Consider the following 143323-nt stretch of genomic DNA (forward strand, 5'->3'; position numbering starts at 1 on the left):
CCGTGTGGAGCTGGTCCATGCGCAGTGCTGATGCGCGCAAGGAGTGCCGTGCCACACAGGGGTGTCCCCCGCGTAGGGGAGCCCCACGTGCAAGGAGTGCACCTATAAGGAGAGCCCCCCAGTGCGAAGGAGGGAGCAGCCTGCCGAGGAATGGCGCCGCCCACACTTCCTGTGCCGCTGACAACAACAGAAGCAGACAAAGAGACAAGACGCAGCAAAAAGACACAGAAAACAGACAACCGGGGGAGGGGAGGGGAATTAAATAAATTTAAAAATTTAATAAAAAAAAAAAATTAAAGTTATTCCATTCGTGTGGGTAGAGACCTGGTGTGCGTAGGGTCTTTGGGTGAGCAGGATCTTAAATTAAGATGTGACACACCTTATTCAGTGTGAGTCTTAATCCTCTTACTGATGTCCTTTATAAGAGAATGAAATTCAGACAAAGAGAGAAAAAGCCACGGAAGCAAGAAACTGGACACAATGAAACATGGAAGAGAAGGTCGAGACCAGCAGGCCCTACCATGTGCCTTGTCATGTGACAGAGGAGTCCGCCAGCAGCCAGTCTCAGGAAGAAGGTATCATCTGACGATGCCTTGACCTGGACATTTTCACAGCCTCTGAACTATAAACTTATAAGCGAATAAATTCCCATTGTAAAAGCAAGAAAGAAAAACACTACATGCTTCCTGGTGCCCACAAAAACTTACGGAGTCTAAGCAACAGAGCTAAGATTTGTACCTTATCTGCCTGACTCCAAAGACTAGAATCTTCTGCCATTCCAGGCAGCCTGTTACAGTGAGAGTTCACATTTTAAACCAGAAAGCAGTCTGTGGGCAAAAGTGCCCTGTCATAAATTGGGGTGTCCCAAAAGAAGACCCAGCAACAAATATTTGGTTGCAAGTAGGCTCTTTGGGAGGTGATCCCAAGAAGCCTCAGTAGGTGAGTGGGCGCGAGAGGCAGGGAAGGGAAGGAAGCTTTACAGAGCCAGTTACGCTGTGGGCAACTGGGCAACCCAGGACAGAGAAGGCCAAGAGAAGAGGGCTTCCGGCTTCTCCCACCCACAGGGAAGGAGCTGGGGTGTTTATTCCTCAACCCGCTTCAGTCACCGAGAAGCACTGCTCTGATTTGCTGGGTCTCACACTGGAATCACCCCGGGGTTTAGGTTTTATTTTGTTTTAAACAACCACCACGCCTCTGTCCCACTGTGGAGACCCTGACTTAGAGGGCCTGGGGTGCAGCCTGGCACTGGAGGGAGTCTGGGAAGGGCCAGCCCAGCGGATTTCTCAGGTGCTTTGAGCCTCCCAGCTGGCGGCCTCCTGGACAAGGTCAGCTGAGGATGGAAACCCTGGTGGCGCGGCCAGGGCCTCCCCGCTGGGCCTGCGGCGGCTGACAAATGAGCTGTGGGGCCTCCACTCCTCTGTGCTCCCGTGAGCACAAGGGGCTCCACCCACAGACTTTCCTTTTAGAAGGAAAAAAATGACAAGCATATTTTCCGAGGTTTAATTTCCTTCCAATGCCCCGAAGAAACCTCCCTAAAAGCTTACGCAGCCTCGACCCAAGTCTTGTAATAATATCAAAGAGTTTGAAATGGAGACCCAGGGCGACTGCTAAAGTAAATAATGCCAAGGGAGGAGGGAAATGCAAACGAGGGTAGGTTAGGAGAAGCCAAATCTCCACGAAGAAGCAAGCCGGGAAGGGGAAGCTGGGGGTGGGGGTGGGGGCGCAGAATCCCGAGAATTCAAAATTCAAGACAAAAAGGAAAATACACATGGGGTGCCAGATTTCACAAAAATAAAAATACGAGGACGCCCAGCTCAATTTAAATTTCAGATAAGCAACTAGTAATTTTTTAGTGTTTATGCCCCTTAAAATATGTGGAACTTATTTATACCAAGTATGCATGGGACATACTTATACCAAAATATATATATATATATATGTATGTATGTATGTATGCACGTATATATACACACACATACCTATACACACGATCATTGCATATTTAAAATTCAGATTTAACAGGGTGTCCTGTATTTTATCTGACAGCCCTAAAATTCACAAGGAGAGTGGTCTCAGCCGGTTAAGTGATTTACAGCGGGATCTCTGGGTTTAACCGGGTGTCTCTGCCCTTCTCATATTTGTAGCTTGAGTGGATAGGCTCAGAGAAGTGGAGGGAGTGGACAGAGGAAATGGGAGGAGAGGACGGAGGGGGGCACCCGTGCAGGGTGGGGGAGGGCCCGGACCCCCTCCCTTCCCTCCCCTGCCCCGTGGCTGCCCAGGCCAGAAGGGTGCTGAAGGCGAGTCCCGGGGAGGCCTGCAGTGCCAGTCCAGGCGAGGATTGCTTTTCCCTCTGGGAGCTAAGGATTCGCAGGAAAGGTCTGCAGAAATCAGGAGAGCCTCTGAGCCGCAGGCCCTGGGGCAATGTTAAGGGGGTCCACGGGCTGGATTTTCCCGAGCCCCCCCCCACCCACGCAGGGCCACCCCCTCCCCATCTCTGTGCCTCCCTCTGCCCTACTTTTGTCCCCTCTGCTGCCTCCATCCACCCCCTCTCTCCCCACCTCCTCTCCCTCCAAATAAGGAAGCCAGAGGCAGTGAAGTGGTCAGAGAGGATGCCTGTGGCTTTCAGCGGGGTCCAGCTGCCAACGAGGCAGGAGGCGGGAGCGCTGGAGGCCACGTAGGCCCTGGCCCGGAGCGGGGGGGGGGGGGGGGCCGTGGGCTGGGGGACCGGGAGGCCGGGGGGCCCGGGGGCCAGGGGGCCGAGGGCCGGGGGCCGGGGGCCAGGGGGTCGGGAGTGGGGGCCCGGGGACCAGGGGACCGGGGACCAGGGGACCGGGGGTCCGGGGTCTGGGGGCCGAGGGCCGGGGGCTGGGGGCCGGGGGGTCGGGAGTGGGGGCCCGGGGACCAGGGGACCGGGGGTCCGGGGTCTGGGGGCCGGAGGGCCGGGGGCCGGGCGGCACGTAGGGCTGCGCCGCGGCCTCCGCCGCGCTTATAGGCCAGGCTGCCGAGCCCCGGGCGCGGCTGCGCCCGACGTGGCGGGGGAGCTGGAGCGCTGCGCCCGCGGCCGGCAGGGCCCAGGCCAGGAGCCCAAGGGAAACAGGCCTCCTGGAGAAAGAGCAGGCGCCTGAGGACATGGCTCGCCTTGGCACGGGAGCCCGATGGAATGTTCTTTGATTTTCCCTGGCGTTTAGGAGGAGCCTACATGGTGACAGGCGCCTGAGGCCGCGACTCCCACTGGGGCCTCAGTCCATCTCCTTCCCCGGGGAGTGGGGGGGAGTTCCCAGGCAAAATGATGGCGGGGAAGAGCCCAGGCCCAGGACCCGGAGCGGCGAGTCTGAACTCTGACTCGCCGTGACCAGACCTCTGCCTGCGTCCTCTTCTGTACAACGGCAACACTGCAGAGGGGAGAGGTGAGGATTCCACAGAATGATGCTTTTTTGGTGCATAGACACAGCACCTAGCAGCTAGCAGGAGCGCTGCTGCCGTCCTTACCGTAGGAATGACATAGGTGCCGTAACAGGAGGACATACAAATGGTCAGGCAAGAGCAGAGGAGGATGTGCTAACTGCCCTAATAAAAGGGTATCTAAGAGGATGTGCTAAGTGCCACAACAGAAGAATGTACAAGCCATGAGAGCACAGAGAATGGTGCATGTGGTTCTGCCTAGGGGTGTCACCAAAGCCTCCTGGAGGGGATATCTCAGCTGGGTCTTGAAGGATGTGTAGAAGTTTGCCAGATGGACAAGAAGGGAAAAGGCATTCCAGGTAGAAGCAAACATACTGGCCGGTTGGGAGGAGAGAAGGGGCAGGAACTGCTTCTAAATGTCACGTGGAGAAGAGACAGCATCCTCCAGGGTTGCTGCCCTTCACTTCCAAGCCTCTGGCCTGGGCCTCGCCGTGTGCAGAACTGGGCCCTCCCACCGTGAACACTAGGCCCTGGCTGTGCTGGCTCAAGGCCCCATCCAGGCTCAGCCTTCCGTCACGCAGGGCTCCTCCCCCTCAGTCACCCCCTCCGTCCACTCAGGATGCTCAGAGACCATTGCCCACTGCAAGGGGAGTTCCTATATCTCTATCCTTTGCTTCCCACAAGGATGCTCTGCGCCTGTGCAGATGCCCCCGCTCCCTTCCCAGAACCTTTGAGCTCGGCAGGTCGAGAGGTATTGGGAGGATGGGGAGCGAGCCAGTGTGAGGCCCACAGATACGAACGCACGTGGAAAGATCCCAAGTTCTTGAAGGGGGCGCCGTGGTGATAATATTCACCGTATTAGCTGACAAGCAGGAGCGCGTCCTCCCCCGTCGAGCGCGTGGCATCCTCCGCCTCCGGGTGCTGGCCAGCCGCACCCCTGGTTTTAGCTAATGCTGCCACGTTGAAGGGACCTGTTCCCTAGCCATGGCGAAACTGAGATGGAAACCCAGGCTTGCCTTATTCCAGGGCCCATCCTCTTACTCCTGAGCCATGCTATACTTAAAAAAACAAAACAAAACCAACAACAAACTAAAAATGCCTAGCTCGGGCTTTGATCAAGGGTAGGAAGGCGCAGAGAGCACTTCCGTCCGCAACCGCGGGCTAGGAGCTTCCCCCTCCCCAGCAGCTGCGGGCTCCCTCGGGGAGCGCTCGGGGGTTTGCCTCGAGGCTCCCTCTGAGCCCACAGCGTTATAAGGGAGCCCCATTGTCCAAGGGGCCGCTGCCGTTTGCAGAGTTCCCGCTTTCCAGGGGGAGCCTGGCGAGTAGGAGCAGCCCAGGGCCACAGAAAGCCCCCGGGGTCCGAATGCTTCCTTCATGTCCCTCAGAAAGTCCCTTTCCTCTCTGGGCCGTGGTTGTCTCATCTGTAAAGGAAAAGCCTTTCGGCTCTAAAGACCCCACAGGTGCAGCACCCAGCTGAGCTTGGGGACCTGGCAGGCAGCTGGGGACGATGCCCACCCTCCGTGCTTGGCCACGTTCTCCATTGCCAGGGCTCCCACGGTCCCTGGCCCTATAAATACATACCCAGCTCCCGCCACCACATACCCCAGGGCGAGGCTGGGGGAGGGGACCCCCGCCCCCCCAAGCATGTGCATTCACCCCCACCCCACGGGTTAGCCACAGCCCGGTGGTTTGCCCCACGTGTTTCCGGGATGTCATGTTGAGCGGTGAAGGGCCGGGGTCAGGAAGGGCCAGCTGGGAGCTGAGGCCCCCCCCCCCCCGGTGTGGTCTAAAACAGGAGAGGGGTGGCGGGCACTGTACCTGCAGGTGTCAGACAGGGCGCCACGGATCGGGCGGGCAAGCCGCTCCCTTGTGGGTTTTGAGCACCAAGGTGGGGGCGGGCTAAGAGCGCTCCTCTGTGAGGAGGAACTTTCCAGAGGGGATGTCCCAGCAGAGATTGAATTCAGGCTTTTGCTTCTTTAGAGAAAGACCTGGTGGGTTACATCACCAGGCACCCGGTTTGGAATGCCCTGAACTTGGCATCCCCTGGAAGAGGGAAAAGAGCCTCTAAGGAAAGGGCCCACCGGGAAGGGAGGTGGAGTTGGGAATTCCTAGAGGGTTGTGCTGCCTTTTCACCCTGAGAGAGGCCCCACCCCCTTGAAGCTCCCTTGGGGCCACATTCCTTTAGAGTAAGGGACATAGTGGGTGAACGTCCCTAAGCCTGAGGGGCAGCCATGGTGGGAGAGCAGGGCTGCGCCCACATGTGTGGCCCAGGCTCCCGGAGGGTGAGATGGAACTGAGGTGGGGAGAGAAGGGGAGGCCACAAGGGGTGCCTCCCACCTGACCACCATGCCCCTTCATCAAGGGAAGCTGGAGGGTGGACTGACAGCTGGACCTATGCCACACCTAATCCAGGGTCTCTGAAACCGGGAAGACAGGGAAAGAGGATCTGGGAAGACAACGAGCAGTCTTTCTCCACCCCACTTTTCTACCAAGTGTAGAAGAGAGGAGCAGGCACCCCAACCCCAGAGAGCCCCTACACAGGATATACCACCCTAGCACCCACGATTACTACGGGAGCTTCAGGGCTGTGTCCAGCACCCACACCTTGAACATGACCAGCCAGGCCAATTTATTCAGCCATCAGCTCATAATTTCTTCCCCTTTAGCAACAGAGATGACTGGACACCAAATGAATTATGAGCCAGAAGCTCAGAGAAGCAATTCTAGAATTGTGTACTTTCTACTGTCACCTGCATTGGGGGTGTATCAATTAGTTCTTGCTGTGTAACAAAGCATCCCAAAACTTAATGGTTTAAAAACAGCACTTATTGTCACTCACAAGTCTATGGATTATCTCATGGTTCTATGGATCTGGGCTGGGACTTGCGTGACTTCAGTTGGGCCTCACTCCTGCCTCTGCAGTTAGCTGCTGGGTCAGCTGGGGGCTAGCTAGTCTAGGGTGTCCTCAGCTTGGATGCCTCTTTCCTGTTTCACATGTGCTCTCATCCTCCAGTAGGCTAGCCCAAGCTTGTTCACATTGCAGCTGGGCAGACTTCCAAGAGAGCAAATGGTAGCCTGCCAGGTCTCTTGAGGGTCAGTTCCACCACATTCTATTGGCCAAATTACAAGACCAGGCCAGATTCAAGACATAAAGAAATATACTCCATCTCTTGGTGGGAGAAGCTGCCAAGTCACATTATAAAGGGGGTATGGATAAGGGAGGGGAATCATTATGGTTTTTTTTGCGAATAGCCTACCGCAGGACGCTTGGGCATTTGCCCTCTAGGACAGACTCAGCCTGAAAGGGGCCCCCCCAAATTTCCCATGAAGATTCTTTTGCAAGGCCATAGCTAACTAGAATTTATGTGATGAGGACGCTCCCATACATTGAGATGTCTGACCATGGCAGCTGCAGCATCAAGAATCCCATCAGAACAGAGTCCAGACTAAGTAGTTCAATCATTAATTAATCCAAGAAACTAGCTACAAAGGTGATGGGAGAACTGAAAACCTAAACAGAGGAGGGTGATTCAACCCAGAGATTAGCAGCCACAAGAAACCACTACCTCCCCTAAGGCTGGAGAGACAAAGGAGAAAAGGGTATCATCAGGAGCCTGAACTATGGTGGAGACAGCACCGGAAGCAGAGAGGGGCTGGGGGTTGGGGAATGACTCTTCTCCCTCCCTCCCAAGCGCCTATCTCCTGCCAGTGCCTCCCATTGGCTGGACCTACCAGGAAGCAGAGTGCAAGGGAGCCTGGGAAATGTAGTCCTCAGAGGTCCAGCCCCTGCAACCCAGACCGGAGCAGCGAAGGGTGAGGAGGGGTGGCTCTGATGTCAGATGGGAAAATGACAGTCTCGCTGTACTCCAGGGGCGATAAGTCCTCCTCTGCCTACCAGGAGCCAGGAGATTGCCTCAGATGGCACATTTGAGTCTCTTCTGTCCCATGCAGCCATCAAGGAAGTAAGGAGAAAAGGAGAAGGCCCTGTCGCCCTGTCCCCAAAGGGAAGGAGAGTGGGAGAGTGACCTTAGATGGAGACCAGGGGTACTCTGAACTGTGGTCTGGGGAAAGGGACAGCTGGATCCTCAACCCTTGAACTGCCCTAGCATGGCAGTGAGTGTCCAGTGTTGTGGAGAAATAACAGTAGCAGCTGCTGCTGTTTATTAAGCATGTACTATGTCCAGGCACTAAGTTACATGCTTTAGTGGATTATTTCATTTGACAACGCTCTGAGAAAAACACACCAAAGGTGTCCCCAGAAAACTCAGAAAAAGTATTATGGGGGGAAAAAAGTGTGTTCCAGGTGTCCATAGATGACTGAACAAAATCCTGAAACTGAAAAATGAGACTGTCTCACATCTGGGTATGTAGTGTGGCTGCCTGGGGCCAAATTAGACTTATGGATCTAACAAGTGGATATAAAAATAAGTTTCTGTTTATGTTCTATGTAATAAATGCCATCACTATATATGTTTTCATTCACTATTTATTGTGATTCAATATTGTAGACGTTTCCCAGGACATTCTATTTTAGAAGAAGAAACAGAAGGTCAGAGAGCTGGGTAGCCTGCCCAGGGTCACACAGTGTATCAGTGAGAGAGAAGCTGTGTCACTCAGGGATGGAATGATTGCTAATTAACCCCTGTAAATTATGGCATGACCTTTATCCAGTCAAGTTCAAGGCTCCTGACCCCTGGACGGAGGTGGGAGGAAAGAGAGCAATATTGGATGTGTCAGTTCTGACAGCATCCCAAGACCAAAGACAAACCGATGGAGGCACAAATGTGGAGGTCACCACTGTGTCACCCTGTCATTACAGTGAACACTTTTAGCACTGATGGAATGGGGTCAGTCCAGACCCAGTGGTAGAGTGGGCAGTCCCCAAAAGGCAGAAGCTGCTCTGACTTGCTCTGGCTTTACCCTTTAAAGCAATAAAAAGATTATATCATGAAGGGACTGTGGAGCTCTCCAGTCCACGCCCTTGTTCTAAGCAGGCCCAGAAGGGTCAGGTGACTTGCCCAAGGTCATACAGCTGGTTGGCGGCAGGACCAGACACCACTACCGCTGCAGCTGCAACTCAGTTTCGTGGCCTGCTTCCTCTCTTCCTCCAGAATCCTTCTCTGATACTACAACTTTGACAGTTCAGACCTACAGGGTGTGGAATGGGTACGGTTTGGTTTTTCACATGCTTGTTCATAGGCAAGATTTTACTCTTGATCTGAAAATAGAAATTTGCTAAGTTTGGTTTAAGACATGGCCCTCTCCTTCCTCCCCCTTCCAAATAAGTTAGGACCTTCCTGTACCATCACAATACACACACACACACAAAACAAAACCACTAATTATTCTATGGTACAGAAAAAGGAGGAATTTGTGAGTTTTCCTATTCCTGGCTAGATACCCCCACCCCTCAAGAAAAAGAAATTAAGTCTTCTTTGTTCAACAGGAAAGGGCAGCTCCCAGCCTTGTGGCTGCATGGCTAGTCAAAGGTGGGGAGAGCCCATCTTAGATCTGTTCTATGGCCTGACTCCATGCCTTTTGGCCAACTCTTCCATCAAGGAGCCAGTGAGTCCACATCTTCCAGATTCCTCAAGGCTGAATTTAGGGGAGGATGTGACAGTCCCCAGGTTGGTGGTGGTGACTCCTGGCATTCTTGCTCTTGGCTGATGAGCTGCAGGCAGAAGGAGTTTTTTCCTGCCTCACTCAGTGATGGACATTGCAGTTAAAAGCTAAGCTACTGCTTTAAATGCAAGGATGGTGTATCAGTTAGCTTTTGCTGCAAAACAAACCACCCCAAAACTTAGCAATTCAAAACCAAACTATTTATTTATCTCATGATTCTGCAGGTTGGCAGTTTGAGCTGAGCTCAGCTGGGTGATGGTTTTGGTCCCCTGGGCTCACTCAGGCATCTCTCCCCAGCTCCTGGGTTTGCTGGGGTCTCATCTAGGAGGGCTCAGCTAAGATGGTGTACCTCTGCTCCCGGGGGTCTCTTATTCTCAGCAGGGTAGCCTGGGCTTTATACATGGCAGGGTCCCAAGGCAGATGTACTCAAGAACTGTTGAGGTCCAAGCTTGGAGTTCTCACAGAGCCGCTTCCACCATATTCCATTGGCTAAGTCACATCGAGAGGCCAGCCCAGACCCACTGATTGGGGACTCCACCCCATCTCTTGACGGAGGAAGTACAACAAAGTCACATTGCAAAAGGGCAGGGATACAGACGGGATGAAAGGATTGCCGTGTTTGCAAAGGATCGTCTCCTGCTGACTGTTCTGAATTCTTCTAGGAACAAAGCAGGGGCTCCAGGAAAAATAGTTCCATCCAGTGGGGCACTCGCCTGCTGTGCACCTGCTAAGTACAAGACTTAAAGCTGAACAGAAAGCAGCCCCTTACCCCGTAGTGTGCTCGAGCCCCCTAGTTCTGGTTCATGAGAGCCAAGTGTTAAATATTCAGGGATTTTGTTAGCCAATTGTTAAAATATCGTGGCTTGAAATTGGCCAGGGTGGGAGTATTTATGCCATGGAAATTGGCAAATGCTACAAATCAAGGTACTTTTCCCCCAGAGAACTGGTGTACCATCACACCACTGCCATTCAGCCAAAACACTGTCTCTTACAACCCAGGGAGTAAGGCAGACACAATGAAAGACTCTTCAACACACCAGTCAGAACATGAACGCAATACAAGAAGTAAGCCGAACAGCTGGAGACTTACAAGGCAATCAGAGTTCTCAGCAGAGTGGAAACCAGGTAGGGCATCATGGAGGAGGTGGTCTTTTAGCAAGGCCTTGAAGGATAATTAAGGATTTCTACTACCAGAGATAGGGCTGCAGCCCGACAGCACGGGCAAAAGCAGAAGCACATTCAGGAAGTGGGGAGCCAGCCTGGCAGGAGCGGCTAGCTCACAGTGTATTATTTAGTTATTAATTTGGCCTCAAGTGACAAAAGACCCCAAAGGACAGTCAGAAGTTTCCTTCTCTCCCTGATCTTGGAAAGCAAAAGCGGTGCAGAGCAGGCATGGCGGTTCGGCCCTCTACCATCCCTCGTTCCAGAATCTCAGAGGACAGGTGCCTGATCTCAGGGGCTCCCTCTCAGTCCCTCTTCTTCTTGGGAGCAGCAGGTCAGCCAACAGTGCGAGATTTCTGGATTTGACACCCAGCGTCTCCGCTCGCCAGCTGTGTGAGCTTGGACAAGGTGCTTCATTTTCCCGAATCCTGGTTTCCAAGTCTGTAAAAGAGCAAAAGTAGGTTGCAGAAATGTTCAGAAAATAAACTAAGTAGATAGACACAGATAGGGATAGATAGAGAGATGCTTATGATTCGATAGGTAGAGGTAGGCAGATAGAGATGTATGTAGATAGATACATAGAGGATAGTTAATAGGTGGTTAACTATCACCTATGTAGATAGATAGATGATGAACGAGAGGAGACAGAATGATACAGAAAATGTGGCAAAATGTTAAAATTGGCGGATCTGAGTATCTGGATGAGGGTATGTTGTTGCTCACGATTAATATATGGGGTTTGTGTTATTTTTACAACTGTCTTGTAAGTTTGAAATTATTTAAAAATAAAAAGTTGAAAAAGAAAATAGGTCGCAGGGGAGCAAGGATTCGGGGGGTGCCTGCACAGAACATAGCCCCGTGGCTGACCCAGCCTGCGTGCTGGAGGGAATGGTGTGCACGTATGGGGGGGAGGAAGAGAGGGAGGGAGGGAGAGAAGGAGGAAGGGAGGGGGAGAAGGAGGGAGGGGAGGAGGGAGGGAGGGAGGGAGAGAAGGAGGAAGGGAGGGGGAGAAGGAGGGAGGGAAGAAGGGATGGTGGGAGAGGAGGGAGGGAAGGAGGAGGGAGGGAGGGAGAGGAGGGAGAGAGGGAGGGAGGGAGGAGGGAGGGAGGAGGGGGTTCTTTCCAGGCCCAAAGCCCTGCTCAGCTTCGTCTGTCCGCTCTGAGGAGCGGGCTGCGTGGACGGGCCAGCGGAGGCGGAGGGAGGCCCTGGCCCTCCTCGTGGAGTTTAGCTCTGCGTGGGCAGCCGTGCCCAGCCTTGGCCGCGCCAGGCCAGCTCTGCTGAGGCAGCCTCTCCCAGCCAAGGCTCCGTGGGGGTCGCTGGCCCCAGCCCCCAGCCCCTGCCCCACAGAAGGGGGCGTGCTGGCCACACCTGCCCGGAGAGGGCCCCTGTGGGAAATGGTGCCAACCCCTGGAGGACGGAGAAGTCGGGCCGTCCAGCTGGGGCCGGGCCGAGTGCAAGCGTGGAAGGGGGAGGCCAGAAGTCCCCGAGGTCGGTGATCCCAGCAAATATTTGGCAGATCAATGCCCGGGGCTGACCTTGAGAGTTCATCGCCCCGGTCATCAGGAAGTGGCCTCAGCCCTCTCCCCCACTGTCCCCTTGCCCAGGCCTTCAGGGATGGGGTTTTTCTGGCTGGTGCCAGGCCACCCCCCGTTCCCTAGACCCCCTGATCTAAGGCTCGCTGCCTTGCCCATCTACCCCCAGGTGACCCAGAAAGTTCCTTCCTTCCCCAGAGTGAGCAGCCAGAAGAAGCCAATGTCCAGGGAGCGGAGACGCTTGCACTGTGCGTGTCATCTCCTGATGAAAGGCCGGCTCCCTGGCTCTCCCCCCGCACCTCCCCAAAGCACCCCTGGCCCCCTCCAGCTGATGAGAACGTCCCTCTCCCCGGGTTCCTTGTGGGAGGTGGATGGGAGCCTTGCACTTTCTCAGAACGCTGCTGCGTGTCGCCCAGAGCCCAGAGCCAAGCGCTGCCTCTCTGAGCTCTTTGTTCCACTTACAGGAGGGCTAAAAATACGCTGGCGCTGCCAAAGGCAGTCCTCCAGAGCCCAGGGGAGCGCTGCCGCAGGAGCAGTCATCCCGGCACCTGCACTGGTGAAAGGAGAACCGCAGGGCCTCCTGCCACGCGGAATCAGCACCCTCTCCCCCGGACCCCGCTGCGCCCTTGGTCTCCAGGTCCCTCCGTCCAGGCTGTGCTTGCGGAAGCCTCTCCCTCCTCTCCCCACTCCACCCCTGCCTCCGTCCCCTCCCTGGGCTGGGCTCACTCTTCACCCCCTGTTGGAGCCTGGGGCTGCCTACGTGCCTGTGTTTTTGCAGATGTCAAAACAGCCGCCCTCCCGCCCGGGAAGCGTCAGATTCCTCTAGCAAAGCTCCACTGAGCAGTAAGACTGAGATGAAACCCCCCTTAGTGGGTGTAACCCAGGGGCTTAAATTCGAGAAACATGCATTGAGACCTGGCCTCAATCCCTCGTAATCTTTTCAGGACCTTAAACCTCTCTGAAAATTTGGTGAAAGCTATGGACCCCCCCCCCCCCAAAAAAAAAACCTCAGCAGCAGCATTTCCAAGCAATTTCAGGGACTTGGTGGAGACCCCGAAGCCCATCCAGGACCCCTGTCCACCCACCAAGTCAGGAACCCTTGGTTGGCCGGAAGCCAGGCACTGAGATGGAAAGCGGAATAAGAGGTGGGACTGATGGGCAAATAAACTGGACCCACCAGGATGGGTGAGAGCCGAGGTCTGCGGGATTGGGGAGTGGGGAGGGTGGGGAGTAAGGAGGAGAAAAGGGTACATTTGAATGGGGTTTTGAGGACAAACAAGAGTTCGCCAGAGAGCAATGGACGTGTAGAGCATGTGCATACCTAGTCATAGCAGGGCATGAAGGAGAAAACTTGTTTGGAAGCAGGGATGGCCTCGGCGCTTACACAGGATATGAAGAATGGGCATGTTTGATTGCTGAGTAACAAATTACCACCAACTTAGAGGCTTAAACGAGCACACAGGGGTCACCTCCCAGCCTCCAGGGTCAGCGGCCCAGGCCTGGCTTAGCCGGGCTCTCTGCGCAGGTCTCGGGGGCTGCATTCAAGGTGTCGACCAGGGCTGCCGTCTCATCTGAGGCTCGGCCAGGAAAGACTCTGTCCCAAGTCCATCGGGGCCGTTGGCGTGTGCTGGATGGAGCTGTGTACCCATGGCAGATGTGCTCGGCCCTAATCGGCATTCCTCTGGATGCGAACCCACCGTCAATAGAACCCCTTGAAGATGCTGTTTTAATTAAGGGGAGGCCCAACAGAATGAGGGCGGCCCTTAATCCAGATCACAGGAGTCCTGTATAAGCAGAAGAAATCCAGACACAGCCAGAGGGAGCCACGGGGAAGAGCTGGAGGCCGGAAGTCAGCGGGAAAAGAGGAGAAAGGAGAGGACGTGGCCGTGTGACCGGAAAGCCCAGGAACCCCGGGGTCACTGGCCAGCCAGCACGCTCCCGACCTCTGGAGGATAAGCCTTCTAGCCAATGCCTTCCAGCCAACTCTGGCCTCTGGAACCACGGGCCAACGCATTCCCATTGTTTAAGCCAACTCATGGTGCGGTATTTATCACAGCAGCCCGACAAACTAAGACATGCCAGAGTTTACTTCCTTGCAACCCGAGGACTGAGGCCCCAGCTTCCTACTTGCTGTCAGCTGGAGGCTGCCTTGTTTATTTTATTTTTCAAAGATTTATTTTATTTTTATTTCTTTCTCCCCCACCCCTTTGTTTGAGCTCATCGTCTGCTCGTCTTCTTTTTTGGAGGCACCAGGAACTGAACCCGGGGCCTCCCACGTGGGAGGGAGACATCTAATCACTTGAACCACCTCCACTCTGTTTGTTGTGTCTCCCATTGTGTTTCCTCACTGTGTCTCTTGTTTGCGCCATCTTGTTGCATCAGCTTGCTGCACCAGCCCGTCATGTCAGTTTGCCGTCTTGCTCATCTTCTTTAGGAGGCACCAGACACCCAACCCAGGACCTCCCATGTGGTAGGCAGGAGCCCCACTGCTTGAGCCACATCCGCTTCCCTAGAGGCCGTCTTGAAGTCCTGGAGGCTCCCCACAGGCCCCTACCCCAGGGCCATTTCCCCCCGGCAGCTCACAATACAGCGATTTGCTTCTGCAAGGCCAGGAGGAAAAGCTCACTGAAGTCCGCTAGGACGGAATCTGACAGAATGCAATGCAATCACAGCGAGGCCATCCTGTCACCTTAGTCACAGCCTCTTGCCTACAAGCAAGTTACAGGGGATCATACAGGGTTTAACGTCACGGGCCGTCTTAGACGTCCGCCTTCCAGCAGGACAGCTGGAAGAGAGGCTGGGAGCCAAATTTTGAAGCCCCTTTTATGCCATAATTGGGAGTTTGAACTTAACCCTGCGGGAGACAGGAAGCCACTGAGAAGGGACGGAGTGCGAGGGATGGGCACGGAGGCAAAGAGGTCAGTTGGAAAGTGGTTGCCATGGTTTAGGGGAGAGAGCATGAGGGGCTATGACCATGGGGACAGCGACGTTCACCTGGCTGAGCCCGCACTCTCTTTTGGTCTCTGTTCCAATGCCACCTGCTCAGGAAGGTGCTCCTCACCTACCTGATGTAAGATAAGCCCACTGTCTCCTCTCCCAGCCCCCACCCCTGGCCTTCTGTTCTCAGAGGCCTCGCCGCCATTCATCGTACTGGGTGCCTGCTTATTTATCTGTTCATTGCCTTTCTCTCCCTTCTAGGATGTAGGGAATTCGTTTGGTTCACTGCTGTATATCCAGCTCCTAGAACAGTAGCTCAATAGGTGTGCTAACTAATGAATTAATGGGTTCAAGAGGTATCTGGCAATCGATTTTCCAGAACATTATACAATGAAAATGTGGGCAGAGGAAAAAGGGCACATTAACAATTGTGATGGTTAATTGGCTAGTCGTTTGGTCAAGCAAGCACTGGCCCGATTGTTACTGTGAGGGTGTTGCATGATGGATTAAAATAATTACTCAGTTGATTGCACCTCTGGCTGATTGCATCTACAATCAGCAAAGGAGATTGCCTTCAGCAACAAGGAGAATCTCCTCATCCAATCAGTTGGCCTTAAACTGAGAACTGAGGATTTCAGCAGTGAGAAAGAAGAATTTCTATTTCTACTTCAGCCAGCCAGCTTCTCCTGGGAAATTCAAATTCATCTTCATTGAGTTTCCAACCTGCAGCCGAGCCTGTAGAATTCAGACTTGCCAATCTCCACGGTTGTGTGAGCCAATTCCTATAATAAGTCTCTTAATATTTACATATATAAAAATATATATCCTGTCAGTTCCATTTCTCTGGAGAACCCTGACTAATATAATGATGCCCTGAGGTTTCCACCTTGACACACTGGGTGGTGATGCTTAGGGAGATGGGAAGGACTAGATCAAACTGGGAAGCAGATGCCAAGCTGGAGTTTGCTCTAGTGGATGTAAGACAAGTGGGAATCGGCCAGGTGGGGACAGCCACTGGGGAGCTGGAAAAGTGAGATGTGGAGCTCAGAACTTGGAAGTGAGGGAGTGGATTCTGCCATCAGTACTAATGGGAGACAGATGACGTCACGGGGCTAGATGGAAGAAGAGAAACAAGCACGCACCCCGAGAAAGAAGGAGGAGGAGGCGGAGAGGCAGGAGCAGAAGTTGGCAGTGGCAGCCGGGGAGGGGAGTGCCAAAGATAGAGTTTCAAGAAGGAAGGCAGGTCATGTCCAATGCTGCAGAGAGGTCAAGCAAACAAGATGAGAATGCAAAGGAAGCCATTGGACTTGGCGATTAGGTCAGGGGCGACCTTGGGGGAGCAGTTTCAGAGGCGTGTAGGTTTTTGGGTCAACGGAATGTGAAAACGTGCTGGGAGACGGTGTACCTCACTCCTTCAAGAAGGAAGATTGAGGACAATGCTGAGGACAGATTCCGTGGCAAGGAAAGGAGAGAGAGCAGAGGAAGAAGCCAAGAGTAAGTGAAGGAGAGTCTAAGATGGAATGAGCTCCTGGCCTAAGTGCAGAGTCAGCAATCTCAGCCAGACCCCTCTTCCCTGCTTCTCCCCAGCCCCCCCATCAGTGGAACATCATGGGAAGCAGAAGGGCGGCTGAGGAAAGAAGGGGACTTGGGCAGAAAACATATCTGGGTCCCCGGAACCTGCCCCAACCTTGGGTTTATCCTAGCTGTTGAGAGACGCTAAAAAGGGGATACTCCGTCAGAACTCAGGGGAGCTGGAAGCTCCTTGTCAACCCTTCCCTTCTAATTCTCACTTTTCTTCTCCAGGACTGGAACCGCTCACAGTGCTGTGGCAGGTGGTATTTTCCAAAAATGGCCCATCCATCCCACTTGCTCTCCTCCAAGGTGACCTTGACACAGCCCGTCAGGAGGGGGAGTCTATGTCCTATGACCTTGAACCTGGACAGGCCTTTGCGGCTACCTCAACTAAGGATTCTGGGGGCCCACCAAGGCTAGGCTGGGCGAGGCCGTGGGGGTCCTCCTGGTTCCTCTCTTTTGAAACCTGTGACTTTGAAGCCCCGGGCCACTGTGTAGTAAAGCTGCTTACCCTGAAGCCACCAGACAGAGAGGCCCGTGTGTAAAGAAGCGGAGGTCCCACCCCCAGCCTCAGCTGACCTCGCAGCTCACGAGGCCCACCGCTCACCACGACCGCCCATCATAACCTTCCTGGTCCTCTGGGGGTTCACAAAGCCCTTGCCCTCTTCATCCCCTCTGGGCCCTCCCTGGGAATGCTGGCTTTATTCCCCCAACCCCCGCCCCCCCCAGGGCCCAGAGTAAGTTATAAGGCAGCAGGCCCTGGCTCTAAGTGACCCTCAAGTCTCACAGGGCGGAGTGCCCACCCTGAGCAGGCCCCAGAAGTGGCAGGCACCGGTCACCTGCCCAGCTCCCGGCCTCCCGCCCACCCACTCCAGGACCCACGGAAAATCCAGATTCCATCTCAGGCCCAGCTGCACTCCAGGAAGGTGGCGGGCAGGCTGCCCGGAATCACACAAGACAGACTTTGGGCTGATTGCCCAAGCTGGACTAACACCCCTCCTTCTTAGAAAGGGGACTCTTTCCGGAACCAAGGCCACAGGCTGTCACGAAAGCCAGATGTTGTCAGCGCAGGACAGAGGAGGTGGGAGGGGCCCCGTGGGGTCTGAGGCGTCCCTGATGCCTCTCCCACCCCATCAGGCCCGAGAGAAGGGACCCTCCCGCGGAAGGCAGCGCCGCCTTCCTCATGACCGTGAGCAGCTCGGCTGCTTCTTAGGACAGGCCCCTGAGGCACGTGGCGTTCGCCACCCCTCGCCCCATCCCTTAGTGGTGGGGCACGTGGAGAGGTGGTTCTCCCTTACAGCAAACCTGATGAGTGAAAACCAGGAAAAAAAGGGCCTCATAGCATTGCACCGCAATTTGTGTTAAGAAACGGTAACCTGTACCCCTAGAGCATTTATTTATTCTTTACATTGCTTTAGCCTCCGTATTAGTCAGCCAAAGAGACGCTGATGCAAAGTACCAGAAATCTGTGTGGCTTTTATAAAGGGTATTTATTTGGGGTAGGAGCTTACAGTCACCAAGCCATAAAGTGTTAAGTTACTTCCCTCACCAAAGTCTGTTGCCCCGCGTTGGAGCGAGATGGCTGCTGTTCTCAGCCAGGGTTCCGCCTCCCTCTTCCTGCTACGGCTCCGGGGTCCCAGCTTCCTCCCATCTCAGCTGTAGGCTGGTGTCAGGCTCATCTCTCTTCCTGGGGCTCGTCTCTTTCCCGGCTCAGCGACTCTGCTCTCTCCACAAGGCCAGCTGCCAACTATCAGGCGAACGGCTCGGCTCTCTCCGGGGATCCAGCATCGAAAATGAGCCCTCTCCTGTGCCAGGTCGTTCTCTGTGTGAGTCCCTGCCCACCAAGGGGAGGAGACGCAACATCCTACTGATGTGGCCCAATCGAAGCCCTAATCTTAATTTAATCAGTAAAAGTGAAACCTCTGAATTTAGTACAAAGGGCATCTCGCCCAGAGGAGCAGACTAGTTTACAAATGTAATCAATGTTTCTTTTTGAAATTCATCAATCATATCAAGCTGCCACAGCCTCAACTATCCATTCTTTCAATAACTATGTATTAAGCACCTACTACGTGGCAGGCGCCAGAGGAAAAAGGTGGATTTTCATAAGTGTGTGTGAACATACAAAGGATATCTCTAGAAGAGTGGTTCTCAATCAGGACCGCTCAGGGGACATTTGGCAGTGTCTGGAGGGATGTTTGGTTGAGAGGGACACCTGGACATCATCGACATCTTGGGGCAGGTAATTCTGTGCCGCGGGGTCCGTCCCGTGCACTGTGGGATCTTCAGCAGCAGCCCTGGCCTCTACCCACTAGATGCCAGGGGCACCTCCCCCCACCCCCAGCTGAGATGACCAAAAATATTTCCAGACATTTCCAAACTTTCCACAGGAGCAAAATCCCCCCTGGCTGGGCACCACTGCTATAGACCTACTCTGTGAAAATCAAAGACAAGGAAATCCCCATCCACTGACCTCGCGAACTTAGGGTCCAGCTGGAGCCCCACGTGGACACATAGCCACGCGAAAAGGCCACGTCCAGTGCCCAAGGACGTGGCGAGATAGAGCGTCGCCTCTGCAGGGAAGCGTTGCTCACCCCATGGTCTGCTCCAAACCACCACCCATTTGAGGTGCGGGGAAGTGGAGCAGAGGCCGCCATGCAAAGTCACGTGGCGAAGCTGGGCGGGTCTGTTCCCTGGGGCATCTCAGGATGCCCCTTGAAGGCGCTCCTTCTCCTGCAGGGACTCCCTGGCCCCAGGGCAGCCCTGGAACCTTCTGGTACCCAGCTCTCAAACGCCGAGCACTGAAGCTGGCACCGGGCTGGCACCGCCAGTTTTCCGCCTTCGCCCTGTACGCTTAGGTAAGTGGGGGTCACTCGGCTGTTCCCTGGCACACAGTAGGTCTGGTGGGAACAGCCTGGCTTGTAAACACAGGGAGGGAAACACCCACCATCACGAGGCTGCCGCCCCCTCCGCCCCCTCTCCAGCCTCGGCCTGTGGCTCAAACCCCGCCTTGTTGGCACTCCTTGGGGAAGGTGGGTAGTGAGTCTAGCCTTGGCAGTGAAGTCTGCCAAGCAAGTTGGTCCTCTCTTTCCTCCTGCTGTGAAAAGCCAGATTGCTCTTCCCAGGCTTTGAAGCCAGGCTGCCTGTTCCTCCAGGTTGTGTGATCTCAGGCAAGTCACTTACCCTCTCTGAGCCTGATTTGCTGCATCAGTAAAATAGAGATAATCACAGCGAGCCCTTCAGAATATCAGTAGAGTCAGCTGAGATAATGCAAGTGATGTCCTCAGCACATTCTGTATTACATGACTCCTGCTATTATTAATCATAATTATTAATCATAAATATTATTAATCATATTATTATTAATCATAGATATAATAACAAGTATCTTACCATGACTCGGGAGCTGATAAGGAGAGGCCCACACAAATTTTCACAAATAAATTCCAGTTTAGGGGCAAAAGGGACGGAAAACGAATGAGAAATTTCTGGGCATTTGCAAAACATTCCTACCCCTCTACTGGAAAATAAAACAATCTTTTAAAAGCCATTTTGTAATGGTGTTTTAGCTCATCGGAACAGCTAAGACACAGTTGCCCTGTTTTTGGTTTCGGCTGTTTTCCAGTTGCAGGGTTTTTCTCATTGATCTGGCAGAAATCCCCTAGGTCTGGCGAAGGAAGCTTTTAATTGCTCTAGATGGGCCGATTTCTTGGCTTCGCTGCTCAAGCATATAATTGAGAGAGCAAGAGTGAGAGAGAGAGCGAGCATGAATCACTTGGAGATTGCTTTGAGATAAATATAGAGTTAGACATCCCCCTTCCTGATCAGACCTAAAAGATACCCCTAACCTGGATCCCAGAAGCCTGCGGGAAAAGAGCCTAATGCAGTCACTTGGTTTTCCTGCTCTTTATCACAATAAGAAGAAGACTCAATGCTATCCCTTATCATTCGTGCTTGTCTTAGGTTGAGAGCTCCCAGAAGCAGACCTTGAGACAAGGATTCCAGCCAAGTATTTTAGGGGGAAGGAAATCCCTGGAAGCACCAGTAAGGGAGTAGGAAAGTGAGATAGAACAGGGAAGGCAGCCAACGGAGGGGTAATACTGAGCAAGTTCCTGCTGTGGGCAGCTGGAGCTCAACCCCCGGGGAATTTTGGGAGGCAATGAAAAACACAGCATCCGCTCCAAGAGATGTGGGAGCTGGGGAATTGATGCCCCAACTCCCAACGGGCAGGGGAGTTCCTGGGGGTTATTAATTCTCTGGCACTTCCAGCCACTCCTAATGCAAGCAGCCGGGGGAAGTGCCAAAGCAGAGACTCAGGTGCCAGCAGTTGGCAGTTGACGTTTGCTCAAAGGGGATGTGGACCAAGCAGTGCCAGCGTCTGCTACAGGGCCCCAAAATAAGAGAACCCAGAATATGTGGAGTGGCCATTGCCCCACTCAAAAGACTCAACGCATCTGAGGCCTAACTGAAGGCATCGTTTAAAAAGTAAATAGTCACATTTCTATTTATAGTATTTATACATACTTACAATCACATATTATAGGTAATAATACATGAATTTTTAAAAATGGCTTTCTTCCCTCTCATTCCATGACTCAGTCTTATTCCAACTCTTCCAACTCATCTTTTTTCTCAGAGTCTTTGTCACCATCAGAGCCACTTTTTGACTCATCCTGGTTTCCCAAGCACAGCTTCCTTCCCCCCTCTCGGTTCTTGGTGATACAGCGTTTTTGGAGTCTGCACGATGCTTTTGCTGGAATTTTTATCCCAAGCCTCCAGTGCCTATTTGCATAACATTAGGGCAGCTGGTTGTTTCATTCATCCTGTGGTGTCAATTCCTGAGCTCCCTAACCACCACCACGGGAGGCTTTCTTCAGCGTCCTTAAAGGACTCTCACACTCCCCTCCCAACACTGCACCGTAGCACCTTGGGAACTAGTTCCCAATGTAGCACCTTGGGAACTAGTTCCCAACTGGGTTAATTTCCTACCCTCCTTTTCTGTCATTTCTTCAGATGACCTCGGTAAGTGGCCAAAGGACCCCAGTGGAGTCCTTTCAGGTGCCTCAGGACTTGGCTCCTCAAAAGAAAGCAATTGATGGGAAGCTGACTTGGCCCAGTGGTTAGGGCGTCCGTCTACCACATGGGAGGTCCGCGGTTCAAACCCCGGGCCTCCTTGACCCGTGTGGAGCTGGCCCATGCGCAGAGCTGATGTGCCCAAGGAGTGCCACGCCACGTAGGGGTGTCCCCCGCGTAGGGGAGCCCCACGTGCAAGGAATGTGCCCTGTAAGGAGAGCCGCCCAGTGCGAAAGAAAGCGCAGCCTGCCCAAGAATGGCGCCACACGCACGGAGAGCTGACGCAGCAATACGATGCAACAAAAAGGGACACAGATTCCCGTGCTGCTGGCAACAACAGAAGCGGACAAAAAGAACATGCAGCAGATAGACACAGAGAACAGACAATGGGGGTGGGGGAAGGGGAGATAAATAAATAAAATAAATCTTTGGGAAAAAAAAAAGAAAGCCATTGAGTGGGAGGCCGCTGGACTCCGAGGAGCACCTCCTGTTCTGGGGTGACCCGGCAGGGGGACCTGCGTGGTGCACTCAGCTCCAAGGCTGGCCTGGGCAGCGGCAGGCATACACCCGCGGGATCCTCTCCGCGGCCTGGGGGTGCCTTCTGTCACCATTCCCATTTTGCAGGTGGAGAGGCCGGGGCTCTGAGAGGCAATGGGGGGTCGGGCCGGCATGACTTCAGGGCGTGTGCACCCTGACGGGGTCACTGGCAGGGCCCCCCCATCTGGGAAACCCCGGGGGGGGAAGACCTCAGCAGACCCCACCGCCTGGGGTTGCGAGGAGACACCCACCTCGGGGGTCTGGGGTCCCTCCGGGAATCAGGCCCTCGGCCGTTCAGGTGGGCGAGCAGCGGCCTGCAAGGGTTTTGAAAACAAGACAAAATGGGGCCACCGTGACCCCCGCCTCGCTGGTCTCGCCTGCTCCTCGGGCACACCAGGGGGGTCTGCAGGTTAATAGAGCAGGAACCAGAGAGGACTCGAGAGACAGGTGGGAGCCTGCCTGCTGTCGCGCGAAGGCCGTGGGCTCTGGAGACAGGGCAAGCGCACCTCGGCCTCAATTTCCCTGTCTATCAGAGAGGTGTGGTGGGAAGCGGCTGTGGTTCAATCAGTTGGGCTCCTGCCTACCATACGGGAGGCCCTGGGTTCATGTCCCGGGGCCTCCTTGTAAAAGCAGTCTCACCTGCACGCTGCGGAGAGCTGCCTGGCCTGCAAGCGCTGTGGAGAGCCGACTCAGCAAGGTGACACAACAAAAAGGGAGACAAGCAAAAACACAAAGAGCGCGCAGCCAATGGACAGAGAGGGCAGACAGCAAGCAAGTCTCAAGCAGAGGGGATGGGAATAAATTTAAAAATTTTTTAATTTTAAAAAGAGGAGTACAGAGCCTGGTCGCCGAGAGGTGGTAAAGATGCAGAGTGCAGCAGCTGACACTGCTCAGAACTCGAGTCTCCACCAGCGGCCCTTTAGCACCTACTAGTGCCACAACCTATGGGAGATTCAAGGGCAGGAAGGAGAGGGAGAGATTGATCAAGCCCGATCCAGTGCCCCCTTCACCCGCGCCGCCCTGGAGGCAGGCCTTAGCTGACGAGGAAGCCGGGCCTGGGGGCGAAGGACCTGGCCGGGGTTATGCAGGGGTGGTTCTGCCCTTTGAGCCTGGGTCTGGCCGAAGCAGGAGAAAAGCAGCAGCGGGGGCTGCCAGGGGCTGCAGTGGTGCCACCCGCCACCCTGGACTGGAAGGGGGAGCCTGGACGTCAAGAGAAGGCTGCTCAGCGGGGGATGAGGCCGGCCACCTGCCCACGGGGGGCACTGCCTACAGACCCCCGGGCCTCCCCCCCTGGAGAAGTACTGCCCACCGGCCCACACCCACTTCCCTCCCCTGGAGACCACTCCAAGGCAAGGTCTGGCACCCATGCCTCATCACCCCAACTTGGGGAGGGTCGTTGGAAGCCCAGGAACCGCGTTTGCCACACAGGGTGCTGGCTTTCTGGAAACAGGACGTGAGAGCGAGAGAAAGAGGCAGGACAGAGGCCAGCGGCGTCCGTGAAGGGAAGACTGAGGCCCGTTTCCTTCTCCCCAAGGGCCTGCCAGGGGCCGCGCTGCAGCGGCCGGGGCTAAGCCCTGGAGCGTGCCAGGGGATGTCTGCGGGGCTGGAAGGCTGCCCTGGACCTGGCAACCAAAACGCCTGGCAGCTGCCCCTTGTAGAGGCTTCCCAAGGGCAGAGCTGCAATCTTGCAAACTGATGGTCAGAAAATGGTGCCTCCCAGTTCGCTGTGGCCTGCCACATCAGCAAGACAGAATGCCAACGAGAAGTCTGCTGCCAAGGCAGCTGGGAAAGCGGCCTGGACGTCCAGTGCGACGCTGGGACGGTCTGTTTTCAATCAGGTGAAGGAGTTCCTGCCCGCCAGTGGAAAGAGCCGACGGGGGGGGGGGGGGGGGCAGGGGACCCCAGCATATGAGCATTTGACCGACAATGCTCAGAACACACCGTGAGACCGTGGTCCCCTAAGGGCCACAGAGCACCCTCCAGCTCAGCCTCTGTGACCCTGTCCAGCTTGGACAGTCTCTAGGTCCACACTTTCCCTTGACCTGCTTTACAGGGGCCCCGCTGGGTCTACAGACTGGGTTCCTCATGGGTGACATCACTATGTAAAAAGATCTTCACGGCCTAGGAGTTTAGTTTAGTCGTCCAGGAAGCACGTCGTTGATTTGCCTGAGCCCCAGCCTGAAAGTCCTTCAGCCCAGACAGCTGGCACTTACCCGGGATCCCTAGTCCATGTGGCGTATCCAGTCTGCTTTGTCTTCCCTACCACCAGATCTCATCTCTCTGTTGACGATTCTACTCCTTCTTGACTCTGCTGTTATTTATTAGGTACCTACTGTGTACATGGCCCTGCTAGGCACCGCCAAAGGAATATACAGACATGTACTCTGTAGGCCTAACACTTACAGAACTCACAATTTCATTGTCAAGCAGACTTGTCATTTTTATGAGCAGCCCTGGATCTGAACCCCTTTCCTATTTGGGGGGTGCCTCCATTGTGTGGAGTTTGGTGAGGGGTAGGTCCCTGCCTCCTATTCCAAGAGGACAGGGTAAGGGCATAGGGGTTTTTCCCAGACAATTGGCTGCTCGTGCCCAGGGCTTCAAATCTAGAACAAGAGATGAGAAAACTCAGGAAGCACTTAGAATTGATTTCATAGGGACCACAGGTGGTGGCTGAGGCCACTGCCAGAAGTAGTTCAGTAACGGCAGTGATATCCAGAGCCGGTTTCCAATGCTCTAATCCATTTTCTAGACTTTGTGTAGATTCCACAAGCAGCTTAATGATCTCCCAATAACTTTTTTTCCCTTAAAATTATCTACCGCTGATTTCTGTGGCTTGGTCCCCCAAACCTTGACTTATATACTGTGCCAAACCATTATTTTTTAATCTAAGAGTTAAAGAATAGTTTTTTTAAAAAAGTAAAATCACAGGTGTCATAAAAATCTAAACATTTTATTTAACTCATTAACTAATGAGGGAAGCAGTTAAGATGCCATTGCTGGTTCAAAGGAGAATTCCAAGAACCCCCACACACAATCAGGAATGCTGACAATCACTTACACTCTTCTCCATTTTCTACGGCACATGGCGTCACCAGGCAGCTCAAAGACAGCGAACGGCCAGCTCAACCTGGGAGCGGGCCTGGTCAGGACGCGCAGTCACCTTTTTTTCTTGCCCATTTGAAATGAAGGTCTTTCACTAATTTTGCCTAACAATAATAAATAGGAGATGGCCAGAAGGGTGGAAGAGAAGGACAAAGGCACACGCAGAGGATGCTGCCCCCACCCCAGGTTGGAATCACGTAGAAAATCCCTGGATGATTCGGAAGTTCAGCTGGATGGAAGGATCTGGAGGAGAGGGCCTTCTAGGTGAAGGGAAAAGTGAGCTGAAGTTTGGGGGCAACAAGGAACTGGGCAAGTTCCATTGGCAGAGCGGACTGGTCTGGACAGAGCAGCAGGTTTGTGACGTTAACTGGCAGGTGACAAAGTCAGGAATGTAAACTGGGGCTTACGACCGCAGTTCTCCAAGCTTATTAACGGTTTTGGGGGAAAAAAGAGGTCAGATGATAGAATAAAAACAGTGTTGGAGCAGTCACTGGAAAGGGAGGCCCTGTCCTTGTCTGTTCAGAGCAGACAATGTGGGGTGCCTTCCTGGTAGACCCTACCTCTATGGAAGGGTGCCCCCGCTTGCTGAGGATGAAGAGGCAGGAGCATGTTTGAGACAGAAGACCCCTTCCCTTTGGGGGGCGGAGTGTAGAATTTGAATCGAGAAACACCCAACCACGGTCAGGTGATGTTGACCCTGAAGTGGTGAGCACACAAAACTGGGGCCCTGGTTGTTACCATGGCAACGCAGCGTCGCTCACATGCTGAGTTTGGGGGAGCAGAAGTGTAGAGACGTGTTACCTGGCAACCTCCCCCCCTCCCGCCATGAGGCGCCGAGGCTCCCCCCACAGTGTGGTGCCACGCGAGTTCCGGTTTCCTTACAGGGAAGCCCTTTCCTCTTGCACTCACTCGAGTGGCTCGCAGCGCCTGGCCCTCAAACAGACCTCAAGGAGTACACGAGCTGGGGGCCCTTTCCTTCCGCAGTATCCCCTCTCCTTACGTTTTCGGCAAGCTTTGGGGTTGAGTTGTTGAAAGATGGAGGGAGGGAGAGAGGGGATGTCGTGAATGGTACAAAATGCCACCGCTTCACTCTTTCCAGGAAGACCCAGGACTTCCTCTCGTCTCCTCCACTTGTTCGTTAATCAGATGCCAATGGCTCCCTGTTATCGAGGGCTTGTGCTGTGTCAGGCACGGTGCTAAGTCCTGCATCTTTCAGCAGCAGCCGGTGGGAAGTGGTTAAGAGATGGACTCACACCATGCTGTCCAAGTTTGAAGCTCAGGTCTGTCTCTTACCAGCTGTGTGACCTTGGGGAAGTAACTTAACCTCTCTGGTTCTCAGTTTCCTCACCTGCAGGAGAGGAACGATAAGGGGGCCTGCCTCCGTAGGTTGTTGTAAGGAGTCAATGAGTGAAAACTGGGAAAGCACTTAACAGTGCTCAATAAATATCAGCTATAATCTTCAAAACACCCCTCCTAAGGTAAATATTCTTACTACCCCCATTCTAGAGGCAGAAAAACTGAAGCTTAGAAAGTTTAAGCCCTTTCCTGAGCTCGTAAATGATGGAGCCACAGTTCAAGCCCACAGCTGAATCTAGAGCCTGTTGGCAGAGCCCTTACGTTGTGCAGCTGAAATATTCGTTGCTCAGCTGCTGGATGCACAATGCAAGGAGCTGGGGATACGACTGTCTGTCCCCAAGATACGTACAGTGCCCGCACTCATGGGGCCCCCGACACCTTTGCTGGGAGCCAGACCCTGAGCAGCCCTTCCCAAAGCCCGGTGTGCAAAGCGCCGGCAGGGACGAAGCTTAGGGAGCAGCCACCCCAGAGGAGCGGGGCGAGGGCTGGACGCGTCACACGGTCAGGGCAGGGCGGGGCAGCCCATTTCATGGACGTCCTCTTGAGGGTGGCCAACGGCAACAGGAGCACACGCTGCCTCGTGCGCCGACGCGGGCAACGGTTAAACTCATCTGCTAATAAAATACACCCTCTCGGGCTGGCAAGAGTGAGCGGGGTTAGAGCGGGAGGGCAGCGGCCCCTCCCGCCGGGCTGCTGGGCAGGCGGCCGGTCTGGCTGGAGGACGCCACGTAGCAGAGCCACCTCCCAGGCTCCAGGCCACCCGGCTCCTCCATCTGCTTCTCGTTAGCTTCGAAAGGGCGCCCGGCCCTGCCCCCTGCCACGGCACGAGTCCGCCTCCCGCTCCTGCCGTCCGCCCCAGCCTGGCCCAGCTGACCCGCCCCGCACCGCCTCTCCACCCTCTCCACCTCCCCAGCCCCCCTCCGCTGCTCCCTGCACCCGGGCAGCAGCCTCCTCCACACACACGCGGCCCACAGACACACACGCACACACAGACACGTGTGCATACAGAGGCACATGCGTACACACACAGATACCCGTGCACACAGGCATGTATATGCATGCAGAGACACGTGCACACTGATACACATGCATGCACACCCAGACACGTGCACACATGCACAGACACATGCACACTGATAAACACACATGCACAAGTGCACGCAGAAGCGCACAGACATGTACGTGCACGCGTGCAGAGACACGTGTGCATACGGAGACATACGTGTGCACATGCACACGTGCACACAGACACGTGCACACTGATACACATGCATACCCGGCACGTGTACACCCAGGCACATGCATACGCACACATAGACATGCACACACACACGTACAGACACATGTACCTCACAGGGCTACTGTGAGGATTAAGTAAGACAACATAAAGTAAAGAGCCTGGCATAAAATCAGCACTAGTCGCACACAGGCGTACAAAGGGCTGATCTGAATTTGCACCATTGCTCTCCCCAGGGCAACTGATAACTGGCCAAAGGAGGAGCTGGCTTTCAGAGAAAGGAATTAAGCTTTTATTTTAGCAGAGGTCTGGCGGGGAGGTGGAGGTCAGTTGAGGACACCTGAGGGGCCTCTCTCTACATTCTAGAGACCTCGAAGGCAGTCAGATTCCACAGCTGTTTATTTAGCATTTATTGAGGACCGTCTGTGTGCCAGCTCTGTGTTGGCAGTGACACGCTGAAGGCAGTGACAGAAGAGTATAGAAAGAGCAGTGGAAAGTTCTATGGAAACAGAGCTCCAAGTGGATGGGGCAGTTGATCTTTCTGGGGTGGCATAGAGCTGGTTCTCGAAGGACCACCCACACGACAGACACCCCCTGTTACAGAGCCCTGGGCTGGGTGATCAGGGGCATTTGCTCTGCCAGGGAAGCAGGCCGGACTCCTCGGCCCCATTTGGCTGATGAAAACGTGGAGGCACTGAGGGTCGTGACATCTGCCTCCCCAAGAGCAGACTTCTAAGGGAGAGTCTCCCTGATTCCAAATCAGCTATTTCAGCTTCCAAACTTTGCCAGGAAGACACAGACGGGGGCAGCAAGGCTAGAGAGCCAAGCTGCTTGCCAAGGGCCTGTGTGGTGGGGGGACCTCTGCGCTCGGTCCTGCGTGGCCGCAGGTGCTGCACACAGTGCCCACACACCCACGTCGCTCTACCAGCTGTCAGGCCAGATTTTGTCCTTGTGATTCCCAGAACTGCCCCAAAATGGGATTCCTTGGTATTATGCATGATTTCAGAAGGAGCCTGCTGACGGGAGAAGGGACAATTCCCCTGGGAAGAATGGCACCTCACCTGCCCAGGCCCTTACCTGCATGACCTATTACTTGCACAGTCCCTTACCTGCACCACTGCTTACCTGCACTGCCCTTTCCAGTGCTCACCCAGGAGGCAGGCATGAGGTGAGTCAAGGAACATTCACCTCGATCAGCCACTGTGCCAGACCCTCTGCTGGGAGTCTCCCAATTAGTTCCTTCATTCCTTAAAATCAGAACCCTGAAACTAGTGCTATCGGCCCCAAGCAGAATGGAAATTCTGTGTCTGAGCAGCACACAGCTGACAAAAGAGTAGGTCAAGGGAAGCAGATTTGGCTCAACTGATAGAGCGTCAGCCTATCACATGGGAGGTCCAGGGTTCAAACCCAGGGCCTCCTGACCCGTGTGGAACCGGCCCACGTGCAGTGCTGATGCGCGCAAGGAGTGCCCTGCCACGCAGGGGTGTCCCTCGCGAGGGGAACCCCATGTGCAAGAAGTGCACCCTGTAAGGAGAGCTGCCCCACATGGAAAAAGTGCAACCTGCCCAGGAGTGGCACCGCACACATGGAGAGCTGACGCAGCAAGATGATGTAACAAAAAGAGACGCAGTTTCCCAGTGCTGCTGACAAGAATATAAGCGGACACAGAAGAACACACAGCAAATGGACCCAGAGAGCAGACAACTGGCAGGGGTGGGGGGAAGGGGAGAGAAATAAATAAAATAAATCTTAAAAAAAAAAAAAAGGAGTGGGTCAGACACCCAGCTCACGGCGGGCTGTGGCGACCTCTCAGGGGGCTGCCGAGGACTTGGCTTCCCCCTCACACGCTGCAGGAATGGAATGTGGGGACGGCGGGCTGGTGGGCAAGGGGCCTCCTGGTGTCCTCCAAGCCTCCACAGGCTGCCCGGCAGGGGCCAGGACACCCGCGGCAGTGGTCCTGAGCAGAAGGCACGGGCCAGCCACACACCCTCACAGGCCAGGGGTGCTAGATTTAGCCAATAAAAATACAGGACACCCAATTAAAGCAGAATTTCAGATAAATAACATGTAATGATTTAGTTTGAGTATGCCCCACACACTAGGGCTGTGGCCATGGGGATGAAGACAGTAGACATGTGTGGCAGTTTGATATTACTAATGAATTCCAAAAAGAGATATAGATTACATTTGTAAACTGGTCTGTTCCTCTGGGCTTGATACCCTTTGATTGGTGTAAATTCAAAGGCTTTACATTTACTTGATTAAATCAAGATTAGGGCTTTGGTTCCAGCACATCATTAGGGCACGCAGGGTTGAGTCCCTGCCCCCTTGGTGGGCCATATAAATGGATGCTCAATCAAGAACACAGAGAAGTAGGTACGCAGGGGAAGAGACCGCTCCATAGACATGGTAGAGGTCCGAGGAAGAGAGATGAGCCATTTGCCTGATAGTTTACAGTTGACCTTGTGAAGAGACCAGAGCAGCTGAGCCTGGAAAGAAACAAGCCCTGGGAAGAGAGTCAAACCCTCTGCCAGCCTAGAGCTGACACTGGAAGAAGCTGGACCCATGGAGCCTTAAGAGGAAGAGGAAGGCTGAACCCTCCCAGACATTGCCCGCCATCTTGCTTCAACACATGGCAACAGAGTTTGGTAAGGAAGAAACTTGAGTTGGACTCCTTAGGGCCTTGCAATAAATACGCTTTATAAAAGCCAACAGATTTCTGGTCTTTTGCGCCAGCACCTCTTTGGCTGACCACTACAACGTGGAAGTGGACACTACGGGGACTGGCGATGGATTTGGATGTGGAGGAGAGGAAGTGGGAGAAGCCAGGGAGGCTGCCAGCCTTCAGGGTTACACAGAGGAGCAGCCGGGGGGACGCGCACTGAAAAGGGGAAGAGGGGAAGCGGACTTGGCCCAATGGATATGGCATCTGCTTACCACATGGGAGGTCTGTGGTTCAAACCCTGGGCCTCCTTGACCCGTGTGCAGCTGGCCCATGCGCAGTGCTGATGTGCACGAGGAGTGCCGTGCTACGCAGGGGTGTCTCCCGTGTAGGGGAGCCCCACGCGCAAGGAGTACGTCCTGTAAGGAGAGCTGCCCCACGTGAAAAAAGTGCAGCCCACCCAGGAGTGGTGCCGCACACACGGAGAGCTGACGCAGCAAGATGATACAACAAAAAGAGACACAGATTCCTGTGCTGCTGACAATAACAGAAGTGGACAAAGAAGAACACACAGCGAATGGACACAGAGAGCAGACAATGGGGGGGGAGGGGCAGGGGGGAGGGGGAAAGAAATAAATAAAAAATAAATCTTTTTTTATTTTTATTTTTTTAAAGATTTATTTATTTATTTAATTTCCCCCCCTCCCCTGGTTGTCTGTTCTCTGTGTCTATTTGCTGCGTCTTGTTTCTTTGTCCGCTTCTGTTGTCGTCAGCGGCACGGGAAGTGTGGGCGGCGCCATTCCTGGGCAGGCTGCACTTTCTTTTCGCACTGGGCAGTTCTCCTCACGGGCGCACTCCTTGCGCGTGGGGCTCCCCTACGCAGGGGACACCCCTGCGTGGCAGGGCACTCCTTGCGCGCATCAGCACTGCGCATGGCCAGCTCCACACGGGTCAAGGAGGCCCGGGGCTTGAACTGCGGACCTCCCATATGGTAGACGGACGCCCTAACCACTGGGCCAAAGTCCGTTTCCCATAAATCTTTTTTTAAAAAAGGGGGAAGAGCAGGGACTGCAAGGGCTGCTTCGGGAGATGTCAAACTTGGCGTGCCTATTTGAGCCCCATGTGAACCATCAGTTATCAAGCCTGGGGCTTGAGGGAAGGTCTGGCTGGGACCCTGCAAGTAGCAGGCATTTAAAGGCACGCTCCTGATGTGGTCACCCAGCGAGTGAGGGGAGGTAACCGGTCCAGGGGGGGGCCTTGGGGAACCTCCCCCCGAGAAGGCCCCTGGGAGGAGGAGGAGCAGCCACGGTGTCCCAAGCACAGCTGGGGAGGCGGGGGCCACAGGGGAACATGCTTCTGAGAGGAGGGCGCAGCTGCCCGCTGGACGCTGCGGGAAGGGCAGAGAAGAGCAGAAGTGGGCGGCGTAGCCAGACTGCGGGGGCAGAAGGCAGAATTCGAGGAGACGCAGCAGAGGCCGCCAACACACCCACGTCCACCGAGGAAACTCTCGGTGCAGGGAGGGTGTAGGCGGAGGAAAGCACAGGCAGGTGCCGAGGCCCTGGGGCCAGGCGGGCTGCCATCAGGGCACGTGTGGCCTGTGCCCGGCCTGGAGACAGAGACGGACTTCAACCGTCCTCGAGCTGGCGGTGAGGCCTTGGGCAAGTCAAGTGAGAGGTCGTGCACAAGGGCTTTTGAAAGGGTACCAGGCGATATAAAAGGTACGGGGAGAAACAATGGAACAATCTTCCGGTTCCCACAACACGGATGGACTTCAAAATGGTTACAGTGAGTGAAGACACAAAAAGCACCTGTGCTATGAGTTCATTTATAAGATGTTCTAGAACAGGCAAAACTAATCTATGGTGGGAAAAAACTCAGACAGTGGTTGCTTGGCGAGTGAGAGCTGGGGGGAAGAGGGAGTCAGAAGGGAAGGAGCCTAAGGGAAACTTCCGGGTGATGACAACAGTCTGTGCCTTGATAGGGGATGGTTTACCCAGGTTTATGCATTTGTCAAAACTCAGTCAACAGGGGAAGCAGATGTGGCTCAAGCGATTGGGCTCCCGTCTACTGTATGGGAGGTCCCGGCTTCAGTTCCTGGGGCCACCTGGTGAAGGAGAAGCTGGCTCATGCCGCGGAGAGCTGACACAACAAGATGACACAACAAAAAAGAGGAAAGACAAAGAGAGACACAACAAACCAGGGAGCTGAGGTGGCTCAAGTGATTGGGTGCCTCTCTCCCACGTCAAGGTCCCAGGATCAGTTCCCAGTGCCTCCTAAAGAGAAGACGAGAAGACACAGAAGAACACGCAGCGAATGGACACAGAGAGCAGACAGCGAGCGCAGGTGGCAGTGGGGGGATTAAAAAAACCACCTCAGTCAATGATACACTTAAGTTTGAACATTTTACTGTATACAAATTCTACATAAAAGAAATGAATTATAATGAGCAAACCCTTTTTTTTCTTAAGGAGGAACCCAGGACCTGGTATGTGGGAAGGAGGCACTCAACCAGTTGAGCTACATCTGCTCTCCCTGAATGCTTCTTCATGACATACAGTAGGAGTGAAGTGTACTGGAGCTTGTGACTCTCCCTGAAAGGTATTTCACAAGGTAATAATAATACTAAGAGGATTGATGGGTAGATAGAGGGATAGAAATGTGCAAATGCAAATATGGTGAAATGTTATCGAGGGGGTTGTCATCTGGGGGCTCATTCAATTTTTCTGCATGTTTGAAAAATTTTTATAACTTTTATAAATAAAGTATTAGGGGGAAATAAGGAAAAAAGGATGTGATACTTCTTTTCATACGCGTCAAAGACACCTGTTGACACATCCCGGCCCTCGAGCACAGCGAGGCAGGGAAGCTGGGTGGATGGCGCTGCCCAGAGCTGGGGCCTGAGACCTCACCTGGCTGAGGGCAACTGAGCTGGCTCCTTACCGCAGACAACTGCCACTGTCCCTTCTCGCGGGACACAGGCTGGGGAGCATCTGGGGCGAAGGATAAAAGCCCCCATCAGGATTTAAAGAAACGAGTCGCTGGAGCGGGTGGGGGCGGGAAGATTCTGACTGTGTGGACTTGGCCTTCCACATCTTCCACATCTACCACAGGAAGGCTGAGATCAGCCCCGCCTGGGCCCAGCCGCGGAAACGCCCGTGGGTGAAGTACGGCCCCGTCTCATTCGCCTACTGGCTGGTGGGTTTGAAATGTGTCTCAACCGGCTGTCTACACAGCAAAGCAGTAGGAAACCCTGAACCCTCCTGCCAACAATGTTTCAGCAGGGTGTTTTCAGGAGGGAAAGCTTGGTGACAGCCAACATGAGCCTCTTTACCGGGCCTGGTGAAGTCGTTTACGGTGGTTTACCAATGCAGTGGATCACGACTACCCGGCTCTCAAAAGTGAGGGAGGGGGAAGCAGACTTGGCCCAGTGGTTAGGGCGTCCGCCTACCACATGGGAAGTCTGTGGATCAAACCCCGGGCCTCCTTGACCCGTGTGGAGCTGGCCCATGCGCAGTGCTGATGCGCGCAAGGAGTGCTGTGCCACGCAGGGGTGTCCCCGCATAGGGGAGCCCCACGCACAAGGAGTGCGCCCCGTAAGGAGAGCCGCCCAGCGCAAAAGAAAGTGCAGCCTGCCCAGGAATGGCGACTTGCACACTGAGAGCTGACACAGCAAGCTGACACAGCAAGATGACGCAACAAAATAAACACAGATTCCTAGTGCTGCTGATAAGGATAGAGGCGGTCACAGAAGAACACACAGCTAATGGGGCGGGAAGGGGAGAGAAATAAATAAAAAATAAATCTTTAAAAAAAAAAGAAAGGGAGGGAGGGAGCGCAAGGTGACCTGGAGTTTGAACTGCCTGAAACGTAATGTCAAGTTTAAAAAAGAACACACACATGTATTACGGTCCCATTTGCACAATTATAGATGGACAAACATGCATGGATATATGTAAATGGGTATGAATATAAATATAAAGGGAGAGACAGGCAGAGTGAGATCCATCCAAATGTTCAGCCAAATGTTAATAGTAGTTATGTTTACCCTGCACTGATGGAGTTTGAGTTTTGGATTTTCTTTTTTTTTTTTACTTTCTTCTTGGTATTTTTGTATATTCACAGTCAGCATGTACGATTTTTATGAAACTACTTTTAAAACTAATTTTGTAAGGGATTTTAGAGTAAATTGATATTTGTGGAGTGTCTTAAAGAGACTGTCATTTAACCCCAAATGTTTGCACGGGCTGCAGGGAGTGGGGGGACAGGACCCCACAATGGAGCGAGCGGAGGACTGTCACACGGCTGGGACTCAGTGTCCCTGACCTCTTCTCAGCTCCCTGACACAGAACCAGCTTCATAATTTGCAGGGCCCAGGCCTAAATGAAAATGCGGGCCCCTTGGTCAAAATTTAATAATTTCAAGGGGAAAGTGGACGTGGCCCAGTGGTTAGGGCGTCCATCTACCACATGGGAGGTCCACGGTTCAAACCCTGGGCCTCCTTGACCCGTGTGGAGCTGGCCATGCGCAGCGCTGATGCACGCAAGGAGTGCCCTGCTACACAGGGGTGTCCCCCGCGTAGGGGAGCCCCACGCGCAAGGAGTGCGCCCTGTAAGGAGAGCCGCCCAGCGCGAAAGAAAAGTGCAGCCTGCCCAGGAATGGCGCCGCCCACACGGAGAGCTGACACAGCAAGACGATGCAACAAAAACAAACACAGATTCCCGTGCTGCTGATAAGGAGAGAAGCGGTCACAGAAGAACACAGCGAATGGACACAGAGAGCAGACAACTGGGGGTGGGAGGAAGGGGAGAGAAATAAAAAATAAATAAATCTTAAAAAAAATAATAATTTCAAGACGGTGGGGATCAGAGCATAAAGCCCAGGGCGGGGCCCCTCTGAGCGCAGGGCTCTCTGTGACCGCCCAGGGAACAGCCCCTGAAGCCAGCCCTGCCTGGAGACCCTCTAGGGACAAGGAGAGAGCAAGTGTCACCAGAGAAGCGGCCGGGGAGGGGGCCAGCAACTATGACCGGAGAGGCCCTCCCTGTTCCTGGGGGCCTGAGTGAGGAACAGCCCGGGCCCAACCCTCCAGCTCCCCTCGCCCTGGCCAGAGCAGACCCCACCCACGGTCTCAGGTTGTGCATTTGGAGCTCCCGCCTCCTGCGATGTACACAGCCACCAGCTGGCCCTAGGGGCCGGGTGCTCTGCTCGGCTTTGATTTGCAGGGCGCGCATCAGGAGTGTGTCAGCCCAGGAAAGACAGGTGGGCCTGGAGGACTGCCTGGTGGAGGCGGCATCTCCATCCAGGAAGCCGCCTGGCGCCCCCGGGCCCAGCCTGCACGAACGCGACACACCCCGACACACCCCAATGGAGCTGCGCCAGGAAAACCTGTCCCCGCGCCTCCCGCCACCCCATCCGGCCCCCGCGCCTCCTGGCTCCCGGGCTCCACAAAGAGCGCCTGTGTGCGGCCCGCAGGCGCAGAGCTGCAGGCGGCACAAAGGCGGGTCTGTGCGGTCCCGCCGGCGGCCGCCGCTCCCTGCCTCCGCCAGGCGCCGCGGTCGGGGCCTCCCGCACGGCCCGGCCGGGGTCTGCGGGCTGCGCGCGCGGCCGAGGAGCGAGCGGGCCGTCGGCCGGAGCCCCGCAAAGGCGCCCCTCCCCTCGGGTGCTCCCTCCGGACACACGCGCGGACCCTGCAGCCCCCCAGGCCCCTGGCCCACGCCGGGCTTAGGTCGGCGGCGGCAGGGCTCCCGCAGCGCTCCCTGGCGGGGGCGCACCTCCGCCGTTCCCCCCACCCCCGGGGGCGCCCCTGCCAAGCCCGCGGGGCCCCGCTGTGCGCAGCAGCAGCACCCAAGCGGGTGCCTGCCGCCGCCTCGCCCAGGCGCCGCCCCCGCGCTCCAGCGGATCCCGAACCGCCCACCCCGGGCCTCTCCCACTGTCCGAGTCTCCCCACCTCGATCCTCTTCTCCCAGGAGCCCTCTTTCCACCTTGACTGAGTGCCCACACGTGCCAGGCCCAGCCCCCGGCCTCTGCAACCTGTCAGCACCTCCAGGGCGGGCTGGGGGCCTCGTCCTCGCCCCTCACCCGCGTGCACAGCAGGTGCTCACCACGTGGCCCTCCAGCTGCAAGACTCCTCCGCCCCTCCCCAGGCCCAGAGGTGGGTTCTGTGCGTGCCCGGAGCCCCCCCTCAAGCCCTTGGGGCCCTTGCTTCTCCTGCTCCACCTGCGCTGGGAACAGCCCAGAAGTGCCGGGGGATTTCAGCCCAGCAGGAGCCACCCTCCAAGACGACCGGCTGGAGGCAGCGGCTCCGCAGGCCAGCTGCCCCTTCGCTGGGGGACACAGCTCTGCAGGACGTCCCCCAGGTTCCTCAGGCTCCAGCGGGATGGAGTCCCAGGTGTCCACAGGGAGCCCACCCGCTGCTGCACCCACCACTGGCCTCCTGCCTCCCCTGTGCCCTTCTCCCCACTCTGTCACTTGTGCCTCCTGGAATCACCTGGCAGGTGGGCTACTGCCCCAGGGGGTCTCAGGTGGCTTTGGTATTGAGCAGCGTCCCCAGGCGTCCCGCAGGCCCTCACGCACGCGTGCAGCAACACTTCTCACGCGCTCCGAATATCAGGCGGTGGTGACTGGATGGAGGCAAAACGTCCCACCGTACCCCTGCCACCCTTTCCCTCAGCTGTTCTCGTTTTGTGGAAAGTAGAACCTGCAGACCAGAAAAGGTGGGAGCAAGGGGGAAGGGGAGGGAGGAGATGGGGCACGGCCCAGGCACCACCTCCAGGTGAGAGAACCAGGAGGATGCCTCGCTCCCTTTCTCTCGCGGTCAGCCCGTGGCTCCTGGCTCCCGGGCACCCTTGCTGGCTTCTCCAGGAAAAGCCCGTGCCGTCGCCTCGTTCCCCTGCCTCCTGCGCTCGGCTGCGCTCCGAAAGGGGGCCAGTGAGCCAGTGAATTTCCACCTGCATCCCAGGTCCCCCGGCCCTGGCCAGCCAGCCGCCCTCTCGGGCCTGCAACGCCCGGCTTCGCAGGGCCTTCCTGTGGATTCAGCCAGTAGGAGACACTGGCGGAAGATGGGGGGAGAGGGAGAGGGCTGTCCCCACTCCCCCCTCCCTCCCCGTGGTCGGGGGGGGGGGGGGGTTCCTGTTGAGCGCCCTCCTCCACGCTGTCACTCACTAGCGGATGGAAATGGGCTCCCCCCACCCCAAAGCCTTCACGACCCGGTGGGAACAGCTCCCCGAAGTTCCCGGTCCTGGGGTGCCTCAACACCCCCTGAGGCCTCCTCCTCTGTGAGTAGCCCCTCCATTTTAAAAACCTCTTTAGGAAAAAGCCAATGGAAAGACTGGAAATAAGCTTGATATAAATATTAAGTTTCTTAAGCCTGATAAATGCACTTAAAGGATTGTATAAACTCCTTGTTCTTAGGAAAATGTACATGGAAGTATTATGTGTCCAAGCAGTATGATATGTGCAACCTGCTCTCAAATGTTCAGAAAAATAGAAAAATGGATGGATAGATAGATAGATAGATAGATAGATAGATAGATAGATAGATAGATAGACAGATGATAGATAATAGATGGATGGACAGATGGATGGACGGATGGATGGATGGATGGATGGAAGGAAGATAGATGGATGATGGATTGGTTGATGTATGATAGAATGATACAGCAAATGTGGGAAAATGTTAAAATTGGTGGATCTGGGTATATGCACATTAGCATTCCCAGTATGGGGTTTATACTTTTTTGTGTGTGTGACCATCCTATAAGTTTGAAACTATTTCAAGACAAAAAGTTTAAAGAAAAAGCGGTGTCTTTAGGGTGCTGCTGGTTTCTTCATTACAGTGACTGATAAATCACCGCCAAGCAGCCCTGAAGGGCACCTGGTTTCAGCCACGTGGCAGATGTCCAGTATTTGACGCAGATGACCTCAGTTAGAATCTCAACTTGACCGTTTACTTCCATTGGCCTGTCTCAGCCTTAGTTTCCACATCTGGAAAATGGGCACAATGACGGCAATGCTCCGGGTCTCAGTATTCTCAAAGCAGCAAGCAAGAGACCCCTCCTCAAGCCAGCTCAGCTGGAGAAGGGGGCTCTACTGAAGGGCAGTGGGGCTCCCGACTCAAACAGGAATGAGACTCTCCTCACCGGCTCTGATTGTCTCCAGGGGTCTGCTTCTCACCTCCCGCCGCCTCCCGGCTGCCCCTGGCACATGGCCAGATATGGCTCCCCTCCAGCTCATGGTTTACATTCTCTCCGTAAATATTGCCTTTATTCCCCTCTCCACAAAAATGAGCGGACGCATGCTGTCCTGCAAGCTTCTTTTATTCACTTAGTATCAGGAATCTCTTCTCATGTCACCAAATAGTCTCCCATACTCTAGAATTACAACCCACTAAGCAGCCACCTGGCATTCCATCGATGCTGCGGCAATATGTATTTCCTTGACTTCTCCCTGGCTTAGGATGTTTTCTCAGTAACTCTCACTGGTGTTTGGAACACCATCCTGTCCCCAGAGCCAGCCCCCAGGATCCCCTTTGAAGCAGGGGACTTGCTGCCTCCCCCACCCCTGGCCCCTCTCGATTTCTTTCCTTGCTGTGTTTCACAGCAGCGAGTACAGCAGGCAACAGAGCAGCGTTTCTCGCTCCAGTCCTGCTTCAACTCGCGCCGAGCTGTCCTGGACCTCCCCTTGGGGGTGAGCCCATCTTCTCTTTGGTCGGCGTTCTCCAGCAGCCATGGCTTTCAAAATGCGCTTGACTCATACTAAAGAAGCTCACAAATCTCTCCTTCCCCTAGAAGGCCGGTTTGGCTTTTTACGTTCAAACAGGTAGCAATTCAACTGAACACCCAGATTCAAATCTTTCCCAAGGCCTTCAAAAGAGGAAGAGACCACCACAGAGCTTTTAAAACTAATGTACGAAATAAATGTTTTAATATTGTGTCAAAGTCCCTGGGGACACAGACGGCACAATCAAACGGGGCAATTTGAGGGGCAATTAATAAAAAGACTATTTACAAGGGTGAGGGTAGGATTGAGGAAACCAACACAGGACAGTGCAGAAACGGGGCCAACAGCACCCGGGACCCATTCCCAAAGGCGACGGCTGGAACCCATGAGGCTGGCTGCAAGGACAGGAACTGGGGCCTTCATAGGCGACACCCAGAAAGGAAGGAGCCAGAGGTAAGTGCCCAGCTTCTCTCCTCCCGCCCTGAGGGCAGCATCCCACTGGTCGGACCCAGCTAGAAAACAGATGTCGTGGGCATCTATTGGTGCAGATGTCCAGCCTCCCAGGACGCAGGACAGAGGAGGGAGGGTGGGGGAGAACAGGAGGGTGGGGCAGAGGAGCAAACAGACGGTACCGGCACAAATGCTGTGAGCACACACAACTTCCAAATTATAAAATTTGAAGTTATGAATTTAGTGGACAGAAACAGTGTTGGGGATTGAATCATGTTCCCCACAAAACACCTCAAGTGCTAACCCTGGTCCTGTGGGGTAAGCTCGTTTGTAAATAGGGCCTCTGAAGATGTTCCTAGTCCTTCATTGAGAGAGTTCTGAGAAGATGGTGTCGGAGTAGGCAGGCAGGGCTCAACTCTCTCTCAAAAACAGTGGAGAAAGGGCCAGAAGCTGTCTGATGGACCTGCTTTGGGGGTCAACAGAGCAGGACAGTGCTGTGCAACCCCCAGAGGACAAGACACAGAGAGATGAAGAATCCAAAACAACAAACTGTGAGGTAGTAAACCCCCATGGCAGCCAGGAAGGGTCCCCACCCCCTACCCTCAAGGCATTAAGCCTGGATAAAACCCCTGGCTCACTGCAGCCAACTGAGAGGGAACAGACATTTCTTCCCCATCAGCTGTTACAAAGGAAGAGGGAGGGTACTTCAGAGGGAGGAGAGTAGTTTCTTTTCAGTGATTACCGGCAGCAGAGCCCACTTTGAATCTCAGCTCCGGCCAAACCAGAAACACCAGAAAGCAGAAGTTGAAAAAAACACCTCCCTGGAAAGGTTTGTCCGCAAGCACCATCTTCTGGCTGTCCAAAAATTGCAAGGAGAAAAATTGCTTTTAGGTCTCTCTTCAGCCCCAACTCCTCATTAGTGGGTCCCTGGCCCGATATTGATGACTTAAGCTGGGCGGTTTTAAAGATTCAGAATAAATTGAACTAAAAATCAAAGAAGAGCTATGAAAAAACAACAACAACAATAACAACATTAGGCAAGAGAGAGAAATTGACCATCAGAGTAAATTCACAAATATATTCAGATGCCTAGACATCAACAAAAAATTACAAGCCATACTAGAAGACAGGAAGATATGCCCAGCCAAAGGAACAAATCAAATATCCTGATGAAATATAGAATTAACTAACCTTGATAATCACACAAATCTCCTAAATCAACTCAAAGAATTGAAAGAAAATGTGACTAAAGAGATAAAGGATATTAAGGAGACACCAGGTGAGCATAAAGAACAATTTGAAAGCCTACAAAGAAAAGTGATAGAGCTTATGGGAATGAAAGACACAATAGATGAGATTAAAAACACATTAGAGGGAAGCAGACTTGGCCCAATGGATAGGGCATTCGCCTACCACATGGGAGGTCCGCGGTTCCAACCCTGGGCCTCCTTGACTTATGTGGAGGTGGCCCATGCACAGTGCTTAGTGCCATGCCACGCAGGGGTGCCCCCCACGTAGGGGAGCCCCATGTGCAAGGAGTGCACCCTGTAAGGAGAGCTGCCCAGCATGAAAGAAAGTTCAGCCTGCCCAGGAATGGCACCACATACACGGAGAGCTGACACAGAAAGATGACGCAACAAAAAGAGACACAGATTCCTGTGCCGCTGACAACAACAGAAGCGGACAAAGAAGAACACGCAGCAAATGGACACAGAGAACAGACAACTGGGGGGGGGGAGAGAGAAATAAATAAAATAAATCTTTTTTTAAAAAGTAGAATACTGTAAGTAAAAGTTAAAAAACTATAAAATTAAATAAAAAATAAAAACACATTAGAGGGAAAAATCAACAAGATGGTAGCAGAGTAAGGAGCTCCTAGAGTGAGCTCATGTGACAGGGTACTTAGTAATCACCCAGAGCTATCTAAAACACCTGTTTGGGGGCTTCAGGAGACCAGAGGAGCATAGTGCAACATCCTTGAAAGAATGGGAGGAGGAGACTGTTTGAAGAATGATGACCAAAATCTTCCCAACCCTTACGAAGGACATAAACATCAATACCCAAGAAGGACAATGCACCCAGAGTAAATCCTAATAGACCTACTCTGAGCACCTACAATTCATAATGACAAATACCAGAGATAAAGAGAGGATTCTGAAAGCACCAAGAGAAAAACATAACATCACATACAAGGGAACCTCAATAAGATTAAGTGTCGACCTCTCATCAGAAACCATGGAGGTGAAAAGAAAGTGATATAATGAATTTAAGGTACTGAAAGAGAAAAACTGCCAGCCACGAATTCTGTATCCAACAAAACGGTCCTAAAAAATGAGGGTGAGTTTAAAGTCTTCACAGATAAACAAAAACTGAGAGAGGATGTTACCAAAAGGCCAGAATTACAAGAGATACTAAAGGAAATGCTGAAGCCTGAAAGGAAAAAACAAGGGAGCAGATATGGCTCAAACAGTTGAGCACCTGCCTCCCTCATGGGAAGTCCTGGGTTTGGTTCCCAGTGCCTCCTAAAGAAGACAAGCAAACAATGAGCAGACACTGAGCAAAAACAATGTGCAGAAAATGAGTAAAGAACAATGAGCAAGACAATGAGCAAAAACAAATTAGCAGGAAGTAGATGTGACTCAAGCAGTTAAGCACCCACCTCCCAAGTGGGAGATCCTGGGTTCGGTTCCTGGTGCCTCCTAAAGAAAAAACAGACCACAAACAGACAACAAGCAAAAAACAACAAGTAGACAGTGAGCAAAACCAACAAGCAAATAGATGAGGGCACCATCTCGGAGATAAAAACAAACAAACAAGGTTGAGAGACTTGGAGAAGAGTGTAATGACAATTATTAGGAAGGATAAAGGCAGACAATAGTAAGATATGACAACAGAAAGCCAAAGGATAAAATGGAGTACGTAAAGCCTTTACAGTAATAAGATCGAATGTTAATGGGTTGAACTCCCCAATCAAAAGACATAGACTAATAGAATGGATTTTAAAATATGAGCCATCTATATGCTGTCTACAGGAGAGTCACCTCAGACATAAGGACACAACCAGGCTGAAAGTGAGAGGTTGAAAAAATATATTCCATACAAATAGTAACCAAAAAAAGCTGGAGTAATGATACTAATATTAGACAAAATATATTTTAAATGCAAAACTGTTATAAGAAATGAAGAAGGTCATTTTGTATTGATAAAAGGGGCAATTCACCAAGAAGAAATAACTAATACATGTTTATGCACTTAACCAGGGTGCCCCAACATACATGAGGCACGCTGGCAAAACTAAAGGAAGAAATAGATGTCTCTACAATAAAAGTTGGAGACTTCAATACTCAGTATTGGATAGAACATCTGGACAGAGGATAAATAAAGAAAAAGAGAGTATGAATAATACGATAAATGGATTAGATCTAACAGACAGTTATAGACAGTTTGGAGCATTACACTCCAAAACATCAGGATAAATGCTGTTTTCAAGCACTTATGGATCTTTCTCCAGGATAGACCAAATGTTGGGTCACAAGACAGGTCTCAATAAATTTAAAAAGATTGAAATTATACAGAATACTTCCTCTGACCATAATGGAATAAAGCTCAAGATAAAAAATGGACAGAAAATTCATAAATATATGAAGATTACACAATACACTTTGTTTATGTTTTTGTTTCTTTTTTATCCCCCCCACCCCACCCCCGTTGTCTGCTCTCTGTGTCCATTCACTATGTATTCTTCTGTGTCTGCTTATATTCCCATTAGTTCTCTGGGAACCCATCCTGGGACCTTCTGGAGTGGGAGAGAGGTGATCATTCTCTTGTTCCACCTCAGCTCCCTAGTTCACTGCATCTCATATTGTCTCTTCTCTGTGTCTCTTTTTTGTTGCATCATCTTGTGGCACCATGGATGGGCTGCACTCCTATGCAGGGCTGCATTCCTTGCATGGGGGCCACTCCTTGAGCAGGGGGCACCCCTGTGCAGGGCGACACTCCTTGAGCGCAGCAGCGGTCCATGTGGGCCAGCTTACCACATAGGCCAGGAGGCCCTGGGTATCAAACCCTGGACCTCCTGTACGGTAGGCAGAAGCTCTATCCATTGAGCCATATCTGCTTCCCCTAAACAATACACTCTTAAATAATCAGTGGGTCAAAGAAGAAATTTAAAGAGAATTCAGTAAATATCTTAAGACAAATGAAAATGAAAACACAACATATCACAACCTATGGGACACCATGAAGGCAGCACTGAGATGGAAATTTATAGCCCTCAATGCTTACATTAAAAAAGAAGAGCTAAAACTGAAGGTCTACCTGCACACCTGGAGGAACTAGTAAAAGAACTACAAACTAATCCCAAACGAAGCTGAAGGAAAGAAATAGTAAAGATCAGAGGAGAAATAAATGAAATCAAGAACAAAAAAACAATATAGAGAATCAACAAAACCAAACGTTGGTTCTTGGAGAAGATCAACAAAATCGACAAACCCTTAGCTAGACTGACAAAGAAAAAAGAGAGAAGATGCAAATAAATAAAATCAGAAATGAGAAGGAGGACATTACCACTGACCCCACAGAAATAAGAGATATCATAAGAGGATACTAGGAACAACTGTACACAAAACAAAACAAAACCAAAAAACTAGACAACGTAGACAAAATGGACAAATTCCTAGAAACATACAAACAACCTACACTGACCCTAGAAGAAATAGAACAGCGCAACAAACCAATCACAAGAGATTGAAACAGTCATCAAAAATATCCCAAAGATGAAAAGCCCAGGACCAGATGGCTTCACAGGTAAAAGAATTCAAAGACAATCAAATACCTGTCTTCCGGGAAGCAGATATGGCTCAACAGATAGAGTGTCTGCCTACCATATAGGAGGTCCAAGGGTTCGATACCCAGGGCCTCCTGGCTTGTGGGTGAGCTGGCCCATGTGCAGTGCTGCTGCACACAAGGAGTGCCAGCCCACGTAGGGATGCCCCCACTTCAGGGTGCCCCCCACGCAAGGAGTGGACCCTGTGCAAGGAGAGCCACCCCACCCGAAACCACAGCCTGCCCAAGAGTGGTGCCACACAGAGAGCTGACGCAGCAAGATGACGCAACAAAATGAGACATAGATCCCCTGATGAGAATACAAGCAGACACAGAAGAACACACAGGAAATGGACGCAGAGAGCAGATTGGGGGGGAGGGGCGAGGAATAAGTAAATCTTTAAAAAAATAACAATATTCCTCAAGCTATTCTAAAAAAATGCACAGAAGAGAATGCTACCAAACTCATTCTGTGAAGCCAACATCACCCAATACCAAAACCAGATAAAGATAGAGTGAAAAAAGAAAATTACAGACTAAATCCCTAATGAATTTATTAATAGATTCAAAAATCCTCAACAAAATACTTGCAAACCAACTCCAAAAGCACATTAAAAGAATTATACACCACAATCAAGTGGACTTTATCCCAGGTAAACAAGGGTGGTTCAGCACAAGAAAATCAATTAGTGTAAAAAAACCACATTAATAATTTGAAAAAGAAAGATCATAAGATCCTCTCTATTGATGCAGAAAAGGCATTGACAAAATACAGCATTCTTTCTTAATAAAAACACTCCAAAAAATAAGAATAGAAGGAAGCTTTCTCAATATGGTAGATAGATGCATGTATGAAAAACCTATACAGTATTGTACTCAGTGGTGAAGGACTGAAAGCTTTCCCACTGAGATCGGGAAGAAGATAAGGATGCCCACTGTCACCACTTGTATTCAATATTGTGCTAGAAGTTCTAGCTAGAGCAGTTAGGCTAGATAAAGAAAGAAAAGGCACCCAAATGGGAAAGGAATAAGTAAAACGTTCACTATTTGCTGATAATATGAGCCTATATCTGGAAAATCCAGAAAAATCCACAACAAAACTACTAGAACTAGTAGATGAGTCCAGCAAAGTGGCAGGATACAAAATTAATACAGAAAAATCAATAGTGTTTTTATACACAGTTGATGAGCAATCTGAGGAGGAAATCGGAAAAAAAAGTCCATTTATAATAACAACTAAAAGAATTAAATATTTAGGAATAAACTTAGCCAAGGACATAAAGGACCTATATTCACTATAAAACAGTGGAGTAGGTGTAGCTCAGTGGTTGAGCTCCTGCTTCACATGTACAAGATCCCAAGTTCAATACCTGGTACCTTCTAAAAAAAAAACTACAAAACATTGCTAAAAGAAACCAAAGACTCTAAATGGAAAGACATTCTGTGTTCATGGACTGGAAAAATAAATATTAAGATGTGAATCCCACCTAAACTGATTCATAGATTCAATATAATCCCAATAAAAATCCCGACAACATTTTTTGCAGAAATGGAAAAGCCAATTATTAAATTTATTTGGAAGGTGTATTAGTCAGCCAAAGGGGTGCTAAAGCAAAGTTCCAGAAATCTGTTGGTTTTTATAAAGAGTATTTATGGGGTAAAAACATACAGTTACAAGGCCCTAAAGAGTCCAACTCAAGGTTTCTTCCTTACCAAACTCTGTTGCCATGTATTGAAGCAAGATGGTAGACAATGGCTGGGAGGGTTCAGCCTTCCTTATCCTCTTAAGGCTCCATAGGTCCAGCTTCTTCCAATGTCAGCTCTAGGCTGGCAGAGGGTTTGACTCTCTTTCCAGGGCTTGTTTCTTTCCAGGCTCAGCTGCTATGTTCTCTTCACTAGGTCTGCTGTAAACTATCAGGCAAATGGCTCATCTCTCTTCCTGGGGCCTCTGCCATGTCTATGAAGCTGTCTCTCTTTCTCTGTGTATCTTCTCTGTGTATTTACTTCTGTGTCAGAGTCCATTACATCAGCCCACCAAGGGAGCAGGGACTCAACCGTTCACACCCTAATGACGTGGACAAATCAAAGCCCTAATCTTGATTTAATCAAGTAAATGTAAAGCCTTTAAATTTACCTCAATCAAAGGGTATGATGCCCAGAGAAACAGACCAGTTTACAAACATAATCAATATCTCTTTTTGGAATTCATAAATAATATTGAACTGCCACAGAAAGGTAAGAGGCCCCAAATAGCCAAAAATGTCTTAAAAAAGAACAAAGTTGAAGGACTCTCACTTCCTGACTTTAAAGCATATCACTTAGCTACAGTGGTAAAAACAGTATGGTACTGGCATAAAGAGAGCTTGACCAATGGAACCAAATCAAGAACTCAGAAACAGACCCTCACATCTAAGGTCAAGTGATTTTTGACAAGGCTGTCAAGTCCTCCCAGCTGGGCCAGAATAGTCTATTCAACAAATGGTGCTGGGAGAACTGGATATTCATATCCAAAACAAAGAAAGAGGACTCCTATCTCATAACTTATACAAACATTAACTCAAAATGGATCAAGGACCTAAATATAAAAGTACAACCATAAAATTCCTAGAAGAAAATATAGGAAAACATCTTCAAGATATTGTGGTAGGTGGTAGTTTCTTAAACCTTACATCCAAGCATGAGCAACAAAAGAAAAAACAAATGGGACCTCCTCAAAATTAAACACTTTCGTGTTTCAAAGGACTTTGCCAAAAGGGTGAAAAGGCTGTTGACTCAATGGGAGAAAAGATTTGGAAATCACATATCTAATAAGGGTTTAATATCCACGATATTTAAAGATTTAGTACAACTCAACAATAAAAAGACAAATGACCTGATTAAAAAATGGACAAAAAACTTGAGTAGACATTTGTCCAAAGAAGAATTACAAATGCCAAAAAACAAACGAAAAAATGTTCAACATCTCTAGTAGTTAGGGACATGCAAATCAAAACTACAATGAGATATCATTTTCACACCTATTAGAATGGTTGCTATTAAAAAGTTAGAAAACTACAAGTGTTGGAGAGAATGTGGAGAGATAGGAACGCTTATTCACTGTTGGTGGGAATGTAGAATGGTACAGTCACTGGGGAGGACTGTGGCGGTTTCTAAGGAAGTTGAATATAGATTTACCATGTGACATGGCAATTTCATTACTAGGTATACACCCAGAAGAACTGAGGGCAGTGACATAAATAGACATCTGCTCACCTGTGTTCATAGTGGCGTTATTCACGATCGCAAAAAGTCGAAAACAACCCAGGTGTCCATCAACCAATGAATGGATACACAAATTGTGGTGTATAAACATAATGGAATTTTATGCAGCTGTAAGAAGAAATGAAGTTGTGAAGCATATGACAACATGGAATAACCTGGAAGACATTATGTTGAGTGAAGCAAGTCAGAATCAAAAGGACAAATACTCTATGATTGTGTTATTAAGAACTAAATAGAGAAGTAGATGTGGTTCAAGCAATTGGGCTCCCATCTACCATATAGGAGGTCCAGGTTCGATACCCAGGGCCTCCTGGTGAAGGCAAGCTGACCTGTGTGGCAAGCTGGCCTATGCAGAATGCTGGCCTGCACCGAGTGCTGCCCCACACAGGAGTGTTGGCCCACACAGGAGTGCTGGCCCACACAGGAGTGCGGGCCCACGCAGAGAGCTGGTGCAGCAAGATGACACAACAAAAACAGACACAGAGGAGAAATAATAAGAGACACAGCAAACCAGGGAGCTGAGGTGGCTCAAGAGAATGATCACCTCTCTCCCACTCCGGAAGGTCCCAGGATGGGTTCCCAGAGCTGCCTGATGAGAATACAAGCAGATATAGAAGAACACACAGCGTATGGACAAAGAGAGCAGACAATGGAGGGAAGGGGGAGAAATAAATAAAATCTAAAAAAAAAAAAACCAACTAAATATATTGTGTAAACTCAAAGAGCTAATAATTAGAATATTGTTTACCAGAAAATAAAACGAGAGTAGAGAATGCAAAGCTAAGGGTTAATCTGTTGAGAATTGGTAAAAAGTTGTTTGTAGATCTTTGGAAATGAACAGAAATGGTGAAAGCATATCATAGTATTTGTAACTAGCAGAGCTATTATTTGGGTATTATAGTGGTTGAAAAGGAAATTCTAAGGACAGATATATTACTAGAAGGAAAGCTTAAAAATGTAACTTGGGACTTTACAGCATAGTGAAACTTCATGTGATATATGAATATGGGTAATATTGCATATATAGTACTGTTTTTACAAAATATAAATACAAATAAACTAGAGAGACAGAAACAGAATAGTAGCTATATGTATGGGAGGGGAAGCAGAGAGAGATTGAGAGGGAATGAGGTATTTTTTGTTAGTTTGTTTTTTATTTTATTATTATTATTATTGGAATAAAGAAAATGCTCTAATAATGATCAAAGGGATGGAGGTACAACTATGTTATTATATCACATACCATTGATTGTACGCTTTGGTTGGATTTATGCTTTATTAATATGTATCAATAAAATTGCTTTGTTTTTTAAAAAATCTCACTAGTTAAGGGGTGCCCAAATTGAAGGAGGGTGGGCCATCATCCAGTATGGCTGAAGTCTTTCTAAGCAAAGTATTTGGGCACAAAAAGGAGGCCCCAGGGAGAAGCGGAAGTCAGTGGGAACCCAGAGAAAAAAGGAGGGGACATGACCATGTGACGGAAAAACCAAGAAACTCAAGGATGGCAGCCAGCAACGAGCCCTGGAGGAAGCAAGCCTGCTGGCCTCTGACAGCGCCAGCCAAAAAACCTCATGTTTAAGCCAATCCATCGTGCGGTGTTTGTCATAGCAGCCAGGAAGCTCACACACTAAGGAACAATTATTTGCACAGCGAAATGATTTTTCGTTTGTTTCACCAACATTCAACTAGTTTCCTTTAAATAACAAACTTGCTCTGCAATTACAATTTTCTATGGTTCCATTATGAAAATTCCGCTTACTGAGGGCTCTTTAGGACACCGACTGGGTAAATAAAGTGATGGCGCACTCTTGGGTTGGCTTTGGGTTAAGCGTACTTTCTCCAAATGCCGTCCCCTCCCCCAGGGACCTCTTGGGCTTCTGGACTCCTGAATTCCATCCAAACGCGGAGAAGGCAGATAATTCCCCAAAAGGAAATTGGAGGGCCGCTGCGGGGGAGAGCAGATGCTGGACGGCCACAGAACGCCAACCATCCATTCCACGAAGGCTCAGATTAACTTGCAAAGGTCACGCCATTTGATTTGCAAGCCCTGAGCTCAGATGGAAATACCAGCCTGTCTTCCTCAACAGCTCCTGCAAATATTCCAGGCAGCCTTCCACCTTGAACGATGCTCCTGAAGTCCCACCTCAGCAGGGTCTCTCCCAAAGACCTTCTTCCTTGGCGCTCCCATCCACGTGCATCCTGCCTCCGGGGTCCTGGCAGGTAGCCAGCGTTTTCCAAGTACATTCCTTCCCAGGGGACTTGTCTGCCCGCTCGGTGTCCCTGCCGTAAGGCATCATGGCCGAGTTATACCTCTCTGCTAATCATTCAACATATGACACCAATGAGGGTAGACCCCAGGTCCAAAGGGGAGCTCAGCTCAAGTCCTAGGCCAAACCCACAGACCCCGCCCCACGAGCACGTGGCTGGAGCCACGCACCAGGCCCTGCTCCCGGGTAGCCTATCCCCAGCACCCTGCTGGCACAGGACCTCAGAGACAGAATTCACCGAAAGAGAACCCCAGCATGCCTGCAAGAGGCCCGTGGCACTGTCTTAAGCATCATGCTCAAAGCCCTCCCCACTTCTCGTTCCATCTCCCCCCTCCTCACTTCTCGTTCGACTTACCCCCTCCTCATCTTCTAGCAAGGCGGAAGCAGGGAAAAATGGATCAGGCAAGCTCCACCCTGAAGCCAGAAGACTAAAACCGCACCAGGTCACAGGACACTGTGTGTCTAAGAAGCTGTTTTTAACAACTGACCTTTTCAGACAAATCCCAGCGAAATTCCTCTCTTGGCACCATCTCTGAAACCGCAGAGTGGGGAGAGGTGTGGAGCACGGACACGTAACCCGCCCATGGTGTGCTCCTGGCGCTCTCAATGACATCTCCTGTGCCCTCTTGAAATGCTCATTGTTTTCTGGCTTGTTCTCCGTAGACGTGCTGATTCCTTATGTCATATTTCCTCAATGGAGCCATTGTCTCCTGCCAGAGCCTCCACCGGCTTTTGTCTTCACATGCATCAGCTCACCCCAAAGCCCTGCTCTGTGGGGAGCATAAGGCGGTGCTGGCAGGACTCACAGGCGGGCTTTCCTCCCCCTCAGCACAGGCAGAAGTCCCACTCGTGGAACTGGAGAGCTGCTCTCCACCCCGGAACTGGAGCCGGAACTTGGCAGACCTGAGTTTGGCAGATTTCCTCAAGCCCTCCGACTCTGATCTTTCCTGATTTTCTTCTGGTCACATCAGTAGATCCAGCCTTCAAGACAGGCCTGGATGAGCCCCACCTCCTGGAAATCATGCTCCATGCAGTTCCCTCCCTTATTAAGTCGGGCTGACTTGTGCAATCCATAGTGGAAACAGCAGCATGTGAGGGGGCAGAAAAGACACTGTGTCCTCCACCTTGCTTTCTCTTGGGTCACGTGCTGCCCACCATGTTGTGAGGACACTCAAGCAATCCTCCAGAAGAAGGCCACACAGAAAGGAGCTGAGGCCTCCTGCCCACATTCAGAAAGAACTCACCACCCACATGAGTGCGCCATCTTGCAAGCAGATCCTCCAGCCCCAGTGGAGCCTTCGGATGACAACAGACCCAGCTGTGTGCTGACTGCAACCTCACAAGAGACCTTGGACCAGGACCACCCAGCCCAGCTGCTCATGGATTCCTGACCCACAGGCACTGAGAGATATTAAATGGTTATGTTGTTTTAAGCCACTATGTTTTGGGATGATTTGTTACACAGCATTAGATAACTGGTATTCTGAGGGATAAAGGCAGAAGAGGTCAGCCTCCTGGGGTCACAGAGCAGAGTGGAGAAGACAAGGGGCAAAAGGTAAATAAAATAGCACACTTCATTTCTTCATCTTTTACCATCCTGTCTCTCATTTTTAAATATCAAGTAAAAATGACAGTAGTCCCCTGTGCTTCAACCAGCAATGAGAACTCCAGAACCATCCTCTTCTACAAACTGGGCACTGCCCTTCCACAAAGTACCTCAAATTATGTTCTTATAAAAATTGCATCACACAATCGATTACTAAAATCCTACCTTCCTTTTCATGCAAACTCCTGCCCAGTCAGAGTCCCCCCACCCACTTCTGTATTTGAGTAAAGGAGTCCAATTTAAAACTTAAATTTCTCTCTTATCTTGACTAAAGTTCCAATGTGTCAAAATCATTTTCATCTCAGTTTGGATTTCACTTTCACTCTTCCCTCCAACATTTTGTCATCTGCAAAACTGATGCCTTAGTTTCTTGCTGTCTTCATCCCAAATCTTGGGTGAAATATTGACCAGGGAGAAGCTAATCCCAGAGTCCTTTGGCACTCCTCTGTAGACCCCACCGCCACGGGTAACAGAGGCTCCTGGATGCTGAGCACTTTGCAGATAATTGTGCAACCTGCATAAATGCCCTTAAATCACTGTCATTATCTAAGAATTTGCCAAGTCTTTGTTTATTCACCCCATTCACCACCACTGTTCCTAAAAAGAAATGATCTTAGCTTGGCACAGTTTATCGTTCCCAAACTTTGCCACCTCTCTTCTAATGTTCACAAATAAGCTATGGCACGTTCTACTCCATAATGTTTCCAAAAGTCAACATCATAGTTACTGTTTCTTCCTTTTGGAATCCACTTGAGTCCTATGCTTCCAGGCCACATCGGTCTGAACATAAGTACAGAGTATAATAAACAATAACTGCATATCTCAGGTTTGCCACTATTGCCAGCTCTCCAGCCCCTAAAAAAGGCTGGCACTCCAAGAATGTGTCTCTTAAATGGAGGCAGTGTAGAAATTGAGGTCACAGTTTCTCAAGTCAGGCATTGGTTCAAATCCTAGCCCTGTCATGGGGCCAATTGCATTTTCCAAAGATGGCCACAATAATATCTCCTATCTCAGAAGCTCTTCTGCAATGGACCTTGCCCCTCCCACTCAAGAAGTGAAGTCCATTTCTCCATCCCTTGAATCTGGACAAGCCTATGACTCTTTTACCAACAAAATATGGTGGAAGTGACACTGTCATTTCCAGGCATAGCTCTTAACTGGTCTAGCAGCTTCCTACACCTGCCTCATGGAATGCTTGCTCTTGGGATGCTCCATCTCTGAATCCATCCACCATACTGTGAGGAAGCCCAGGTCACATGGAGAGACCACTTGAGGACGCTCTGGCTGACAGCCCCAACTAAGCTCCCAGCTGTCAACGGCCGGCCATGTGGGTGAGCCACTGTGGACGGCCAGCCCAGTCAAGCCTTCATATGACCCCAGCCCCAGCCACCTCCGACTGCAACCACAATAGACTCCAAGCAAAAACCACTCAGCTGAGTCCAGTCAACCCACAAAAGAATGAGTGACAATAAGTTCTTGTTTCAACCCACTGGGCTTTGGGGTGGTTTGTTACATAGCAATAGATAATCAGAAGAGCCACATATTAACTATGTAACCTGAAGCCAGTGAGTGACTGACCTTAGTTTAGGTCCTCCCAGAAGCAGACCCTGAGACAAAGACTTAGGTGCAAGTAGTTGACTTGGGAGATGACTCCAGAACATACAAGTAGGGGAGTGGGGGAATGAAACGGGAAGGGAAGGCAGCCCATGGAATGAGGTGCCTCTATGAGCTGGTTACCACTATGATCAGTCCTACTGGGGACCCTCTGAGAGACTACAACACTCATCTCGAAATGTCCCATGAAGAAGCACAGAAACTTCTCCATCCACTCCCACCCCTAACTGGGTATGAGTCACTCTTGGAGCGTTGTCTCCCCACACTCTGAGGGCCAATGAACAGCCGCTGGCAGAGAGAGGCAGGAAGTCACACACGTATCTGGGAACTGTCTGAAGGTGACCTCTGGTGGCTGAAGAAACATGGGTGGGGCCTTGACCACGTCTGCCACATCACTTACCTTTTGAGTCTGTCTCCTCATCTGTACATCGGGGCTGAGAAATACCCACCATGACAGAGTGGTTGTTGTCTGGGTTTCGTGAGGCTGCCCTAACAAAGTACCACACACCGGGCAGCTTAAGACAACAGAAATTTACGCTGTCCTCATTCTGGAGGCCAGAGGCCCAAAACCAAGGTGTCGGCAGGGCCAGGCTCCTCTGAAGTCCTGGGGGGGACGTGTTCCGGGCCCTTCTGGCTCCTGGTGGTTTGCCTGCAGTCCGCAGCATTCTCTCCTCTGCCTCTCTGCCTGTGCCCAAAGTCCTTCTCCTTACCAGGACACCGGCATACTGGGCTAAGGGCCCACCTAGTCCATTCCAGCTTGCCTAATTCCATCTGTAACGACCCTATTGACAAACGAGGTCACCGTCTGAGGTCCTGGGGGTTAGCACTTCAGCACGTGTTTCTGAAGGACACCGTGGAGAAGGCCGTTTTGGAGGATGTACGCCGAGCGCTCAGCGCAGTGCCTGGCGGTTGCCAGGTCCCAGCCGCCTTTCCCCTCCGCTCCTGCTCAGGCTCCCTTCAGCGATGGCCGCCTCGGAGCCTCACTGCCGCCACCCGGAGGCCTCCTGGGAGAACTGCACCCTCTTGCCACCAGGGGCCACCACAGCAGGTGGCACCCTGCCCTGCAGGGCCTAAGTGCAGCGCCCCTTCCCCTCGCCGGGACCCAGGGGCCTCTCGGTCCAGAAGCACTTCCCTCCACTGCCGGAAGCGTCTCCCCGGACCACGCTGACTCCCGGCCCCGAGGATAAATTATGTCCCGGCCCTGAGGATGAATTCTGTCCCCGAAGGCTCTCTGCCCGCCGCCGCCCCCAGGCAGCGCCACGGCCGTGCGCTCAGCTGAGTCCCAAGTCGGGACCCCTCCGTCTGTCACCACACAGCCCGCCCCCTCTTCTGCACAAGTCAGGGAAAGAGCTGCCCGGCTCCAGGCGTTTGGAACCAGCCTCCGAGTTTCCCGAAGGCCGTGACTCCCATCGCCCTCCGCGCCCCCGAGGCCTCCTTGGACTTGGTTCTCTCCAAGTGCAGCCTCCACGCCCCTGAGTGGAAGCCCCGGGGAGCCGCGGGCGGGGCGGCCGCCGGCGGCCTCTGCGCATGACATCACCTCCCCGGGCGCGGGGGTCTTGGCTCTTCCTGGTTTTGTTCCATGCTCCAAGCGCTGTCTGGAAGCTGGTGGGAAATGTGCCAAAATACCAGCCGTGGTTACAGCTGGTTTTAGGATTTAGGGGAGGTGCTGTTCTCTCCTTTATACTCTTTATATTTTCCACAACGGGCACATTCTAGTTTTTCTTGTCAGGAAAACGAATTGGTGTTTTTAAAGTAAGCAATTTGCAAACCCTTTTTGGTCGCCTCCAGCATTTTTCATAGCCTCAGCTCCCCGAGGGAGTGAGTTGCCAGAGTTAGTCTCGCTGTTTTCTCCCTGATTCGGGTTCTCCAAACTGCCAACTTCTGCCCCTGTCCTTCGAGAATTTGGGCGAATCCCAGTTGTCCATGCAAACCACATCAGTTTCCTTACATGCGTCTTGATTTTCTTTTTCACTGGGAATATTTATAATTGGGATTTGTTTCAAAAATCTCCTAAACCAAGATACTAACTTCCCGTGATCCCAATACAATGCACCGAGAGGAACACAACATTGCTTTCCTAGTATTCTTGCCAAAAATACACAACCTGAGTCCAATCATGAGGAAACATAAGACAGACCCAGACTGAGGGGCATTCTGCAAAATAATGGCCTGTATGCTTCCAAAATGTCAATGTCATTTAAAAAAAAAGTCTATAGAACTGTTCCAGGATGGAGGAGGGCCTGGACAATTGACCACTGCACGTGATCCGGGTATTCTTTGCCAGAAAGGGCATCTTTGGGACAATTGGCGAAACTTAAATCTGAATGAAGTCTGCCGATTTGATGACTGTATTAAGTCAGAATAAATTTCCTGAGTTGGATAATTGCACTGTGGCTAGGTAAGAGAATTCCCTTTATTTTTCGGAATTATACACTGCGGCATTTGAAAGTAAAGGGCATCCTATCTCCAACTTACCCTCATTTGGTTCTATATATGCATGTACATATGCGTACGGAGAGAGTAAGAAAGAGAACAATAAGGCAATGTGCTAAAAATGTTAACATTTGAGGAATCTGTGGGGAGCGTAACAGAAAGTATTTGTTCTATTCTTGCAATTTTTGTGTAAGTCTGAAATTATGTTAAAAGGGGGGGAAAAAATCCCGCAAACCTCAAGCACCACAGGATTTCAGCTCTCAGGCTTGTCCTGTCCTCAAAGTCCTGCTGAGCCCACCCACTGCACATCCCTCTCTTCCGAGGGCTCGCCCTTCTCTCAGCCGCAACTCCCGCTCCTCGCTGGCCCTTCAGAATTTCGGTTTCTGACGGCCTCCTGCATTGCCTAAGAATAGCTTGGCCATTCTGATTCCGGCTCTTGAGCTGGAATTCTGTCCTCAGGACAGCGATTCTCAACCTCGGCTGCCCACTAGTGTCGTCTGGGGAGCCGTGAAAAGCCCCAGTGCCGGGCCGCATCCCAAGCCAATTCCAGGCATGCCTCTTTTCGGGGCGCTTCGCTTCATAGTGCTTTGCAGATACTGCGATTTTTACAAATTGAAGGTTTGTGGCAACCTTGTGGGGAGCAACTCTATCACTGCCATTTTTCTTTGTGCCTCTGTACCATATATATATGTATATGTGTATATATATATTTTTTAAAGATTTACTGTATTTATTTATTTATTGACACATACCCCCACCCCACTTTTCAGGCTTGTTGTCTGCTCTCTGTGTCTGTTCATTGTGTGCTGTCTGTGTCTGTTTGTCTTCTTTTTAGGAGGCACTGGGAACCAAACTCAGGACCTCCCATGTGGGAGGGAGGTGCCCAATCTCTTGAACCACCTCTGCTCCCTGCTTGGCATGTCTCTCACTGCGTCTCCTCCTTGCATCACCTTATTGTGTCAGCTTGCCGCAGCAACCCATCATGTCAGCTGGCTGTCTTGCTCATCTTCTTTAGGAGGCACAGAGAACCGAACCCGGGACCTTCCGTGTGGGAGGCAGGTGCCCAACTGCTTGAGCCACATCCACTTCCCTATGCCACATTTTGTTACATACATTTGTTTTTTTAGACATAATGTTATTGCACACTTAATAGACTATAGTATAGTATAAATATAACTTTTTTATGTACTGGGAAAGCAAAAATTTCATGTGACTCACTTTATCGCGATAGTCTCTTTATTGTGGTGGTCTGAAACCAAACTCACAATATCCCTGAGGTATACCTGTAATCAGAGTTTTTGGCAGCGATTCTTTTGGGCAGCAGAGGCTTTACAAAATTTTGAGACCTATATCCTACCCAGGGAAATTTTTAAAAATTCCAGTGCAAAGGCTACATCCCTGACCAATTAAATAAAAATCTCTGGAGTTAGAACCCAGGCATCTTTTTCTTTTTTTAAAATTCCCCAGGAAATCATACATCAGTATGCTGATTTTGTAAACAAATTAAAAACAAACAAAAACTCTCAGGTAATTCCAAAATACAACCATTTTTGAGAACTGGTGATTTAGAACAGTTGTTTTCAAACGTTTGCTTGCCTCTGAGTCACCTATAGTGCTTGTACAATACAGATGGCTGGGGACATCCTGAGAGATTCCCTGCCCCTCCCATGCCCAGCCGCTGAGTCAGAATCTGCAAGACTGGAGCAACAGATCCCCAGGTGCTCTTGGCCCACCATTACAGCGGGATCAGCACTGCTTTAAAGGAAAATCCACACCATCTCACGCACGTCTTAGGGCCTCCAGCGCGCGGGCCATGGCTTGGGATGGGGGCTGGTCAAACTGGTCTGTGTTTTTAAAGCCCCCCACCGTGGTGGGGACCCTGAGAGGCCAGGCGGGGGTTAACCGCCCACACTGCAGCAGGTGCAGGCAACGACCAGCCCCTTGGAGGACACTTCAGCCCCTGGACTCCCCTTCCCTGCTGTCTGGCCCTTGGATTTGGACCTCTGGGTAAATGAGGTTGACACAGCAGCCTGACTCATAGGCTTCTCCATTCGCTTGGTGTTCTTCGACCATGAACTGTGTCCCCCCCCCCCGATGTAGCCCCTGTACTGCACCTCAGCAGGAAGGCCAGCCTGGAGTCTGGTGGACAACAAATACGCTGTCACAGTCGCCGTCTTCACCAGCAAGGGCAGCAGGACAGGTTGCTATATACGGTATTTAACTCCTCCCAAAGATCTTTGGAGGCATGCATCTTTATCCCAATGTACAGATGACAAAACTGAGGCTCCGAGAGACGAACTCACTTAGCCAAGGTCACAGACTACCACTGAAGCCACAGTCCCACACTAGAGAGCCCTGAAATGGAAGGGGCATCAGGGGCATTGGTGAGGAGGAAACCCACTGGCTGCTGCCCTGTTCTGACACTTCTGCGCTTGCTTCTCCTTTGCTGAAATGAAAGAAACAAGAATGATTCTAGGGAAGCGGATGTGGCTCAAGTGATTGGGCTCCTACCTACCACATGGGAGGTCCCAGGTTCAGTTCCCAGTGCCTCCTAAGGGAAGATGAACAGACAGTAAGTGCAAACAACAAGGGGGTGGGGAGAAATAAATAAATAAAATAAATCTTAAAAAAAAATGATTCTAAAGTCAGGCTACCCAATATGGTGGCCACCAGCCAGTTGTGGCTATTTAAATTTAAATTAATTAAAATGAAATAAAATCTAAACTTCATTTCCTCAATTGCACCAGCCACATTTCAAGAGCTCAATGTGGCCAGCGGATGCTGTGCTGGATTCTGCCGATGGTAGAACATTTCCATCATTGCAAAAACTCCTACTGGATGGTGCTGTTCCAAAAAAAAAATGTATGTATCCTTCACTGCCTGAGATAACTGCTCATTCAAGGTAAACTTTTTTTGTTAAGACTTCAAACCCACAAAATTGATTTTTTAACACTGTTCTCATTTGTCACGTGGAAACCACAATTTTCAGCCATGGGGCACATCTGGTGTGTTAGAGGGCGACACCTGCTGGTGACACGTGGATTTACAACCTAGCACAATCAGACACTGGGAAGCGGCCATCAGTGGGGAATGGGGAGAAAGACCCAGACCAGGAAAGGATGAAGCAGGAGGAGAAACTGAGTCAGAATATCCATCCACCTCCAGACTGAAATCTCCAGTATCATATTCCCTCATGCCTAGCCCAACATCTGGCACTGAGGAAACACATATAAATGTTAGTGGTTTTTTTGTATGATCTATGTATCTTCTAAAAAGAAAAGATAATTAAAAAAATGAAAAAAAGTTTTTATTAAATAAAATAGGTTTATGTATGAATTTTGTCCATTTTATACATTTTATTTCTATTTAAATATTAGTTACATTTATAAAGAAATGATTGATTCTAAGGATTCCAGAACTGTGACACTGAGCATTTTTTCCTCTTAACATTTTTTCCTCAAACTGGACACATCTCTTATATTGAGAAGCCAATGTAGAAACAGAATTTACTTTCCAGACCACTTGGCTGACACAAGAGTATGAGCAAGAAGCAAGGGTTGTTGAGACTTTATGAAATCATCAAGAACAAGAAAATGTCAAGATACTTGAATCTCTGGCAAAACATGAAAAGATGCCCCTGTATTTTCCCTTGGCCCAAGGTGGTGAGAACGAAGGGTGACTCGCCTGAGTGTGAGATGGAATAGATCATACAGACCCTAAATCATTGATCTACTCAGTTCACAACTCCTGAGTGAGCATCTTGGTAGCCTGGTGGCAAAGGAGATGAGCAGGGCAAAAGCCTGCTTATCTGAGCTCTACACACAAAAGAACACAATGCATCCAAGATTAATCTCCCACCGGAATGTCATCCTGGGGTGGGACAAATGCTCAGCAGCAATCTAGGCTGGGGACAGCAGCTGGTAGTCTCTGAAGATCTCTTCTGGTTATCTAAGATGCAGATGCTGTGACCTGCCCTCTGGTGTGCAAGTTTCAGCTTTAAAGAAATTGGACTGTAGACAATGCTGCAATCCCAGGGGATTATGGAAACCCTAGTTACAGGGGAAGTTTTCCAGGGATCCAAGCAGGCAGATCAGCAAACCTGATTCTGGGCTGCATTATCAAGCTGGGGGCCTGTCCAAATTGGAAGGATCCTGGGGTCGGAACCAGTTTCAGAAGGATGGAAGAGTAGAAAGTCAAGAATGTCATTTGCAAAGTCAACAACAGGACCCCCAAAACACAAGGCAGTCCCCTATGTGGTGACATTTTACTGAGTTCCAGCCCTATGCCTGGCCCTGTACAAGGTGCTGGGGAGACAGAGACCAAAAAGCCTCAGTCCTGCCCTCAGGGGCCTCCCACGTTTGGGGTGGGGAGAGTAGAGAGTACACACAGGAGGGAATCATTAAGAAGTGTTTTTTTTCTCCTTTATCTGCCTCTTGACAAACTGACTTGAACTCCCTCTCAGTTCCTGGCACAAGTATGGCATTATTTCACAACACTTTTACCTTTACTAAAAGATCTCAGGTACCCCAATTTTGAAAATGGGCAAAAGACATGAACAGGCCCTTCGCATAAAGGGATGTCCAAATGAAAATGAAATGGAAATGAAAATAAGTGCTCAGTATCAATAGTTACAAGGAAATGCAAATTGAAACTACAGTGAGCTATGACTGCACACCCACCAGAATGGCTAAAAATAAAAGACCAAGGATTTGGGAGGATGTAGAGCAACCGGAACGCTCACACACTGCTGGTGGGGGTGTAAACTGGCACAAGTGCTTTGGAGAACGGTTTGGCAGTTTCTTCTAAAATTAAACATACACCAAGCTATTCCACTCCTGGGTATATACCCAAAAGAAATGAATGCTTATGCACACCAAAAGTCATGTACAAAAATATACAGAGCAGCTGAATTAATAGCCAAAAGCTATACACAACCCAGAAACCCATCTGCCTTTATAGTCTTTATAAATATACTGTGTGTATAGCACAGCAAGAAAAAAAATGAGCTGTTCTTACAGATAATAGCATGGATGAATCTAAAAGACACACTGTTAAGGGAAAGAAATCGGGCCCTAAAAGAGCACATCTTGTATGACCGGGTTTATGTGAAATCCAAGAACAGACAGAACAAATGTATGGTGATGGAGACAAGAGTGGTTACTTGTTGGGCAGTGGGAGATGGGGATTTGCTGGGAAAGGGCATGTGGGAACTTCCTGGGATGCTAGAAAAGGCCTGTCAGCCAAAGGTGTACTGATGCAAAGTACCAGAAATCAGTTGGTTTTTACAAAGGGTATTTATTTGGGGTAGACGATTATAGTCACAAGGCCCTAAACGCTAAGTTTCTTCCCTCACCAAAGTTTGTTACCATGTGTTGGAGAAAGATGGCTGCCATCTCTGCAAGGGTCCAGCCTTCCTCTTCCTCCTAAATGTCTCTCTCCCCAGGGCTCATTTCTTTCCAGGCTCAGCTGCTCTGTTCTCTCCACAAGGTCAGCTATAGACTTTCAGGCTCTTTCTCTTCGCTGGGCCTCTGCCGTGTCTATGGAGCCATCCTCTGTGTTCTCCTGTGTGTTTACTTCCCAGAGCTCCAGCATCAAAAACTCCAACTCTCTCCTCTACCTTGTGGTTTTCTCTCAGGAACTCAGTGTCCTACGGATGTGGCCCAACCAAAAACCTAATCATAATTTAATCAAGTAAAAGTGAAACCTCTGAAGTTAATACAATCAAATATGCCCAGAGGAATAGACCAGTTTACAAACGTAATCCAATATCTATTTTTGGAATTCTTTAACAATATCAAACTGCTACAAGTACTATCTGCAGCCATGTGTTGGCTACACGGGCGTATACCTAGGTGTCTTAGTTTCCCGGATGCTAAAGCAAACACCATACGACAGGTTGGCTTAACAACAGGAATTTATTGGCTCATGGTTTGAAGGCAAGAAGTCTAAAATCCAAGTGTCAGCAAGGTGATGTTTTGACCGTGGCGCTCTGGGGCTGGCTGCCAGTGGTCCTTGGTCCTTGGCTTTTCTAGCACATGGCAACGCACATGGCGACACCTTCTTTCTCTCCCTGATTCCTATGACTTTCAGCTTCTGTCTGCTCTCCATAGCATCTTCTCCATGTTTAATTTCCCTTGCTTTTTTTGGATTAAGGCCCAACCTGATTCAGTTGGCCGCACGTTAGCTAAAAATAACATATTGAAAAGATCCCATCTATAATGAGTTCACTCCCACAGAAATGGATTAAGACTAAGTACATGTTTTTCTGGGTGATATAATTCACTCCCCCAAAATAGGTAAAAAATCATCAGGTTGTCCACTTAAGATTTGTGCATTTTATCACAAACTTATAAGAAGTCTTGGGTAAACACATTTGACTTAAATATAGTTGAACAATCAAAAGTTTGCATGTACTTCAGTGAACACAGTCACCTGGGAGTCTAACATAATTTTGTAACAACCTGGGGGACAGTCATATTCCAAGGGCTCCTGGCAATAGGTTTGGTCCTTGCTGCTCACGAGCAACCAAAGAGTGTGGCCTTTCCAGCCAAGGAGGCTGTGACCACCCCCCCCACACACACACACACACAGAGCTCTCAACAGACCAGTCCCCTGCGTTACCCTCTTACAGCTCCTTCAATGAACTCCTGGGATCCGACCTCCTCTGAGATGAGAGGGTCCTGGGGGTTCCTGAGAGGAACCTCGTGGGGTACCACCTGCACTGGACACACAGGGCATGGCTGTAAGGAAAATTAGCTGAAAGAGAAACCCCTTTAGGGAGAGCCTGTATTTTAAGCCACTTCCTTTCCCTCTGGAGATCCACGGCTCTAGCTGGGTTACACTCCAGCCCATGGACCAGGAGTCCTCGACTTCAGCTGCACATCAGGACCAGCCGGGGAGCTTTTGCAACGTAGGCTTCCAGGGCCCACCTGAGCCCAGACCAACTGAATCGGAGTCTCTAGGGTGGCAGTTCTCAAAGTGACTGCTGGAGCATTGTTGTCACCTGGAAACTTGTTAGAAATGCAAGTCTCAGGTCTCACCCCGGACCTCCTGAATCAGAAAACAGCAATTGATCTCTGTCTCACAAGCCCGCCCACTGATTCTGACGCACTCTCAAACTGTGAGACCGGTGGCTTTAGTTTGAAATTTGCATTTCTAACAAGTTCCCAGGTGATGCAGATGAGGCTGCTCCAGGGACCACACTTTGAGAACTACCACTGACTGTCTAATGGATAAGGCCAAGCTAGGGGGTGGGGAGTGGGTGGGAGGGGGATGGTAGTTAAAAGCTACCCAGCAAGGTCCGTGGTTCAAACCCCGGGCCTCCTTGACCCATGTGGAGCTGGCCATGCGCAGTGCTGCTGCGCGCAAGGAGTGCCGTGCCACGCAAGGGTGTCCCCCGCGTGAGGGAGCCCCACGCGCAAGGAGTGCGCCCGTGAGGAAAGCCGCCCAGCGTGAAAAGAAAGAGCAGCCTGCCCAGGAATGGTGCCGCCCACATTTCCCGTGCCGCTGACGACAACAGAAGCGGACAAAGAAACAAGACGCAGCAAAGAGACACCAAGAACAGACAACGGGGGAGGGGGGGAATTAAATAAATAAATAAAATCTTTAAAAAAAAAAAAAAAAAAAAAAAAAAGCTACCCAGCAAGTGTGTCTGATGAAGATGAGTGTTTAAAAGCACTTCCATCCAGGAACTGATGTGGCTCAGTGGTTGAGAGGCAGCTTCCCATATATGAGGTCTCAGGTTCAATCACCAGCCCTAGTAACTCAAAAAAAAAGAAAGGAAAGAAAGAAAGAGAAAGGCGAAGAAAAGCACTTTCATCAAATCTGGCACGAAGCCACACTTGAGCAGGAAGCCCCCACAGGGTGTACCTGGAGGAAGAAATACAATGCGTTCCTCAAAACGTCCTGTCTGGAGACTATTCATCCCATGAACCTGCCATGTTGGGTTCCTGGTGTCACAGAATCAGAATTTACTTTCTAGGAACCCAGCAGTGGCAGACGGTTCTGGCGATACTGGAGCTGGAGAGGCTTCTGATAAAACACTTTGCATAAAAAGCCCAATTCCGGGAAAAGCCTGATTTTACCCGAATAGGTTAATCTTTTGTCCAAGATATACAGGAAAGAGAAGGAGAGGAAATTAAGGATGAATAAAAGGAATGAAAAAGATGAAATTATGTACAAAACTGGGTAAGAGACTGTAAACAAAGGAGGTGGAGAGAGAAGCAGGAAAGTATCTTCTTTCCAAGGAGGGCAGACACTTTATTTATTTATTTTTTTGCAAGTACTGGAAAGGGTTTGTGCAAGTTTGGAGGGAAGAGCTGGGCAAGCTACATGATCCGCTTTGTGGAAGAGAAGGGCTGAAGGGCAGTCAGGGCTAGCGGAGGGGGAGGGGGGGGGGCGCTGGGGAATTGCGACCCCATGGGAAAGGGTCAGATTCCATCAAGATGAACACTTCCTACTTTGAAAAGGCAAGAAAATATTCATAGCACAAATATTTGTAAAAGGACTTGTGTTCAGAATATATAAAGAATGCATACAACTCAATAGCAGGAGACAACTCAATGAAAAAAATGGGCAAAAGACATGAATGAATACCTCACAAAGGATCTACCAAGGGCTGACAAGCACGTGAAAAAATGCCCAATGCCATTCATCATCAGAGAAAGGTAAAATCAAACCACAACGAAATACCACTTATTAGCAGCCATTATAGAATGGCTAAAATTAAAAAGACTTGTAATGCCAAGTGTTGACAAGGATGCAGAGCAACTGGGACTCACATCTTGCTGGTAGGAATATAGCATAGAAAAACCATTTTGGAGAACTACTGGAGGTACTTCAAAGTTCAACAATATGCCTTCCATATGACCCAGCAATTCTGCACCTAGATAGGTACCAAAGAGAATAAGAACGTATGTCCACAGGGAGCCTTGTACACAAATGTGCATAGCTGCTTTATTCACAACTGCCAAACACTAGAAACAATCCAAATAGCCATCAACTGGGGAATGGATAAACAAAATGTGATATGTCCATAGAGAGGAATAGCAATAAAAAGAATACAATTATTGATGCATGGAGCAACATGGATGAATCTCATAATCATTTATATGGAATAAAAGAAGGGAGAAGCCAGTAAGGGCATACCATATGATCCCTTTGACTTAAAAATTTTTAATAGGCAACACTAACTTAAAGTGACCAAAAGCAGATCAGAGTTTGCCTGCGTTGGCAAGGGCTACTAAAGTACTTTCTGGGGTGACAAATAGGTTCTCCATCTTATTTGGGTGTAAATATTGGTCAAAAGTCATTGAACTGAACACTTGAAATGTGTGGATGAAATTTATTGCACTTAAATTATACCTCCATAAAGGTGATTTTTTTAAAAATAGCCCAAAAAGTAGAGAAAAACAAAAACAACAAATAGTGAACAAAAAGAAAAAAATGAGGAAACAGACTTTGGCCCAGTGGTTAGGGCGTCCGTCTACCACATGAGGTCCGTGGTTCAAACCCCGGGCCTCCTTGACCTGTGTGGAGCTGGCCATGCGCAGTGCTGATGCGCAAGGAGTGCCGCGCCACGCAGGGGTGTCCCCCGCGTGGGGGAGCCCCACGTGCAAGGGGTGCGCCCGTGAGGAAAGCCGCCCAGCGTGAAAAGAAAGTGCAGCCTGCCCAGGAATGGCGCCGCCCACACTTCCTGTGCCGCTGACGACAACAGAAGCGGACAGAGAAACAAGACACAGCAAATAGACACCAGGAACAGACAACCAGGGGAGGGGGGGAAATTAAATAAATAAATCTTTAAAAAAAAAAAAGAAAAAATGAGGTTAAAAGACAATCAAAACGAAAGAAAACTGAAAATTAGCAACAAATTAAACAAAAGACTAAGGTAGGCTCCGCCCACAGCAGGGGAAGAGAAAGGTCAAGATGGAAAGCCTGAGGCGCCCTCCCCTAAGGGGGCTGCGCCCTAAGAGCGTCGTCGGGGCAAGCCCGGGGCGGGGCAAGCCCGGGGCGGGGCAAGGAAGTGACGGCGGGGCCGCGACAGCAGGGACAACGAGCTGGGGTGGGGGGCTATCAGGGCAGGAGGCAGCCGCTGGGGTGAGCCGCTCAGCTGGGACCTCACTGGTGGCGTGGAGACCGGTCTCAGTGGGGGTTTGGGGAGCGGTGTCAGGCACCCAGGACGCAGAGCGAGCCCCTTTCCCTTTGCCAGGGAAACTCCCCAGGGTGGCCGGACTGTGCTGACATTGTGTCAGCTCATCCTTCTTACGGAAAGGATGAATACTGCTATTTTAGCCGCTGCCGCTGCGCAGGGCTGGCAAAAGGTTCCGGTGCCCTTTTCTGCAAGGTGTTTATTATCTGTGACACTGAGCAAAGCTCAATAAATGGTTACGAGGGTGAGGTATATGGGAACCTTTTATCTTTTTTAATGTAAAATTTTTTGTGATCTATGTATCTTTTTTTAAAAAAGACAGCTAAAACGTGGGGGTAAAAATAAACAAATGATCCTGTGATAACTGGAAATTCACCTAAAAATAATGATTTTGGATTCCTACAGCTCACTCTATACAAAAGTAAATTCAGTAATAATGAAAAAAAGAAGTTGGCCCTATAGTAATATACTCAGCCTCCAGAAATTTAACACTTGCTTTTGTTTTTATTTGGTAGAGGCTTCCTATCAGATTAAAGATATTCCCTTCACTTACAAATAAATAAATAAATAAAATTTTTAAATAACTAACTAAATAAACGGCTAGCATGCCCCCGCCTGCAGCTCCCAGGGCTGCTGCTGCCTGGCCCCACGCGCCAGCGCGGCTGGAGGGAAGGCATGGCACAACCTCGGTGGGAGTGTGGCAAAATCCATCCAAGTTACCAGCGCACCTAGCCTACACTTCTATCTCAGGAAACCTATTTTACAGGTAAACTTGCATGTATGTGTAAAAGACACGGACCAGGCAATTCAGAGCCACAGCTGTTGGTTACAGCAAAAGATCGGAAACCACCAAGATGCCGCTCAACCAGGGGCCTAGTAAATAAAGTCCGGCGAATGCATTCAGCAAATGCTAAGTAGCTACAAAAAAAAAAAAAAAAAAAAAAAGAGCATGCTCTTTATGTACAGACATGGAAAAGTTTCCAAGGTATATTTTCAAGTGGAGAAAAAGCAAAATGCATAAACAGGTATATAAAACAAAACCACCGGTGTTTTTTAATTTGAAAAGAGGGGGGAGGACAGAAGAATATATGTTTTTTATTTGTTGGTTTGTTTTTTAAGATTTATTTTATTCCTTCCAACCCCCCGCCCCCACCCCGGTTGTCTGCTCTCTGTGTCCATTCGCTGTGTGCTCTTCTGTGTCCACTTGCATTCTGGGCTGCACTCAGAATCTGTGTCTCCTTATTTTGTTGTGTCATCTTGTTGCATCAGCTCTCCCTATGTGTGGTGCATCTCCTGGGCAGGCTGCACTTTTTTTTGCGTGGGGTGGCTCTCCTTGCGAGGGGCACTCCTTGCCTGTGGGGCTCCCTTATGCGGGGGACACCCCTGTGTGGCACGGCACTCCTTGCACATGGCAGCACTGGGTGTGGGCCAGCTCACCACATGGGTCAGGAGGCCCTGGGTTTGAACCCTGGACCTTCCATATGGTAGGCAGACATGCTATCGGTTGAGCCACATGCATTTCCCTATATATGTTTTTATATACCCAAAAAGGTGTTTGGGAGGATACACATGAAACTGGTGATAGTGGTTCCTTATTTGCAGGGCAGGGGATGGAGGTGGAAAATGGGGCCTGGCAGGCAGGGCGGAGGACAGATGTGGGGAAGGATCTTCTTTGTGCACTTTAAAATTCTTTCCTCTTAATTTTAGAAAATGCAAATGCATTGTCCACGGGAAAAATAGGTTTTTAAAAGTTTTAAGTATATTTCTAGTCTGTTTAAGGCTTTGGATTTTGCCTCATTAGCAAGGCCTAAAAGGATTCAGCCCTGAGGGAGGCTCAGCAAACGTTATCATCATTGGCGGCGATTTCTACCGCGGGGAAGACTCTAAATGAGGGCCAGGCCTCCCTTTCTCTCTGCTGGGAGAGAACGCCAGCAACGGGTCAGCTGTAATTCCAGCCCCCCCCCCCCTCCTCATCCCCTCCAGTCTCCAGAAAATCCAACGCAGCTGGGGCGGGGGTGGGAGACTCCTGGCCCCTGGACAGTGGAAAACTCCCACCTGCAAGCAGATGTGTTAGGATTTGGGCTTTGCATGTGGTGAAGAATAAAAGGACTCGTTAAACTCTGACACATCCTGCATCTTGTCCTACAACTCTTGACTCCTTGCCAACAACGGAATCAAAGTGCTTTCTGGCCCAGAGAGGGAGCTGCCCTTGATTTGAAGGAGATTCCAAAACAGGAATTCAAGATCAGTTGGAGGTCAGGTAGAGGTGACCAGCAGGTTTCAAATGCCTTGGAATTCAAAGACATAAAGCAGAGGAAGAAGGGATCAAGATCTCATTCTGGGGTACCTCAAGAAATTAGACCTGGATGCATCTTTGTTATGGGAACACCCCAAGCTCTTTTCCACCTCAGGCCAGCTCAACTAGCCCCTCCCTCTGCCTCGAATGCTCCCCCCTGAGTCTTCTCAGGGCTGGTGCCTTCTTCCCACCCTGGACTCACTTAAATGACCCTCCTCAGAGGGGCCTTCTCTGACTACCCAGAATGTACCATCCCCCTCTTCAAAGCACCCACCACCCACCAGCAAATACTTTTCTTATTTGCTTGTTGTCTGTCTGCCCCAATTAAAATGCAAGTCCCAGGAAAGTGCAGCCACGACTGGCTTGTTCTCACTGCATCCCCACAGCTTCGCTCAGTGAATGAACAAATGAGTAAAAGTGAAACGTGAGATGACTGTGAGCTAGCCAAGGAGGTGCTAAGTCCTCCAGTCGGGGGTCTCGAGGGAAGGATCCAGGCTGGAGCTAAGCATGTGGGCATCATTAGACCAAATTTGGTTTTGAAATCCACAGAAAGTGATGAGGTCTCCCAAGGAGGGATCTAAAGAAGAAAGAATCTGATCTCTGAGGAACCCCCAATTTAGAAGATGGGCAGAAATAAAAGAGCAAGACAACACAAGTGAGAAGAAGAGACCAATGAAGTGGAAGGAGAACCAGAAAGAAAGAAAAAAGATGTCTCAGAGGCTAAAACACAAGAGCATTTCAGGAACAAGGGAACAAGGGGGAGTAGGTATAGCCCAGTGGTTGAGCACCTGCCTCCCATGTATAAGGTCCTGGGTTCAAATCCCCATACATCCTAAAATATATATATATACTACTGATTTTGGGGGAGCAGGTGTAGCAAGGGAATAGGCATCTGTGAAGAGTGCTGCCGTTGGAGCAGGCAGCATGGAAGCTGTGGCCCCTGGATAAGAGAAGTCTCAGAGCAGTGGTTGGCAGAATCCTGATGGGAATGGGGTAAGGATGAATGGGAGATGAGGAGTAGAAGCACTGAGTGGGAATGCCTCTTTCCAGACTTTGGTAGTGAGGGATGGCAGGTGGAGTGGGTATAGCTATAGGAGGATATCGGTCACAGAAAGATTCTTCTTTTCTGCCCAACTTTTTATTTTGAAAAATTTCCCAAAAGTTTTTCAACTTTGCAGAAAAGTTCAAAGACGAGTGTGCTGCACACCTCTACACTCAGCACCTCCATTCATCATTTGTTAACATTTTGCCATATTTACCCACCCCTACACCCATATCCATTAATTTGGGGTTGAATTATTGGGAATAAAGTTGCAGACACCCCTAAATATTTCAGCATGCTTTTCCTAAGAACAAGGCCACTCTCCTACATGAACTGAATGTTATATCCTACTCAAAGAAACTTCACATTGAATCAATAATATAATCTAATAAATAGACTGTATTCATACTGCCCCAACTGTCTGAAAATATTTTTAATAGCTGTTTTCTTTATTTCTGGTCCAACACCCAATCAAGATTCAGGCATCTCATTTGGTGGTTGTGCCTTGTTAGTCTTCTTTAATTTGAAACAGTCGTGTCATTTTTTGTCTTTCATGGCATTGACATGTTTGGAGAGTTCAGGCCAGTTGTCACGTAGAATGTTCCACATTCTGGATTTGTCTGATTGTTTCCTCATGATTGGATTCAGGTTGAATATTTTTGGCAAGAATGCCACATGGATGATGTGAACTTCTGAAGGGAGTTTTTGTGTTTTTTTGGTGTGTTGTTTTGTTTTTTTTTTAAGAAGGAAAATAGCATACTTAAAAGCTGAAGAAAATGATCCAGTAGGTTGGGAGTAGATGATGAGGGAAGAAATTGGGAAAATAAATGAAGTAATGAAGTCTTTGAGTTGATGAAAGGGTGGGTCAGAGAACTTTTCCTGGCTTGTAACAGCCAGGAAGGAGAAGGGGAGGCTGGGGTTAAATGATCTTAGTCTGATGTAGGGAGGATGAGTGCCCTGGATTCGATGGTTTCTATTTTCTCAATGAAGTATAAAGCAAAGTCAGTGGGCTGAGCCTGAGAATGAGAGTGGAAGAGAGAGTAGGGGAGATTTGAAGCAGGATGATCAAGTGTGACATGGTCATCTGAGGAAGAAGTTTCCTAGAGAAATATGAAAAGTTAGCCAGGCCATGTTTAGTGCCCAGCTGAGACTTAACTCCACCTACAGAGAAACCAGTCAGCTCAGCCACTTGATTTCCTCCAAACAGGGTTCTGCTATGCAGCTGTAAGCACAGAGAAGGCAGAAACTTGTGTTCATCCATGGTTGGAGTCTACAAAGGAAGAGGGGCCAGGGAGGTGAAGGAATTTGTACGGGAGTGTGGTAGACTGTATTATTGTTGAACAAATATTTTTCTCCCCGCTCCCAACCCAGGGAATGGAAAAGAGTTCCCTGCCCCATTAACTTTGGACTTCACCATGTGACTTGCTCTGACCCGTGGGTGGGCAGAAGTGAAAGTGTGCCAAATCCAAGCCTAGGCTTGTGTTTCCCCTCCCCATCTCCCATCTGCCATAAGAATGGCATGCCACTACTCCTTCACCTTGGTGCTAGGGGAAGACTTGGAGCACTCAGCCTGGCTGGGCCAAAGCAGACCAGCAGAGAAATAAAGTTTGTTGCATAAGCCATTGAGGGACTGTTTGTTATTGCAGCTAAAGCTGACTCTTACAGGGAGGGCTTATAATGATGGACCTAGGAGGGATGTGAGAAAAGAAATGATGGCTAGCACAAAGCTACGGAGCGCATTAAAGGCCAAGTGGAGGGATTCTGGCAATGACAGAACTTCCAGCCCACAAGTTGGGAGGATAAGTGATTGTCAGAGAGGGAAACTGTTTGAAAACAAGATTTCAGCACCGATGATTTCTAGTGATGACACTGTCCATTGTATGATCATAACAGTGGATGGCTGGGCTGGAAAGGAGGAAACCTGGCAGGGTTGGGAGGTTTTATCTCTTTAAGGTGGAGTCTGAGTTGAAACAACTGATGGGCCTCAAAATCTGCCCATCAAAAATGAGTCCATGTCAATTGGTGAAGAGAAAACATCAGAGTTAACTCCCCTGTGAAAGTAGTAACTTGCCCAAAATTAAGATAGAGCTTAAGGTGTTTGTTTTCTTGAGATTTATTTTTTATTATTTATTTATTTCTTCCCACTCCCTTACTTTGTGCTCATCTTCTTTTTAGGAGGCACTGGGAACTGAACCCAGGACCTCCCATGTGGGAGGGAGGCACCTAATCGCTTGAACCACCTCCACTCCCTGCTTTTCCTGTGTCTCTCATTATGTTTTCTTCCTTGTGTCTCTTGCTGTGTCGTCTTGTTGCATCAGCTCACCGTGCCAGGAGGTCACGTCATTGTGCTGTCTTGTTCATCTTCTTTAGGAGGCACTGGGAACTGAACCTGGGACCTCCTATGTGGTAGGTGGGAGCTCAATCACTTGCGCCACTCCACATCCCTCAAGGTGTTTTTCAAGTCATTGGAAGCTGTACTGCTTGCCTTGCAGCTGGAGGGCCTTTGCGATTGAAAGTGTCCTTATTTTCCAGAATCCATGAAGAGAGACTGGATTGATCGAGGGAGTCCCCAGAAACATGCCTGAGAAAGAGAAGGAAGAACACATCTTCCCCAAGGTAAACAAGGGCCTTCAATTTAGATGGAGAGTCACCCTAGCCAGTAACTGAAAGGAAAGTCTCAATGCAGACCCCAGAGGCACACGGCTGCTTTTGAATGCGATGGAAGAGTTTGGAGGCTGGAGGCAAAGACTGTCACTAGCTGAGCCTCTTCGATTTTCTCATTGTAAAAATGGACTAAAGATGCCTCGCTTACAGGGTCAGAGATAAATTACAAAGAGCTAGGTAGAAAGTAGAATGGAAACTCATATATTACCACTGTTGTCATTGTGCTCTTAAGCATGAGGGACAAATGACCTTTCAGTGAAAGTATCTGGAACATGATCAGTTATAGGAGCAGAAATCAACGAGTTTACATAGAGGGCCTCAGGCAGGAGTACTGAAGGGATATCAGGCAATCTAACAAATATCCATGGATGGAAAAAAAATTTTTTTAATTAAAAAAAAAAAATCCATGGATGGACTGGAAACTGAGTCCAGCCCAGGCCACACAGAGAGTTGTCAATCAAGAACTGGACCAGGGAAGTGGACTTGGCCCAGTGGTTAGGGCGTCCGCCTACCACATGGGAGGTCCGCGGTTCAAACCCCGGGCCTCCTTGACCCGTGTGGAGCTGGCCCGTGCGCAGTGCTGATGCGCTCAAGGAGTGCCCTGCCATGCAGGGGTGTCCCCTGCGTAGGGGAGCCCCACGCGCAAGGAGTGCGCCCGTAAGGAGAGCCGCCCAGCTTGAAAGAAAGTGTAGCCTGCCCAGGAATGGTGCCGCACACACGGAGAGCTGACACAACAAGATGACGCAACAAAAAGAAACACAGTTTCCCAATGCACTGATAAGGATATAAGCAGTCACAGAAGAACACACAGTGAGTGGACACAGAGAGCAGACAACTGGGGGTGGGGGCGGAAGGAGAGAGAAATAAATTAAAGTCTTAGAAAAAAAATAACTGGACCATCTGCAAGTTGAGCTCCAATCAGGATAATCATTGCAATAAATTGAAAACCATCAATATGTTTAAATCCATGAGTACATAATGATATTCTAAAAAATATATATCAATTAGACACTGTATTAGTCCCCTATTGTTACTATAACAAATCACCACAATACAGTGGCTTAAAACAACTCAGATTTATTCTCTTACAGTTCTGGAGGTTAGAAGTCCAAAATCAAGGTATCAGCAGGGTTGTATTCCTTCTGGAGCCTTCAGGGAAGAATCCAGTTCCTTGCCTTTTTCTGCTCTAGAAGCCACCTGCATCCTTGGCTTATGGCTTACGGCTTATGGCCTCATCACTCCAATCTCTTGCCAACAACCTCTTGTCTCATCTCCTGCTATTGACACTGATGTTCTGCTTCCCTCTTTTCAGGACGCTTCTGATTATGCTGGGCCCAGCAGGATAAGCCAGGAGAGCCTCCCCCTCTCAAGATCCTTCTCTAAGAAGTGGGTGTAGCTCAGGGGTTAAGCACCTGTTTCCCATTTACCAGGCCCCAGGTTCAATACCCAGTACCTCCTTTTTTTTTTTATATTAAAGATTTATTTATTTATTTCTCTCCCCTCCCCCCCCACCCCGGTTGTCTGTTCTCTGTGTCTATTTGCTGCATCTTCTTTGTCCGCTTCTGTTGTTGTCAGTGGCATTGGGAATCTGTGTTTCTTTTTGTTACGTCATCTTGCTGTGTCAGCTCTCCGTGTGTGCGGCGCCATTCCTGGGCAGGCTGCACTTTCTTTCGCGCTGGGCGGCTCTCCTTACGGGGCGCACTCCTTGCACGTGGGGCTCCCCTACGCGGGGAACACCCCTGCGTGGCAGGGCACTCCTTGCGCGCATCAGCACTGCGCATGGGTCAGCTGCACACGGGTCAAGGAGGCCCGGGGTTTGCACCGTGGACCTCCCATGTGGTAAACGGACGCCCTAACCACTGGGCCAAGTCCACCTCCCCCAGTACCTCCTTTTAAAAAAAAGATCCTTCCCTTAATCACGTTTGCAAAGTCCCTTTTGACATGTGAGGTAACATATTCAGGTTCTGGGGATTAAATGTGAACATCTCTGGGGAGTCATTAGTTAGCCAACCACAGTCACCTCCAGAGGACAACAAAAACCAACTCATTACCTTGAAACCTGATAAATAAAGAGAAATAATCAAGCCATTAGCCTGCCCTTCCTATATGAACTGTACCACTGGATAGCCAAAGAATAGATGAGGGAATGCATCTTTTATAGTGTCCTAACTAATCAATGAAAAAGAATTCATTGAATTTGAATATCCCCCAGTGGAGTCACAGATCTTGGCATTGACCATCAGTGGCTGCAAAGGTCACCAAAATGGAGAAGTAGACATGTGGGTCTGGTTATGAAAGATACGATGCTGGTCCTGCCACAGGGTCCAACCTGACCTTGAACGGCTGCCAATTACAGCAAGTGCAGAAGGACACGCTGAGCTGCACCTGACTGGGTAGTCAGCGAAATCCAGACTCTACAGATCAACGCCCACATGTTAATAGAGAGACATCAAAATCATAGAGAAAAGGACAGAGGAGTCTGTAAATTAAGAGAGACTTAAAAGACATAGCACTTGTTCAAAGTGGCCAAGACTAAACTCTGGTGTCTAGGAATACAGACTTAGGAGATAAAACCACAGAGAATTTTAAGGAAGGGGTTACTATCAAAGCCACTTTTCTGGGGGTAGGCGTGCTGCGATTGGGACAGGAAAATGGAAGGATTTTGAGGTGACTGGCAACAAATTTCTATTGTTGACTTGGGTAGGGCTATAAAGATGTTAACTTTAACAAATCTCTAAGCTGTACATTGCTTGTGTGTGTGTGTGTGTTTGTTAACTGTTTTCTGTTTTACAAACAAAAAAACATTTATTAAAAAATTGGGCCCTCAGAGGCTCTCTTAGCACAGGTGCTCCAGGCTGTCCCAGGTCCTGCGGTGCTTCTCCAGTGACCTGGGCTTCTCTCCCTCTGGCTTCTCCAGTGACCTGGGCTTCTCTCCCCTATGGCTTCAGCTGTCATTGGCTTAACTCCCCACAGCACTTAAGCTGGATTTACCCATTTACGCACTGCCAGCTCCTACAGCCTGTTGACAGGTTAATTTTTACCATGTAGGGAGTTTTTTACCCCATTTCTTTACCTTGACATTATATCTTCATCAGTTCCTGCATCACTGAAATGTCAAAGATAGTGTTCTTAATGTCTGCATAATAGTCCATTGAATAAACATTTATGCCACAATTTACTTGATCACTCCCACCCCATTACCGGACACAGGATTTTCCATTTGTTTCATTATATTAAATAACACACCATAAAATATCTTTTATATAAATCTTTATCCTTAGCATAAATTGCTAGAAACATGCCATGCATACTTTTTTCTTTTGAGCATTTATTTTCACCAAAGTACAATGTCCATTTGCTGTACGTTCTTCTGTGTCTGCTTGTATTCTCATTAGGCTCTGGAAATCTGTGTCTCTTTTTGTTGCATCATCTTGCTGTGTCAGCTCTCTGTGTGGGGGCAGCGCCCCTCCTGGGTGGGCTGCACTCCTTGCACGGGGTGGCACCCCTACTCAGAGGGCGCCCCTGCACAGGGTAGTAATCCTTGCTCATGGCAGCTCTCTGCATGGGCCAGCTCACCACACGGGCCAGGAGGCCCTGGGTATCAAACCCTGGACACCCCATATGGTAGGTGGAAGCTCTATACATTGAGCCATATCTGCTTCTCCACATCTTCTGTGTCCACTTGCATTCTGGGAAGGAACAGAGAAAGAACTTTTTGTTGTGTCATCTTGCTGCGCCAGCTTTCCATGGCTGATGCAGAAAGATGACGCAACAGAAAGAGACACAGATTTCCAGTGCCACTGACAAGAAAACAAGCGGACACAGAAGAACACGCAGTGAATGGACACAGAGAGCAGACAGTGGTGGGGCGGAGGAAAGGGGAGAGAAATAAATAAAAAATAAATCTCAAAAATAAATAAATAAATAATAAAAATACACTAGACTCCCATAATGGCAGATTTGAGGAGGCAGAAGAAAAGATTGGTGAGCTTGAAGAAATGGCCTCTGAAAGCAAACATATAAAAAAACAGATGAAGAAAAGAATGGGAAAAAATTGAACAAGGTCTCAGGGAACAAAACGACAGCAATAGACATGCAAACATACATATCATGGGTGTCCCAGAAGGGGAAGAGAAGGGAAAAGGGGCAGAAGTAATATTTGAAGAAATAATGGTAGAAAATTTCCCAGCCGTATTGAAGAGCATAGATAGCCATGTCCAAGAAGCGCCATATACTCCCATCCGAAAAAATCCGAATAGACCAAAAGTAGAATAACAACGAAAAACGATAAGATTGAGGGTAGAAAAGAAAACATAAGGAAAATGCAGCATTAATCCAGGTGGGCTGACATCCAACTAAGAAGAGTTCCAAAAAAAGAGAATCGAGGAAACAGAAGGCAGGGGATTATCTAGGAATTAGTAAAATAAAACTACCCAGGATGAAAAGAAGTGAGTTCCACACTGAAAGGAGCCACATAAAGGTAAATCATCTCAAATTGTCAGAAGTCTAGGGTCAAAGAACCCGGAGAAGAGAAAATAAAAAAACCTTTAGGAGATTGTGTGCTATAAATCCTGTTGCTTTCCACTCACCACTGCCACGAGGAACCAGCTGTCTCCTGTCTGCTAAGTTAATCACTGCTCCGCCGGCTTTCCTTTTCCATTCTTTCACCTTCATTTTAGCCGGAGGCTACTGCTTTTGCTCAGTCTACCCTCCCAACTCAGAATTCAGGCGCTGGAAGGCAAATCCTAAATTGGAATCTAAAACCCTAGCTCTGTCTTGTACCCCTGGCCACACAGGGGCCCTCTGGCAGTCAGCCCCCAGCCCACCCTCTGCTAGCCCCTCAGGCTGCACCTGGGAACCAGGCCACTGCTTTCCCATCTGAGTTTGCCCTGGAGCCTTACTGTTCACCTAACGCTTAGGTCACCTGCATAGCCGAGGGGGTGGGAGGTAGGAAGAGCTGGGAAAATGGGTTTCCTGGCAAAATTTCAGGGTAGAAGAGGTTTTTTTTGCCTGCCTTAGCTGCAACTGGCCTAAATGCTGATTTTTTTTTTTTTTAATTATACTAGTAGTACTTGATGGCATTCTCCTCCTAAAAAAATTTTTTTTATTGCACAGGATTAAATTCCCCCTTTACCCACATTTTCAATATCAGTACTCACCCTAAAAGCAGCTCCATCTCACCGGCATTCAAGAGCGCGTGCGTTAAAACAAGATGCTGGCGGTGGTGGAGGTCTAGCCTCTTTGCAGAGCAGGTCGGCACTATCTATTACAATAAAAATGCCCAGATCCTGAAATCCAGAGTATTGACCGTTTATGTGTCCCAACCTCAGGTCCAGGAATTCAAGCCAAGCCCTGGGTTGCGATCATCCTTTCGTAATGTCAGGAGTTGGAGGAGGTCTTGGGAGGTGGTGCAGGCAGGGTAATTTCCTCTCTAAAGATTCAGATTACTGCTGTGGGAAATTCAAGCACAGGTTACACCAAAGCCACATACACACTTATACAGACATATTTATTGGTCTCCAAGACTTGAATTATCTCTCAGGCTCCTAAGGATGCCCTAGCTCCAAAATGTTCACAGGATGGAAATACATGATGGGGGAAAGAGATCATCAAAATACAGTCCCAGGGAAGCAGACTTGGCCCAATGGATAGGGCGTCCGTCTACCACATGGGAGGTCCGCAGTTCAAACCCCGGGCCTCCTTGACCCGTGTGAAGCTGGCCCACGCGCAGTGCTGATGCACGCAAGGAGTGCCCTGCCATGCAGGGGTGTCCCCCGCTTAGGGGAGCCCCATGTGCAAGGAGTGCGCCCTGTAAGGAGAGCCGCCCAGTGTGAAAGAAAGTGCAGCCTGCCCAGGAATGGCACCGCGCACACGGAGAGCTGACACGACAAGATGACGCAACAAAAAGAAACACAGATTCCCATGCCGCTGATTAGGATAGAAGCGGTCACAGAAGAACATGCAGCGATTGGACACAGAGAGCAGACAACTGGGGGGGGGGGGTAGTTTAAGGGGAGAGAAATAAATAAAAAATAAATCTTAAAAAAAAAATACAGGCCAAGAATCAGAGCTGGGGGTCAGGAGGGAAAAGGGGAATGGGGGGAGGGGCAGTGGGAAACTCAGACACATCACAGGTGACCTCAGTGTTGGGAATTTCTGTCCTTGGGAAGTGCCTGCAGAACTTGGAACTGGTGGACACATGGATTGTCAGCTTAATAGGCTAAGCAAAGCAGCAGCTAGGAATTTCTTCCTTCTATTTACCTAATCTTTTAACCTGGCTTATTGGTGGGGTTGACGTAACTCAAGCCTCCTGGAGTTATGGAGACAGGGGCCTGTCTCCATCCAGCTCAAACAATGAATTTGAAACTACCAAGACATCAGACCATCCGTTTTGCTCAGGCGTGGCTTTGTGCAAACACTCCCCCCGCCAAGCCTGGCAGGCCATTTCTAGAAACGACAGGTGGCTGATGATAATGGCCTGTCCACCGCGTGGCAAGCAAGCAGGAAGCAGAGACAGGAACATGCCACGAGAAGCCGTGGCAAAGGGAGAAGAATCAGCAAACTGCCAGCTTTCAGAGTGGGGTGGAGATGCAGAACAGACTTGCACAATCCTTTCCCAAATCCAGGGGTGCATGTACCAGCTCTCCTTAACATTTCACTTAGCTTCTCTGCACCTAAGTTCCTTCATTTGTAAAACGCGGATCTGCCTGTAGTGGATGCTGTTGGTGCCCCATCTGTATCCCGTAAACTTACTTCCATGCACACTGGCCCTGGGGCCCTTGGCTTAAAGGCTTTCTCTAGCTGCCAGAGCCCAAATCGACCTGCTGCTTAAAAGTGCTAGAAAATTAAGATGCCTGAAGCAGCCAGAGGTGATGTATAAATATCCCAGCTCCTGAGGGCACGGTTATCCTAAGGTGCGTGTTCTACACCATCTCCCAGGGGTCCCCAAAAGGATTTTTTTCCCTCTCCCCTCGCCCCTGCGTTTTTTGCTGTCTGTGTCCATTCACTGTATGCTCTTCTGTGTCTGTTTCTCTTTTTGTCTTCTCTTTGTTGTCTTCTCTAGGATCCACCAGGATTCAATCCTGGGGAACTCCGATGTGGAGAGGGGTTCCCCGTCACTTGTGTTACCTCAGTTCCTGGTCTCTGTTGTGTCTCGCCTTGACTCTCCCCTTCGTCTCTCTTTTTGTTGCGTGGCTTGCCACATGGGCACTGGCTCACCGCACACGTTGCCCCGCGCGTGAGCACGCCTTTTTTTTTTTTGCCAGGAGGCCCCAGGGATCAAACCCAGGTCCTCCCCAAAAGGATTGAGCTTCAGGGGCCAAAGAAACCTTGTGCCTGAAAAGATACCCTGCATTGGCTGCCTCCTTCCCTCTCTCACTTCCTCACTCCCTCCTGGTATAACCTCCCATATAAAGTACTTGCACTTGAATCCTTGTAACAGGGTCTGCTTCTGGGGGAAACCAAACTGAAAAATGACCCAACTCTCTCACAGTGCTGTTAATAAGATCAGGTGAAGCTCTGGGACAAAGGTAATTATTATGAAATCATGGCACTATTCTGAATGCCAGGCAAAGAGAACTGTAGGTCCCTAGGAGCTGGGTATTCTGAGACTTTTAAATTCTAGCTGCTCATAGTAGAGGAGTTAAGGCAGAAGGAACATAAGCCAGAGTCTTACCAGCGGTAAAAGAAGAGTAGAGTTGGAGCCTTGCATCCTACCTGGTTTTAACTGCTCCCAACACAACAATCACAACTTCCAATACTCCAAATGGTGGGAATTGCTCCCTACCAAAAAACTGACTCTGCCAGCTCACTGATCAACTAAGGAATGTATTTTGAGCATAATCTGGCCTGCACCTGATATCAAGCAGAAGCTGTGTCTGTGACCTCAGTAGCTCACGACCTATGTAGAACCCAAGAGAATACCTACCAATTAGCTGAACAAAACCAGTAGCAAACCTTGAAACACCATGTGGAACCAGAAGGTAAGGAAATGTTCCAAACGAGACAGGTGTTTGTCGAAAGAACATAGGATCCTGGAAGGAGATCCCAGGGGCCAAGCCCAGGATAATCCGAACAATAAACTACAGAATGACAGTATCAGATTATAAGCCCAGATGAAATAAATATCCATGAGTCCAGACTGATATAAATACTTAAGTAAATCGATGGAGGAGAAGTAACAGCTTGTCCTTGCGATGGAATTCCAAGCAATACCTGTGGAAGGAGGAACGGGGAAACCCAGCCTTAGCAGCCACCACAGTGGTAAGTGTCGTGAGATCCACTGATGGACGTTAGAACCAGTGGGCAGGGGTTTGAGGAGAAAAGGGATTTGCATAGCCTCAAGGATATCCCCAAGACACTTGCTGGCAAGGTGGGGTTGGGGGGTAGATTTAACGGTGCAGAGGAAAAGCCCCACAGAGCCCACAGGAAGGTGGTCAGGGCCCTCACCCCCGAAATAAGACACAGAGACATTAAGAACCCCAGGGGAAGCGGATATGGCCCAACAGATAGGGCATCCGCCTACCACATGGGAGGTCCAGGGTTCAAACCCCGGGCCTCCTGACCCCTGTGATGACCTGGCCCACGTGCAGTGCTGATGCGCACAAGGAGTGCCATGACACCCAGGTGTGTCCCTCACGTAGGGGAGCCCCACATGCAAGAAGTGCGCCCCGTAAGGAGAGCCGCCCAGCGTGAAAGAAAGTGCAGCCTGCCCAGGAATGGCGCCGCACACACAGAGAGCTGACACAGCAAGATGACGCAACAAAGAGAGACACAGATTCCTGGTGCTGCTGACAAGAATACAATCGGAGACAGAAGAAAGCACAGCGAATGGACACAGAGAGCAGACAACTGGGGGGGGGGAGAGGACGGGGAGAGAAATTTTTTAAAAAAGGAACCCCAGGGGACTGGGTGCTGCTGCTGGGCGGGGCTTGCTCGGGAGACGCCACCTCCACCCACCCAACCATGAGAGAGACCAGACAGGCCCGAATGGAGGGACATTCAGGAAAATAGCTGATCAATACTCTCCAGGGGGGTCAAGGTCATGAGAGACAAGGAAAGACTAGGGAACGGCTGCAAACTGCAGGAGACCACACAGGAAAGCAACTAAATGCAAATGTGGGGGGAAGTGGATGTGGCTCAGGCAGTTGAGAGCCTGCCTCCCACACGGGAGGTCCCGGGTTCAGTTTCCAGTGCCTCCTGAAGAAGACAAACAAAAAACAAGCAGACAACAAGCAAAAAACAAATAGGGAGTGGATGTGGTGCAAGCGGATGAGTGCCTGCCTCCCACATGGGAGGTCCTGGGTTTGGTTTCCTGTTTCTCCTACAGAAAAGAAAAGAAAAAAAAAACAGACAACAAGCAGGCAACAAGCAAAATTCGGCCAGTGAAAAATAATGAGCAAACACAACGAGGAAGCTATCTCAAGGGGGAAAAAAAATAAATGCGAGTCCTGTGTGTGATTCCAGAGCCAAGGGAAAAAACAGGACATGAGTGGAAAAGCTGGCGAAGTTCAAACAGGGTCTCTAATTTCATTAATGGTGTTGTAACAAGGTTAACTTCTTGGTTTTGATCATTGTGCTATGGTTTTGTAAGTTTGGGGGAGGTTGGGGGAGAGATGTGGAAACTCTCTGTGCTAGTCTTGCAAATTTTCTCTAAGTTTAAAAGTAGTTCGTTATTAAAATATATATATATAAATAAAAACAGCAGCAAACGTTTGATTTTTTTTTTCAGCAGCGCCTTCATTAGAAATCACAAGGTTTGGGTTGATTTGTGCAATGCTCAAACTAAGGCAACGGATCTCAAAATATTTTGAAATTGGGAAGGAGAGAGGTAAGGGCTGCGGAATTCTCTCTCCCTGAGGTTCAGAGGAGGCAAAAATCACAAGATTCCATCTGAAACGATTTGGCAGAAAAAACCTTACGTAAGCTGCCCGACGTCCCCTTGGCCGGTCCAGCGCTCACCCTAAAACAGCATCACGGCTCCGAGTCCCCCTAGGCCCCCAGGCCCACCCACTGCATCAGCCCAATAATGGGATCTGCCTTCCCAGAAAACGAGACGAGCATCTGTCCCCAGCTGCAGCCCGCCGCCCGCCGCAGCCTCTCTGCCGCCTGTTCTAACTTGGATCTCGAGGCAGTGCTGCAGCACGAATGTTTGTGGAACCTTTAGAAAGTTCTAAGAACCTCGGTTCTAGGACTGGAGGCCAGATCGGAAGGGTGTGGAGCCAGAGGACCAGTTTAAGGTGTCTCCACGGGGAAGTGGAGGCAAGAGTACGGGAGACTCATGGTGGAGCTGACCCTGGAGGCACGTCCGTCTGCAGGAAACGCGGCTCTCGCTTCCAGCAGGCCACGCTGGCTGCCAGCTCGCGTGTCCAGCCCCCGTGGCAAGGCCAGGAAGCAGAAGGCAAGGCCAGGACGGCTGGTGTGCCACGTCAGCTCCTGCCCTCTAAGCAAATACCAGGCAGCTGGAAGCAGGGAAGAAATCAATATTGACAAAGGTGGGGCGCAGCAGCAGGGGGTGGGAGGCCCCAGGGGAGCAGGGCCTAGAAAGAGCCTCCTGGAGGGAGCAGGGAGAGACCCCAGGCCCCGGGGCTCCCCCGCCAGGGCTCTGAAGAGGCTGCTCACAGGAGTCTTGGATGTCTCTTGGCTGATGTTGCCGGACCCCAAGGAGGCTCGAGTGCAGCCACCAGGGTGGTGGGACGAGGCTGGGGTGCAGCCGCTCCTCTTTGGCAAAGGTGGAGCCCCATAATCTGTGACCAGGGCCGCAGTGGCAAGGCTGGTGCAAACTCAAGGGCACTCAGTGGACTCCCCAGTCCAAAGGGCCTACTGGAATTCCTGGGTGGAGTTTCTCAAAGTGTAAATACAGAGCTCTCACCAGAGACCCCTGGGGCACTGGTCAAAAAAAGTAGGTTCCTGAGCCCCACCCACCCTACACCCTTCCCAGGAGATAGCCAGGGATGGAGCCCAGGCATGTGCATTTCAGCAACTTCCCTAATGATTCCCATACTCAAGTATGAGTCAGACCCATTCAACAGAAGAGGAAACTGAGGCCAGAAAAGGGAAGTGAGGGATGACAAAGAGAAAAGTCCCCAGATGTCCTGGCTTTGAACCCCCAGGATACGGTCACTACAGTCGGAGTGACCTACTTCTGTTCAGTTGGCTGGGAACACACGTCCTTTCCTCCATTGTCCCCAAAGTCCTTCTGGACCGTGGGGGTTCACTTCACTTCCCTGACCCCCACTGCCTGTCCTCTGGGCCCCCAGCCCCCGAGCCGCCCTCTCCCCCAGCATGGGGCACACTGAGTAGTTGACCAGGGGCCGAGGAATGCCCCCTGCTATGTGGTGCTGGCACATGGCGGGCACAGCTGGCCGGGTGCCCACGTGCGGCCACCAGGAGCCTCTCATTATCTCAGGTGTGCCTTCCCCTCTGCAGCCCCCCGCCCCAGCCCCACCTACTAGGAATTGCTAACAGAAAGGCCCAGCCAAAGTCCCATGGCTGCCTCTCATTGGCCAGACCTGGGTGACAAGCCTGTCTGTGTGAACCAATCCCTGTGGCCCGAGGGGGAGGCAGGGCCTCAGTGCTGCAGCCACACCTGGAAGCAGCTGAGGGGTTGGCTCCACCAGAAGGCAGCAGCTGGGAGTGGAGGAGAGGCTCCCCACAGGAAAATCCCCGCAGGAAGGGGGGCAGCTGGGCAGGCAAGAAAGGGCAGATGTCCCCTGCAGCCTGCCTCGGCGCTCCTGACCCCGAGGGGCCCCTGCCATGGTGAGGCTGCTGTGGTGATCAGAATCTTCAGGAATGAGCCAGATCCCGTCTCCCTCTCTCTCCTATCCATTACAGTTGGTTCTGCCTTCTGGTGCCACCCAGACCAGCCTCTCCCTTGGCTTACCTGATGGCCCTTGAAAGGTGGATTGACAGTTCTCGTGTCCCCACCAAACACCCCAAACCCACCCCTTCACATCAGTATATCTCTAGGGGAGGCATTCCCAGCTCCCCTCCCATGCCAGCTGCCTGCCCGGCCCTTCACCACGCTTGGACTATCCCCTGCCCAAATCCTCAATTGCTTCTCAAAAATCCTTCCCCTGGGGACTGAGACTGTGGTGGGTTGACATGTGTACCCTGGTCTTGGCCCACATTCTGGTAGGTGTGGACTCTTCGTAAATAAGATCTCTCCAAGACGTTACTTCAATGAAGGTGTGGCCCGAGTTAATAAAGATGGGCTTTAATCCAGTTTACTGGAGATCTTTATAAGCAGAGTGTAGCAGTTTGATACGGTTATGAATTCCAAAAATAGATATTGGATAATGTTTGCAATCTGGTCTGTACCTGGGAGTGATTATGTTATGATTAGGGTTTTGATTGGGCTATGTCATTAAGGCATTGAATCCCCAAACCCTTGCTGGGTGGGGACTCACAGATAAAAGGCATGGCAAAGGATAGAGTTGGGGGTTTCTGATATTGGAGTTTTTTATTTGCTTGTTTTTTTTAAAGATTTATTTATTTCTCTCCCCTTCCCCCCGTTGTCTGTTCTCTGTGTCAATTTGCTGTGTGTTCTTCTGTGTCCACTTGCACCCTTGCTGGCACTGGGAAACTGCATCTCTTTTTTGTTGTGTCATCTTGCTGCGTCAGCTCTCCATGTGTGTGGTGCCACTCCTGGGCAGGCTGTACTTTTTTCACATGGGGCAGCTCTCCTTGTGGGGCGCACTCCTTGCGTGTGGGGCACCCCTATGCGGGGTCACCCCTGCATGGCACAGCACTCCTTGCACGTGGCACCACTGTGCTGCATGTGGGCCAGCTCACCACACATGTCAGGAGCCCTGGGGATCGAACCCTGGACCCTCCATATGGTAGGCAGATGCCCTATCGGTTGAGCCACGTCTGCTCAACATCAACTCCCTGATGTTGGAGTTTTGATATTGGAGTTTTGATGTTGGAGTTTGATGCTGAAGCCTTAAGCTGGAGCCCCAGGAAGTAAGCTCACAGAGGAAAGAGAAGCAAGCCTCGGGAAGAGAGGACGTGAGCCAGGAGAATAACACAGAGGAATAGAGACAGCTCCTTAGACACGGCAGAAAGCCTAGGGAGAAAGACAGTGACATTCACCTGATAGTCTACAGCTGACCTTTGGAGAGAGGCAAAGTCTAGAGAGGCTAATAGTCTACAACTGACCTCATGGAGAAAACAGAGGAGCTGAGCCCAGAGGAACCCAGGAAGCCTGAACCCTCGCAGACGTCGGCAGCCATCTTGCTCCAACACGTGAAAATAGACTTTGGTGAGGGAAATAACTTATGCTTTACAGCCTGGTATCTGTAAGCGCCTACCCCAAATAAATACCCTTTATAAAAACCAACCAATTTCTGGTGTTTTGCATCAGCACCCCTTTGGCTGACTAATACACAGAGTGAAAGTCAAAGAAGCCCTGGGAAGGAGCCAATAACTAGAAATCGATGGACCCAGAAGAGAGAAAGGAGACAGCACCGCCAAGTGCATTGCCATGTGACAGAAAAGCTGAGAACCAGACCAGCAGCAGCCAGCCCTGGAACACAGTCTTGAGGGAGAAAGCACTGCCTTGCAGATGCCTCAGTTTTGGACTTCTAGCCTTCAAAGCTGAGCCAGTAAACTCCCACTGTTTAAGCCAACCCCACTGTATGGTATTTGTCTTAGCAGCTGGGAAACTAAAACAGAGACCCAGGAAAATCCAGCCCCCCAAATAGTACCGGTGTTTAGTTATTACACCACAAGTCAATTTTGATTATTAATAACAAAAAAGTAGGGAAGCAGATGTGGCTCAAGCAATTGGGCTCCCGCCTTCCACGCGGGAAGTCAGGGTTTGGGCCTGGTGCCTTCTAAGACAAGCAAGACAGTGAACTGATGCAATGGGCTGGTGCAGCGAGCTGACACAACAAGATAATGCAACAAGAGACACACGGAGGAAATCATAATGAGAGACACAGCAAAGTGGGAAGTAGGGGCGGCTCCAGAGATTAGGTGCCTCCCTCCCACATGGGATGTCTCAGGTTCAGTTCCCGGTGCCTCCAAAAAAAAAAAAAGACCAGCAGACAACAGACTCAGCAAATGCAAACAACCAGGGGGTGGGGAGAAATAAATAAAATAAATCTAAAAAAAAATTTTAAGTAAAAATAAAAAAGTAAATACTTTATCTTAAAATTCACAGACTCTCCTAGATCGGACCTACCTGTAGCCGTGCTTTTCTCCCACTTCATTCCCACCCAGGATAAAGAAGACCCCATTTGCAAAGGAATTGAGAGTGTGCACGTGTGTTTGGGGTGGGAAGGGTGTGGGCTGTCACACAGCACATGAACAGGCAAAAAGACTGGAGGATATTTGGGCACATCACCTCAGGTCCTGGCATTGCAATGATTTCTACTTACTTCTCTGTATTTCCCAAGTCTTCTACTTTAGTATCTACTTTTTTGAAAATCAAAAAAAAAAAAAAAAAAATCAAATTAAGAGGAAAAAAACCCTGACGGATGGGAAAGAGGATGTTTATATTGGAAAAGGCACCAATTACAAATTTAGGCACTGGCTCGAATCTCAGTGGTTGTGTGTCTGTGGGCAAATGACTTGTGACTTTACCTCTCTGAGCTCTGGTTTCTTACTTACAAAATGGGGGATTTTAGTAGATTGCGAAAGTGACCTCAGTTTTTGCAGCTCCTCCCATCAAAAGATGGAGTCTAAGGAAGCAGATGTGGCTCAAGCAATTGGGCTCCTGTCTGCCATATGAGAGATCCTGGGTTCAGTTCCCGGGGCCTCCTGGTGAAGGTGAAGCTGGCCCACGCCGCAGACAGCTGGCCCCTGATGCAGACAGCTGGACCGTGTTGTGAACTGACGCCAGATGACGCAACAACAAGGAAAAAAGGAGACACAGAGGAAAGATGATGAGAGACACAAAAAACGAGGAAGCTGAGGTGGCTCAAGCGATTGGGTGCCTCTCTCCCATGTTGGAAGATCCCAGGACTGGTTCCCTGTGCCTCCTAAAGAGAAGACAAGGAGACACAGAAGAATGTGCAGCTAATGGACACAGAAAGCAGAGAGCCCAGGGGCGGGGATAAAAAAAAAAAGATGGAGTCTACTTCCTCTCTCCTTGAGTCTGGCCTCCTTGGTTGCTTCGTTCAACTGAACGTAACAGATATTGTGATGGCCTCAAGGGCCTGGCAGCCTCCCCTTGCTCTCTTGGGACTCTGCTCAGCTGCCGTGAGAACAAGGCTGTGCTGGCCCACTGAGGATGAGAGACCACGTGGAACAGAGATGAGCCCTCCCAACGGAGGCCATTCCTCCCTGCGGCTCCCCATAAGTTGAGAGGCTGTGACCTGGGATTAGTGCTGATGACGGAGCCTGAAAGGAGGACGACGGCCCCGATGGCCCTCATTCTGCCAGGCCAGAGACCCACTCTCTGCGACTTCCAAGTGGGTTAGGGTTGACGGCCTCGAGGAAGCGGAAACTGTCCCTCGAGTGGCGTGGATGGAGTCTTTGTGGTCCTGTTGAAAGGCTGCTCTCACGATGGGGGCAACTGGGGGGATTGCTTGGATCCCTCCCTCACAGCGCATTGTGAGTGTTTTTTCCCTTCGACAGTTGGATGTATTTACTAATTCACTTTCAAAACCGGAGGCGTGTAAGTAACGAGAATCCAGGACAGTGGCTAGAAGACCGGGCGGGGTGGCCAGAAGGCCTGGGCTCTGGCCCGTTCAGTCGCTAATCCGCGGTGGCCACAGAGCCATGCACTTGGCTTTGCCAAGCTTGAACTTCCTTCTCTTTTGTAATACCTCAGTGAATTTGAAGGTCTTTAAAGAACTCTTCAGCTTTAAATTCTGTGATTTGTTGGCATTGGTGAAGAAGATAACTATTTACAAGGCTAAACTAAAATCATTTGCAACTTTTCTATTCATAGATTGTAGCCATTTTTGTCTCCAAAGCCTTAGGCTTTTTGGTTTGTTTTTTATTTTTATTTTATTTTTAAGATTTTATGTATTTTTAAGATTTTATGTATTTATTTAATTCCCCCCCACCCCGCCCCTGGTTGTCTGTTCTCTGTGTCTATTTGCTGCGTCTTGTTTCTTTGTCCGCTTCTGTTGTCGTTAGCAGCACGGGAAGTGTGGGCGGCGCCATTCCTGGGCAGGCTGCTCTTTCTTTCCACGCTGGGCGGCTTTCCTCACGGGCGCACTCCTTGCGCGTGGGGCTCCCTATGTGGGGGACACCCTTGCGTGGCACGGCACTTCTTGCGCGCATCAGCACTGCGCATGGGCCAGCTCCACACGGGTCAAGGAGGCCCGGGGTTTGAACCGCGGACCTCCCATGTGGTAGACGGACGCCCTAACCACTGGGCCAAGTCCGTTTCCCTGTTTTCTAAATTTCACTGTTATCCTTGAATATTGTCTTTTTTTCATTGAGATGTTAGAGAAATAGGAGGTCGGTGTGCCTTGTCTATTATTGCAAAGATGTAACAATAAACTTGCTCAAAATAAATAAAAATAAAAATAAATTTTAAAAAATGGAGGCCATTCTATGCCAGCCAACCAGCTGACAGAGGACAACTGAGTCCAGCAATCAGGAGAACCGCCCACCTGAGCCCAGAGCAAAATTGTAAGCTAAATCAAGCATGACTATTTTAAACCACTAAGTTTTGGGGTGATTTGTTATGCAGCAATAACTGAAACGCACACTAAGTATGCCCTACTTCATGACCTTGCCATTTCCTCTGCCTGGAACCTTCCTTCCCCCAAATTTCCACATGCTGTTCTCTCTCTCCCCCCAGTCGATTCCCTTGCCCTGGTCTGATATTCACCTCCCCTGTTATGTATTCACTTAACAGTTTATTGTCTCTTCTCTCCCAATACACATAGTACAATGGAAGCTCCAGGAGGGCGAGGATATTGTCTATTGTCCACTGCTATCCCAAGCGCCCAGCACTCCTACCAGGGGCTCAGATAGCAATGGGATGAACGGGAGAACTCATAACTTGCACCTAGTGATGCTGATTCAGGTAGCCAGGCACCACCGCCGAGGAGATCCACCGATTCCAGCCTCGCTCCGCCTGCCGGCCTGGTCCTGCGCCCCCACTCCCGACTCCCAGTGGTCACTGCATTTTGAACAATCCCTTCAGAGTCTAAGAGATTCCCGCATTTATCTATTTATCCCTCTTTCACTCACTCTGCCGCCCCGCTCCCCACCCCTATTTTACGGCTGAGGAAATGGAGGCTGTGTGACATGCCCAAGGAAGCAGGGCTATTTCTGAGGCATGTCTTGTGCAGAGCCCCCCCAGATCTCCTCCTACCACCAAGGGCCCTGCCATTCTGCCCGGTCAGGAGACCCTGGGGTGGGCCTTTGCTTCTCCTTGGGAGGAGAAGCCTGCCCTGGGGCCTGAATATTCCTTAATATGAAGGGACAGAAGACCCTCTGACGAAGCCTGTGACAACCCCAGCGAGGCGGGTTAGTATAGGGAAAAAGAAGATTTGGTCACAGGGGCTGTTAGACCACATGGCCAACAGACCACGTGGCCGGAAACCTCCTGAGGGATCCCACAAGATCCCAGCCACAAGAAAGTCATTTGGGGGAAGCAGATGTGGTTCAAGTGACAGCGCTTCCACCTACCACATGGGAGGAACTGGGTTCGGTTCCTGGGGCCTCCTGGTGAAAAAGAAGAGAAAGCGTGCCCCCACAGCAAGCCAGTGCCTGCGCGAGTGCCCACGCAAGGGCCCGCTTGGTGAGCCAGTGCCCCGCGCAAGTGAGTCATGCAGCAAGATGATGCCATGTCAAAAGAGAGACAAGGGGTGCTTGCTTCGGCAGCACATATACTAAAATTGGAACAATACAGAGAAGATTAGCATGGTCCCTATGCAAGGATGACACGCAAATTCATGAAGCATTCCATATTTTTGATGAAAGAGGTTGTCGATGTGGGAGGAGTGGGGTGAGGGGGATGGGGGGTATATGGGGACCTCTTATACTTTTTGAATGTAACATTTTTAAAAAATAAAAAGAAACAAGGGGAGAGTCAAGGTGAAGTGCAGCAGAAACCAGGAACTGAGGTGGCGCCATTGACAGGAAACTTATGTCCCCATCAGAGGTCTCCAGGATCGAATCCCAGTGAATCCTAGAGGAGAGAAAATGAGAAGAGAAGACAACACAGACAGCAAAAACAGCAGGGCGGGAGGAAGGGAAGGGGTGGGGTAAATAAATAAATCTTTAAAAAAAAAAGTCATTTGGAAGGAAAATTCCATTCAGGATCAAGGGAAAGCCCCAGATATTGTTGCTGGTTTTTCTCCAGGTTCTTGGCTATGTTACAAAAAAAGAATTTAAGAACATGACCGTTTAGTTAAGCCAGTAGTTTATTAAGAAAATGAGAGAAGAGAAATGGGAGAAAATTTCAGATTATGGATCCCAGATATACTTGCAGGTTGGTCCAGGCAGAGAGAGGAAAAGGGCCAAAACGGGTAGGAAGGGCTGATTTACAGACAAGTCCCCATTACAGATGACAAGTCCCTGGGTTTACTTGTGTGCTGGTCCAGGCCCCGAGAAAAAGGGCAAAACAGGGCAAAACAGGCCAGTTCAGTCTCTGCGCTGACCTCTTAAACCGTCAACTACCCCACCTCGAGACAGCTGGAGTCCCAGCTGTTTGCTGTTTTGATTGGTCACCCCACCTGTCAATTCCCCCAGAGGACCCAATGGCAAGGCCCCTTGAGAATATCCGGGGCTTTTCCTTGATTCCAGACAAAACCCCTTTCCAAAGGGGGATTCTCGGGAGGGTCTTCCAGCAGCCATCTTGCTGAGGGGGGTTCCCACGGCCGCGGGTTTCACGGCCGTGCTTTTCTGCCAGGTCCGATTCCTTTTTATTCCCTATCTAGGCTGCCTCAGTGCCCTCAGAGGCCTCACCACGGGCCCCCTGAGAAATGACAGGAGGGGCAAACAAATCAGAGCAGCAAACAGCTGGAGCCCTGCCCTGACATCAGGAAGTGGGGAGAGCCTTTAGAAAGCCCTGAGGCCCAGGGGCGCAGCTCACCTTTCAGTACCACCTCAGTCCCATCCTCAGGCAGTGCACTTGGCTTGCTTTTGTGCTTCTTAATCACCTTTTTTTTTTAAGGATTTTATTTATTCCCCCCCCATTGTCTGCTCTCTGTGTCCATTCGCTGTGTGCTCTTCTGTGTCTGCTTGCATTCTTGGTGGCACCAGGAATCTGCATCTCTTTTCGTTGAATCATCTTGCTGCGTCAGCTTTCCACGTGTACGGCAGCACTCCTGGGTGGGTGGCACTTCTTTCGCGTGGGGCGGCTCTCCTTGTGGGGCGCACTCCTAACATGTGGGGCGCCCCTACGCGGGGGACACCCCTGCGTGGCAGGGCTCTCCTTGTGCACATCAGCACTGTGCATGGGCCAGCTTACCACACAGGTCAGGAGGCCCGGGGTTTGAACCCTGGACCTCCCGTGTGGTAGGTGGAAGCTCTATCAGTTGAGCTCTACCCGCGTCCCCTTAATCACCTCTTTACTCCCTTGCCTGCGCTATGGCATGTCCTTAAATTCTTTTATGCGATGTAAACCAAGCACCTAGAAGCCCAGACCCCAGAGCCATGGGGTAACAGGGCACCTGCGGAACTGACTTCCAACCTCATGTAATTAATGTAAAACAACTAAACAGGAAGGCAAGAGTAGGGGTGGTAGAGGTTGGCCCGCCTGGACTCCCTGAGACTTGAGCTTCCAGGGCCAGGAGGGTCCCTGCAGACCCACCCCCATCCTCTCAATCCAGGGACATGCTCAGCTCAAACTCCCTCCCTCCTGATCGCCTCAGGGAAAATCCATGGTAATCTGGGCAGGGAAACCTCGGAGTCTGTGGAATCCACTTGTGACTGCTCAGTAAAGCTTTCCTTAGTTAGGCCCCCCTCAGAGCCAGCCCTGAGCCTCGAAGCTCTGGGATGGAGTGAGGAAGCGAGAGTGGGGTGGGCGGGGGCCCTGGGCAGGGGCTGCCGGGGGAAACGGGGCTCCAGGGCCCTGCAGCCCCTTGGAGAGCCCGCGTGGAACTCACGTCCGAATCCTCCCACTGGCGCTTGCCCACCCACCCGGCCTCTCCCTGGTGGATGGTCCCCTCACCCCGGGGTGCTAACTGCTGGCCTGGAGCAGGCTGAGCGGTGTGCTCCTGCCATCAGGGCAGCTCCCTGGGGGGACAGCAGCCCCCCGCCCCCAGTGCAGGCCCAGGTGGGAAAATGCAGGTGGCCCAAGGGCCCGGGAAACCTATCAGGAGGGGGAGCCCGGAAGCCACCTGTGCAAAGGCCATGCTCAGAGGACGACATCCTGCCCAGAGAGAGAGAGACAGAGATAGGGAGAGAGAGACAGAGTCCAGCCCGCCTCCGGGACAGAATTAGCCCCGGTCAGTGGCTGCAGTAGGAAAGCCTGGATTGAGCGCCTGCTGTGTGCATAGCCTGGAAGGGCAGGCTGGGGGAGGGGCAGCCCCCTCACTATCTGAGCTGTGATTATCCTTTTTGGGAACTGCCATTCTTACATGCAGGCTGGGAGGTAAACACTTCGCAAACCCGATCCTCCTTTGGTCCTGGAGGGAAAACATCGCCCCATCTCGCCCACCCCGGGGAGGCCAGAGCCTCCGGAGCCCGCCCAGGGAGGAGCGGCAGTACGGAGCCTCGGCCACGCTGGAGGATCAAACACACCGCAGCGTCTTCAGAGGCCACGACCCTGCTGGGAAACGAGACTCCGAGGAAAATAACGAAGGCCAGTTAAACCACAAGACAGCAAGACAGGGCAGCGGCCCCGGAGCCTGCAGCCTGAGCGGGGACCCGTGCCCAGAGGCTCCGCCGCCCTCCTGCCTCCCCTTCCCCACAGCCTGCCTCCTGCCAGCTGGGCCAGCTCGGCGGAGGTTCTTTTCCGTTTTCTATTAAAAAGTACCCCCCCACACCCCACCCCAGGGCGGACTTGGCCCAGTGGTTAGGGCATCCGTCTACCACATGGGAGGCCCGCGGTTCAAACCCCGGGCCTCCTTGACCTGTGTGGAGCTGGCACACGCGCAGTGCTGATGCGCGCAAGGAGTGCCGTGCTGTGCAGGGGTGTCCCCCGAGTAGGGGAGCCCCAAGCGCAAGGAGTGAGCCCCGTAAGGAGAGCCGCCCAGCGTGAAAGAAAGTGCAGCCTGCCCAGGAATGGCGCCGCACACACGGAAAGCTGATACAGCAAGATGACGCAACAGAAAGAGACACAGATTCCCGTGCCGCTGACAACAACAGAAGCGGACAAAGAAGATGCAGCAAATAGACACAGAGAACAGACAACCAGGGTGGGGGGTGGGGGAAAGGGGAGAGAAATAAAGAAATAAATAAATCTTAAAAAAAAAACAACAAACAGATTCCTGTGCCTCTGACAACAACAGACGCAGACAAAGAAGAACACGCAGCAAATAGACACAGAGAACAGACAACCGGGGTGGGGGGAGGGGAAGGGGAGAGAAATAAATACATAAATCTTTTTTAAAATAAAAAAATGAATGAAAAATAAAAAGTACTCCCAATGGCACCTGGGCAGACAGGGCCCTCATCCCTTGCTCCACGCACTGGCGGCACGTGTCCCCGTCCTTGGGGGGCTCTGTCAATGAGCCGCTCCCCTTGCCCCTTCTTCCCAGCGGAATGAAGGCTGCAAGCAAGCAGCCCCTCCCCTTAAACCAGGGAGGGGCCTCCCAGTGGAAGGGGAGCCCCCAGTTTTTCAAACTGCTGAGGGGGCAATAAAATTTGAGAAGGGCCTGAGCAGACAGAGTGGGCAGAGCCAGAGTCTCATTCCAGCTGGGGGGGAGGCGGAATGCCTGGAGGAAGCGAGGTCCTCATCTAGCCCCAGGCTTGCCCCCACGCTGCACGTCCCGCCCTGACTTTGGGTACCTGCCTGAACCTGAGTCTCCTTTTCCTCATCTGTAAATGGGACTCGGGAGAACCCTCAGCTCACAGGATGCCGCTGGGATTAAACTGGGTGAGTGGTTCAACCTCCACTGTACATCAGAATCATCATCTGGGGGCTGAATTTTTTAAACTAGCAGCATCGGGGCCATAGCCCACACCATTTAAATCTGAAACTTTGGGATGGGCCCAGGCATCAGCATTTTTACCACCTCCCGTGGTGACGGCCAGGTTGAGACCAGATCCTGCCTGGGGAAGTAGTTATAATCCTTTGGTTCCTGTCACTAAGACCAAGTTAAAGGGTCACATTGGGCGTTGCCAGCTGATACCCTCACCCTCTTAGTTTGCCAGAGTTTCCATAGCAGTACCACACAACAAGTTGGCTTAAACGACAGGAATTTATTGGCTCACAGGTTTGAGGTTAAGAGACATACAAACTCTAAATATTGGCAAAGCTTGCTTTCTCCCGAGACTTCAGTGTTCTAGAGCCGCCTGCGTTAGGGTTCTTTGCTTTCCCGTCACATGGCAAAGTCCTCTCCTTTCTCTTCCAGGTTCCCCTAAGTTCCTACTCGGCCCTTTGGCCTTCTCCTCAGGAGGCCTGCGGTAACCACCTGCTTCAGCCGGCTGCACCATCACAAAAAATATTTCCAGGAGACCCTATTTGCGGGAAGCAGATGTGACACGCAACTGGGCTCCCCCCTACCACACGGGAGGTCTGGTTCATGGTGCCTCCTGAAAAAGATGGGCAGGCACGGCAAGCTGACACAAGATGAGGAACAAGGACACAAGAGGAAAAACATGATGAGACACAACAAAGCAGGGAGTGGAGGTGGCTCAGCGATTAAGCGCCTCCCTCCTACACTGGAGGTCCTGGGTTCGATTCCTAGTGCCTCCTAAAAGAAACAAGGAAGATGAACAGGCACAGCAAGTGTCTGCAAACAATGAGGGTGTGGGAAGAAATAAAATAAATCTTAAAAAAAAAAAAAAGAGACCTCAAAATCCAACACTTTTGCATCTCAAAGGACTTTGTTAAAAGGGTGAAAAGGAAGCTGACTCAGTGGGAGAAAATATTTGGAAATCACACATCCAATAAGGGATTAATATCTATGATATATAAAGAGATGCTAAAAACCAAACAAACAAAACCACATGAAAAAATGCTTCAACATCACTAGTGATTAGGGAAATACAAATCAAAACTACAGTGAGATATCATTTCACACCTACTAGAATGGCCAATATTAAAGAGAACCACAAGTGTTGGAGAAGATGTGGAGAGACAGGAATGCTCATTCGCTGTTCCTGAGAATAGCAGTGCTATAACAGTAGTTGAAAGAGAAAGTCTAAGGTCACATGTATTACTAGAAGGAAAGCTAAAACATGAACATGAGACTGTATACCATAGTGAAACCTCATGTGAAATATGAATATGAGTAATACTGTTTTTCTTTGAAACTGAACAAATGTATGGTAATGTTACAGGACGTTGATACCAGGCCCAAAAAAAACTTTCTTTAAAAGTCCGAAAACTGCAAGTGTTGGAGAGGATGTGTAGAGATAGGAAAGTTTATTCACTGTTGGTGGGAATGCAGAATGGTACAGCCACTGTGGAGGACTGTTTGGCAGTTCCTAAGGAAGTTGAATATAGATCTACGATGTGACCAAGGCCATAGCACCAGTAGGCATAAACCCGGAACTGAGAGCGCATGAACAGACATCTGCACACTGATGTTCAGAGAGGTGTTATTCACAGTGGCCAAAAAATGGAAACAACCGAGGTGTCCATCAACTGATGGATAAACAAACCGTGGTGTGTATACACAATGGACTATTATGCAGCAGTAAGAAGAAATGAACTCGTAATGCATTTGAGAACATGGATGAATCTGGAGGACATTATGCCGAGTGAAGCAAGTCAGATACTATGTGATTGTGATACTATGAACTAAATATGTTGTGTAAACTTATGGAGTTAACTAGAATATACGTCATGAGAAAATAGAATGAAGTTAGAGAATAGAAAGCTGAGGGTTAATCTGTGCAGAATTGGTAAAGATATTTTGTAAATCTCAGAAATGAACAGAAATGGTAAAAGCTTATCAGTGTTTGTAACTAGCAGTGTTAATATACGGGTATGACGGTGGTTGAAAGGGAAAGTCTAAGGTCAAGTATATTACCAGAAAGAAAGCTAAGAAATGTAACATGGGACTGTAGAACATAGTGGAAGCTTATGTGAAATATGAGTATAGGTAATATATATGCACTTGTGGCAATTTGGTATTATTTATGAATTCTAAAAAGAGATACTATGTTTGTAAACTCATCTGTTCCTCTGGGAATGATACCCTTTGATGGATTTAAATTCAAAGGCTTTACGTTTACTTGATTAAATGAAGATTAGGGTTTTGATTTGACCATGTCATTAGGCCATGCAGGGTTGAGTCGCCGCCCCCTTGTTGGGCTATATAAATGGGCGCTCAATCAAGAACACAGAGAAGTATATACACAGAGAAGATACACAGGGGAAGAGCCAGCTCCACAGACACAGCAGAGGCCCCAGGAAGAGAGATGAGCCATTCACTTGATAGTTTACAGTTGACCTTGTGAAGAGACCAGAGCAGCTGAGCCCCGAAAGAAAGGAGCCCCAGGAAGAGATGAGGCCTATGCCGGCCTACAGCTGAGATGGGAATAAGCTGGGCCCACGGAATCTTAAGAGGGAAGAGGAAGGCTGAACCCTCACAGACTTTGCCCGCCATCTTGCTTCAACACACGGCGACAGAGGTTGGTAAGCAAGAAACCTTGAGTTGGATTCTTTAGGGCCTTGTAACTGTAAGCTTTTACCCCAAATAAATACCCTTTATAAAAGCCAACAGGTTTCTGGTACTTTGCATCAGCACCCCTTGGTTGACTAATACACTGCTTTTTTGATTGACTAATATACTGAACAAATGTATATTAATATTACGAGTTGTTATTATCAAGCAAAAATACAACCAAAGCAAACTGTGGACAGTAGTATATAGTAATATATTAATAATCTTCTATTAAGGGTAAAAAAAAAGGAAATATATTAAGTGAAAGAAACTAGACACAGGTACTACATATTGCTTGACTCCATCAATACAAAATATAAATACAAATAAACGAGCAATGGAAACAGAATAGCAACTATATACAGCAAGGGAAGAAAAGAGCCGCTGAGAGGTGGTGATTGTTTTTGTTTGTTCCTCTGTGTGTTTTTATTATTGGAATAATGAAATTGCTCTAATAATGATTAAAGTGATGAATGCACAACTATGTGATTATACCAAATACCGCCCTGGGTGGATTATATATGCTTTCTTAACATGTCTCAATAAAATTGATTTTATTTAAAAAAGAAAGAACATTCTGGGCACTGGGAGCAGCTGGACCAAAGGACCTGATGCTGAAGCATGCCTGCAACTTTCAGGAACATCAAGGCCAGTGGTGCTGGAATGGAGAGAGGGAGAGGGAGGACCAGAAGAGCAGAGGTTAGGAGAGCGCTCTGGTTACTGCTGCTACGTAACAAACCTCCTCCACTTTATGAGGCGTGGGGAGTCTGTGGGTCAAGAATTCCAACCAGGTTTAGGGAAAGGGCTTGAGATTTCAAGGCCCACTAATTGGGACTTCAGTGGGAAGTTACAAATGTCTTGGGGCTTACAGGAAGGTCTGGATCAGGGATTATTTGACAGCACTATCCATGTGTGGCTATTTAAATTTAAATGCATTTATCTGAATTTCAAATGCTTAATACAGGTATGCCAGACTGAGAAAATGCAGCACACCTAGAGAAATTTGAATTTCAGATATAATTAATGTTTTAGTATGTCCCAAATACTGCATGGGATATACTTATATATATTTTTAAAAACTGCTGTTTCTCTGAAATTCAAAGTTAACAGAGCATTCTTTATCTAATAGTGACATATGGCTAATGGCTACTGTATTGGACAGTACAGATCTAGGATATTTCCATCATTACAGAAAATTCTGATCAAGAGACTTCTCCACTCATTAGCTGGGACTGTCCACTAGACTGCCTGCACGTGGCCTGGGCCTCTCCCAGCATGGCAGTTGAGTGAGCCAGGAGTGTCCAGAGAGCAAGTGTCACTGCTGTCACATTCTATTGGTTACCAACACGTCACTGAAGGGAATTAGGTTCTACCATTTGATGAGGGAGCAGCAAGGTCGCATAAGAGAATAAAGAATTGGAAATATTCTTGTGGACATCTTTGGAAAATCCATTGGGGTCAGGGGGCAGCAGATCAGGTACAGCTTGAGTTGTTGAAAAGTCATGGGGAGTGATGGGAGAGATTTTTGCAGAAAAGTGGCATGATCTGGTTTTTAAAGGACACCTGTGGCTGCTGTGTGGGATTAAAATGTAAGGGGACAGAGGGGGGCACTGGGAGTTTTACAATAAGCCTGGTCTGGAGCTAGAACTCAGGGAAGGAGGAGTCGCATGCATGACAATCAGCCTTCCTCCCGCCTCCCCCAGCAAGGACCCTGCCAAGAAGCACTTCACACTGCCCCCACCTCTGGCCCCCCAGCTCCAGGGTTCCCACATGGGGTCCGTTTCCTCTCCCTGCCCCTCCTAGGGCAGCAAGTGCTTTATCAGACAGTGCAAAGGGGGCAAGGGCGTTGCAGACACAAACCAGACCTTAAAAAAACCCTGTGCAAGCCTCGTTAGGATTCGCAGCAGGCTTTTCCAAAGTCTCCCTCGCTGCGGCCTGACGCGGGATTTCCTGCCTTGGCGAGGACTCTCCGAGCAGCCAAGGTCAGCCTCCTCGAAAGGAAGGAATGGGGCTTATTACTTGGATCCTTTTCAAGCTTTCATTGGCTCTTTTCTCTCGTGCCTTCAGAATCCTTTTCCTGTGCTCTTCCTCCTCCTCTTGCCACTGTTTTCCCCCCGCCCCACGCAACCCCAGCCACCTGCCTCCTGCGCAGCCAAACCATGGGATCGCGACACAAACCAGCAGACTCAGGGAGCGCAGGCCCTGGAGCCCCAGCTGGATCCAGCTGGAATCACGAGGCTTGGGCTCAGGCTCGAGGTTTCCACCCTCAACCAGCGCAGCTCCGTCACAGGAACCTCGCGGTAACTTGGCAAGGCAGGGCGATGGGGAGCAGGGGCGTGAACCAAATACTTCATGAGTTTCCAGATGTACCAGCCCTGTGAAGCGAGTAAATGACACCACCTATCAGCCCAGCAGCACCATTTGGATTCGCTGTCTTGGGATATTGCTTCGTTGTAGGTTATCACTTTGCTGTGGTTTTGCAAAGGGGAAAGGACACGACAAACCGAAAAAAGACGTGAATCTCCATCAATACTGAAACCTCATTAAAATGACAGGAAAGGGCCCAGCCTGGATCAAGATGGCACAGTGAGACCTGCAGGGCTCTGTCCCCACCCTGCCAGAAGCTTTGAACAACCGGCAAGAACTGGCAGAAACATCTTTTTTCAAAGCTCCTGAAAACAGTTCTAGGATTGCAGGAGAGGGTGAGTGCTGAGTCAAGAAAAAGGCCACATGCAGGCATTCGGTTCTTGCAGTGCCCTGGCAGTCCCCGCGCCACCCCTCACCTGCTCCTCGCCAGCCACCTGAGCTCCCAGTGCCTATTCCCAGTCCAGGAGAGTGAGTAACCCAAGCACAGCGTGGGAGTGCGAGTGTCTGGCCCAATCTCTCCAGTGGTGGCCAGGGACACGCCATCCCAAAACTTGCCTTGCATGCAGAAGGCAGTTTGCTGAGCTCTCCTACAGACAGAACACGTGGGTGAGCAGTCAGTCATGCTACCGGGGGCAAGGAAATGCTGGCATGGGACGTACAGTGCAGTGCCCGGGACCTTGAGGAAACTGTTTCCAAGAGAAGAGGGGACATTCGGAACCACATGAATGGGGTGGGGTGGGGGGGATACTAGGGCCATGAGCGTGTGCCACAGGACACAGAAAGGATCAAAAAGCCCCTTACTCTTTGACCTGGAGCTATTCTCTAAATTAATTGTATGGATAAGCCTTGAAGGAGAGCAGCCACACAGGTCAATCTGCAAAAATTGGGAAAGGTGTTTTATTTCTTTTTTTTGTAGTTGGCTTCTTGCATTAAAGGAAAACTCTGTCATAGTATTAGCTGGATACAAACTTAAGTCCAGAAATAACACATTAAAATATCAACAAGTCCAGATGTCAATGAAAGGTTACAAAACATAAAGAAATAGGCAAAGGGGAAGATTAAAACATTAGAAACTGTATTAATCAATCAAAGGGGTGCTAAAGTAAAGTCCCAGAAACCTGTTGGCTTTTATAAAGGGTATTTATATGGGATGAAAGCTTAGTTACAAGGCCCTAAGGAGTTCAACTCATGGTTACTTCCTTACCAAACTCTGTTGCCACTTGTTTAAGCAAGCTGGTGGGCGACGTGAGGGTTCAGCCTTCCTCCTCTTCCTCTTAAGGATCCTGGGTCCAGCTTCTTCTGATCTCAGCTGTAGCCTGGCATACGGCTCGTCTCTCTTCCCGGGGCTCTTTTCTTTCAGGGCTCAGCTGCTCTGGCCACTTCACAAGGTCAGCTGTAAACTTTCAGGCAAATGGCTCATCTTTCTTCCTGGGGCCTCTGTTGTGTCTATGGAGCTGTCTCTTCTATCTATCTTCTCTGTGTATCTACTTCTGTCTGTTCTGTTGATTGCGTGTCCATTTATATAGCCCACAAAGGGGTGGGGACTCAAACTGAATGGCTCTAATGACGTGGTCAAATCAAAGCCCTAACCTTTATTTAATTACATAAATGTAAAGCCTCTGAATTTAAATCAATCTAAGGGCATCATGCCCAGAGGAACAGACCAATTTACAAACATAATCACCATCTTTTTGGAATTCATAAAAAATATCAAACTGCCACAGAAACCATGACCTAGGACATACCATGTTTTAAAAAATGGGTCTGAATATGCTCAAAAGAGGAAGACAGGCAAAGAACTAAAGGAAATCAGGAAAATGAAAGATGAACACAAAGAGAATATCAATAGAGATGAAAATTATGAGATGGGGCCAAACAGAGCTGAAGACCACAGTAACAGAAATTAAAAATCCCCAAGGAATCCAACAGCAGACTGGAGCTGGCAGAAGAAAGAATTAGAAAGCCTGAAACTAAGATAGTTGAAATCGTTCAGGCTGAGCAGAAAGACTAATGAAGTGAAGTCTGAGGAACCTGTGGGACACCACGAGGCACACCAAAACACACATGGAGGGAAGTCCCAGGAGGAGACAGTCAGAGAGAAAGCAACACAGGGAACCCAGTGGTGGGAAAAGGACTGCAGGTAACAGAACAATATGAGACCGTTTTCTTATGAACTGTAACAAATATATAATACCCATACAGGATGTTAATAATTAGGTGGTTACAATAACATTTTGTGTGATCTATGTTTTTTTAAAAATAAATTTAAAATATATTAAAAATAAGTAAATAATTGGGTGGGTTGGGGAAAAACACCAAAAGTAAGACATGGGCTATAGTGAGCAGTAATATTTTGACAATGCACCTTCATAGTTGTAACACGTTTCACAATAATGCAAGGTGTTGGTGGTGGGATGATATATGGGAGTCCTGTATGATGATGTTTGCTTTGTAAGCTCACAACTTTTACTGCATACTTGTTTATGCAGGTGCATGTATATATATTTTAATACAATTTTACTTAAAAAAAAAAAAAAGATTGTGCCTATTTCTTATCAGAAACCATGGAGGCAAACAGCAGTATGACACTAATTTAAAGCAAAAGCAAACCCAACAAGAATTCTGTATCTGGCAAAACTGTCCTCCAAAAATGAGGGAGCGATTAAGACACTACTAGATAAACAAAAGGTGTCACCATTAGGCTGGCGCTATAAGGGATGCTAAAGAAAGGTCTGCACGTTGAAAGGACAAGATTGAAGCTGCATGAAAAATACAGATCTCCTGTGAGGATAACTGCATGGATAAAAAGCACTACTATTCTATTTTTGGTTTGTAACTTCATTTTGTACTTCCTACAGGCCCTAAAAAGGAAGTGAATAATGAGAAGTCAGCGGTTTGGGACTCATAATATATAAACTGTCATTTGTGACAAGAAATACCTAAGATGGGGGATGAAGGGGTGTAAGAACATTGTACATACTAATGAAGTTAAGTAAATGAGAATGTTACACATTTAGAATGTTAAATTAACCCCCGTAGTAATATTAGAAAGTATCAGAGAATATGCAAGTTCATAGATAATAGAGTACGGGGCCAGGGGTGGGGGGCAGGAGGAATGGGGAGCTAAATGAGTATAGGGACTCTGTTAAGGGAAAAAGTGAAGCTTTAGTAATGGAAGGTGGTAAGGTACTGGCAATATTGTAAATGTAATGAATTCCTTAAACCTGCTAACTGCACATAAGGTGGTTATAAGTGAATATCCTTATTCTTAGGAAATGTACATGACAGTATAAAACGTTCAAGAGCATGATATAGACAATGTTGACACCAGTGTTCAGAAAATGGGATTGCCAGCGAGTTGGATGGATAGAGAAAATGATACAGAAAATGTGGCAAATTAAAATGCATGGATCTGGGTATCGGGGGGTGGTATGTCAGTTTTCTGTATAGGTTTGTATTAGTTCTGTAATCATCCTATGAGTTTAAGTGTATTTCAAAATAAAGTTAAAAAAATATGACAGGAAAAGAATCTGCAACCTGCAAGTTGAAAAATAAGACCAGTAATAAACAGTTGTGAAAACACCAGCAGTGGTCAGCTTTCACTACAACATCCTGACCCCAATATCGCTCCCCTTTGACCTATGTCAAAAATCCTGCCAACAGGTGCTTCACTTCATTAGCTGAGAGTGCACCAGATAACTGATGCAGGCAGGCGGGCGTGCAGAGGAACCAGCAGAAGTACAGAGTTGCGGGCTGGGATCATGGGCTTTTACTGAGTGTTTTAAAAGTCCCACAATTGAACACGCTTAAAAGTTGAGGATGTATTAATATAACTAGGCCCAATTAGAATTAAAATCTTTCTAGATTGGCTTTGCAAGTCATTCACACCGTCCAGCCGTTGTAGGAAGGGGCCCTGAAGTGAGGGAAGCTACTAGCAGGACCAAGTAGGTACCCTGGGGTTCCTCACCTGTTCATCTGCTCTTTCAGGAACACGGCAGTGGAGAGACAAAGATGCAAAAGAGGCACCTTCCCGCCTCTGAACCATGGAGACGACTCCACAGGGAGAGCCTGGAGCTGGGAACCTCCAGAAATTAAGCCCAACCCTGGCCCCTGGAAGCATCTTCTATAAAATACACACACATATATGGACAGAAAAAAAAAATCTGGAAACATAACTTTTATGGAATGAGAAAATAGGGGACTTTATTTTCTAATTTATACATTTTTGTGTTGTTTCAACTCCTTACATGTATTACTTTTCTAGTCAGAAGTAAAAATTTAAAAAGAAAAGCCTTCACATGAAACCTCCAATTAGGAACCACTTTGTGCCTTGTGCTGCAGGGAGAAGGGTCTCCAGCTATCTTAAGTTCATAATCAGTCACCGCCCAGCTGTGTCCTCCTTCCTTCCAAGCACATCACATGGCTCTGCCCTAACCCCCCACTACTGCTCGCTGTTCCACCAGCCCCAGAAGAGTTCCCTAACAGAATAAGCAACTTCAGCAAAGGAGGTCACCTCGGGTCAGGAGGAAGCTGCCGCCCACTTGAATCCTGAATGAGGCGGAACCCTGCTCTTCTGGGAAGACACGACCTGGAATGTCTTGGAATCTCAGCATGGGATTTCTCTTCCTGCTACTCTCTGCACTTTAGCTAGATGTTAATTTGCGCAAGTCTGCAGGAATGCCAGGCTTTCCCTTCAGCTGCACCCAGGAGGCGGTCCCACCAGCAGCAGCAGCTGGCTGCTCTGCTTCTGCCCCCTACAGGCAGAAAGCTGATGGTGCAAGTCTCCTCTACTGAAATCTCCCCCTAAATGCAAATACATATTTTTGAGCTGTGTCTGGACAAGACCTCATAACCCCAGAAATGGGCAAGGCAAATGCTGAGCAAACAGACACAGAAAAGTGGGAGTGAAACATGAACACGGGGTGGGATGAGCTGGTCCACAATCTGTGCTGTCACCATTAAATACCAACGAAGGCATGGCGACTTCATTTTCTATCACAGCTTTCCAGGGTAGAGATGGTCTTCTCTAGGAAATGTGGTTTTTCTGTGCTACAATGCAAATTTGCTGGCTGTGACAGGATTCCCTTATAAGGTGTGGCCTTATCTTAAACCACTTCCTATTCACTTAATTTGTTTCTAGTGCACCAGCTCTCAAGATGAGTTCCCTGGGAACTGAACATACGCAGGTTTTTCTGGAGATCACTAGCTACAGTCTAAGTAATCCACAGTCTAAAAGCACGGCAACCACTCTGAATACTGTTTTAAAACTAAGAGACTCGCCAACACCCCCAACCCCACATCATTTAACATGGCCTGAATTCCACTTCCTGGCCTTTACAAAAGGTTTCAAAATGTTTAATTTTAATTCTAAATCCACCTGCACTCTTGGAAGGCTCCCCAGAGGCTGTAGCTGTAGAAGATCCATGTGGACCCCTTTCCTAGGTCTCAGCTCTTTCAAGCTTTCCATGTTCCAGCTTACCATTCTCTACCCACTATTGGATTTACAGCACGTAAGACACAATTCATCATCTAGGCACAATTTGATCCATTTGAGGACAGTGGCTGCTCCTATCCAGCCAGCTGACTGAAGTAAAAAATGGCATGTGAGCACTGCTCACCAAGTCGGCAAAGTGACACAGCAGGAAAGGACTAGAAACATCTATGGACCACTAAAACCTCCACAGAGTATGAGTTACTCTTAAACCTAGGTATGACTTTAAAACTGGCTTTGAAACATGAGGCCATGAGGGTTAGCATTACCTAGAATCGTGCCATGCATTTCTAGGTCTGCACTTCCATCTTTAAGGTCCAGCAACCTGAAAATCCAGATGGCTCTGAGGGGGTCAGAGCCATGACTCAGAAGCAGGTGCCCCAGTGGCCTCCTATTTTACACACTAATAAAAAGGCAAAGTTCCAACTGCCTGAGTTTATACATTCACTTACCGCATCAAGTAGTAGAACCTACTGTGCCTGGTCCATAGTTTTAACTAGCTGTAAATGGCTGGGAAGGTCAGTTACTCATAAAATATGCTTCCATGGTATTCAATTATCACCATTTTGCAACCAATTCAGAATTTAATAGATACTAAAAGCAGTGTTTTTAGTTAAGTCTCAAGGTATTTCCCATGAGTTACCTAATACAAAGGCAAAAAGTAAACACAGCAGAGAAACCTCACAGTAGATACCACCGTAACAGAGTGCTCAGTCATCACCACTAAGGGGCAACCTGCGTCTGATATGATGCAGAGATGTAAAGCCTGTCAAATATGCAAATGTGACTCAAACCACTAGCACACAGGCGAACCCAGGTTTAGGGACCTTCTGAAAAACGGGCCTGTAGTCTTTAAGCTGTAAATATGATGTCCGAGGCACACAGGGCTCTGGGCAGACAACCTGCCTGGGGACTGTGGCCCAGGAGGGCCTGGCCGAGATTGATGCTCCCACCAGAGCCCAGGCTCAGAGCACCGGTGGCCTTGGGATGTACACGGGGCCCACTTTCCACAAAAACACTCCAGAAAGTAGCACGAGTCATTACTTTATTTTACACTTTGTAAAAAAGTCCAAATACAATATATCCCCTGCTCCCAGTGAGGGAGGAGCTCACAGTTCTGAATGTAGATCTGACTGTTTCAAATAGTCCATATTGTTTCTCTACCTTTAGATGCTTCTCTCCCCTCAAAATATTTAAATCCCAACTACAAAAATGGAGCTGCAAAAGGTGTATAAAGACAAATGAGATGTTCCTGCTTTAATAGTACAAACACTTCAGGTGACTAAAGCACTATGAGATTAACAGGGAGAAAAAAACTGCCTGACTAAGGAATGGAATGTCTGTTACCTGTAACAGGCTGAATACTTTTTTCTAACTGGACCCTACCCTAAAATATTCAGTCTGTGGACACAGGGACAGATGGATTAGTGAAACAAACTGTGCCAGGCAATTTCCTGTTTTCAGAAGGCACATGTTTCCTGTACTCTTTCTTAATAACTAATTACAGGAGAACCCAGTATTTAGATCCTGCCCAATGTGAGGTATTAAATGTGTAAAGATTAGTTATGTCCAAGTAACATGCAATAAAAATAGTTTTAAACCAACATGGTTAAGTGTTAAGATTTTTGAGAAATCAAAATATTTAATCACATTATTTTAAACTAAAGCCAAAACCAAAATCTTCTGTGGCTAATGATTAAGTGCAAGTGATGCTGGCTTTCACATTCACTCTCTTTACTTCATTCAGAATAAAGGCAGATCAGTTGTTCTTGAATAAGTCAATGCAGCTTTGCAAAAGGGAGACATTGTTCTGGAAGAAAAGCAAGAGGTAGACCAGTAAATCACTCCGGAATCTAAGGCTTCCTATATATCTGTACAAACCGAACCCAGATCCAATGGCTTAGTTTTTCACAAAAATTCCAAGCCAGCCAAAAATGGGTTTGGTCCTTTTCATTAATCCCAATCAACACTTTGAGAGTTCCTCTCCCTCTACAAGGGTCTTAGGAGAGGCTCAAAACTCTCATCTACTCCCACCATTTGTCTGCTCCCAGATGCAATACCAGTTCTGCTTCTTAACTTCTTAACTTAATGAATAATATGAGTTCCTCCTATAAAGTTGAAGGCCTTGAAAGACTAGATAAAAAGTTGCTTAAAATGGTCATTCATGACAGGATTTAGACATAATCAAGAAGCAGGTGAATAAACACACACCTATGTTGTCAAAATAAATGGCCCAAAATACACGTGTTAAGAAGTCTTCCTGCGTTAACCCATGTCAGGTTTTGTCCTCAGTGAGCAAAGGCATGGCTTCCAAGGGCCCCCTCTGTGGCCCTCCACAGTGCAGGGAGGGGCCTCCCTGACTTCCTGATGCTCTACTCAGGAAGCCTTAACCTAGATCCCTGGGGGAATCACTCCCAGGAATTTTGATTTAATGGCTCTGGTCACCAAAAAATATTTTAAGCTCTCTAGCAGATTTCAAGGTGCACCCAGCATTAAGAACCATTGCTTCATATCTCAATAAAATTGCTTCTAAATTTAAAAAAAGGAACCATTGCTGTATATTTTTTTGTCCTGCTGAAATTAAGCTACAGATATTAGATATATTAACAGTTTAATATACAGGAAGTTTAATATACAGAAGTTTTCCTTCTTTTCCAAAACCAAAAAGGAATTAAAGCTCTACAGAAAAGCAGTACTTCAAAGTTCAACAAGTGGCTCCCATATACTAAGTACCACAGGGGAATAAACTCAAGGGAAAAACTCCTCTGCCTGATGATAGTACTACAGTGTATTAGGAAATAATCTGAAAAATAGAGAACTTGAGTTGCTGGATTAACTTGAAGAATAAACACTTACCCTAGCATGCTTTATTTCCAGTTCCGACATTTCAATTAGATTCTTTCTAAATGCTGCCACTCTTTTCCGTTTGAAATTTATCAGTTCTACAAGAAAAAGAGGAATTCATCAAGAATTTCGATTTTTATCTTCACTCAGATGTAATTGCACCAATGCCCTTTTGGGTTTTTATGGATTGTTTTTAAATGGATCATCTATATTTGCTAAACTTGGAAAAGGGGTGAAAACCACTACCCATATTTTCAGTTGCCTTTTCTGTGAGGACATACCACCTTCACACCTATCTCTTCCTTTCCTTTGGTCATCACCAGAATTCGGAACAACCTGTTTGAAATTTGGGTAAACCAAGACCCTCTAATTCCTTTTATCAACTAATTAAGCTCCACATTCCAGCTTTAGCTAACACTCCTCTGGTTATTAAAAACAAGCAAACAAAAACACATACACACACACACAAAACAACCTTCTGTAGCTCTAACTGGTGCTCAAAGACCCAAGAGCAGGCTCACCCTCCTGGCTCGTTGCCTATACAAAGTTAATAAAGGCTTGTGAGCAACCGATGTTTCGCAACAATGCAAGGTGTTGGTGGTGGGGTGTCATATGGGAGCCCAGTATGATATGCATGTTTTCTTTGTAAGTTCACAAATTTTACTATACATTTATTATTTATGTATGTTCACGTATGAATGATATATTTCAATAAAGCTTTTTTTAAAAAGTATGTGTTAAAAATAGATAAAAAAAATTATTTAAAAAAATACAGAATACCTTCATGGACTATTTTCTAAGCATGAAGACAGGCTGAAAGATAAAGATTATTAGCATATTTGAGTATGAAAAATTTTAAGTTATAAATATAAAAAAGTCACAAAGTAGGGTAAAGAAGTCTCCATGCAAATTTTACATAAAATTACATAAAATATTTGGTGTACTTAATTTGCAAAACACACCAAATATAAGATACAGACTACAGTGAGTAGTTACGCTTTAAGGATGCTCTTTCATAATGTTTTAAATGTTTCACAGCAATTCAAGGTACCAGTGGTTGGGTAATGCATTAGAGCCCTGTACAATGTTATACATGTTTGTTGTGGAAGTTCACAACTTTCACTATACATGTATTGTTTATGTATGTTCATGTATGAATACTATACTTCAATAAAACTTTTAAATGAAAAAAAAAACAAAAAACGTGAGCAGCCACATTAAACATTTTTTATACTCAGCACACAAAAATGACAATATCTTAGACATCCTGAGTTAAATAAAATATATTACCAAAACTAATATTTTACACTTTTTTTTTGTACTGTATAAGCCCAGCATCTAAACACATTTCAATTGTTCCATGGCCACACGTGGCTGGTGCTATAGGTAACATACATTCCTGTAGATCCATGTCTGCTTCCTGAGTTTCCCTCCACTTCAACCCCGCCCCTCCCCCCCCCCCCCCAAACCTGCCTGGCTGCCTACCTAACATACAATGTTGCATCCAGCTCAACTCCCCTGGTCTATGCCTTCACACAGGCCAGCACCCCACCTCACCACCCTGTCTCTGTGGTGCCTACCCACAGCATTATTTGTCATGTGTCCTACCGACCAGTCAGAGCTCAGCCACAACTTTTAACCTGAAATACAGTTTTAGATCTATCCATCTCGGCACTAAAGAATATCATACTCCTAAGCAGAATACGCTAAGATCCACATTCTTAATCAGGAGGTTATAATCAAAAGACATGGGGAAAAAACTCAGCTAATAAAGACAGATCTAAACTGGCATCATTTTAGGCTTTGTGGTTTTCTTTCATCTCCTCTAAAACCGTCAGAGCCACTAAATTCTGGCCTAGATAATAACCTAAGATTTCAATTCAGCAAGGATTTCTGAAGTGTGTTCTTTCCTTTGTAATCATCATTTTAAAAAAAAAAAGCACACCCAGACACTGGTTACTCTTCCCTAGTAAAAGGAACTAGCGCTCTTTGGAGAAATGGCTAATTCCAGTGTTTGAGTAGAGAAGGGGTAAGATGAGCAAAGATGTTGTCCCTGGAATTGCTTTTAAGTTGGCATGACTGTCCTGAAGGCATGCCCCAAGGTAAGCAGTTAGGTAAAGTACTTGTGGAGATTCTGTGCATCATTTGTGTACCCTGATGCTCTGAAAGCTTGAAATTATTTCCAAATAAAAAGTAGACTGTCCCTGCTTTACCTTCTTTTGCAGATTCAGAAAGTTGTTCAAACTTTTGGCAGCACTCCTGCTGGTGTGCCTCAGCCAACTTGACATCTCTGCTTTTTAACCGGGCCTTATCCAAAGCTTTGTTAGAATTTTCATAGTCAGTGAGGGCTTTGGTACGTCTGTATAGGAGATCCTGAGAATAGCATCAGACACAGTCAATTAATCTACTTTGAAAAATCTCCAGAAACCAACGGATGCACTGAATATCTAAATAGCCCCACCCCCTTCCCCCCTAAAATTAAAGTAATGGAAACACTGAATTTCTACTTTTTGATATTTCCCCTTACTACACATAGCCTGGAAAGGTAACAGAATCAAACAATTTTACATTGTCTGCTTTAGTATATATATTTTTTAACTTTTTAAAAGTAAAGTTTCATTCATATATGAACATCCATAAACAGTAAATGTATAGTATACACTGTGAACTTACAGTATAAGTACAGTATTAAAGTTCATCATACAGGGTTCATATACATTACCACACCTTGCACTGTTGTAAAACAATTGCTAAACTATGAAAGCGCATTGTCAAAACATTACAAACTATGGCCAATCCCTTACATTTGGTGTATTTTTCCCCAACCCACCCATTTATTAACATCCTGTACTAGTATTATATACTTGTTACAGTTCACGAGAGAATGTTCTCATATTTGTTGTTAACCACAGTCCATCTTCCACCACAGGATTCATTATGTTATTGCTTTATAGTATATTTTTTATAGGGAAAGATGTGGAAAATGCACGTCAATTCTAATATAAAAAGGCAAGATTTGGTGACAAGTCATGTTCTATGGCTCGCAGAAAGCTGCAAGTGTCATAATGATTTAATAAAAACAAAAGCCCAAAACTTTTCCTGCCTCAGAACTAGCCCTTGGGGAATGTTTTTCTTACCCAATAACCTGTTATAATCTATGATCCTGTAATAGCTGTCTTCTCATACCACATTAACCCTCCAGGTAGCAGCAAGGTCTTCTGAGGATTTAAAGAAATTCTCATCTCACCTTGGCAGCCTCAATGTTGAGCATGTAGTATCGGAGAAGCTCTGTCAGCTTTAAATCTTCATCTGATGAGACTCGACTCTCTAATTTCTATTTAAAAGAAGAAAAAAAACCCAGTCAAAGCAGTATACTAGACTATAATAATATGTACTACAAAGAAATGTAAAAATCCTTACCCTAAGTTTTTCGAATAGCTCAGCAACCTTCAACAGGTACCTAAAATATATATACATCATTTTAGTTTAAGGTCTTAAATCTACAAATGCATGCTTCATCAATACTCAGTGAAGTTCTGCCTTTTACTCCTTTAAGATTACAGAGCAAAGGTAAACTTTCACTTAGCTGCATTAACCAAGGTCGGTCCCAATGAAACACCACGGTGTCACAAATGCTACTATTCTATCTTGGCTCTGCCACTGGACTGACTTTTATTCTCAAATCGGAGATAATGTCTCCTGTTAACCACGCCCAGATGGTAAGTGAAATGTCTTGTCTCACACTAGAAATAACCAGATCAGACTGAGGTCAAAGCTCTACTTCCAGAGTTTTCCTTAGGACTACCATAGTCCAATCACTCCAAGATTCTGGGTGACTGACAGGCAAAATGGCAAGCAACCTTTGCCGGGGGAAACTTCACTCCACGACAAAATATCACCAGAAATGAACACACTTAAGTTTGATGGAAGTGAATGCTCTGGCAGATACCACAACTGTTTAACTGCAAAGGAACCTGCCAAGTCCTTTTACACAATTAAGAGTGTCATATACAGAGGGGATGCAAGATGTGCATGATAGAGATGTTTGCACACGATAAGCTTGTAATCTAGAACAAAATCACAGCTCATTCTTTTAATTTTTTAAAGATCTTGTAATTTTTTAATTACACATCCCAGTAGTAGTCTTATCTGATTACGGTTCTAGGGAAAATGTTTTTCCAATAAAAACTTACTTTTTGATGACTGTGGGCTCTTCTAAAGCCAGGCTATGCAAGCAGGCAGCAGTGTGGATATAGTCATCTGCAACACCTGCAGAAACAAGGCCAGCCCTTTTTATATGAACCCAGCTGGGCACATGAGTAAAGCTTTAAGTAGCAGGTAGGTGAAGGATATTTACTTTTATGAGATCTGGTCATTTTGTCAGCTTTTGCACATGAGTCCTTGATCTTATTATAATAGTTAATAAGGAAATTCTTCTCTTGCTCAAAGAAGTCATCCACCTCCTAAAGAGGAAGAAAAATAATTTGTCAACAGAGAAAACCATTCTGAAGAGCAATGTGGCAAAGTCCAGTAAAGTTCTGATATCCCCTCTAAGATTCAGCAATTCCACTGCTACAACAGTGGCTCTGCCTGGTGCAGCACTGCCGCTAGCCTTGGACCGGTGTGTATGTGAGCCAGTTTGGCGGGGGTAGGGAGACGGGTGGATTTGGCAGCATGAGGTAAGCATTGGTATGGCCACAATCCCAAGATGTAGAGATAAAGGAGACCTAAACACCTTACACCGTAGCACCAAGGAGATACAGCCCACATCCATGGCGCTGTTTATATAAATGAACTAAAGTACTATATTCAACTAAAGTAGATCAAAGTTTCCTAGAGTTCCCGGATTTCCAACAATGCCCTCTCAGCACATGTATCCTGAATTCCTCTCAAGCTCAAGAGGCAAAGCCAGACACCAGAGAGTTAATATAAAAAAAAAGTGGTCATGAGACTTATGGTATTAGTTTGACTTTTAATTTTTTAGAACAGCACTGTCCAATAGAAATAAATTGTGAGAGCCACATGTATACCACCACTTAAAAGTTTTCTAATAACCACATTATAAAGTAATTTAAAAATAGGCAAAATTAATTTAGACTTAGGTGGAGAAGTTCCTATTGCCTCTCTAAGGAGAGCAAGATATTTTGGGAAAATACGTGTGAAAGTGAAATAATACATGGATGAAAGTAATAAAAAAATATGAAGAAAATTTAATTTCCAATAAATTAATACCATTAGTGTCACAAAAATCTCTTCCAAAGAAATAAAAGAATTTTCCACAAACAGGTAAAAGCCACTTACCTTAACTCCGGAAAAAAGGACTTCATCGGCACTTTTCACCACACTTTTGAAAAAGCCACCAAACATCTCTTTGGTATTTTTCCGCCTAACACTTAGCTGAGGGAAGAGAATTCCAAAAGGATAATTTATAGTACATATTTTTCTAGGTTCACAAATATAATGGCTAAACCTGAACACAAGGTACCTCATTCTGAAATTTTAACTTAAAAGAGAGACTTTTCTTAAAAAAACCTACCCACTAAGTCTGAATGGCTTTTAAATTGCCAGTAGACCTACTGAAAATTCTATTTTAAAGATTTGACTATCCTACTTTCTTTAATAAGCTTCATGGGTCAGAAGACACTGAGGAAGTTTCTATGTTAGGCTTGTTGTCTCAAACATTAAATAACAAGAAACAGAACATGTAAAAAATAAAAGTGTCATTTTAAGAAAAAATGTGGCCAAAAAGAAAATAAATGCAGAACAATTTGAGTTTTTCTAATCATCTGAAACAGAGAATCCCAGTCTCAGGAGAAAAAGGCAAAAGGTCAATATTCTTTGTTTTAAACAGTTTTTAAAAATCACTTATAACAATGGATCTATGGAAGGCAGCACATCTACTACAAGGGTTCCATTGTATTGGGTAAGAAACTTAGAATAGTTTAGAAAGTTTTATAAAGAACATATTTTATTTATAGCCTAAATTTTAACTGGATCATAGAAATGGAATGAGAATGTCTTACATCCTGATCATATTCCAGGAAAACATGAAAGTTGCGATCTTTACTGAGAACAGGATGAGAAGAAAGTCGCTGAAGAAAGACCTCATGGGAGGATACAGTCTTCTTAAAGACAGCAAGATATTCCCTGAAAAGACATAGGCATGACATTGAGCTAGCACCTCTCAGCTACCTTATCAATACTGTTTCCAGTTAGCTACTTTTACTGTCCTATTTGTGCCACTAAATAAAATACTGGAACTGAACAAAAAAGACATTGTGGGAAGAGGACTTGGCTCAACAGTTAGAGCGTCCGCCTACTAAACAGGAGGTCCATGGTTCAAACCCCGGGCCCTCCTTGACCATCATAGAGCTGGCCCATGTGCAGTGCTGATGCGCGCAAGGAGTGCCCTGCCACACAGGGGTGTCCCCCGCGTAGGGGAGCTCCACACACAAGGAGTGCACCCCGTAAGGAGAGCTGCCCAGCACGAAAGAAAGTTCAGCCTGCCCAGGAGTGGCGCCGCACACGTGGAGAGCTGACACAGCAAGATGATGCAACAAAGAGAGACACAAATTCCTGGTGCCGCTGACAAGAAGAGAAGTGGATACAGAAGAACACACAGCAAATGGACAGAGAGAATAGACAACTGGGGCAGGAAAGGGGAGAGAAATAAATAAAATTTTAAAATCTTTAAAAAAAAAAGGCATTGTGGGTTAATATATCCAGGTACTAAGGCGATTGCCATTCGGAACCTGTAGAATGAACACTGAAGGGGAAAGTATTATAATTGTATTTGATGGGTCAAATCCAAGAAACCCCAAACATACATGCAATTGCTGCTTTTATTTAGCAGCCACAGAGCATGAGCCCAGTAGGCATTTTCCACCAAAACCCATTAATTAATGGACATGAGTACTACTAAGAATTGATTTGTAAGGAAGCATACAGTAAAGATCACTTTAATCTTCCTGAAATAGCCAGAATTTGGTCCCCTGGGGTCAGCTGCTTTCTCCCCAGAGCTGGTCTCAGCATGTGCTGAACAATTCAGCACTGGAGCTTTGTGAGCACTGCCCTTAGACAGCATGGGCTTGGGGCAGGGAGAAGAGAGTTGCTGAAATGGGCACCAGAGGGAAGTAGTGCTTTCAAAAGAAACTTTCAAAATGTATTATCTAGTACAAGATTTAAGACAAGATATACAATATTTTTCTTCTAACCTTTCAGATATTTAAGTGGTATTTAGTAGGTGATTTAGCTTTTTCCTAGAGATTGAAGAAACAGTAGTTGAAGTATACCTAGCACAAATTTTTCAGTGCCCTAAAATATAAACCTCCAACTATGACACAAGCAATAAAGAACCCATGATTGAAACAGTTAAATTACAACCAGAAAACCTATTCTTCCTGGACTTTTTCAAACTAGGAAAACATCAATGTGGTTATTCAGAATGTTTCTTCATAACAGCATTCATTGCAATCTAGTTTCTCCTACATTTCTAGTAACCAAACTTCAGGAGAAGAAAGCTTTGTACATATCTGCAATCTGAAAAATGTATAGACACAAAGGTTTATTTACTGTGCCAGATCGGCATTCCCAAACAAGTTGATCTATTATAGGGGAAAACAATCTGTCTGGGCAATCAACGTTCCAAGTGCAAAGACCATATCTCATTTTGGGCAAAATGCAGTTTTGAGAAGGCAGTCAACTCAACAGCTATACTTTGAAAAACCACTCGTCAGGTTCTTCTGCTTATTTCTGTACATATCTCCACCAGTCTCTACTTCTCAGAAAATATGGTCCATGGAGAAAATACACTTACGCTTCCAGTTCTTGCTTCATCTTGGCAAACTCTTCTTTGGTCATAGACCCTTCACCCTCTCCCAGTTTTTGCATCTTCTCTCGAGGGCCATCAAAGTCAGGTTTTATGGGAGCAGGAGGAATCTGCAGGAGAGGCAGGGAACCCATGAGCACTCTTGGCCTGGCAATGCCTATTCCTCTTAACCTTCTTCATTCTGGTCATTTAAAAGATGTGTCTTCCCCTAATTGGGCACTCCCGTGGAATACAAGCACTTCTTCAGCATATTCACAGCCAAATGGTAGGACACAAGAGTTTTTATCTTGCTTCAATGTTGGTTTAAACCTAGTATAATTGATGCTACCAACAAAGTACCTCCAAGAAAACAAAGTCTACAGACTTGTTTCCTATGTACAGAGGTCTTGGATTCAATCCTTGGTACCTCCTTAAAAAAAATAAATAAAAACAGCTAAGTCTCTGTTCCTGCATCCAATAATTAATTTGCAAGAGTTAAGCAGAGACGGCTCTCTCTCTTATTCCAAGTATAGCTACACCACTAGAGAAATCTATTGTGTACTATCATCACCAATACTTAAGTTTCCATAGAAATCAATTCTGCTTGATGCCCAAAAGACTAGAAAAAAACCAAACCAAAGATAGGTGATTTAAATCCTATGATTTTCTAAAATGGACTTACAATAAGCCCTGCATAGTCTGTTGTTTCAATAAGAGTGTCATGTAGCCACACAAAGTCTTCATGTTGCCTCGTAACAGAAAACTCTGGGTTCTGAAATGCAGATAGTGTGGTCTGTAAAGAAAAGAGGGAGTGGTTAACTTTAGATAAAATGGTTTGGGTTTCCTGAGCTGCACTGTGGGAAAATTCTGTATAATACAACATCACAGTGAGATCCAGAAAAGAAAGCTACAACACATGATCTCCCCACCACTAAGAACCTCACAACCAAGATTCAATCTGGTCTCCAAAAAAAGACCTTTCTGAAGCTTGCAATAAATGTCAGATTAAAGAGGCAAGAATCTTACTAGTAAAGTTCCAGGAAATTAAACAAACCAAAATCCTAGTTCTGTTTTTCAAAGTCTTTATGCTGCCACCAAAATAGCTGAGGTATGCTAATAAAGCCACCAAGGCATTAAAAGAAAAATGTGTGAAAGGACCTTACAGATGGCATGTAAACACTGGATTCAAATCCTCCCACAAGAGCTAAATTAGTTTAAACCCTTTACCCATTTTTCTCACCCTCATAAGGTTATGAAAAGGAAATTAAATTCACATAACCCCTTAGAAGAATGCCTTACCTAAGACAAGCATTCAATATATTTAACTAGTATGGAAGTAGAGAAAAGGCTGAAAATCTTAAAAGACTGATTCTGTGGCGTTAAGTTAGTATTTTCCACATTTTCCAGACTGAGCTTATTGCTTTTGTCAAATTAAAAGTCTGGAGGGAAAATCTTTTGAACTCAAGAAGTAGGCAGAGTGGAGACAGACTAAAAAATAGAATGTAAGAAATTAGTAAAGACAGAAAAGTAAGCATCAGATAGTTTCCTTGGATGCAAATTAAAAAATGAAGGCCAAAAAAAAAGCTGATATTTGTCTCCTGTGTCACTGCCTGGTGTGCTTCCTCCTGGAGCAGAGAACAGGGTGGAGCAACAGCATTTATCCAAAGCTTACTACAAGCAGCAAGAGGAAGGCACAGGTTTCTCACTTTAATAGCAGGAGCACTTCCTGGACACGAATAGCAACCATCTCAGTTCAGGGAATCTCTCCACACCAGCCTGCTACTGGAGGATGCAACCTACTGTTTAATTGAGTCTTTCTGTCACTTACCTTGGTGTGCACTGTAAATTTGACCTTATCTCTCTCACTGAGTGCATCAGGTATGTCAATCTGAAGTGAGGGATCAACATTCAGGTCCACAGACACAGATCTCAGCTGAAATACATTTTTTGGTATTAATCTCAAATGCAATTTAGTCGTAAAAAAAAAAAAAAATCCTTCCAAAAATGGGGGTGGGGGATATTAAAGTACAGTTTATAAAGTTACTGTTGAGAGGCATCTTTTAAGTATATTTGAAAAACTGATGGGAAACCTGTTCTTCAAATATATTTACTACAGATTAAAATATTCCTGTAATCTGAACAAAGCAACTGTATGATTCTAAGGTCATTTATATTACATACTGTGTGTCTATATGAGAAACACATTCATCCAATTATCCAATTCATTACTTGGAAGAGCTGTATATTTTTTTTAAAGGTCTTCAATTAGAATGAAATCATGAACCTCTTAATGAATGCCAAAGCACAAGGAACACTTAAGAGGCATTAACCAGATCAAATACACAGCTTAAAGAAGTTAGGGACTGGGAAATGTTGGGGAGTAGGGCAACGACAGTTATTGAACATGGGATTATGGGTGGAGAAATGAGAAAAATGCAATTTGTGAACTTATTCAGGGACTGTTTCAAACAGTTCAGAAACCTAGATATTAGAGATTATAAAACAAAGGACTTATTTAGCAGAATCTCACTGGAGTTAGACACAATGGACAAGTTTCAGTACTGCCATGGAAACCGAAGTAATTTATTTTGAGCTGGAAATTCAGGGGGGAGAAAAACTACTCATCTCCATTTTCGCCTGTAAAAACTGTTTTTAGGAGGTACTGGGGATTTAACCTGGGACCTCGTACATGGGAAGCAGGTGCTCAACCACTGGGCCACACCTGCTTCCTGGTTTTAGAGTATTTTTTGAAGAACAGTAGCAACACCTCTAAGAACTGAGCTGTTAGACCAAACGGTTTTCCTGCTGAATTTCAGGCAAAAAGTCTAAGCCCTTAATTCTTGAGGCAGATTAGCTGGTGGGCAACCTTAAGGCCTGATACAGACATGAGACTGTGGAGTAAGCATCTCATGTCCCCACCCCTAATTCTAATGTGAGGATTTTATAAAATAAAGAGAAACACTGAGGGATTCCTCTAAGCTTCCCTTGGGTTCTTAAAATAAAAGTTCAGGCCCAAGGAATGATGAATTCAACCTCTGAAATCAGGAAAACCGGTTCCAACCAGGTATAAAAAGACTAAGTATATTCACTAAAAATCCACAGCTTCCTTCCACGAGATTGACTTCGTGCAAGCTGACACAAGAAAAACCTCCCACAAATTATAACCAACTTTCTTATTACATTAATAAGATTATAAACACAACAATGGTCCCTGACATCTCAACCTAAATTCTTGATGACTTTTATGAGCTATTTCCTTATTTGGCTTAATTTTCACATATCTATTTATGAGATCTCTGCAAACAAAGAATTAAGGTCAGGGACACAGTTATCAGAACTGTGACTCTAGCTCTGGCATATTTCTGATTAAAGCTTCCTTCCTCCTGATGCTGGGCAAATTCAGCATTCAAAAGAAAGCTCTAGGTCAGCATTTGTATAGTAACTCCAGAAGTACCAAGTGATTTAAAAGCTCAGCAGTCCCTATGCTTAGTCAACAAAACCAACACCCTATAGCCCCATGTCACAGTACTTGCTAAATCTTACGGCTCAGACTATAAAGGAGTGGGTGACATGCCTCATAAACTTTCCCCTTCACAAACCTCCACCCCCTCATCTTAGGGCGTCCAGAATACTGCTCAGGCTGCTGGCCAGCAACACTCCCTGCATGTGGAAATGAAGCTCCTAACTAGGGAGGGGGCCATTTTGACAAGTCATCCATGAAATATTAAGTGTGGAGCCAAAACAGAAGAAGCCTACACTTTACTATTTCTGAACATAGTAAAGACATAACATACACTTAAGAAACATGTTTCTCCTTAACTATTTCAACTCACAAAAGCCCTCTGTACAATTCTAATACCACCACCCCTTTTCCCAAACCCTCTTTAGATACTAAAGTACTATGCTTTAGATGGTACTCTGAATTATTTATGTTGTAACTCTATTATGAAGATAATCCAAACTCATTCTCTAGCTCCTCTTTCCCTTCCTCCTCCTAATATCATACCCTCAGTAGTACCCTCAAGGAAAAAGCAGAACTAAGGACTTCTGAACTGTCTACTAACAAACTGCTATGATATTTAATCACAAGCTTAGGAGAAAGTTAAAAGGCTGCAGCAAGTGATCAGATTTCTACCACTCATCTTGGTGGGGTGGGACCCAGAGGGACTCACCCCTGCTGACACCAACCATTCTTGCCAGTAGACCCCCAACACACAAGCTGTCAGCGGTAGAACACCACAAGACTGCAAGGCATTTAGAAGCTACACAGCCCCAAATTCCCAGAACAGGAACGGAGGCTTGGAAGAAGGTCAGAGCAGCACACTCAGCGAATGGATAAACTGAATCATCATTTCACAAGGCTGCAATCCAAGCCAGTGCGTGAGTCCCAATGTGGAACCAAAAAGACCCTCCTAGTCTAGAAATTCCAGTTAACTTGAGAGTGGACTAGCTAATGCCACAGAGGAAACACATGCAACAAGTGAAATGTAGAGTTTCCTTTATTCAGAGCTAGTCCTTCACCTACTCCCTAACCCCATTAAGGCTCCCTCCCAGAAGTTCCCAGGTGCAGTCACAGTGCACGCTGGTAAGCCCTCTGCTACACTAACACCGAACATGTTACATATTACTCACGTGGATGAGAGGTGCTTTAGGACATTCACTGTCTGGGTTTGAGAATTTTTAAAAAATTCACTTTCACCACCAAAAGACAATTCAGCAACACGAGTTGGATTTTTTTTGCTTTGTGTGGCAAATTCCCAGATCATTCATACGTGAACATTCCAGTATCTCCTTCCATCACCTATCAGCTACCTACCTGGTATCTATAAGAGCACAATGCCCAAGCTTTGTACTGCTCTTCTTGAAAAATCAAGTGAAAGCTGTGTAGCTGGAGACACTGGTGTTTTTACTCATGACCACATACACGCTAACTGGAATGAAGGCTTTGGTGTGTTCTTCAGAAATAAACAAGTCACCAGACAGAAGATACACGGGTTAACCTAAGTTAATTATTGAAAAGCATACTCTCCAGACTACATAGCAGTGCGTGAAAAAGTGAACTATGCCAAATTTGTAAAAAGAAGTGGATAAGAGCTTCGAGCAAAGGAGTAAATTTCTAAAAAAAATACAAATCTCATTCCTAATACAGCATGTATACCTCAAACTGTAACTTAACCCTCTTAAGTATTCATAGTTTGCACCTATGTCCTTAAGAATGATGTCTCTTAATGGCTAATGAGAAAATAAATACCTTCCTTTACAGACTACACACTTAGAACCACGGGCACAACTACCACTCATGTTGAGGCAGGCAGAATTTCACACCAAAACAGGAAATAAGCCACTTTCCAATTCCTAAATACAGTTTCAAACAGAAAATTCAGCTCTGAAAGTCCAAAATAATTAGGGCCCTTAAATAAGGCTGTTTCCCTATCTACTCGCTAGCAAGCTTCCCCTGTAGGCTTCTCAGCACTGCTCTGAGGCATTCAGCGTCCTAATCTACAGAATGTCTCCTTTGCACCTGAAGTTATTTTGCTGAAGAAGGCACAGAGAAGACAGTAATATGTTTAATGGTACCAAAGATATTTAGCCATGCTTAAGTTTTATACAGCATGCTGTCTCCTTAAGGAAAGCACTATCAAGCCCAGATACAAAAAACTTTCTATTAACTGGCACATTACAGATTAGCCTCTGTAACACAACCTAACCCCACCATTTTGGAAAGTCAATTTATAGCAATGGCTCTCAAACGGGCAATTTCATCCCCCAGAGGGACATCTGACACAATCTAGAGATATTTGTTACTGTCATTTGGCAGGTAGAGGCCAGGGATACTGCAAAATAACCTATACACAAGACAGTAAACTATGGTAAAGAATTACTGGGCCCAAAATGTCAATAATGCTCAGGTTGAGAAACTCTGGTTTTAGTCACTTATTAGGTCTCACCAAATTAGTATTTTGTCCTCAGAAGCAAGTTAAAACGAGAAAACCCTACAACAGCACCTTTTAGCCATTTCTTCCTATAGCCAAAAAAAGTGAGGCCATGATGAACTCAGTATTCACTAAAGGGGAACTGAAGACACTGTGTGCAGGTTACTGATCTAGAACTAAAGCTTGGGCCGCTTTGATAAGTCTTATTTCCGGAGCAAAAAAGAAATCAAAGCCATTGTAAGTTTAGCAAATTTCAGTCCATAAAAACTGGCAAATAGGGACTTGCTGCAGTTATGGGTAAGAATTCAAGATTGTTCCTATACTAAACTAAAATTACAGGACACTTTCTCCATGTTAGCTGGCTGAGTAAAGTGCCCCTACAAGCAGCTTCCGTATCTGTAGACTAGAACAGCAGCGTTAAATACTAATGACAAGAGCTCAAGCAGTTGTGGGCCTGCTTCCCACATGGGAAATGCCTCCATTAAAAACAAAAAACAAAAAACAAGCAAAACAAAAAGACTCAGGGGAGCTGGTGTGGCTTGGTTGAGCATCAGCTTCCCACAAGAGGTCCCAGGTTCAACGCCCGACCACAGGTACCTTAAAAAAAAAGTGACTAGGTCTAAGATAGACACCATCTCTGTTATGCCCACGTAACCAACCAGTGAAGTTAAGGCCAAGTTTTCTAACTGTGGAAGGAGAGTCCCAGTTAAAAATAGCACCAGAAAGCAGAGTAAGGACCTATCCATTCCAAGACAGGCTTCAGCCTCCCTGCATAGCTTTTCCTTTCTACAGGCTCATCGACTAACTGTAGTCAATTCACAATTGACTGTATGTTTTCCAGTTAGGAGCCAAACACCCACATCAATGTTAACAAATCACTTGATTTGTCAAAGGTTTGCTAGACTCCTAGGAACATGTCTTTCCTCAGGAAAAAACTCAGGATGCACACTAACGCTGTGGGTAGGAACATAAAAGGTGCAAGATGACTTATTCTTAAGGGAACAAGGCTCTGTATATCTAATTCCCCCCAGGCACCCAAGAACTCGGGGGATTGTGAGGGGTGGCTACAGCAGCAGTAACACCCTAACACCATACAAGATACCATAAAATGAGGGGTCTAATGGTGTTAGCCCAGGACAAGCTTTAAAATGAGGCTATGTTTGGTAAATGATTTTTCTAAATTTAAAGATGAAAATATAACCTTCCCAAACCAAGCAACTCTTCCCCTGAATCTGTGAACTTTTTTGGTGGAAGAAACCCCAACTAATCAATGTCACAAAATGGAAGTGTTAGGGTACCAGACACACCCCAATACTCTCCCTTCAGTTTTGCTTAACCGGGGGGGGGGAATCACTTTTCCACCACTCAAAATCTTCAATAATCAATTATATTCCTTCCCTATAATCCCACGGATTGGCTGAATTCCTGAACCCCCACCCTTATGGAGAGAAATTACAAACCAAAGCAAATCAGAAAGTTTTAGAATTTAAGTATTTTAAGTAAAAATTTAAAATACTTTAGTTGGCTACAGGGCTGTATCATGGTAACTGGATATTTTGCCCACGATTCGGCTTTCTGTTACCATTTCTCACCCCGACTCCCTTTTTTGGGTGCTGTACTCACAAAGACTTGATAAACCACGTGTTTTTAAAAATAACACATAAGACTAGTAGCAGGGAGCACAGAGCTGTGTCAAGGTAATAGTTTATATTTCCTTATTTTTAAAAAAATTAGAGGGAAAATAATTTAATTCTCTTCACCACTCAAGTGGTCAGAGTCTAGTCACTTCAACCAGGAGGAAAGAAACAATCGCTCATAATCTTCCCCAGGATAGCCCGCAGCTGCAATATACTGTACTTAATAAGGAGGGATTTTTGAGGCAAGTCCTTTAAAATAGCTTTCTAGAAATGGATTATGGATCAGAGAGAAGGTACTAGGGGAAAAAAAGTTGCTACTAAAATTCCTCTCCAATATCTACATTTTAGGGAGAAAACTCGAGAACATCCTAGAAAAGGATCGTTACCATCAGGTTTCCACTTTTGATTTTTGTGTGGCAGGTAAAAAAGGATAATTTACTTCTTTTAACTTTTAAATAAAATACCCTGCCCCAGCAAATACAAAGTTTCATTTCAATAAACACGATCCTCTTGACAATCAAGCCACTTAATTGAGAGCAGTATATATCTTGGTCTGGGGGGGGGGGGGGGGGGCGGGTTAATCCGTTTTCCTGGCGGAAAAATTACTTTAAATTGACAATTCTAAATAAAATGTTGCGGCTCATACAAACCTCTACGTATTGCAAAACTGAGAGGAGACTTAGACTTGTTACCTTCCAGACCTCAATTAAAGTGGCCTGGGGACAATTTTCATAAATGCACAGACCTCCCGCTGCATATTTGGTGTTTATGGAGTAGTAAGAAACATTCTTCAGATACTTGACTCGAAGGTATTTCCTCAATGTCAGGGCCGAACAAGACAAGTTTTTCTCAGGGTCGGGGCAATACTGAACCAACCAAAACCAAACCCTGTTCAGTTTGCTGCCTGTTAAGATTTCACGGTCGCCGTTCGCGAGGTCACCAGTTTAATAACTTGTAGTATTTAAAGACAGAATGGCCGAGCTCGCTGACATCCCGCCCGGGACCTGCTCACGCGTCTCTGGTCCTCTCCTTGGTGGGGGCCCTCAGGGAAGGGGAGCCCCTCGTGGGGACCCGGGAAGAGACGCCAAGGAACCCCTGGGGAAAGAGTATGGGTGACTATCTGGGTTAGAAACGTGGGAGTCCTGGGGAAGGGGCAGGCGAATGGAGGCGAAGGTGATCGGCGGGGCTTCTCGTCCCGGAGCCTGAAGGCGGGGAGGGCCTCACCTTGCCGCGGTCCTCCTCCTGCTGCTGCAGCAACTCGGGAACCGCGGCCATGGCGACGCGGGCCTCGAGCAGGGGCCGCCTGGCTGTGCGAGGAAAGAAGAAGCTGGGCCGCCGGGGAGCCGCTCAGGGGCGGCCGCGGCCCCGCCTCCGGGGGCCTACCTGGCCGACCGCGGCGGGAGGCCTCCGGACTCCACCACCATCCCAGCAGCCCCGGGAGCAGGCGAGCGGCGCGCCACGTGCTCCCCCAGAGCGGCCTCCCCCGTCCCCGCTGCCGTCCATCTTGGAGCCTGGCAAAGAAGCAACGCGGGGCCTACCCTCGCTCTGCACCGCGCAGGGACCGCCGACTGCAGGACCGCGCCGGGGGACACAGAGGAACAGACAACACCCTCGCGAGGCGCGTCTCAAGAAAGAGCACGCGTGCGCTCGTACGCGAGAATTTATTACCCAGCCCGAGCCCAAGATGGCGACGGGCGGTGACGTAACGAGATCTCGTGAGAACAAAAGGGCGCGATTTGGCAGTTCCCGCGCTTCCGCCGGAGGGGCGGGACTCCCCACAGGTCGCGTGAGAGCCTAAGGGGGTGAAATAAGGGTTAGGGGTGCGGTGGGGTCGTCGCCCCTCGACCGGTGCCTAACTCCGCTTGAAAGCCCGGGACCCGCGAAAGTACGGTTCCTTGCCCCGGCGTCAAGCCGAGTATCTCCTTGCTGCTGGCCTCTTCTGAGGTACCGACCCCTGTCGCTGACAAGGGCTTGTATTTAATTTGTCTCTTCCCCAACCCGACTCCCGGCGGAGGGGCCACACCTACTGCGGAGCGGGAGGCCGCCTCGCGGAATGGTGGACCCCTCTGACCGCCACTTACCAGTTTAGACCAGGGGCGAAGCTCCAATTCCATGTCTGTTAAAACGGGGTCATAATGTCACCTACTTAAGAGGACGTGAGGATTAAATGAGGAAAACCAGTCGGATACTTGGCCAAGAACCTGGTGTAGCGATCCTTCGCTAGTTGTTATAATTATGGCACCGCTGTGGCTGCTGTAGCAAGGGAAGTGCTGGTCCTTATAGTAGTGATGAGACTATTAGTTGGGAATTGGCTTAATCCAAATATGTTGGAAAAGTTTAATACAATTCTGATACAGCTTTCACTTGGAAGGTTCAAATTTTTAACACGTCTGGTATCTAACACCACTTTTCTCTTTAATAGGAAGCCAAAAAATAAAAAGTCCTCGACGTTGCGAATAGACCGGAGGGAAGTGGCCATTAAAAATTTGTGTATATAAAAATGAAAGCTTTTCAGACCATTTGCAGGCAGCTGGGAAGTTCAAAGGGGTTTTCCGTAGAACCAGCCCCCTGTGTGGGTTTCTCTACTTCCTCTTATGCTTGTAACCGGAAGAAAAAAGTGAACTCTTATGAAGAAGTGGACCAAGATAAATACTCTGACTTAGTACAGTCCGTCTTGTCATTCAGACGCCATGCCCAGACCCCAGAATCACTATTTGAGGAAGATGCTTTCCTCTATGGGCCTGTGAGTAAGCGTAAGCCCCCAAAGCAGGGTGATCCAGCAAGAATTCCACGAAACTGGCTTCCGCTCTTCAATCCAGAGAGAAGTGTAACATCAAATACAATTGACTCTCCAATTCCTTTGAAAATCCCTTTGAAAAAGAATGTGATACCAAGCGTGACTCGGGTCCTTCAACAGACCATGACGCCACAGCAAGTCTTCTGTTTGGAGAGGTGGAAGCAGCGGATGATTCTGGAGCTGGGGGAAGATGGCTTTGCAGAATATACTTCAAGTAATTAAATCCTGATTCTGTATGGTTACTGTGTTTTCTAGAATATGGAACCAGTGTTATGAGAATGAGACTTAACCCTACTAGTGAGGAACTAGTACTATTATTATTTATAATAATAATATAAAGTATTATTACTTTCAGATAATAATAATTAGCTTTTAAAAGCACTTTTAATTCCCTTGATCCTCATAACAACTCTTGAAGCAAAGTTATTATTATTATCCTATTTTACAGAGGAAACCGAAAGCACAAAGAGATCAAATAATTTGACTAAATGATGCATAAAACTCATTTATTTAATAAGCTACAGACAAGTATTGGAATTATTTATTTTCCTTAGTGATGAAAAAAGAAAAAACCAGAGTCATCACCTGATAACAGAATTCTGGTTGTTTGCTAGGCATTGTTAACAATCTAATTGCTGTACTTAGCAGTGGAGACTTGTACATTTGAAGACCCTGGCAGCAAGCTGGAACACATTATTTATATTTAGATTGTGGTAATTTGAGACAATCAGATGCTCTTAATTAGTAATTGAGAAGTAACTTTCATTTTCACCTCCTAACTTAGTAGGTTTCTTTAAAACAGATTCCATAAAAACTAGATGAAAGGAGAGACCACTGGTCCAGGTGAAACAGCTGTAAAGGTTATATAGTTAATTTTTGTTTAAACTAAGTTTTCCATTGATTATTCCTTAGCAACTTCTTCCTTTTCAATGAGTAGTGCATGTATCCATAGTGGTACATAAGCACTTATATTAAGAGCAGTGTGCTTGTTTTCAGGCATTGTGAAAAACAGTGTGCATGTGTATGTGTGTGTTTAACACATTAAACCTGCAGTCACATGTATGTTTTAAGAAAAATACTAGTAATATTTGGTGGCACATGAATATGACAAAAGTAGTCAAGGCCTTACCCCATTATAAAATTTGTCAGATACATGGGGCAAGGAACATATGCAGGGGCTGTTTTCTTGAATGATTCATTAGTAACAACCACCGAACTATTCTGTTTTTTTAAAAATCAACATAAAAAAAACTTTTAATGGCATCTTCTTAAGTTTAAGTTTTTTATTTGTATCACTGGAATTTAGAATTGATAGTATCCTCATGAGAACTTGTTTTCATTGTCTAAACCAGAAATATCATAGCTTGTGGGAATCCCAAAATCACTGATATTCTGTAAAGGCAGAAGCCTGCTGGGACAGGTAGGGACCATGTTCTGTAGCTGTTGGCAGTAAGTAAGGAAGTGCTCTGGAAGCTCTCTCTCTCTCTCTCTCTTTTTTTTTTTTTTCTTTTGAGGTGCCAGGGCTGGGGATTGAGCCTGGGACCTCCCATGTGGGAAGCAGGCACTCAACTGCTTGAGCCACAGAGCTCGCCATGGCCCTCTTGATAAAGGAGAGGAATTTGTTTGGAATGGTGATGAGCCCTACTATCCCCAGCAGAGGGTAAACTATGGTACTTTTTCTATAGAGTCAACCTCTTTTTTGATCTAGATTAGAGTAGTAAGGACTCTGCTGTGTTTCTCAGTTAACTCAGGATCATCCTAAGACTAAGAAACAGGCAAAGATTTTTATTTTTTTATTTTTGTATGAGGGAGCAAGGGATTACATACAGATTAATGCAATGGCCAAAAAGAGAAAAAGAATACAAGGTGATTAATTAAAATTGGTGAATGCTTCAGGAGGGGAACTTTGAAAATACTGGATTGATAAATTCTTCTCTGCCCCATCTTGTCAAAGGCCAGAAGTTAAAAATAGGTGCAGAGCTGGCATCCTCCCTAATGCTAAGCAATTTCCCAAAAATTCATTTACCTTTTGAAGATTAGCAAAAATGAGAAAGTCTGACTTTCATTTATGTTTGAGTGTCGGTCATAGTAAAAAGGACTGGAACTTATTTTTACAGTTTTTTGCTGTGCTAATTTTTTTTTTCTACTTTGTTTTTCTCTTCTTCCTTCTCCATTTGGGGGTCCCGGAGTACCTGTCATCTACACTAATTTTTTTAATCCTAAAATATCAGTCATCCAGCCAGTTCTATCAGTCAGAATATTGGAGATTTGTGAAAAAAATTTTAATGTATTTTATATACTGGGACTTGAAAGCATTGTACTTTAATTCCTTTAGCAAATTTCACTTTCACTCCTTTAATTTATTGATTGAATATTCTTACTTGATACACCCTACAATACTACTCTTCCCTAGGTTTTTTTTGTTTTGTTTTGTTTTTTTGAGGTACTGGGGGCTAGGGATTGAACCTGGGATCTCGTTATATGGGAATCCAGTGCTCAACCACTGAGCCATATTAACTTCCCTGAGTTGTTTTGTTTGTTTGTTTTGCTTGTTTGTTTTTTCAGGAAGTACCAAGAACGGAAGCCAGGACCTCCCATTTGGGAGGCAGGAGTGTAGCTGCTTGAGCCAGATCGGCTCCTTTTCCCTAGGTTTTAATCCCATCATTCTTAATTTCTTACAGGCCTTTCATATGCTAATTATAAGTCCAAATGAGCCAGTAAATTTGGAGTTGAACTTTTTTTTACCTTTCCTAGTACCCAAAAGTTATTCCATTTTTTGCCACTGGTAGGAGAACTGACCTATCAGAGTCTGTATAAAAAATACTCAAAACAGTGTGATTTGCTATTACATCATTAAATAAGATGTATTTCCTACTCTGTATCTTACGATGCTTTTGGTCTCTGAATTTGCCTCTCTTGCTGTTTGTTGTGCAATGGGCTGGAAAGAACTCAGACTAGTACCAGGCTGCCATTCCAGTTTTTTGCCCTGGGGCAAATTAACAGCACTATCTAGGCCTGGAGGGCTTCATCTGTTAAAATGAGAGCAGTAATACGTAATCTTGCAGAGTTCTTGCGTTTGAGAATTAAAATCTTATTTGGAAAACTAAGGCCACTGCTTAGCACAACAACACTCGTTTCTCTTATATATAGTGTTTCCTGCAGTTGTTGAATATATGTGTTCCCTTTTCTTAACCTAAAAATGCTTGAGAAAAAGAAGTTTTTTCAGGACAAAGCAACTATTTCAGACTTTTCTAACCCTTAAAAAAAAGTTCAGAAAAAGATGTCATATTTTTCCTCCCTTCCCTTGGAAATTCCACAACGTCCAATTCGTTGTTTTTCATTTGTGTGTGTTCTTGATTTTCATTCCTTGCTATCACTAATCATCATAGTAAAAGGATTCCTTCTTAGGTTCATGATTAAGTTGTGGTTTTAAAGAGAACCATAAACAGAAGCACAGTACTTAAAATTTCTAATCTCTTTATCAGAAACAGTTAACTGCTTAAACTGGATACTTAAATACATAGTACCATATGTACTATGAGCCTGTAGCCCCTAAAAATCTTCTAGTTCTACAAGCTTAGCTTAGTTCTACTAGAAATCTTGATCTTAATCTAATCCCTTTGGTTTGCAAGTGCATTCTTAGCTTTCCCATGAGGCTGAAATATGGTGCTTTAGGGTTATCACTCGAGGTAAATATTGTGTAATTTTTTATTTTATTCAGAGTTTTATTGGAGAATTTTTTTTAGTACTAGCTTTGATTTTTGTTTTTGTTTTTTCCTTTTACCTTGATTTTCTTTTTAGACATATTTCTACAAGGAAAGCAGTTCCATGAAGCCTTGGAAAGCATACTGTCACTCCAGGGAAACTTGAAAGAGAAAGATGAAAAAAACCTCCTCGAATCTGGCTACATTAAAAGTGTCCAGCATATTTTGGAAGATGTCAGTGGTGTGCGAGCACTTGAAAGTGCTGTTCAGCACGAGGCCCTGAAGTATGTAGGACTGCTGGACTGTGTGGCTGAGTATCAGTAAGTGTCAAACTATTTCCATTGTGGTGTGGAGGGGAATTAATGGAGGGTGGGCTGGATGGTGCCTGCCAAACATTAATTTTTCCTCTTAACTCTTGGTTCAAGGTATACATGTAGCTACTACAGCCTCTCCCTCTTTAAAGTCAAAACCCATGTTATAGATGAAAGAATTGGGTGTGGGGTAGAGGGGCCAGGTATAGGAGGAAGAGTCACACAATCTTTGTAAACTGATGTTCAAATATAAAATTGGAGAGGAAAAGGCATAATTTTTCAGTATCCCTGGGATGGCCTGTTTTCTAAGCCCATTCCTCCACCTATTATCTCCCCGGCAGGAAACAAAACATAAGACCAATTTGATTCCTGCATTTTCTTTCCTGTTTTCCTAAAAATGGCACCAGGCTTGTTGACCCGAAAATCAACTCTTTTCCTGGCTTCCAGTCATTGGTAGACATGGATAGGAACTCTGGATTCATGAAAGTTTCCTGTGGTTTTACTGTTAAAATTTTTTTAATAGATTAAAAAAAAATTTTTTAAGATACATAGATCATACAAAATGTTACCTTAAAAAATATAAGAGGATCCCATATACCCCCACTCTCCCTGCCCCACTTCTCCCACATCACCAAGTTCTGTTGTCAGTGTAGCACATTCATTGCATTTGATGAGTACATTTTGGAGCACTGCTACATAGCATGGATTATAGTTTACATTGTAGTTTATACACTCTCCCCAAGTCCATTCAGTGGGTTATGGCAGGATATATGATGTCTTGCATCTGTCCCTGCAATATCATATAGGACAACTCCAGACCCAAAAGTGCCCCCATATCACATCTCTTCTTCCCTCTCCCTGCCCTTGGCAACTCCTGTGGCCACTGTCTCCACATCAATGATACAGTTTCTTCCATTGCTACAGTCACAATAACTCTAATACCAGTAAATCCACTCTAATCCATATTTTATTCCTTCATCCTGAGGACCCTGGGATGGTGATGTCCACTCCACCTCTGACTCCAGAGAAGGCTTAGATCCCACATGGCTGATGGATGCAATTCTCCCGCTTTCAGTTGTAGACTCTCTTAGTTCCTTGGTGTAGTGGTTGACCATCCCCACCTCCCTGTTAGCCAACATGGGCAAGTCCAACGAACTAGAGAGTAGGTGCTACAACTCCACTGAGGCTCGGGGCCCAGCCGGCACACAGTCAGTCCAGAGATTCAAGTCTCTTGAGTATACACCAACCCCAGCACCAACCACAGGTTCAGTAAAAGTGACAGAAGATGCATATGTAGAAAGGTCACATCTAATTCCAGCTCCATCACACTCAGGAGTACGAATTCAAAAGTAGGGCCCACTGGCAAGGCACCAAACTCCAGAGCCATCTGTCATGACCGTAGGACCTGGGTATCTCCGTAGCCCTCAGGAGCACCACTACTTGGGGTTGTATCTACTTTGGCTGTCTCTGAGATCCTGCTGAGATGTATGTAAACACTACCCCTCTGATGACGTCCCAACCTGTGAGTTTTTTAATTGCTGCTGAGTTGCTGTTTTTCCCACTTATTCCAGGCTCCAAGAGTAGCTATCACCTGCAGGTACCCTATTCCAAATAAAGCCTGTGAGTAATAGAAGAGATGGGAAAGAAAATCTGTTGAGTATAACCCTTGGAGATCTAGTAATAATTTAAACTTAAATAAAAATTGTGACAGTTGTATTCAGGCTACCTAACAATTTTGTGCCATAGCTTTTTCATCTGAGAAGAGGCCTGTATGCCTAGAAATTTAATAGGTTGTCTTTTTGGGAAGGTGGAGAATAGAAGTTTATATTGGGTGACAAGTAATAAACTATATAAAAGAAGAGAATTAGCCTAAATAGAATTTTTCAGTTTGAACTCTTACCTAAAAGACATCCTTTGGTTTCTCTCTAGGGGCAAGCTGTGTGTGATCGATTGGAAGACATCAGAAAAACCAAAGCCTTTTATCCAGAATACATTTGACAACCCGCTGCAAGTAGTAGCATACATTGGTGCTGTAAACCATGATGCCAACTATAACTTTCAGGTCAGGACACTGAGCCTCTACTTAAAAGCTTTACACAGTGCTTCTTTAAAGCTACTTATATATCCTTACAGTTTTCATTCTGTTTGTATCCCACTGCCCACTCTATTTCTTGTTCTATCATTTTTAAAAGCACTTCCACATGCTTTTTCCCTGTACTTTAAAAAAAAAATTCCTTAATGATCACAGTCCATTCTTGAGTCTTATCTGTCCTCATTATGTTCTGGGTAACCTGGTGCAGCTTTTCATCAACCCATCTTAGAAACTGAATGAGCAGATATCATTACTGATAACTTTGTTCTGACTGGGTTTGCCCTGGAGGAAGAAGGAAATGAACATACAGCCTGGACCTTCTGTAGAAGTGCTGAAATGGCCCTGTGTTTCTCCTTAGGTCCTGTCTGGCTTAATCGTGGTGGCCTACAAAGATGGATCCCCTGCCCACGCACATCTCATGGACACCGAGCTTTGCTCTCATTACTGGCCCAAGTGGCTCCTTCGACTAGAAGAATATACAGAGAAGGAAAAGAAACAGAGTATTCAGAAACCAGAGTAGGAGGCAAGAGGCCTTTTGAGAACTCTCCCCACTTTCACACGGTTAGGGAAGATACATTGCTGTTTAATGTGATCTGAAAATGGAGGTGCCACGGGATCTGAGAGCTACATTAACACAAGCAGAAATATTACTTTGTTGAAATATATCGCAAATAAAATGACTGAAAAGCCAGAAGAGTTTAGATTTAAAGAGCTGGACTTGAAGCATATAAAATACCAAGTCTGCTACCTCCAACTCTTATTTCCTTGGGAAGGAGCAAGCTGGATAGACAGAGTCCTGGTAACTCCTGGACTCTCTTGTCGACCCTTCTGTGTCCCAGGCAGGATGCCCAGTCTTGGACCTAGAGATTGAAAGGCAGTACAGCATAGGTCAAGATGGGTGTGCATATGGAATTCCATGCTTCTCCCTTTTCCCTGGGTGTACATCACGGTGGAGGGATTGTGATGCGCATGAAGGGAGAATTCACATCAGGCCACTACTTATCACCACCAAAGCAGTTTACTTAGAACTTTTTTTATATATTGGGGCTCTGTATATATTTTATTTGGGGGAAAAAAGCTTCCATTTAAATTTTTTGAAAAATAAATAAGTGGTTACTTAGCACCGAGGAAACACTGCTGTCTGGGAAAATGAAGTGTATTCACAATGTTGTTGGTAGTGCATCTTGGCATTCTACCAAATGACCCCCAGAAGTAGCAAGACCCCAGCAGAAGATTTGTAATTGCCCATATTTTAGTAGCTTTGTGCCAGTATGAGTTAGTGGATCATGTTGACAGAGAAAAATCAATTGCTTGTGGAATTTTTCAGTTATGGGGGAAAAATAATAAAACCTATTGAATTTTTTTTTTATTTTTTTTTTTAGTGTGTTTGATAGGTAATAATTATTATTGTCATTGGGTTCAGGAAACGTAAATGCCCACTATAGTCCAGGGGGGAGGGCCAGTCCCCAGAGGGTCTGTTAGCATTGAAGTTGCTGCCGTGACATAGGCTGCTACCATTGCTATTTTCCTTTCATTGGCCATTACTTTTAAGAAATAAAGGGGAAGCGTTGTGGCTCAACTGATGGAGCATCTGCCTACCATATGGAGGGTTCAGGGTTCAATCCTCAGGGCCTCCTGACCTGTGTGGTGAGCTGGCCCATGTGCAGTGCTGCCTGAGTGCAAGGAGTGCCATGCCACACAGGAGCACCCCCACGTAGGAGTGGCCCATGCGCAAGGAGTGCGCCCTGCAAGGAGAGCCACCCCTCGTGAAAAAACAAAAAGCGCAGCCTACCCAGGGGTGACGCCACACACATGGGGAGCTGATGCAGCAAGATGATGCAACAAAAAAGAGATGCAGTTTCCCAGTTCCACCAGATAATAATGCAAGCGGACACAGAACACACAGAACACACAGCAAATGGACACAGCAGACAACGGGGAGAAGGGGAGAGAAATAAAAATAAATCTTTAAAAAAAATAAATGAGGCTTTTGGTTTTATTTCCATTTATCTGTACATAGGATAATTTCCTAAAACCAGAAATTGTTTGGATTCTGTTTCTAATTTCAGAATGTGACTATTGGCTCAATAGCCTTGGTTTGTATTCTTTGTAAATGGATTAAAAAAGAGGGAGTGGGGGGAGCGGACTTGGTCCAATGTACAGGGCATCTGTCTACCACATGGGAGGTCCGAGGTTCAAACCTCAGGCCTCCTTCACCTGTGTGGAGCTGGCCCATGCACAGTGCTGATGCGCACAATGAGTGCCGTGCCACGCAAGGGTGTCACCTGCGCAGGGGAGCCCCACACGCAAGGAGTGCACCCCATAAGGGGAGCCACCCAGTGCAAAAGAAAGTGAAGCCTGCCCAAGAATGGCGCCGCACATATGAGAGCTGACACAACAAGATGACACAACAAAAAGAAACACGGATTCCCGGTGCCGCTGATAAGGATAGAAGCAGTCACAGAAGAACACACAGCGAATGGACACAGAGAGCAGACAACGGGGGGTGGGGGTGGGTGGGGGAATAAATAAATAGATTAAAAAAAAAAGGGGAGCAGGAGCTGATTTGGCCCAGTGGTTGAGCGCTGGCCTCTCGGATACAAGGTACCAGGTTCAATACCCAGTCCTGGCACCTCAAAAAAGTAAAAGTAAAAGAATAAAATAAATAAAAAGAAGGGAGGAGGATGGAGGGACACTGTTGGATTCTGTACTTCTGTCCACATGGTTTTTTAAGCAGCATGTGTTCTCTTTTTTTTTAACAAATCAATTCCATTGGTATATATTAATAAAGCATAAATCTATCCAAAGTGTACAATCAATGTCATTTGGTGTAATCACTTATTTGCACATTTATTCATTCTTAGAGCACTTTCATTATTCCAATAGTAATAACAAATATACAAACAAAACTCATCTCTCAATCTCTCCATGCTTCCCCTCCCGTACATAGCTGCTATTCTTCTTTTTCCTTCTCTTTGGTATATTTGTATTATATATTTTGTATAAACAGTTTTATAAAAAAAAGTTTTCTATATGCAATATCACCCATATTTGTGTTTCACATGAGGTTTTACTGACATACAGTGCCGTGTTAGTTTTTAGCGTTTCTTTTAGAAATATACATGACCTTAGACTTTCCCTTTCAATCACTGTCATTCAATACCACGGCTATTTATAAACGCCATGATGTGCTTTCACCATTTCTATTCATTTCTAAAGATTTACAAACAACCTTTTTGCCAATTCTGCACAGATCAAACCTCAGCTTTCCATTCTCTAACCTCATTCTATTTTCTGGTGACCTAATAACCCCATGACTACACAATATATTTAGTTCATTTTAGTGCAATCATACAGTATCTGTCCTTCTCTGTTTGGTTTGCTTCACTCAACATATTGTCCTCCAGGTTCATCCATGTTGTCTTATGTCAAGAAGCATATATTTTTGTAGTCTGTAATTTCCAAAATCAAAGATCAAGTGAGACAAATGTAGTACCAGCAGATGTTGCCACTAGACCTTGGGAGACTAGTCCCAGCAAAACTTCATTTTAATAGTTAAACTGTTGACTTAATAACCTAAATGCACCTTGAATTTGTCACCTTTTATAAGTCTCCCAAGCTAATGCCAGCAGGAAGAGTCTGCCCAGGAAGATTTTACGGTTCATCTGAAAATGAGGAAGGTGAATCCCTGCACAGGCTTCCCCAGGGGGCATGAGGGCACACTGCTCCTTGCTAGGTTGATGCTCCCCAGAGCTCACCTGCTAAAGAAGCCTCAATTCCCTGAGAGACAGGTCAATAAAAAAGTTATCACTGCTAATCAGAGGGGCAGAAAACCAAATTTGGGTTTCTAATTTGAGTTACAATTTTAAGAATTGACATTACTAATTTTTGGATACCACCTCTTAAGTGATGTGTGGCATATTAAACTCCAGCGAAATGAAATTAAGGATTTGTGGTAAGGAGAGATTTTCTACTTGACCAAGAAAAGGGGGAAAGGGGATGGTATAAACATCTTCTGGAAAGGCCTCCTCCCAGAAGTACAGACCGTGGCTTTTCCGTCTTGAGCGCTGAGACAACCCAGGAGATCCAAAGCTGTCAGCAGTTCTTTCTCCTCTGCAATTCTTCCCATTCTTACTAATGCTTTTAGCAGCTGACAAAAGCTCCAGGCTGGCACTAAAAACCAAGTTTCAATTTTTTTCCAAAGCTCTCACGGTTTCTCCCCACCCCACCCCCACACCCCGCCTCTCCCGCAGAGCCATTAGCCCCCGATAACCCGAGAACATTAACCTCTGTAAACCTAATATAGTTGGAGAAAACTTGTCAACATTATTACCTGCGGTTTTATACCTGTTGACCCTGGTAAATACGGAAGAGGGTTAGTCATAAGTCAGTGTGTTTCTAGGTAACAATTTGCCTAGCGGCTTTAAAAGGAGTCACAGAGGGGTAATTTGTTTTAATCACTGCTGCTTTCCACTTGAGCAATCAAAGCTTTTATTATAATCTGCCCTACTCCCATCCAAGAAAGAAAGAGAGAGAGAGAAAAGAAAAAGAAAGAAAGAAAAGAAAGAGAAAGAAAGAAAGAAAGAAAGAAAGAAAGAAAGAAAGAAAGAAAGAAAGAAAGAAAGAAAGAGAAAGAAAGAAAAGAAAGAGAAAAAAGGAAAGAAAGAAAACAAGGGAAGAGTTGGAAATTTTATTTTTAAAGAAACATTTAAATTCTTTGGAGCTGGGTGTCCCAAAGAAAAACAAACTGATCAATGTCAATTACTACGTAAAAGGCAGAATTGACGTTCTCTGTGTTTTTTGCTTGTTAAAAACAACAACAAGAGAACCTACTTCTTCAAGCAGCACAGGCCTGGAGGTTAAACAGAGATGTGCTGCTGGTGGAAGTCTAGCCTATTGATCCTCTTAAATTATTTATACTATAGAAGGGAACTTCAGGGATCTCTTTGGGGTGATTCCCCCGTTTAAGCAATAGGTTTGCGTGTTATCTTGACAATAATAGCTGTCGGGCTGAGGTATGCATCTGCAAAGAACCAACCATAAAAGAACGTTCTGGAATAGGGTTTTGAATGTTTTCCTTTTGCTTAAGAAATCAGATAGATGGAAAGACAGATGATTAGATAGATGTAAAATAAATAGAACATTACAGCTAAAAGCCCCTTTGTTTCTCTAATCTCATTTTCTTCTCCCCAGAGACAAACACTACCATCAGTTTGGTGTGTTCTTTCCAGTGTATCCTTTTATATCTTCCCACATTTACTTGTCTCCATGAATAATATATAGTTTTGCCTTCTGTGTTTTTAAGTTTTACTTGCTTTTTCTCGGCATTTGTTTTTGAGATCTATCCACGTTGACTACTTCTAAATCTAGTGTGTTGCTTTTAACTGCTCTGTGGCGTTGCCTCATTTACCGTTGCCCTGCCAACAGGCTGTTCAGTTAACCATGTTTTGCTCTGACAGCCAGTGCTGCAGTGAACACCCTTACTTGTGTCTTCCAGAACGCATGAGGAATGGGCCAGGTAGTGGAGAGCAGCACCTGTGTGCTTGTGCTGCCACTTACAGCTCTGTGACTTTGGGCACATCACTTGACCTCTGTGCCCAATTTCCTCATAGGTAAATTGGGAAATCATACTTACTTCTTAGAGCTGTGAAGATTAAATGAGTTAATTCTTGTAAAGCACTTAGAACAGTGCCTGGCACATGGTGACACAAAATAACTGGTAGCTCTCATCATCTTATACTATCAGATTATCAAGCCTAGAGTATCTTTGCTGGGTCTTGAACATGACTGCTAAATTCCTCTCCAAAATGGTGATATCAAACTACACTCCTCTCTGTGGTGTCCAAAATGCCCTGCTTTCCCATTGTTCATAAACATAAGAATGTTCTAAGACTTTTGGACGTGTGGTTTGGGGTGTTGTTGGGTATTTTGGGGGGGAGGGTTGCCAGCTGATGTGATGAAAACAGTTCATTTTTACTTTTTCTTTTGAACACTAGTGCCTGATTAAAAGCGGCTTTAAACAGTTCTACCACCTAGTGGTGGAAGTAGGACACTGCAGTTATAAGGCAGAAGACAAAGATGGGTGGACCTACATTTATCTTGGGGTAATTTGGGCTTTTTCATTTTTCTTTTACATTTTTTTTTTCTTGTGGGCTTTTCAGATACTAGCACAGGTCTGATTTGAATTGCATCAACCCGATTAGAGTTCTTCAGTTATCAACTCCCCATTTTTAGGCAGCTTGTAACATTCTTCCTTTTTCTACTACAGTGAAATGGACTTTTCTCTAAGATCAGGAGGAAGGAGCAGCCCTTCTGTGCCACCCAGGGTGGACTCTTACAGCCAGGCTAATCTGGGCCTCATGAAAGAGGCATGAGATAAATTAGGAACTAGGCAATTTACAAAACTGGTGGGACACTGCAGCTGTAGTCAAACCAGAGCTTTCTTGAGCAATGAAATCTCCAGTGTGCGAGATGGTCACGTGCCGCCCTCAGTGCTGTTCCCACACTCTGCTCCAGAGAACTGGGCAGATCTGGTCTGAGAGTCCCCAGTAATATCTTTCCAAATCAGGGCCTTGGACTAGCCACTGTGAAGACTTAAAACCATAGTCTAAAGGATTTAGATAGATGTTAAGAATCAAAAACATAGGCATATCTTAAAAGATCTATGCAAAAATGCCCCATGAAAGGTAAGGGTTTACAGGAGCAGTGTTGCCAAAATGTTACATAAAAAGTCTGTGAATAGGTATGGTCACTAAATTAATGGAATATTACAAGTTAAAGAGGATGTCCTGGAAGATGGGGGATTAGAAAGACATGGGACTCTTCTCTCCCAGAAAACTAGCTAGAAGATAGGCTGAAATGGCCTGGAAAACAAACTTCTAGTGCTTAGGACATCAGGCGAAGACTGGACACCACCCAGAAGGGAGAGGGACAAAGGAAAAGAATTGTGACAGCAAAACTAAACACACTCTGACCAGACTTTGAATTGAGAGGCCTGTCAAAGAGTGCCATCTGCCGGCAGACAAAGGAAGTGCATGGGAGATAATTAAAAGTAAATAAGAAAGGCTTTTCCTAGCCTTTATAGCATCCCTCCCCAAGGCCCTATCTGCAACTCGTTACTGGGCCCAGAGCCCAATTTAGAGCAACTAACAGGGACGATCCTAATGATTCAGGTATAACCAAGAATCAAGGATTAGCAGTAATACACAGCCTCCTGCCACTGAATCCCTATGAAAGAAAGAGAAATTATGGAGAAGCAGATGTGGCTCAAATGATAAGGCCTCCACCTACTATATGGAAGGACCCAGGTTCAACCCCTGGGGCCTTCTGGTGAAAAGGAAGAGGAGACAGTATTCCTGCACAGCGAGCCAGTGTCCGAGTGGTGAGCCAAGTGCCACAGGGTGAGCCGAGTGTCTGTGTGGTGAGCTGAGTGCCCGTGTGGTGATCCAGTGCCCACACGGTGAACCGAGTGCCCACACACATGCCCATGCGGCGAGCTAAGTGCCTGTGCTGCAAGCCAGGGTCTGTATGGTGAGCTGAGCACCCACACAAGTGAGCCATGCAGCAAGATGATGAGGCAACAAAGGAGAGTCAAGGTGAAGCACAGCAGAGACCAGAGACTGAGGTGGTGCAATTGACAATGGAACCTCTCTCCACATCAGAGTCCCCAGGATTGAATCCCAGTGAATCCTAGAGAAGAAAGATGAGAAGAGAAGACAAAAAGAGAAATAGATACAGAAAATCACACAGCAAATGGACACACAGCAAAAACAGCAAGGTGGGGAATTGGGAGGGGAAGAAAAAAATCACATTAAAAATTTTTTTTAAAAGAGAGAAGTTATGCACCTGAGGAAATTACCATCCTACTCAGATGCTTAGACATCAGCAAAAATGTATGAGCTATACTAAGAAAATGGGAGACATGACCAAAGAAAAGGAACATATCAAAGCCCCAGAAGAGAGAGATGCAGGATTTGAGACAATTAATGAGATGCACACAAATTTCCAAAGTCAAATTAATGAGTTGAAAGACAGTATGGCTAAAGAGATAAATGACATCAAGATGACATTGAGCCAGCACAAAAAAGAATTTGAAATTCTGAATAGAAGATAACAGAGCTCATGAGAATGAAAGACACAATTGGTGAGATAAAAACATGTTAGAGGGAAGCAGACATGGCTCAGCTGATAAAGCATCTGCCTACTATATGGGACAGTCCAGGGTTTGATACCCAGGGCCTCCTGACCCATATGGTAAGCTGGCCCATGCACAGAGCTGCTAGGCACGAGGAGTGCTGTACCACTCAGGGGCACCCCCACATGGGGGTGCCCCATGTGCAAGAAGTGTGCCCTGCAAGGAGAGCCGCCCCATGTTAAAAAAGTGCAGCCCACCCAGGAGTGGCGCCACACACACTGAGAGCTGATGCAGCAAGATGACACACTTTCCCAGTGCCACCAAGGGTGCAAGGGGACACAGAAGAACACACAGTCAGTCAACACAGAGAGCAGACAACAGAGGGAAGGAGAGAGAAATAAATAAAAAATAAATCTTAAAAAAAAAGAAAATTCATTAGAGAAATGTAACAGCAGATTCAAAATGACAGAAGAAAGAATAAGTGATACCAAAGACAGAACAGCTGAAATTGAAGAGAGAAAAGCATGGAAAAAATTGAGCAGGGGCTCAGGGAGTGGAATGACAAAATGAAACACAGCAACATACCTGTCATGGGAGTTCCAGGAGGAGAAGAGAAGGGAAAAGGAGCAGAAAGTATTTGAGGAAATAATAGCTGAAAATTTCCCAACTCTCACGAAAGAAATTAATTTCCATATACAAGAAGCACACCGTACCCCAATCAGAATAAATCTGAATAGACATATTCCACGACACATACTACTGAGAATGTTGAATATCAGATATAAAGAGAAAATTCTGAGAGCAGCAAGGGAGAAGCAAATCATCACATACAAGGGATGCCCAGTAAGACTGAGCACAGATTCATCATCAGAAACCATGGAGGTTAAGAACAGGGAAATTGAGTGCAAGTCATATGGGAACTCTTGAAAATCTAAAGCTGTTCAAAGGAATAAAGTCTAAAAATTTTGATTTACTTAAAAAAAAAAAAAGCCATGGAGGTGAGAAGACAATGGTAAAATACAATTAGGATACTGAAAGAGAAAAACTTCCAGATGAAAATGCTTTATCCAGCAAAATTGTCCTTTAAATACAAAGGTGAGTATAAAATATTCACAAGCAAACAGAAACTAGAACAGTTCGTAAAAAAGAATCCACCTTTGCAGGAAATATTAAAGGAAACCTTAGAGCCTGAAAGAAAAATGCAGGAAAGAGAGAGGCTTGGAGAAGGCCATAGAAGAAAGAATAGCAGAAAGGATAAACAAAAGAATAAAAAGACAGATGAAAGTATGATATGACACATGAAAACCAAAGAATAAAATGGTGGAAGTAAGTGATGCATTTACAGTAATATCATTGAATGTAAATGGATTGAACTATCCAATCAAAAGATACAGGCTGACAGAATGGATAAAAAAAACATGAGCCATCCATATGCTGCTTACAAGAGACTCATCTTAGACCCAGGGATACAAACTGGCTTAAAGTGAAAGGTTGGAAAGTGAAATGGTACAAATAGTAACCAAAAAAGAGCAGGGATAGCTTTACTAATATTGGACAAAACAGATTTTAAATTCAAAAAAGTTATGAGATACAGAAGGCCATTATCTATTAGTAAAAGGGACAATCCACCAGGAAGATGTAACAGTCATAAATACCTAAGCACCTAACCAGGGTGCCCCAAAATACATGAGACAAACTCTGGCAAAACTGAAGGGAGAAATAGATATTTTTACAATAATCATTGGAGATTTCAACACACCACTCACATCATTAGATAGAGCAACGAGACAGAAGACCAACAAGGAAAAAGAGAACTTGAACAACATGATAATCAAGTTAGACCTAACAGACATATACAGAACGTTGCATCCACACTCAGCAGGTTATACATTCTTTTCAAGTGCCCATGGATCTTTCTCCAGGATAGACCACATTAGGACACAATGCAGCTCTCAATAAGTATAAAAAGATTGCAATTATACAAAGCACCTTCTCAGATCATAATGGAATGAAACCGTAAGTCAATAATAGAAAGGAAAGAGGTAAATTTGCAAATGTGTGAAGGCTAAACAACACACTCCTAAATAATCAGTGGGACAAAGAAGAAATTGCAAGTGAAATCAGTAAATATATCGAGACAAAAGAAAATGAGAACACAACTTATCAATACCTGTGGGATACAGCAAAAGCAGGTCTTGAGAGGGAAATTTATGGCTCTAAATATCTATATTAAAAAAGAAGAGCTAAACTCAGAGATTTAACTGAAGAACTAGAGAAACTAGAAAAAGAACAGCAAACTAATCCCAAAGCAATAAAGAATAGAGCAGAAATAAATAAAATTGGCAAAAAATATAGAGAAAATCAACAAAAACAAAAGCTGGATCTTTGAGAAGATCAATAAAATTGACAAACTCCTAGCAAGATTAACAAAGATAAAAAGAGAGAAGATGCAAATAAATACCAGCAAAACTGAAAGGTGGGAAGTAACAACTGACCCCATAGAAATAAAAAGAATCATAAGAAAATATTATGAGAACACTAGACAACCTAGATGAAATGGACAAATTCCTAGAAATGCACAAACAACCTGCACTGATACTACAAGAAATACAAGAACTTAACAAACTAACCACATTTAAAGAGATTGAATCCATCACCAAAAATCTCCCAACAAAGAAAAACCAAGACCAAATGGCTTCACAGGTGAATTCTACCAAGCATTTCTAAAAGAATTAACACCAATCCTGTTTAAACTCTTCAAAAAAAGTGAAGAGGAGAGAAAATTATCCAACACATTTTATGAAGCCAACATCACCCTAATACCAAAGCCAGATAAAGACACTACAAGAAAAGTAAATTACAGACCCATCTCTCTAACGAACACATGTGAAAATTCTCAACAAAATACTTGCAAATTGATTCTAACAGCGTATCAAAAGACACATATATCATGACCAAGTGGGATTTATTACTGATGTGTGAGGCTGGTTCAACATAAGAAAATTATTCAACATAATACACCACATTAATAAATTACACCACATTAATAAATTGAAGGGAAAAAAACACATAATCATCTCAATTGATGCAGAAAAGGCATTTGACAAAATCCAGTAAACTTTCTTGATAAAAACACTTCAAAAGATAGGAATGAAGGAAAATTCCTCAATATGATAAAAGGCATATATGAAAAACCCATAGCCAACATCATACTCAAAGGGGAAAGGTTGAAGGCTTTTCCTCTAAGATTGGTAAAATGACAAGGATGCCCACTGGCACCATTGTTATTCCATATTGTACTAGAGGTTCTAGCTAGAGCAATTAGACAAGAAAAAAAAAAGTTGAAGGCATCCAAATAGGAAAAGAGGAAGTAAAACTCTCACTATTTGTGGATGACATGATCCTATATTTAGAAAATTCTGAAATGTCTACAACAAAGCTATTTAAGCTAATAAATGATTTCAGCAAAGTGCCAGGACAAAGATCAACATGCAAAAATCAGTAATGTTTTTGTACACTAGTGTCGAACACTGAGGAGGAAATCAGGCAGAAAATTCCATTTTCAATAGCAACAAAAAGACTCAAATACCTAAGAATCAATTTAACCAAAGAAGTACAGGAACTATATGCAGAAAACTACCAACAATGCTAAAAGAAATGAGTAAAGACCTAAACAAATGGAAAGACATTCTGTGTTCATGGATTGGAAAACTAATTATGGTGAAGCTGTCGATCCTACCCAAACTGTTTTATAGATTCAATGCAATACCAATCAAAATTCCAACAGCTTGGGAAGTGGATTTAGCTCAACTGATAGAGCGTCCGCCTACCACATGGGAGGTCCAGGGTTCAAACCCAGGGCCTACTGACCCATGTGGAGCTTGCCCATGCACAGTGCTGATGTGTGCAAGGAGTGCCGTGCCACACAGGGGCGTCCCCCATGTAGAGGAGCCCCATGCGCAAGGAGTGAGCCCCGTAAGGAGAGCTGCCCCACTGGAA

General features: G+C 47.2%; 2 protein-coding genes, 2 long non-coding RNA genes and 2 other non-coding genes across 8 annotated transcripts; 2 read left to right on the forward strand and 4 right to left on the reverse strand.

Annotated features, from left to right (window-relative positions):
* Positions 1-7870: 7870 nt before the first annotated feature.
* On the reverse strand, positions 7871-50781 carry LOC131275899 (uncharacterized). The gene is made up of 2 exons (XR_011647289.1): positions 50066-50781; positions 7871-10626 (listed from the first exon to the last, which is right to left on the reverse strand). It is a non-coding gene; the product is annotated as an uncharacterized lncRNA (long non-coding RNA).
* A 38508-nt stretch (positions 50782-89289) lies between these two features.
* LOC111758878 (U6 spliceosomal RNA) lies at positions 89290-89396 on the forward strand. Its single transcript, XR_002793014.1, has one exon. It is a non-coding gene; the product is annotated as a U6 spliceosomal RNA (small nuclear RNA).
* A 7350-nt stretch (positions 89397-96746) lies between these two features.
* Positions 96747-100149, reverse strand: LOC139437490 (uncharacterized). Its single transcript, XR_011647290.1, has 2 exons — positions 99779-100149; positions 96747-98582 (listed from the first exon to the last, which is right to left on the reverse strand). It is a non-coding gene; the product is annotated as an uncharacterized lncRNA (long non-coding RNA).
* Positions 100150-105093: 4944 nt separating this feature from the next.
* SNX5 (sorting nexin 5) lies at positions 105094-123973 on the reverse strand. Its single transcript, XM_058287604.1, has 14 exons — positions 123825-123973; positions 123511-123593; positions 116545-116649; positions 115399-115509; positions 114726-114847; positions 112933-113056; positions 112211-112306; positions 111267-111372; positions 111103-111178; positions 110330-110369; positions 110157-110243; positions 109123-109282; positions 106922-107007; positions 105094-105875 (listed from the first exon to the last, which is right to left on the reverse strand). Exons 2-14 carry the CDS (start codon positions 123559-123561, stop codon positions 105825-105827), a joined length of 1215 nt encoding a protein of 404 aa, XP_058143587.1. The 5' UTR covers positions 123562-123593; positions 123825-123973; the 3' UTR covers positions 105094-105824.
* On the reverse strand, positions 118836-119073 carry LOC111758879 (small nucleolar RNA SNORD17). The gene has a single exon (XR_002793015.2). It is a non-coding gene; the product is annotated as a small nucleolar RNA SNORD17 (small nucleolar RNA).
* A 25-nt stretch (positions 123974-123998) lies between the features above and the next one.
* MGME1 (mitochondrial genome maintenance exonuclease 1) lies at positions 123999-133172 on the forward strand. 3 transcript variants are annotated; one of them, XM_071211564.1, is made up of 5 exons: positions 123999-124067; positions 124709-125297; positions 128885-129107; positions 131028-131160; positions 131549-131884. In XM_071211564.1, the coding sequence occupies exons 2-5, from the start codon at positions 124787-124789 to the stop codon at positions 131708-131710; spliced, it is 1029 nt and encodes a 342-aa protein (XP_071067665.1). In that variant the 5' UTR covers positions 123999-124067; positions 124709-124786; the 3' UTR covers positions 131711-131884. The 3 variants fall into 3 exon arrangements, with proteins under 3 accessions (XP_071067665.1, XP_071067666.1, XP_004472446.3); XM_071211565.1 differs by having other exon boundaries at positions 124025-124171; positions 131549-133172; XM_004472389.5 differs by having other exon boundaries at positions 124037-124230; positions 131549-133172.
* The last annotated feature ends 10151 nt before the right edge of the window (positions 133173-143323 follow it).

This window comes from Dasypus novemcinctus, chromosome 24 (genome assembly GCF_030445035.2).
Source record: "Dasypus novemcinctus isolate mDasNov1 chromosome 24, mDasNov1.1.hap2, whole genome shotgun sequence".
In the NCBI taxonomy this organism is placed as follows: domain Eukaryota; kingdom Metazoa; phylum Chordata; class Mammalia; order Cingulata; family Dasypodidae; genus Dasypus; species Dasypus novemcinctus.

Coding starts and splice junctions, on each gene's coding strand:
- SNX5 (XM_058287604.1), bottom strand. CDS start 123,561: ATGGCCGCGGTTCCCGAGTTGCTGCAGCAGCAGGAGGAGGACCGCGGC. Junction 116,650..123,510: donor AGGAGGAGGACCGCGGCAAG/GTGAGGCCCTCC, acceptor AATGTATTTCAG/CTGAGATCTGTGTCTGTGGA. Junction 115,510..116,544: donor AATTTACAGTGCACACCAAG/GTAAGTGACAGA, acceptor TTTTCTTTACAG/ACCACACTATCTGCATTTCA.
- MGME1 (XM_071211564.1), top strand. CDS start 124,787: ATGAAAGCTTTTCAGACCATTTGCAGGCAGCTGGGAAGTTCAAAGGGG. Junction 125,298..128,884: donor CTTTGCAGAATATACTTCAA/GTAATTAAATCC, acceptor TTTTCTTTTTAG/ACATATTTCTACAAGGAAAG. Junction 131,161..131,548: donor ATGCCAACTATAACTTTCAG/GTCAGGACACTG, acceptor GTTTCTCCTTAG/GTCCTGTCTGGCTTAATCGT.